Source organism: Ochotona curzoniae, unplaced genomic scaffold (genome assembly GCF_017591425.1).
Source record: "Ochotona curzoniae isolate NIBS_2020 unplaced genomic scaffold, NIBS_Ocur_1.0 contig_430, whole genome shotgun sequence".
In the NCBI taxonomy this organism is placed as follows: domain Eukaryota; kingdom Metazoa; phylum Chordata; class Mammalia; order Lagomorpha; family Ochotonidae; genus Ochotona; species Ochotona curzoniae.
This window is the reverse complement of record NW_024466219.1, coordinates 10,001-115,981: the sequence shown is the minus strand read 5'-3', so window position 1 is coordinate 115,981 and position 105,981 is coordinate 10,001. Positions and strand designations below refer to the sequence as shown.

At 48.5% G+C, this 105,981-nt stretch overlaps 1 protein-coding gene across 3 annotated transcripts; it reads left to right on the top strand.

The window, feature by feature from the left end:
* Positions 1-42,837: 42,837 nt before the first annotated feature.
* Positions 42,838-96,030, top strand: STX6 (syntaxin 6). Of its 3 annotated transcripts, XR_005884460.1 has the most exons (9): positions 42,838-42,949; positions 60,111-60,280; positions 62,532-62,626; positions 82,168-82,230; positions 85,671-85,796; positions 87,053-87,159; positions 89,044-89,138; positions 89,703-89,817; positions 94,493-94,549. XR_005884460.1 is itself a non-coding variant. In XM_040985333.1 (8 exons), the coding sequence occupies exons 1-8, from the start codon at positions 42,915-42,917 to the stop codon at positions 94,567-94,569; spliced, it is 768 nt and encodes a 255-aa protein (XP_040841267.1). In that variant the 5' UTR covers positions 42,841-42,914; the 3' UTR covers positions 94,570-96,030. The 3 variants fall into 3 exon arrangements, 2 of the variants coding, with proteins under 2 accessions (XP_040841268.1, XP_040841267.1); XM_040985333.1 differs by lacking the exon at positions 89,703-89,817 and having other exon boundaries at positions 42,841-42,949; positions 94,493-96,030; XM_040985334.1 differs by lacking the exons at positions 85,671-85,796; positions 89,703-89,817 and having other exon boundaries at positions 42,839-42,949; positions 94,493-96,030.
* The last annotated feature ends 9,951 nt before the right edge of the window (positions 96,031-105,981 follow it).

Here is a 105,981-nt window from a genome sequence, read left to right as displayed (position 1 = left end):
CCCACCCTGATCAACTATGTAAGCATCACCTAAAATTAAAAAAAATTAACAAAATAAATTATTGACATTATTTAAAAAAAAAAAAAAGGTCAGTGCAGAGGAGAAGACAATGGGGGTTGGGGGTGGGGGACTCTGGAACTGCACAGAGAGGAAGGGGCTGAGAGTCCAGCATGCCAGGCCCCCATGCAATCGCCAGCCTATGATACCCAGCTCCTCCCAAGCCTCCGATGCTGAGCCTCTAGGATCCAGGAGTCTCCTGCAAGAGGAAGAGGCTGTAGGGGCCCATGGCTCAGGCATCACCAAGCAGGAGCTTTAAGGCACAAAAGAGCCCATCTGGAGGGAAAGGTCCAAAGACCCAGGGACACACCCCCACCAGCCCAGCCACTGCCTGGCACGAGGACAGTTGCAGGGCCCACTCAGGGTGGAGAGAGTCCAGTGGAGATTCCAACTTTCCAGCCCACAGACTCCGAGAGCAAACCCTCCATCTGGACTGAGTGGAGGGGCAGGTTGGGGATCTGTAGTCCCCACTGTCCTACAAGTACCTGTTCCAATATGCACGCTGCCAGCACTAGTCAGGGCTTTGATCAGAGCTTCCAGCAATTAGTTTTGGAATAAGCCAGTTTTAGGGGCAAGCCCCTCTTCAAACATCAGACTATGCTCCCTCCTCCCAAAAGAGAAGATTGCTCTGGGTCCCTAACGGTGAGAACTGGGGAGCAGGTGTTAGCCGTGGAGTTTGCAGTACTGGGTTCAATACGTGGCTCTGGTTCCTGACTCCATTTGCTGCTGATGCAGAGCCTAGGTGGCAACCATGACACTTCAGGCAAACTGGATTCTGGCTACCCACATGGGACACATGGAAGGATCCTGCTTCTGGACTCAGCCCTGACTCAGCCCTGCATATGGATAGTAGAGGAGTGAACTCGTAGACAGGAACCTGTTCCTGCTCTCACTCTCATTCTTTCTCTCACACACAGGACCTTCTCTTCACAAACATGTAGATTTTTAAAAAGCCAATACATGTTCAAATCTGCCAGATAGGCTGAAAGCAGCACAGGCTTCAGGGAGAGTAGACCTGTTAGGAATGGAGCCACAGTAGCTGGCACCCTGATCATCTGTTACCAGGGAGGAGATACAACCATGGGGTGACAAGAACTGGAACTTCTGAAGAACTCGCACTTGTCATCACGGTGTGAGTAGCACCCCTAGCCCCTGTAACTGCATCCGAAGGGCCTAGAAGTTGACCATAAAATAAAAGGCCATGTCCACAAAAGCTTATTGTTCCAGGCAGGAAGCACTGGCAACGAAGAGGTTTTATCTCACCCAGAATGGATGGAGGTTTTCATAACTTGGGCAACGCAGGAGTGCTGAGAGGGAGGAAGAAATGTTCCTGAAAACAGGGATAGGATCACAGGCAGAAGGAAGAGTGCAGAAAGAGCAAAGCTGGGTCCAAACCAGGATGATGGATGATTCCCACTCACACTTTCAGAGCCAGACCAGTCACTGTAAGGCAGTAAACCACTTACAACAGGGAGACCACAGAAGATGCAGTCACTATAGGAATACATCTGCCACAGCAAGGATACTCACAGGAGCTACAGTCACTGCAGGAATACACCTGTCACAGCCTGGAGACTCTGGAGCTACACTCCCTGGAGGAATACACCTGCCACAGCCTTCAGTCTAACAGGAGCTACACTCCCTGGAGGAATACACCTGCCACAGCCTTCAGTCTAACAGGAGCTACACTCCCTGGAGGAATACACCTGCCACAGCCTTCAGTCTAACAGGAGCTACACTCCCTGGAGGAGTACACCTGTCACAGCTTTCAGTCTAACAGGAGCTACACTCCCTGGAGGAATACACCTGCCACAGACTTCAGTCTAACAGGAGCTACACTCCCTGGAGGAGTACACCTGTCACAGCCTGGAGACTCTGGAGCTACACTCCCTGGAGTAATACACCTGCCACAGCCTTCAGTCTAACAGGAGCTACACTCCCTGGAGGAGTACACCTGCCACAGCATGGAGTCTAACAGGAGCTACACTCATTGCAGGAATACACCTGTCACAGCCTTCAGTCTAACAGGAGCTACAGTCACTGCAGGAATACACCTGTCACAGCCTGGAGACTCTGGAGCTACACTCCCTGGAGGAATACACCTGTCACAGCCTTCAGTCTAACCAGAGCTACACTCATTGCAGAAATACACCTGTCACAGCCTTCAATCTAACAGGAGCTACAGTCACTGGAGGAATACACCTGCCACAGCCTTCAGTCTAACAGGAGCTACACTCCCTGGAGGAGCACACCTGTCACAGCCTTCAGTCTAACCAGAGCTACACTCCCTGGAGGAATACACCTGCCACAGCATGGAGTCTCACTGGAATATAATCACTGAGTACACCTGTCACATCCTGGAGTTTCTACATATTTACTGTCCATTTATCATTTCCTCCTACTAGAGATAAATATCAAGGAAGTAGGGTATTTCACAACTTGCTCAATTTCTTGTGCCTATTTCCAGGCCAATGTCATCTCAGGGAAGCCTTACAATGTGCCTGTAGGCCAGCCAATGAGACTCTATGATTGCTCCCATAAGCAGTAGAGCTGAGTCTCACACGTGGGGCTCTAACCGCCAAGCCCTGACACCACTCTTCTACCCACCTTGTGAGTGGCGAGGCCAGCCTATAGGCTTAGAGGTTGACGGACTGGTGGTCCTACACGGGTACAGAGGCAGACACATCTGCTTGGACCTCTGCCCTGAGCAGGTCATCAACCTGACTGCAGACTCAGCACCTGCTGTGTAGGACACTTCTCCCCTAGGCAAGTGGTGAAGAATTTGAATCTAGATAGCTGCTACAAGAACACAGCAACCACAGAAGTCCTGATAAGCTCAGGTTTCACTCTTTCTGGAAACAGAAATGTAAATTGTTTAAATTCAGAAAGAAATACCTCCCTGCTCAGTTAACCCAGACAATGGAGTGCAAGCAGGGTTGAGGGAGATGGCAGCAGAGGTCTCAGGAATGACCCCAGGCTGAGCCATGTATAGGCCAACAGTCCTGGACTAAGGAGGAAGGGACTGCCTCCTGTCATGTGACCAGAAGCAAAAAGCACGACCTGGTAGAATTCCTAATGACCCCTAGTCACTTGCTCTGGCCTGAAGGCTTGCACAACCCCCTCTGACCAGGACAAAGGCCCCAGGGGGAAGCCAGAGACACAGGCATGGACATCTTTGCAGTACAGGATGACAGCCTTCCTAACAGGCAGCCATGGACAAGCAAGAGCCCTAGACTGGCTACCCAGATGAGAATCATTCAGAAGCTCCAAGGATTAACACACCCCTGCAGTGGGCCATGTCTCTGCTGCCTGCCCCCATCCAACTCCATTGACTCTACCTATGGTAGGAAACTGAATCATCCCTAAAATGGTCTGAGCCATGGCAGACACCCTAAACCCTACCCCTAGCCCTAAGCAGCTAGGTGAAGGGCAACTGTGAGGCCACAGTCCCAGGTGGATGAGGATAATCCACATCAAGTCTCTCCTGAACAGAATGGGGAACCTCTAAGCAAACCAGCCCCCATAAAGTTAAGTAAGGTCCATGCCATCCTAGGTCCACCTGAGTGTGATGCCCACACCCTCCTAGGTGCTCCTGGACAGTGACACCCCACACCCATGGAGGAGCTGAGCAGTCATCCAGCACAGCCCTCTTGTCAAAGTCAATAGCAGCACCAAGAGGTAACAAGGAGCCAAGGATTGCTGGACACTCAGGCTCTGTGAGTGCCTTCCAGAGGCACAGGGAAAGGAGCTGCTTTTGCTTTCCAAGGCCTGGCCAGGCTCTTATTCAGCCCCACTGACCCTTTCAGCAGCCAGCGTGGACATACCGACACATGGCCTCTCATTACACAGTGCCACCAACCAGGCTGGGTCAACGTACACAGGACAGGATCCTACAGTCCCTCAAAGCCTGGTCCAGGTGGCCAGGCAGGAGTGTAGCACACAAACTTCCCGACCCCAAACAAAGACAGACAGGCTGCTGAGCCAGGCAGAATGGGTGGGGAAGCAGCCCTCAGCAACAAGGAACCCCATGCTGACACCATAGACTCCAGAACAGAGGCAGCCTCCTGCAGCTGGAGCCATTATTGAGTCCCAGTTCCAACCCCACAAGTGAACCTGAGCCAAGCCCCGCGTTTCTGTACTTTGCCTTCCTCTACAAGACGGGTAAGTTCCTGTCAGGATCCCGTCTAGAGCCCACGTACAATGTGCCAGACACCACATGCAATACTAACTTTCAGAGTCCTGCGGACAGACCTGGGCTCCCCAGATAAAGGTGTCCGAGGCCTACACCCATACAATGGACACAGGTCTGCCTGTCTCTGGGCCTCATAGGCTACTGCCAGCAATACAGCACTTAGCCTCCCAGGAACAAAGGGTCTGCAAAGGCCCTGCCTGCCTCTCACCCTTGGAACACAAAGTCCCAGGGGACACAGGTGGGTTGGGGCCAGGGAGTGAGGCAGGGGTTGTAGAGGGAAAGCAGCTCCAGAGGGAGAGGATGCAGAGCCCTCAGGAACTTTGGGCCAGGAAACACCACTGCAGGGGGAGACTGCAGGACCCAGACAATGAAGGCAAAGCCTGCTGCCTGAGCCTCTGTCCACTCTCAGGAGTGGACCCACCTGGACACTCCACCACAGTGGAGAAAGCTCTCTGCTGATGGGAGAGAATGAAGCAGAGAAGGCTCCATCCAGAGGATCTCCTGTGGCTTCCCCACCCAGATCCAGTACCACCCAGCAAAGGGCTGATTCCTCTAGGAAGTTCCCTGGGGCCCGGCCCAGGAGGCTCCGGCCCCTTCTCCTGCTCCTCCTCTTCCCCTCCCCTCTGATGTCAGTGGAAAGAAAAGGGTGTTCTCACACAAGCACAGAAATTCTTCATTCACCCAAACCCCTCTCCAATCAGTCTGAACCGGCCGGCTGCTCAATCTACGTGGGTGACCATAGCTCCCAAACCCTGAGGGAAGCCCCCAGACCTGGGTTTCCGCCCACCAATCTTCAAGGACCACTTGCCCTGCTTGGGAGATATAGGAAGCAGCGGGCCATCGGAGTGGATTCTCCCACCCTTGTTTCCTGGGCCTGGCACACAGGCACAGGGGACTGTGTGCTGCATCTCCAGGGAGGCACACAACCACCCCACCCAGCCAGATCCAAACCTGGCCAGAAAACAGATTCCTGTGCGTCTCAGCTTCCTCTGTGTTCTCCAAGCCATCTTCCCTGAAGGGATGCAGCCCATCCTGCAACCCTGTTGCCTACTAAGACGCACACAGCCTCCTCAAAGGAAACTTCCCTGGGAGCTGAGCCCCCTACCCAGCGTTCCTCCACGCCACAGTCCCGGGGGACATCTGGGTGTCCCAAGGGGACAGGCCAGGTTGGCGGGACGGCGAGGCACCTGCTGCTTTCAATACGATGCGATGCGCGAGGAATCCAGCCCAGGAAACGCGCCTGCTTCAGGCGCGCCGCAGCCCAGGAAGCCGCAGGGGTCGCCACGGAGCGGCAGGCAAGGGGGGCGATCTGGGTCCCCAAGGCTCCGTCGCCCCGCACTGGGCGCACAGCCAGCTTACCTCCAAGGTGCGCGGAGTCCGTGGTCTGGACGCTGAGGTGCTGAGTCCCTGGGAAGATCCCGAGGGTTTAAGAGCAGCGGTGGGGGAGGGGAAGGGGGCGACACTGAAGCAGCGGTTGGTGGGGAGCACAGAGGTGAAGCTGAGCACCGAAGGAAGCAGAAGGGTCCCGGAGGGATCCGCCTCTGCTGCCTGCGGGGGAAGGGACGCCTGGTGACCGGCACGGACCACAGGGAAGACTGCGAGCTGTGCACCCTGGGGGCCGCGGGGCGGGGCTCGGGGCGGGCGGGGGCGGGGCAGGGGGCGGCAGGAGCCGGGTCCTGGGTCTGGAGCAAGTCTGGAGAGAGAACCGCCTGGGTGGCCAAGTCTGGCCAATCCCTGAGGCTTCCAACTCGCGGCAGTTTCCCCTCTAGTTCGCCACCCCAGAGTCTCAGTCCAGGGCTCTCGCCAGGAACCTAACCTGAAGGGTACAACTGTGCAGAGCGACCACCACTCACAGTTCAGGGCAGAGTGGGACCAGCCCAGCTGCGCAGAATTGGGGGCGACCACAGGCAAGGGAGGGGATGCTACAAGTGCAGGTGAGCGGGCATCCAGGGCCCAAAGGGCTGAGTCAGTCCCTGGGGATTCTCCCTAGTTCCTCTCCCTGTCTGTGCAGCTTTGCCTCAGGAATGCCTAGTCACCCCCAAAGCCTTGGACTCTAGCCACTTTCCACTCCCAGAAGGGCTTCCTCTTGGGGGGGGCAGGGGGGGAGGTGCTGTGCACCTGAGTACCCTACCTGCCCTGGGCCCCACCCCAAAGCGGCCCCTGATGGTGCTTCTCCCAGTAGAGAAGGAATTAAAGAGTGGGGCTGGGCATCCTAGGCCAGTTCCCACAGGAGCCCCAGCAGGTCTGAGTAGGAGGCACAAGTAGGCCCTAAACATCCCCCAAACCTAAGATGTTTGGTCTGGATGAGCTGGGCTTCCCAAGACCAGCCTGAGTTCCGTAGTCAGCTTTTCAAAAATGCTGCCCCGACCCCAGGTATGAGCAAAGATATATCCTTCAGAGACAGGCAGGGGTCTGTACCCTTTAGTGTCTGGCTCTCTGGCGGGCACAGGCCTCATCATGTTGTAGCCTGCTGGGGAGGGGTCTGTGAAGGTGTAGACAGGAGGTCCTCACCCTGAGCAGGGCTCCCAGACAGCTGCCCCCAGCAGCACATGGTGAGCCAGTGGGGGAAGGCCATGTCCACTCAGATTAACTACTGAATCTGCCAGAGGCCAGGAACCCAAATATAGTCCTGATCCTCCTGTCATTTCCACAGTATGGGTATAAGTGCAGGGACACACATGGATACACACAGACACACACAGGCCCACATGGAACAATCCAGGCACAGACACACATGGAGATACATGGACATAGTATAGGCACAGACATACTGTATCTCTGTAGGCACAGTACTCATGTCACAATGTTTGGGTTTCTTTCTAATGAAAAGTTAAAGAAGCTGAGACAGCAGAAGGCTTTCCTGGCTTCTTCTCTTTTAGAGAAGAGCATCTACCACCAAAACAAACAGCAATTGTGTCACAAACAAGGCTCCCTTGCACCCACTCGCACCACAGGGGTGCACATGTCCCCAGATGGGTCATCCCATGGCAGACTTCATTTACCTGATCACAAAGCCAGCTGGGTTCTCATTCCCAAGCCCAATCCTTGCACACATCTGGCAGTTCCTCTGTCACCTGTCGGGCTTCACCAACAACTCAGCAGAATGGCACGATTCCTTCTAGATCCAGCACCTGAGATAGGCTCTTGTTCTGTTCAAATGAGTGCTCAAACGGGTGCTGACTGAGGCTGGGGTCAGAACAGGGTCACACACAGGTCAATCTCCTCCATGCTTCTAAACACCCAGCAGAGGAAGGGCCCTCGCTTCCCAGGCTTCAGCCAGATCTGCACCCCTGCTGAGGCCCCTGGCAGGACTTGGTCCTGGGGTCCTGGCTTCAAAGAAAAGCCCCTGATTTAATAATTCAGCCCGCCTGGGCACCATGTGGTAGCCATGGCAACCATTCCCTGCCATCTAGCTGTAGTCAGGATGCTAATGGAAGAGGTAGAGTCTCTGTGGAAAAGGGAGAGGAGAGAAGGCAGACAATGTTGACCTTCACCCATCTTGATACCAGGTCGCCCAAGCAGCCGTCTCCCCTCTCTCTGATAGTTTCTCTCCCACCTCATCTCCCTGACTCAGTAGACACAGGTTTCTAGCTCTGTCCACAAACAGCTCCTTGGGATTTTGGCAAATTCCTTAGGCTTTTCTGTGCCTTGGTTTCCTTACCTGGAAAATAAGGCTTCCATTGTCTTCAGTGGTTCCCTCCCACTGCACAGTTCTCTGGCCCACACCTGTCTACACCTGTTAGCCTCTGGTCTGACTATCTTGGTCTCACAAACTCTGCCTATGTACTGACTCTCCTCCATCTCCTCAGAGAAGCTCCCCTTTTCCCCTGGTCCCACTTTCCCAGCTAAACCCCAGACTGTAGAGTACACATCAGTTCCTGAGAGCCCTCTCCCCCAGAGCAATTTCACTGCCCCCATACAAACACTCACATATAAAATGTCCTGGACCAGCCCTGTTATACCTCTCTTGTGGCATGGGCATTGTAGTCTGTTCAGTTCAGCTTGGACAGAAATAGGACCCTACAGGGAGGCTCTCTATGAGTGATTGAATAGAAGAGTCAGTAACTAAAACCACAGCTTTCTGAATCCGTTGTCAGAGACTCAAGACAGGCAAGAGTGCCAAGTTGGAGGTAAGAAGGCAAAGTGCTGTATACAGTGGGCAAAACAACAGAAGACCTGATCTCTAGGGAAAGAAAATGCCCATCTCTGGTTCACTTTTCAAACATCTCAACAGCTAGGTCAGGTACCAGGAACTCCATCCAGGTCTCTCCTGTAGGCAGCAGGGACCCTCACTGCCATCTCCCAGGATCTGCTCTGGCAGGAAGCTGGAATGAGGAACCACAGCCAGTATTCACATGCAGGTACTCTGATATGCAGATACAAGCTCCTGAACAGGCCAAGCACCTGCCTCTCCAGCCTGTGCTGGGACATTACAGAACAAGGGCCTCTCAGGTGGGAGCAATCCCCAAAGGGCACTAAGGCAGCCCCAGAAACTGTGAGGAAAGCGAGCATTGTCTGCTTGCAGCATATCTCTGGTTCCCCAAGGGTCTGAGCCACAACAAAGGTGCACGTGCAGCTTCCATTGTGCCTCTCAGCCTCTGCACTTGACCTTGTGCCACACCTCCTGGCCTCTCGCCTGGCTTCTTCCATGCCAGGCACAGGGACACAAGGGAAGTAGACGGGAGTTGGGATGATGCTGCCAGGGGCACCGGGCCAAGTGGGCAGTGTTTCAGGCATTGCTAGGAGACATCGGTGCAAATTTCTTTTCTCCAGAAGCAGTTGCTTCAGAAAGATAAAAGGGAAAGAGATATCCACATAAGAACTCTGAGCTTCTGATGTGATGAAAGCAGGAATCAGAAGACAGGTCTTCTTCCTGACATTCCCTTAGAAATTTGCTTCCGTCTGGACATTAAACAAAGGGGGTACTGCTGTGAGAGCATACATAAGCTCTCGTACCTTTGGGTATACAGTGCCCATCAGTGTGACAGCCTTGGCACAGGCCAGGCACTGCATGGGCTGAAGGCCCATCAGTAACCCAGGAATTCAGACCTGCCTGGCTGAGGCCCCAGCCTCCATACAGCTTTTCCCCCATGTGATCCTCAGTCCAGACGGAGCTGCCCACCCTCTTGGATCTACCAAATGACACAGTCATCTCAATGTGTGCACAAGCTGAGTGACACATTTCATTAGCAGACGCCACTGGTGCCCTCCCCCAACCAGTGCAATATTCACGTGTCCCTGACACAGAAGACAAGCTGACAAGCTTCCAAGAGAGAGGAACCCTCAAGCAGAAAGCTGGAAGAGAGAGACTGCTTTTTAAGTGCTTACCCCAACCTGCATTGTCTCCACCCTTAGCCAAGTTTAATGTGGGTCCAGATCAAGTAGTATCCACAGTTCTCCCCGAGGGAAGATACCTCCCCCATTACCCTGGCTCCCACTCAATCTGTGCAATAGAAACCTAGTGTGGGGTCAGCACAGTGGCACATCAGGTTAATCCTCTTCCCTGTGGAGTCAGCATCCCATATGGGCACCAATTTATGTCCTGGCTGCTCCAACTCCTATCCAGGGAAGCAGCTGAAGATGGGCCAAAGCCTTGGGACTCTGCACCCACATGGGAACCCTGGAAGAAGCTCCTGGATCCTGGTCTTTGCAGCCATTTGAGGCATAAACCAGCAGATGGAAGACTTTCTCTGTTTCTCCTTTTCTCTATATAAAATCTGTCATTTAAATAAATAAAAGATTAAAAAAAAGAAACCTGGAATGGCAGAAAATGAAAAACCATGCTACATACCAAACCATTCTATACACAACCTATCCAATACACCCAAACTGTCCTACAAACCCAACCATCACCTACACCCAAACCATCTAATACACCCAACCATAAAACATACCCAAATCATCCTACATACCTAATCATCATATATGCCCAAGCCATCCTAGACACCTAACCATGCCATACAAACCACACCATACATACAAACCCTCCTATACACAGAAGCCATTCTTTACACACTATCCTATAAACAAAACTATGACAAAACTAGACAACCAACCACACAGTACATTCAAGCATCCTAAACACACAATCATCCCAAACCACACATCCTGTATACCTGAACCACCAAACCATGCCACGCTGTGCTCAACTATCTCTGAACACAATGTTCAAACCTCAGGACAAACCCAGGCTCTGTCTCCACCCTGAGAACAGAGCCAGGAAGAAGACAGCAGTGGAGCCCCCACTCCTTCCAAGGTTTCACACACTCTGCATCACCATCACTGAAAAACAGGGACCTGCAGCACCTGCCCTCTATGACTGCTGCATGTGTTGCTTGGTGACGAGCAGTGCTTTGAATGACGAGGTTTCCATGGTTACCTTCTTGGCGGGAGTTGGACCCTGGGCTTCATGTTCATCAGGTTCCCGGCTATCTCCTTTTGTTACTATCAACTTGCAGTTACAGTTTCAAGTCTCCTGTAGCATTAACACCCTCCCCAGGGCCTGGTGTGTGCCTTGGATGGGGTGAACATCTGAAATGGGGACACTGCAACCTGCAGGCTGCCCTGGACAGACTGAGGCCAACCAGCTCTCTGGCCCAGCCCAGATGGGATTCACATACCCCAGTGTATATGGGAAAGTCACACTAAAACTACATGCACTACTTCATAATAAACCTCAAAAATAATACCCAGGGAGCACAGACCAACACAAGGCACAGGAGCAGGACTAGGCTCCTAAACCATCATTTCCTCTCCTATGTTCAGCCTTGTGCAGGAGGCCTCAAACTAATGATAGGCCTGGTTAACTGAAATGTCAGAAGCATCAGAAATATGAATCTTGCCCTCTGTGACTAGTGACCAAGATCAGGGCACCAGCACAGTCAGGTTCTGTCGAGGTCTTAACTCTGGATTGCAGACAACAGCTCCTGTCCTTCACATGGAAGGCAGAGGGTAGAATCTGTTTATCCTGCCACTCACACACATACACATCGTGGAGTCTGTTCATTCTATGTATGTGTATGTGTGTCTCGCACACACACACTCACACACGGTGGAGTCAATTCATCCTGTCACGCACACACACAGGTGGAATCTGTTCATTCTCACACACATGGGTGGACGCTATTCATCTTCTCAAACACAGGGTGAAGTCTATTCATTCTCATGCACACACACACATACACACACACAGGATGGAGTCTATTCGTCCTCTCTCACACACACAAGGGGGAGTCTTTAATTCCACTCATACACAGGGTGCAGTCTATTCATCTCTTACACAGGGTGGAGTCTGTTCATCCTCTCTCTCTCACACACACAGGTATGAGTCTTTTCATACATACACACACACACACAGGTTGAGTCTTCTCATCATTTCTCATACACAGGGTAGAGTCTCTTCATCCACTCTTACAGAGTAGAATCTTTCCATCCTCTGTTGTCCACAAATGATGGAGTCTGTTTATTCTCTCTCTCTCTCTCTCTCTCTCTCTCTCTCTCTCTCTCTCTCTTTCTCTCTCTCTCTCTCTCACACACACACACGGTAGAGTCTGTTCATCCTCTGTTCACCCAAACACAGGGTGGAGTTGTTCATCCCCCCCCCACACAAATATTGGAATCTTACTCCTCTCACATACACAGGTTGGAATCTGTTCACCCTCTCACGCAGAGTTGAGTCTGTTCATCCTCTTACACACACACAAGGTAGAATCTATTTATGCTGTCTCACACAGGGTGGAATCTGTTCATCCTCACACAAATGCAGCAATGGTTCTGTCCTTATTTGTGAGCACTCAGACCCTTGCAGCCTGAAGTGCTCATCAGGTCCAGTGTGCTTCCTGCTTTGTTGATGCAGATGGCTTTCAGCAAGACTGTGGGTGTGGGAGAGAGAGTCACAGGCCCTGGCCATCTTTTGTGTACCAGTTTAAAGTCCAGTAGCTTTGGGCTGGTACCTGCCTAGAACAAGGTTCTTCTAGACATTTTGAAAAGTACCTATGAAATGTTCTCAGCTGGGTGCTGCTGAGTAAATCAGTTCTTTCACAAACTGGTGCAGCCCTCAAAATGCTCAGCAGCATAGAGGAGCAGGATGGACACACACGCACTTAGTGGAGGGCCCAGGGACAGCCCAACCCACAGAAGCCCAGTATTTCAGGAGAATAAGAGATACCATGATTCTTGACAAAGTTCATGCAAAATGCACATTATATAAAAATATATGTACAGATCTGAAATATTTTTGCACCAAAATAAACTTTTTTTCTTAAAGGTTTCTTCTTTTTTTTACTTGAAAGGCAGATTTACACTCCATAAATGGCCAATAAAGCTGTTACTAAGCTGATCTGAAGCTGTGAGCCAGGAGCTCCCACATGTGTACAGTAGGCTAAGTACTTGAGCCATCCTCCACTGCTTTCCCACGTCCATTAGCAGGGAGCTGGATCAGAGGTGGGGCAGCCAGGACATAAACCTATATAGGGTGTGCCAGCAGTATAGGCTAAAGGTTAGCCTGACATTCCACCTCCCCAACCCCAAACTTATCTTTAAACTCTATTTTCCATGAACCCTTTGAGATCTCCTCATAATGTGATTAGCAACAGGTGTAAGAGGCCTTTTCAAATAGACATGATTTAGTGTAAATGTTGCCAAGACAGAAAGCAGTCACTGCCCCAGTGACTGCAAAAACCAGGATTCAGGGCACAGAACTGCATTGCTGCTTCTGCTTCCCTAGCTGCTACAAATGCAGGCCTGGCATGCTGGGGACAAGTGTTCCCTTACCAGGAGACTGGATCCTGGAGATGCTGCCTCACTGAACTGCACACTTCTTACTGCCTACTGAGCAGCCTTGTAGGTGGGAAAGATGGCTCCTGCTACTGCCTCATTTGTCCAGCTTAAAACTGGGGCAGCAAATGCCTTGGAGCTGCCCTTGCTGATAAGCAAATGCCAGTCTAGCCTCACTCAGCAGAAGGTCTTTTATGGGTAGAGTGAAAAACGACTGATAAAGCACTCAAGCCCAAAGTTCATCCCATGTAGGACTGTATTCCCATTCTGAACCTGATGCTGCCAGAACTGCCAGAGGCCCTGGAGGTCTGTTGCCCCTCAGCACTCCCTGGTATTCACATCCCACAGGTACAGCTCCTGCACCCAATCCTCTCCAGATACTTCACTACCTCTGGAGATGCAAATGTACACTCCCCACAGGTGCCCTGTCTCTGAGCATTCCCTGCCTGCACTGGCTGTATCCTATGAACACAGAGGTCACCACACTACCCACAGGTCGGCTTCCATCAGACCAAGTCCCACCACTCATTCTTGGGAGAAAAGTACATTGGAAACAAACCTGACATCATTGAAGATGGCACCAGGGAGGGTGGTGTTGACTAGGAGCCAACCTGGAGCAGGGGGCCAGCATGTCAGGGCTCATTGTGAACTGTGGTGCTGCCTGAGGGGCACAGCTAGGTGGAACTGGATGAGCTGCCATCCCTCTGGCACCAAGGCTGCTGGTGCCAAACAAGGCTGCTGGAAGATAAAGGGGATCCCCATCAGGAGGGAATAAGTAAAGGAGAACTCATACTGTATCAATGATCCCACCAGGTCACTGTGTAAATTTTGACCCATGCATATGTGGGACAACAGAAGGCGAGAGGACAACCACGGCTTAAAGAGCTTTGCCAAAACACGGCCACCTCCAGCCCAGGCAAAGTGGTTAGTCTCTGGTGTCTAAACCAAGTGAACCATCTGTCAAAGCAAGATGTCCACATGCCTCAGAGAAACACACAAGACAACTTTGGGCATTCATAGCATCACGCAATGTTCAGCTCCACGAACAAAGCCAGGGGATAAGGGATAGGGCCACATGATGGGAGATATGTGGCATGCTGTGGGACAAGGACACATAATGGGAACATGCCAGGACACCTGATGGAAACGCCTGACGGGATTGTAACAGAGGCACATGAGTTACTCTCAAGGGGCAGCGTGAGTGATTGAGGTTTGGGTAAAACAAGGTGAAAGAAGTACCTGAGATAAATTTAAGGGGCAAAATGCTGGCAATGAAACAGGTGTAGAAATGTGAAATGGTGAGGTATCTACAAGGATAATAAATGGATTTAGCAGGATTCTAGAACATAGGGTTAATACACAACAACTCACTCTGCTTGTACACAGTAGCAGCAGGCAACTAGAAAATGAATTTGAATATCAAATGTGTGTGCTTAATGTATCTCAGACTAAATTATCATCATGAGAGTATGTGTGAGAACACATGAGGCTGCACGTGTGGTGGCTGCAGTGCAACCTGAACACATACCAAGGAGCATGGCAAATTCAGCCATCACTCACAGGAGAGAACCAGGAGGAAGAGGACATTACTTCAAAATAGATTCAGCAAAAAGAAAAGATTATTATTTAATTTCATTGTTGAACCAACAACAAAAAAGGAAGCTGCAGACAAAAGCCCCACAATCATGTTACCTGGGAAGACCCCAGAATCGAGGCAGACAGCCCAGCCCGTGGGAGGAGCCAAAGCAGCAGCACACAGGGAGTGTCTGGAGAGAAGCATAAGCGGATCACTACCAGGAGGCCCTCAGCGACAAGTGGGAGATGCTGAGGTCCCAGCAGGAGGCTAACGGAAGAGAAGGGCCATTCTACTGCACAAAAAGAGTTGCCCAAAAACAACCTGACAAGAACCACCCAGAAAACAGTCAAAACATGAATTATGAGTGTGAACTCCAAGCAACACAACAAGACTACACTTTTGAATAGGAAGACAGCGTTCCAAAGTAGTGGTTTTCATAAATATTGTCTAGGTGTAGTGTACTTTCAGCAAATCAGATAATTTCAAAATCATGAGTTAATTATAAAGGTCGTTTCTAAAACTAAATAAACAAGAATTGCCAGGAGGAACCTGAGCAGGAAGCGTGATGGTGGCAGGCAGGGTGGGGTAACCTGGCCTCAGACTGCTGCTCCAGTCTATTCACAGGAACAGCAAGCAAGAGCTGGAGGACAGCATTCACATTAGTGCTAAACGAGCAATGGAGTCACCACACACAAAGCTAACACCAGAGCCCTGCTGGATACACAGTCCAAAGATTTAAACTCAAAACAACCAAATCACACTAAACTCTGAAGACAGCGCAAAGGATTCCTCCATGACCGAGAAGGACAACCTTAAATAACTTAAATCCTAGGAGTAATTTTTAAAAATAGATCCATTTTCTTTTTTTAAGATTTATATTTATTATTTTTTCATTGGAAAGGCGGATATACAGAGAGGAGAGACAGAGAGGAAGATCTTCAGTCCGATGATTCACTCCCCAAGTGAGCGCAACGGGCCGATACTATGCCGATCCGAAGCCAGGAGCCTCTTCCGGGTCTCCCACGTGGGTGCAGGTTCCCAAAGCCTTGGGCCGTCCTCGACTGCTTTCCCAGGCTACAGGCAGGGAGCTGGAAGGGAAGCGGGGCTGCCAGGATAGAACCGGCGCCCATATGGGATCCCGGGCGTGCAAGGCGAGGACCTTTAACCACTTGTGCCACCGCGCCGGGCCCCAAAATAGATCCATTTTCTATATAAAATATCTTTTAAAGCTTTCATATGCCAACAAAACGTACCCTAACAAAACAAAGTGCCCAAGTAGAAAAAGTACTTGCAATTTATTCTCAAACTACGGGTGAGCATCTCAGATCAAGAGGGGGACAGAAGTCCATGAAAGCTAAATACATAACAAGCATATAACAAAATAGGGCCCCAGACTAACCTGTCACCTGAAATGCCAACACCCTCCGTGAACACAGGTTCTCACCTACTCTACTTTCAATGCAGCTGTTGCCTACGCGCCTGGGAAAACAATGTGCCAATATGAGAGACCCAAATGAAGTTCCAGACTCCTGCTCTGGCTTGACCCAGCCCTAGCTGTCACAGCTTTTTGGGAAGTAAACCAGTGAATAGAAGATCTCTGTCATTTTCTCTCACTTACTAACATTGGCTTTCAAATAAGCACATCTTTATTTTTTTAATTATTTATTATTTTATTTTATAATCTTTACATAGTTGATCAGGGCGGTTAAGGCTTCACCTTCAAACACTCCTGGCACCTGCTCCCCACAGCACATCTGTGCTCCCTTTACAGTCATAGGTGCCTCCCAAATAAGTGCAGGAGTTGGGGCAGCAGACAGAAGTCAAGCACAGGCACTGTCCTTGGCCTGCAGAGTGGACAGCAGAGTTTTCCTCCTCCCCTTGCCCTGTCTCAAAGGGAGGCTAGAATGCCACTCAGAGTCTGTGTGGAAGGCAACCTCAAGCCCTCATCCAGGCCCCTGGGTTCCCAAGAGGCCACTGACATATAGTGGGTTTGTAACAGATCCTACCACATCAAGTCCATCAAGCATACACTTGACACTACTTCCACCGGGCAACCCCACCTGGAGAAGCTCCCATGTCTGACCCCACTGGAACTTACTGCTGTTGCCCAGGCATCCCAGTGTGACCTCAATCCCTGTCTTACAGTACTCAGAGACAGCATCCTGTTCCACTGTGTGACCAGTCCCAGCCCCAGCCTACAGGCAGCCTCCCAGGTGCTCTGCTCCTGCATCATTCCTCAAAGCTGAAAAAAGCACCCTCCATCCAAGTACAAGATGAGTGAGCTCATTTCCTCACATGCTCCTGCTAGGCCTGCCCTGAATCTATGTCACAAGCATGAGGCATGTGCTGGCCTGGTCACACAGCATGGGGCCACATCTGTGTGCTGGCCAGAACCACAAGTCTTCAGCGTCAAGTGTTGCCTCCTGCTGATAAAATTGTGACTTCCCACGTGCCACAGCTGGGTCACAGGGTCAGACACGGACACGTTTGTCTTGTCCCCTCTGCACTTGCTCTTGGGCCAAGTTACAGATTCCAATGGGTGTCCTGAACACCTAGGAAAGGAAATGCTGCTCCCAATGAGAAGTCCCCCTGCCAGCATCTAGGATGTCAACATGGAATTCTGTGACTTAGAACTCCGGCAGCCCACATCCCCTGTCCCCTGATCTCCGAACATGATGCTGCTCCTGCTCTCCACTGTGCACCCTCCTGCTCTGTCCCTGGTTCAACCAGAACACCTGTGAGGGGCAGCAAGGGGAGAGGGAGCCTGTGCCTCACCAGCCATTCCTCTCTGCCTGTGGATCTCAGCCACCCAAGCACACAGAAGCATCCAGTACTGAGGTAGGGACAAAGATGGCTGCAGCTTTGCTTCCTCCAGGCACCTGGAGTCATGTCTGGGGGTGGAGCGAGACAGGTGTACAGCCTAGTGTCATGGCCTCACATGGGCTTCCCTGGGATTTCATTACAGATCTGGATGGTTAGGATTCACATCACCACTTGTCTGTGCTATAAAAAGTCAGCACAAAGCTGACCTGAAAATCATGTTACTGTCAGAAATTAATTTAAAATAAGCTCACAAGGAAGTTGAAGAAATGGAAGGATGCCGCTGACATCATGCAAAAGCCCCATGGCTCTGGTGATGGAGCTGCCCCCGCAGACCCTCCAGCAGAAGCTTCAAACCACAGCTTCCACTCTGCCATCCTTGGGTAACCCAGATGGTCCCATGCAGCACCTGGCTCAAGGCAGCACTCAGGGTGCCTTACCCTCCTGGCTATAGCTGTCCACCATGTTGGTCAGTCCCTAGAGCACAGAATCTGTGTGCAGGAGGGAGAGTGCTGGGTGCTATAATTCACCTCCAGCAGCAGCCACCACCCGGAACATGGATGGTGTAGATGGTGCAGGCCCCTGATGACAAGGACAGCAGCCCCTACCTAACAGTGGGTAGGATTGGTCCACAAGAATGGGTGAGGTCACACTGCTGCAGGTGACAGCTGTCCAGAGCTCAGGTGCAAAGGGCCAAGTATTCAGCAGTAACACCTGCCAAGTAAACTATTTAGATCAAGTTCTGCTGACCCCCAACCCCAAGAAAGGGCTCATTGTTTGTCATGGTGACCATGAAGTCATTGGCCATCCTTGTCACCCTCCCACATGACAACACCTAAGTCACTAGTTCACTGGGTCACTAGTTCAGCCTGGTTTACACAGCTGGAGGCCAGGATCCCAGACCCTGCAGATTCTCCTAGCCAGGCCCTGTGGGCCAGGAGTCCTCATCCTCTGTATTCCCGGCTATCACTGATGAGCCAATGTCGTGTCCACATCATACAATGGCATCTAGACCGGGCCTCATCCAGCTGAGGTCAAAGTAGGCCCCCACAGTGGACGCATGCTCCTAAAAGGAGACATCAGGGAGGTTTCCCACTCCCTCTCACTCATCTCCCTCCTTTCTCTTACTCTGTCTTCACATTTTCACCAAGGTGATAATGGAATTCCTGCTGTGGAGCCTGTTGCCAACATAGCAGATTGGGGTGCAGAAGGTGATCCTTTGTGAGTCAGACCCACAGGGACTGTGGTGGAAACTGCTTTCACCTCGATCTGCCAAGCCAAACGAAAGCTTAAACAGGAGCAGCCACTTCAGACCAAACCGCAAGAATCCTGGCGTCCCACCCTGCAAGAAAGTAAAGAAAGTAAATGAGGGGGGCCTTCCTACACTCCCTGAGAACTCTGGAGAGTTCGAGAACTCTGGGAGAACGAGGGAGAACTCTGACACAAGCCCCTCCCCCACACACACCAAGTCCAAAGCCCTGATGTGTCCACACAAGGGTGAGTCCCACGGCATCAGCAAAGAACATGCCTTATGCTCCCAGAAGCTTCTGGACGCTCCCTGAGCCCAACAAGTCTCAAAATCACCTGCAGACCTACATCTCCGTGCTCAGGTCATTTCGCCAGAGCCCAGTGCACCGCGGCAGCTCATGGGTTCAGGCTTGGGCTCCCAGGGAGCCACATTCTGATGCTCATCTCCTCCTGACCGGGAAGCACAGTGCGTGGCTGGAGTCCAGGCCGGGTCCTTGCATTGGGCCCCATCCAAGGGTTTTTTAACCTCAAAGTCATAGGCCTCCCAAAGAATGAGAGAGAATACAGAGACACAGTAACATAATTAGCACTCATGTTGTTCTCCTACTGATGCCTGGCAGTTAGTTTGCAGGTAGTTGACCTTCCCCTTATCTTCAGATTAGTACTCAGCTACAAAGTTTCCCTGGACAGCCCTGAACCAAAGCACAGGTTTTTGGGGTGTTTATCATCACCTTTGCCAGCTGGTTGGCTGGACCAGAGCTTGGGAGTTCCCTTGCATTTGACAGGACTCCAAGAGTAACCCTGGGAGAAGGAATGCCCAACCTTGAGACTACAAGAATTCTTGACAGTTCCCTCTTGATCCCTCTTGTTAGCCTCGTTGATCAGCTAGTCTTTTGTGCCCACATCATTGTTAATCTAGCTAACTTAGCTCTCACCCCAGTCCCAGGACCTAGTATCAAGCCCTACTCCCCGTTCTGATCCCAGCACCCAGGCCTGCTCCCAGCTGACACTGGCATGCAGCACCCAGCACACAGCACTAAACTGTGGTGTACTACATATAGATCTATGCCAGCCTGCTTAAAGCACACATGTGTCTGCTGTGTCTTTTGGGTTTCCAGGAAAACATCATCTTAAGGAAAACAAGCAAGAGCTCTGCCTTTAGGCCCTGTCTGCCACCAGGTTACACCACCTTCTCCACACTCGGCCCCAGCAGGATATCTGGCTCCCCCAGCATTGCCAGATAGTGATCTCCTGTCTACCCGCTTCCACTCCAAATCATGCTAATCTATGGAAATAAAGTCTGAAAAGGAGATGCAGCAGGGATGTCTCCTGACCCCTATCTTGCCTGGCATCCCTCTGCTAGCTATGGATGCCCTGACCCCTGATCCAAGTCTTAGCCCTACCTGCCTACACCACTGCTATTCCCTGAAACTAGGAGCTGGCATCCAGGAAACACCCTCCTGGGAGCTGCCTCAGGCTCTGCCATTGTTGGGGTTGGTGCCTAAGGAGATCAAGGTTCTGAGACTGAGACAGGTCATAGACATGTCCTTCCCATCAGAGGACAGGAACTCAGGCCATGGACATGTCTTCCCCATTACAAGACAGGAACTGAAGCCCAGGGTTCAAGACCAGTGCCCAGAGATCAAGAGTGAAGCCAGTTACAGTGCCAGCCAAGTGCCCCTGTCCACATGAAGAGTCCCCTCTCCCCCACTTCCTATAGGGCACTAGGCCTGTCAATGCCCATGGACACTGCATACTGCCTGCACAGCATCCACTCAAAGTAAAAACAGGTCTGGTGCCCAGGCCAGCCACTCTTCTGAGAGTACCAATGCAGTAGACACCCTCTGCTTTGTCCTGACCCTGGTCTCTGCCCAGTTGTGTACAAAAGTAAATAGCAGCTCATTAAGAACAAACAGAGACCTGGCCCTGGGGGAGTTATTGACCCTGTCTCACAGCTTTGGGGACATGGCATGTCCATCCGCCCAACTCATAGTGGGTCAAAGAAGAGATATTCAATGCTAACCTCTATCACTGCTTGCTCACTTTGCCTTGAGGTCATCTTGGCCCAGGAAGATTGAGGGCCTGACTTAGTGACACCCTTGCCTGAGCCTCTCCAGAACAGAGTTGGGGTAGGGTGAAGCGGGACACCCTGTAGAATCATAGCTGAGCACAGTGGGCATCCAACAGACATGTCATGAAAATTTAAAGGTTTGAGAGGATGTCCTTCAGAGGGTGACATCTCTGAGCTGGCCTTGAGGTCTCTTGTGGAGACCACCAGGCCATCTGACACCATCCAGGGCCCGACCCTGGAAGTCTCTGCCAGACCCCATGGACATGTGACAGGTCCCTTAGGTGCAACTACACATCTCTGGGATCCTGGAGGGAGGGGATCCCAGGGACCTCAGCTATGCACATGGAGGTTGGAGGTCACTGCAAGTGTGTGGTGCTGCAGGCCCTGAGGGCAGGTGAGGTCCATGAGGTGGATGCTGTGGCCAGCACAGGATTCCTGCCCAACTCACTCAGCCTAGCCTGTGGTTTCTGCTATTTGGCTTAGGCTGCGGGGATGTTGGAGCCTGAAGTTTACCCTGCATCTAGAGGGTTGGTGGGGTGGACCAGTGGCCATAGTCCACCAAGTTAGGCTGAGGCTCCTGCTGATGCCTGAAGCTCTAAAACTCAAGACTCTCTGCTGGTGGACCTTGGGGAGGGCAGTGTGAGGTCTCCAGCCTGTGGTGAAGGGCCAGTACCTGACGAAAGGCCATCAGAGAGTCCACATGGGATGCTGTCCACCTGGCTCTTGTGTGGTCATGCAGAAGGCTCTGGGTTGGAGCTCCTCAGGCAGTTATGTGCTGGTGTCACAAAGTTCTCTGGACCCACAGATCTGTCCTGGGCCTGAGGTGCCTGGGTCTGGGTGTGCACAGATGGCCAACCATGAGTCTGGGGTCCCCAGGACAGCTATGGTGTTTCTGTGAGATACCCAGCCCACATGTACCATGTGTGCTGTGCTGGGACAACTATGCATGCTTCTGGAAGCCATGCCTCTGTCAGGCCTGCCAACACAGTCCTTGCAAGCCCAGATGCCTGTGAGCACTGGATGCATGGACATTGCTGATGTCTTCAGAATGATGGTCCTAGTTGGCGCCCAAGCTTTCTGCCTTGGGAAACATCTGCCTGGGCCCAGAAGGACCTCTAGGCCAAGTGGGCAGGCAGTGATGGAGGCTCAGCCAGCTGCTATAGGCAGCAACACATGGCTGGCCCAGGTCCAACAGCCACGGGTGGGAGGATGGACTCTGTTGGCAGAACCACACACAGATTCTCCCAGGGTCACAGCCACTCTCCTTCACACCAATCCAGTGAAAATGGCTCTGGGTATAGGGCCTGTGGAAAACATGTTGAAACTGCACAACACAGAGACATGCCTCCCTGAACTATGGACACTTGTGCTGTGCACTCAGCTTTGTGAGGCACAGAGATATAAGACATGGACATGATAACTCTGCTGGCCTGTGTCCAGTCTTAGCATTGGTTGTCCAAGTGTGAGAAAGCCACCTGACAAGCCGCCTCACAGAGCAGCCATGGGTTCCACAGGACCACCATACCTGCAGTATGCCGCATTAATACAGCTAGGCTGACCATGACACTCACACCAGCTGTCCAATATACAAGGACATGCCAGGTGCAGTAACTTATACCGAGACGTGTTGAGCATTGTGGGTGTGTCATTGTGTAGAGGCTTTCGTATCTCTAATGTGGCTACTGAAAAACATGAAGCCATTCTACTTGTGTTTCTGTGCTCAACAGCATTCACTCAGCTGGAGAATCTGTTCTCTACTGGGTAGAGGCAAACTGAAGCTTATGATAGTCAGAGGTTATAAATGCTTGGTGTGCAAATGATGAATGAGTTGGACTCAAAAGGCTATGGGGACCTCAATGTTCCTGGGGTGAACAGGCACATTCCAGACTGTGGTCCATTTAGGCCACTAGAGGGCAGTAAGAGCCCTAAAAATGTGAGGAAACCGCTTGCTCCAGCTGTTAGAGCTAGCTCTTTCCCCTCCCACACAGGAGGCCGGCTTGTGTCTAGGCAAGTGTACAGCAAGCAGTAAGTCACTGGGCTCAGTGTGGGCTGTATCTGGGCACCAAGGGTGACACTAATAGCAAATACTCAGCAGTAACAGTGGACAAGTCAAGACCACTTCTCAGAGACGGGGGACATGCAGCAATGAGTGAGCAGGAGAAACAACAGATGGCAGAGGCAGATGTGGCTCAGAGCCTGGCTGGGACACAGGTCCCAGGGACACAAGTCACCATGGCTCTTCTGTTCAGGCAGTGAGGTCTAGGACCCAGGCTGCTGTTCACATCTCCTAACAGTGCCTGCTTTCATTGGGACCCAAGTGTAACAACTGTCCTGGCTCACATGTGCCAGCTCCAGGACCAGGAGCTGAGGTCTCCCTCATGGGAGTGCAGGTGTCTTGTGGCATCCCTTCGAAGTGGCATCCCCTTAGTCTGCTCAGTTCCAGCAGGACCACAGTGGGATATAGAGTCTGAGCAGTCAGCTGGCCAGGCTGGAGAAGCTGGGAAGAGGCCACCTGGAAAAACAGAGCTCACTATGTTGAAGGGTTGTTGGGCCTCGATGCCTCTTCCACATCCTTTCTTACCTTGTAACCTGGATTTGGGATGTCTGTACCTTGCTGTCCCCATGTAGGCAACGTCTGGCAAATGTCCCTGCCCAGCCCTTGCCCAGCTGCTGTCCAGCCCCTCCCAGTGACACTGCCCAGTCCCCTGCACTGCTGGCCCTTGGAGCTCAACCACATCCTCCCACTGACCCCAGGTCTGGCTGTCCACTCTTAGATCCTGCTGAGAGGGTTTCAATGTCCTTCCCCCTTGCAGCCACCTACTGTTCTTAATTCCTGGCCTCCTACAAAAATCCCAGGGGCTCTTGGGAAGATGGAAGGCAGCACAGAATATGCATTGCAATGACTCTGGCCCCTGTTGAGAACAGAATGAGGTAGCCTGGGAGCAGAGGCCCGGAAAACTGGATGTATTGTCATGTGGACAACAGGAAAAGAGAGCAGGCATTGGTGGTGTGGATACTGGGCCTGAGATCAGCAAGAGGCAAGACACAGGACTGACCACTGCACTACTGAGCTCAACATGTGCAAAGACAGGGCAACTCCTAGGACAAGTGAGTAGGGAAGACCCTGTACCCCAAGGGTGTGTGTGTGTGTCTATATCTGTTTATATGTGTGTTTGCATGTCTATGTGTCTGCATGTATATGTGCATATGTCTATGTCTATGTGTCTGTGTCTATGCTATTTGCATGTGTGTCTATATGCATCTGTGTGCATGTGTATGTCTAGGTGCATGTGTGTCTTGGACCTGACAGGGCATGCTAAACACTGCAGAGGTGAACACTGGCACCACGACCCTACCCCTTTCTGTTTTACTCCAAGGGTAGGCTTCGTAGCAGCCTGGAAGAAGGGGCACTGCAAGAAGGATTCCAAGTCCCTGATGTGGGACTGTCAGGACATATAGCCAGTCCACAGCTGCTGTTCACACCTGGCATCCCTGAGCCCTCACTGCTTCAGCACAGACTTCCTGCTTCTAGGACCTGGCGGAGGGTGACCAGCAAAGCTGTCACTGACGACATATCCCATATGGGTGTGGGTTCTGCTCCAGCTTCCTGCTAATGTGCTTGGGAAAGTAGAAGATAACCCCAGAGCTTCAGGCCCTGCACTTATGTGGGAGACCCCGAAGAAGCTCCTGACTTCTGGCTTCTACCTGGCCAAGTGTCAGATGTACCCATCTGGTGAGTAAACCAGTGGATGGAAGATCTCTGTCTCTGATTTACAAAATAAATAATTAAAAAAAAATTTTTGACGGGCCTGGCGCGGTGGCACAAGTGGTTAAAGGTCCTTGCTTTGCATGCCCGGCAGCCCCGCTTCCCTTCCAGCTCCCTGCCTGTAGCCTGGGAAAGCAGTCGAGGACGGCCCAAGGCTTTGGGAACCTGCACCCATGTGGGAGACCCGGAAGAGGCTCCTGGCTTCGGATCGGCATAGTATCGGCCCGTTGCGCTCACTTGGGGAGTGAATCATCGGACTGAAGATCTTCCTCTCTGTCTCTCCTCTCTGTATATCCGCCTTTCCAATGAAAAAATAATAAAAATAAATCTTTAAAAAAAATTTTTTTTTGACGATTACATGGTTGATCACGATGGGAAGGATTGAAGGTTAGAAAAAGTGGGTGAAATCATTGTTTCCAAATTTTCTATTTCTTCTTCTTGTCTCTGGCAGAAGGGGAGAAGTAAAGAGGGAAGCCACATCCAGTCTCCCAAATGTCCCAGTACCCAGGGTTGGGGAACCATGACCCAATACCAACCTAGGGTCCCAATGTGGTGCATGTTCCAAGGAGCTTGCCTAAGTGGTTTGGATAGTTCGGAAATGCTGTCGATTTCGCCAGTCCAAGGGTGAGGCAGCTCTCTCCACTGTCCATTGGCTGATATAGTCAACATCAAGTCTCCACTCACCCAGATTTTTGCTGTCACTGCTTGTTGGGGTAGCTGTCCAATTTGATCTGTTCTCCTTCCTCTGCTACAGTACCCAATTGGCTGCCATGTTTTCCATGTGCAATAGGGTCTGTGTCCACTGCTCCACTTTTTTCACTTACAAGTAGGCCCAAGGACGTGGGCAAGGTGACCCAAACCCCACCCGATACCCTGTGCCAGGGGCTCATGAACCTGGCACCCATCTCATCAGGGACCAGTTCAGGTCTCTCTGCTGACAGAAAGACAAGGGTGAGGACTTGGAGGATGGCAAAGACCAAGGAAGGAGAGGCAGACTTAGGGAACCTGGATGCTGGGGATAAAATAAGGTGCCTGGCAGCTGGGCACTTGCTTTGGCTTGGGCAGGGAACCCAGCAGCTGGTGGGCATGAGCTTGGCTGTAGACAGAAGTAAGTCTGTGATGCTCAAAGGCCAAGGACCTGGACCAGTTGGCAAGGATCTGGAGTGGTCACCTGTGTCCTGCCACCATGAGACATGTCTGCTCACACCACCGCTGCCTCCATCACTTGTCCCCCATGCCAGGCACCTCTGAGGCTGCTGTGGCCAGAACTAGGCAAACACCAGGGGCTGTACCTCTTCCTGGAGCCCAGGGCAGCTCTGAGCTGCAGCAACTCCCAAGGGGATAGCACAGGATGAAGGTCATGGGGCAGCAGAGAGGCTAGAGAAGTGGACTCTGAGGCAGGGAACACAGAAGCCCTGGTGTCCAAGAGGATTGAGCTGGCTTTTTATTTTTCATTTTCTTCTCTCTCCTCCACCCCAGCCTAGCAGCCCACTCAGGCCAGGGCAAAGAACCTGGAGACAGATACTATCCCTGTCAAGTTTAGATCTGGGTGATAGTTTCTATGGTCACACAGGTGGGCAGAGTTTGCATTGACCCAACATCACTCAGACCTCTGGCCAGACCTGGAAGAAGCAGTGTAGATCCAATGTGTCACCAGGGCAGCAAAGCCCTGGAGACTAAGGGCAAACTACAACCAGCACTACTTTCCTATAAGGGCTGGAGTGGCACCCACTCCCTCTTCCACATCAGGAGTATAAAAACCTCCTGCATGTGTTTTTGCACACCTTTTTGTCTGTACAGCTCCTGCTTTCTCTGTCTTTCCATAGCACAGAGAAAAGGCCCAAGAATGGACACTCTTCCCTCCAATAAAGGCCTCTCTTCAACAGTTGACTGAGGCCTTTTTCTCTGGTGTTCAGTGAACCTAACACTGGGCAGGAGGGCCATAGCCAAAGCGCCTGCTGCCTGCCCACTGCATCCCTCCCTGGGCTGGATCACTAGATGCTGAGTTGGCCATCCCAAGAACGATGTGGCCTAAAAGGCACCTGTCCAGATAGTCATGCCAACCCTTCCTCCCTGTGGCAGAGACTAGGACCTGAGGACACACCAGACATGTACCACAGGTCATAGGACAGGGCTTGAATTTAGAGGCCAGTGCACCTCACACACAAATGGAGTGTGTAATGTTTAATCAAGTCCTGGTTAAAAGAATTTGCGTGAAAGTTCAGCTCAAAAGTGAGATTTATTGGGAGTGATCCTGGGGAAGGTTCATTAGTCCAGCACAGACACAGGACCAAGGAAGTCACATCCAGGGAGCATGAACTAAGGCTTTTATACCCAGGTCGAAACAGGAAGTAGAGTGGGATCTAACAAGGGAAAGCATTTCCTTATAAGATAATGTGAGTGCTGATAGGTTCTGTCTGACCTGGTAGGGCCCATACATCACTTCTGGTCTGAGAGGGGCTTCTGGGTATTGTAGTGCCTCAGCCTGATTGCATCGCCCATTCCCCCTATCTATGCCCTCCTGCAAGCTGCCCCTCCCCCACCCGGCTGGGCCTTATAGGGAGGCAGTGGGCCCTTCGTCACTGCTGGCCATGGTGATGTTAGGGTCACAGCCCAGCACCCCAAGTTCCATGAGCTCTTGGCCAATATCCTGCCCTGTGGTTGTGTTCACACAAGGTCAGACCCTAGAAGCAGAGCCTAAATGTCTGGCACAGCAGGGTTGTAAAGCAAACCAGTCAGCTTTCATGAGGGAAGAGCCTCCATTCTTGACTAACTCCATACCTCTTTGGGGACATCCTTCCATAGCACCCCTCACAAACATTCCTGAGTCACCTGTCATATATTTGACAGGGACCAACTTATCACCCCACCAGTGCTGGATGGCAGGCCACGGCTCCCACTGAGACTGGGAGGTAGTCAACAGCTTCTGAACCAGAGACCGATCTGGCTGCCAAGGCTGTGTGTAGGTGAGTCACAAGGCAGAGCTGGAAGGCAAGAGGTTGGGGCAGAAAGAACACAGGCAAGTTATGTGCTTAAAATAAAAAACATAGGGCCCAGCATGGTAGCCTAGTGGCTAGGGTCCTTGCCTTGCTCACACTGGGATCCCATATGGGCACTGGTTCTGGTCCCAGTGGCTCTGCTTCCTATCCAGCTCCCTCTGCTTGTGGCCTGGGAAGGCAATTGAGTACAGCCCAGAGTCTTGGCACCCTGCAACCATGAGGGAGGCTCAGAAGAGGCTCTGGGCTCCTGGCTTCAGATTGGTGCAACTCCAGCTGTTGCAGCCACTTGGGAAGTGAATAAACAGATGGAGGGTCTTCCTCTCTGTCTCTCCTCCTCTATATATCTGACATTCCAATAAAAATTAAATCAATCTTTAAAAAAAATAGCAGTGGGAACTGGAAAACAGACCTGGAAGCCAATGACCAGGTGGAGGCATGTTTGGCAAAAAGGTATGGGGGGTGAGGAGGGATGAATAGCAGGGAAGGCCAAGATTCACATCCCCCACACATGAGCAGGATGTGAATACACAAGCAAGAAGGAGTCCCAGGACAAGGGTGGCAACAGCTGCCAGAGGAACCAAGAGTGGGGAGATCTGCTTCAGCTAATGATGACAGGAAGCCACAAAGGCCTGAGGTGGTTTGGGCAAGCTTCCCTTGATCCTTCTAGAAAACTGAGACGGGAGCCAGGGGCATCACGAAGCAACGAGCCCAACACTCTGAACCACAGCTGGTTTAGTCTTGTGTTCCCCTTTACACCAGCACAGATGTTTGACTTGTGCCTGCCCAACCCCCCACCAGTCTCCTGCACTCCTACTTCCAGCTCTTCACAGAGCTAAAGCTAGACCTCTCTCTCTCAGAACCCGAGCCTTTGTTGGATGAACTGCAGCCTAAGACTGATCCTGGATAGCCCTGAACTAAGAAGCGGAGCTGGATAGGGAGGGATGGAGAAGGAAGAGAAAATCTCACCAATAAAACTACGCTGGTTCATAACCCACTTTCCACATAAGTCTTTATATGTGGATCCAAAAGAAAGATAGAGATCCTCCATCTGCTGGCTCACCCCCTGGACAGACACAAAGCCCAGGGTTGGGAACAGCCAAAGTCAGGAGTCTGATATTCCATCTTGGGTCTCCCATGTAGGTGCAGGGGTCCAGGATCTAAGCCATCTCTCACTGTTTTCCCAGCCCATCAGTAGGGAGCTGGATAAAAAGTGGGGCACCTGGGTTTCAAGCAGGCACTCGTATAGGATGCTGACAGCAAATTGGGCCACAGCCTCACTCGCTATACAGTGACTCCCACAGGTGTGTATCCCTAGAGACATTTGAAGTCACAGTGAGGAGGGGGAAAAACGCAAGGCCACAGAGCAACTAAATCTGCCTTTTGGGATTTCTACTACGGCCATGGAAAGAACGACTCAGCCCTCGAGTAGGTTATGCAGCTAGAGACAGCTGCATAACCAACTCACTTTCACCATTTCCAAACTGAAAGTAAAATCCCAAAGTTGTATGAAGAAAGCAGCAAGTTATAGCACTAGGAAGGGAAGATGGGGGCACCCCTGCATATTCATCTGGTGTCCCAACTCCCCAGCTCAGTTGTGCTTCCCATGAACCACCCCCCATGTCCCTTCCCTGTCCCCAGCATCACAATGCCATCCAGCTGCTCTCTTTCCACTCCAGCACTGTTTCTCCTTTCCTGACCCCCCAACTATTTCCAGTGTGGATGATCCCACCTGTGATGCTCCTGGTTTCTAGGATGGACACCTGCTGCCTGTCGCTGGAATGGACACAACTGCAGGTCCACGGCGGTCCATCCATGGAGAGCTGTTCCAGCCACGACAGCCACAGCTATAATCATGGCCTGACTCACAGGCAGGAAACCCAACTTGACTATTTCTGGTCACAACCTTCCCTACATGGTGAGTATTCTTGGGAGAAGGTGAGGAAAGGGAGACCTGCAGAGAAATGGAAACCCAAGTGTCCACTGCATGGCAGCCAAGTGGCTCTGGGATTGACTGGGCAGATATAGCCCAGCAGGCATGGACTGACCTGAACCTGCGGCTCTGACATGTCACAGGAACCCAGACCTGCTTGGAGGCCATAAAACAGTTTTTCTTGGATCTCAGAACATACAAACTTCCAGCAGCTGCAAGGAATAGCAAACATGGCTGCAGCCCATCCCTTAGTTCATAGACTGAAACGTGCCTTACTCTGGGCTCTGATAGGAAGAATGCAGAGAGCTGGGGCCAGGGCTGATCCACTAGTCTTCCCTCCTCTGTGATGCAAGACAATGAGAGCCACACAGCCCGGTGTCTGCTGTGATGAGGGCCCTTCACAAACCCTCAGCAAGTAAACTCACCAACAAGCCCCAAAGGCCTGCTGGATGCCAGGTGGCAGCCGTCATGAGAACCAGCCCTTCTTCCCCTTAAGCTGTCACTTAAGGTTCTGTGTGTCCCACCCTACAAAGCCAGCTGCCAGTCTGGTAAGCAGAGGCTGGTCCTTCCAGGAACACAGTCTGGGGGTTCCTACCTCCAGAAACGCAGTCTGGAGGTCCCAGTCATCCAAAACAAACAGCAGAGTATAGTTCACAAATATGCCACTTTGGGGAAAAGCTTCTGCAATGGAGAGTTGATCTTTAGAATGCTTGTGCCCATTGAGGGCGGGCGGGTGGTGACAGGCACTGGGGAAGTCTGGCAGGACAAGCCTGGTAGGTGCAGCAGCTGAGACATCTTGGGACATCCACATTCCATGCTGGAGAACCTGAGTCCCTGTCCCAGCTCTGTTGCCTGTTTCAGCTTCCTGCAGGTGCACCCCAGGAGGCAGCAAGTGATGACTCAAACACTTGGTCCTGCACCCCTTGTAGGTACCTGGCATTAGCCTAGCCCAGCCCAAGTTTTGGGGGGAACTTCAAGAGCAAATGAGTGTCAGATCTGTCAAAAATTTGTAACTTAAAAAAACATAGCTTAAACTGGACCAGGAAGGGGGCACCACTAGACATGTGGATCCTCTTAACTCTCTGCTCTTCCACTCTCATCCTCTTTTGCACTTTCAAGGGCTGCTTCTGAATAACTGTAGGGGTGTGAGTTAACATCATAGTGACTTAGTTTTATTTAGAAGACAGAGATTTTCTATCTGCTGGCTCACTCCCTGAATGCCTATGATAGCTGAGGGTAGGCCAGGTTGAAGCCAGGAACCCTGGGGCCCATGTGCACCTGCCCCTGTGGGTGGCAGGACCCCAAGAACTTGTGCCATCACTGCTGCCTCCCAGGGTGCACTGGCAAGGAGATGGAACCAGAACAAAGCAGAGGCGGGACCTTGGCACTGTCATGAGCAACTTACTGCTGTTCCAGTCCCTGACCTTCCAGGACTCCCAACATCTGCTGGGCTGGTGGGTGGATTGCTCCTCACTGCCCACCAGTGCACCGTGGCTCAAGGCAATGAGGGGCCAACACTTCAACATCCTCATCTTTGAAGAGGCTGTGATGAGAGAAAGCCCAGGGAGAAATTCCCAACAGAACAAGAGTAAATACTTCAGGCAAGAGATCAGAGATTATTTGGTTATTCAGTGAACTGAACTTTAAATAGAAAAGAATACTTGTCCATCAAACTCTACACTCTGGGGTTAGGGTCAGCCATTGCACCTCATCACACAAGCACTAAGCTCGGCTGTCATGCCTGCTATACTGAAGTGAGAGGATAAAGTGGGCTTTGTCATTTATATCATTTGCAATATTTATTATATATTTATCCAGAGAAATCTTTCACTAAAGTTGTTCAACAATCCACTCTCTCTCACCCCAAAATCCAGTCAGATGAATGGGAAGAACAGCAGGGTTATTTAGCGTCACTTTGTGTGGGGGTACAACACAGGTGTCCTCTATTAGTTATCCATCCCACCACCAACTACAACCACTGATCTCTAAAAACCAAAGACAGTTTAAGTGCTATATTCAGTCATCACATTTATTCCATATTATGCCCGGCACGGTGTCCTAGCGGCTAAAGTCCTCACCTTGAACGCGCCGGGATTCCACATGTGCGCCGGTTCTAATCTCGGCAGCTCCACTTCCCATCTACCTCCCAGCTTGTGGCCTGGGAAAGCAGTCGAGGACAGCCCAAAACCTTGGGTTCCTGCACCCGCGTGGGAGACGCGGAGGAAGTTCCAGGCTCCTGGCTTCGGATCGGCGCAGCTCCGGCCATTGTGGTCACTCAGCGGAGTGAAATCATCAGATGGAAGATCTTCCTTTCTGCCTCTCCTCCTCTCTATATATCTGATTTTGCAATTAAAAAAAAATCTTTAAAAAAATATCTTCTTGGGATACTGGTCAAGAACTAAATAGGTTTCTAGATGACAGTCAAAAACTTTCCATATCAGAGGCAAGTTGAATTCATTGCAGGTGCAGGTTTTTGTCCAGCACAGTGGTCAAGCCCCAGCTGCATCTCCTGAGTGCCTGCATCTCCTTCAGCTGTGTGACAACCCCATCTTCACAATGGGCAGGCCTGAGACACAGCCCATGCCTAGGCAGTTCAGGCTTGAAATAACCCTTATTCGTCCACAGAGAACATTTGCATGTCAGCAACTTTGCTTTTTGATCTTCCTTCCTAAAAGAAGAATTATTTGGGAAGGCTTCCGGGTTAGCACATCTAGCAAGAGAGCTATGCTGGCCCACAGAAAAACAAAAGCCCAGTACTAGGACAGAACTGAAAACCAGGTTCACATGCAGTACTCAGGGGGACTAGCACATGACACTGTGTAGGATGTCCTCAGGCCAGGAGGCAGCAGGTAACAGCTCAAGGCCTGGGGATGCTGCTTCCATAGGAGAGAGCTGGGCCAAGTTCCAGGTTCCCAGCTTCAGTCTGGCCCAGCATCAACTGTTGCAGACACTTGGGGAATAAACCAGCAATGGGAGATCTTTCAAGATCTAACAGTTGTTTCTAACAACTGTGTGCTTATTGTGTATTAGGTTCTTTTTGAAGAGTATCAACATACTGACTTTCACAATCAATTATCTGTTTCACATTTCAAAAATGCTGAGGCACAGAGATGTTACCGTGCAAGATTCCAGCTACAAGACACAAAATAAATTAATCCAAGTCTTCCCTCCACAGAAAATGCTCCAACTATTACACCTCCTACAAGACAACCCTGATCCTAACCTTGTGATTTCCTACAAAGCTTCATTCCCTAGCAAGTATCCAAATCTGTTCACACCAGGCAGACAATGGTCCATCCTAAGAACTTCAGTCTCCTTGAAAAGAAAAAAATCACCAAATCACCTCTTAAACGTTCTTCTTTGAATGTCAGAATCCATCAAGACCCCTGCTCAAGCACAAGTGGTTTCCAGCAACAGGAAAATGTTTGCAGAATCAAGTCCCTGGACAACTCTGGCAAGAGTAGCCAGTACTCACTGTTCTTCAGTGGCGCAAACAGAATTTAAGTCACTAATATCTAAAGGAAAAGACCCTCATTGGATCTATTACGCGGTGAGAGCATCTAACACGAAAGACCCTGGGCTCAAGAAACCAGCAGAGTCGTCCTAATCTGATCCACCTTGTAGAGTCCTCCCTCACAGCTCGTTACAGACCACACCACCTTCCACAGCACTGGCAACTGTCTGGAGACAACATCCTCTCATCTGTTGGTTCCGAAATACTCATTTCTCTCAGATACTGAACATCTGTCCTCAGACCCAAAGCTTTACACACTTGTTTTAATAAAGCCAAGAGAGGGCTTAGATACCACCTAAGTGTTCACTACGACCAAAATCAAATCACTATTTGGGGGGCCGAAGCAGGGCACGGACTACCTGACCCAGCATAACCAAGCCCGTGTCTGTCAGCAGGGCCTGTATACTTCCTGTCACCTAGAGGAATGAGGAAGGGTACCTTACCACTCCAGGCCACCTCGCGCCTCATGGTGCTTCTAGAGCAAGCTATGACAAAAACCTTGGTAACCAAGCAAAAGGCGTCCTAAAGCACCAGTGGAAACACTTCTGTTTGTGAAAAAAACCTTCAAGGCTCACACCTACATTACTTAATATTAAAACAGATTGGGCTCAACGCATCGAACTTGAGAAGACACAGCTGGGACGTTGGGGCACACGCCTCGCCCTCTGGACACAGACCTGGTCCTCCCCCTACCCCGTGCCCTGCAGGTGCTCACAGATGAGGCAGCAACGTTGCTTCAAACTATTTAATATGTTAGACATATAGTTGTATCCTCATACAAAAAGTCAACACGAGGGAGAAACACTATAAAACCGCATCGGTGTCCCCAACCTTTATACACCCACGACTGGAGTCCTTCCAGCGAGCGCCTTTTCAGGCCCGGCTTCGCCCCACTTGAAACGCACGACAAGGAGATCCTCAGGCCTGCGACCCTGCGGGGGACAAGGGCGGTTAACGCTGCCGCCGGCGGGCCCGAGCCCCGGGGGAGCTCCCGGACCGGCGCGGCGACTCACGCGGCGCGGGCGGCGACCCTAGCAGGCCAGGACGGCCCAGCTCCAGGAGCGCAGCCCGCGTCGCGCCCGCGGCTCCGCCGCCTCCTCACGGCCGCCCGCCGGGCTCTTCCGCAGGAGGCCCGAGAAGCTGGAGCCGAAGACGCTGGCCAGCTGGGCCACGGCGCCGGTGTCCATGTCCTCGTCGTCCGCCGCCGCCAGGGGCAGCTGCCGGCGCGGCCTCTTGCGCGGCACCGAGTGGCCCGCGTGGCCGCCGCTCCCCGCGCCGCGCTTGCGGGGGTCCCCGGCCTGCCCGGGGGTTGCGTCCCCCGCCCCGGGCTCGGAGGGCGACTGGGCGGCCGCGGGGCCCGGCTGGCTGAGGGAAACCTGGCGGGCGCTGCGCAGCACCAGCGAGACCAGCAGGTTCTTGTGCAGCTTGCCACCTCCGCGCTGCGTGCGCGCGGAGGACATCTTGCCCAGCGAGATGCTGACGACACGGTGCGCCTCCAGCCTGGCCTCCATGCGGCCGCTCGCCGGGGCCGTCGGCCGAGATGCCGCTCCGTCTGCCGCCGCCAGCCTGAAGGGCACGGCCGTCCGCCAGTCGCTGAGGGCGTCAACCGTCGGGCGGCCGCGAGGCCGAGGAGGGCGCCGGGATGGGGGGCATTCGAACGTGGGCCTGCGGAGCAGGCTCTTAAAAGGGCCTCCGGGGGGAGAATAAGGGACAGTCTTGCGCGCTGGCCCAGTTGCGGGCTTACGCAACTGGTGCCCTGTTGGGCGGCCTGGTGGGCTCTGTAGGAGTTGGCGGCATCTCAGGAAGCCTGGAGGCACAAGTAGGGTTCTATACTCTTCACAAGTCTAGCCTCCTCACGCACACATGTCTGGGCAGCCTGAGTCTCCTGACAGCAGCTATTAGCACCTGACCCCTCCAGTGCAGAACGAAACCCAGCCTCACAGACTGGGTGGTCTCGCTATGATTTTCCTCAGTACAAGGACTGACCAGTCCATCCGCAAGCAAACCTGGCAAGGGCTAAGTTTGCAAGTCCGGAGGGCCTGGGTTTCCACGGCAGTGTCGTCATTTCCTTCTTAGGATAAACCAAAGCGGATGATGTTCCAGCAGCTAATCCTCCTGTTGGTGTGTTACCCTCACCCCAGGGTTAACAACTGCCTACAGGAGGCTAGCAGTTGGGGATAGGGTCAGGGCCTTCTCACCCATGGCCGCATGCTTTGTAATGCAGAACACAAATGGCAACTCAACCATAACCCAGATAATAAATCCCAGCATGGCAGCTGGCCTGCCAAGTGATGGGTGTATGAGAAAACACCAGAGAAGCAGGAACTGGGCTGCAGCAGGGTCACAGTCTGGGGCTCAAGTGACTCACCAATGAAGCCCAGACCTCCTGCTAGGACCCTCAGCTGGCACACAGAGGGAGACTGGGACAAAAGAGGAGTAACCTAGCAGAGTATGCTAAGTCATGAGAGGTTGTCTTCTTGGAGCTTTTACTTACCAGCCAGCCCCTTTTCACCTTCTGTGTGATCCTGGGAAAGCTATCTCAACTCTCTGCACCTTTTTCATTTGAGTAGAGATGACAATGCCTACCCTTTGATGTGTTCCTGAATCAGAACAAGGCTTAAAGACACACTCAGCTCCTCTCAGTATAACACATCCAAGGCTCAGTCACACCAATTCTCTCAGTGTGCCCGTGAGAGCAGATCAAGTGTTAGTGAAGCCTGGCTCCTCTTAGTGTTCCTATAAGAATGCACCCAGGGCTCAGTCACACCTAGCTCATGTAAGGCAGAGTGTACTCCTTATTATAACACATCTCCGGATTTATGGGTTTTGACGGGAAAATGTACTGGGAAGGAAGATGCACAAGGAGTTGGGGTGAGCAGGGATTGAAAACCCCAAGGCACTATACATACTTTCATGTAGCAGGAGTGACAGCCCAGGGTGGGAACACTTCCCTCAGGAGATGTGCTGTGCAGCCTGAGAGTGTGTGGGACAGGCTGAGAACAGACTGGGCGGTGTGGTGGCAGGAACCCCAGTGACAGAGAGTCATAGGGCTTCCTGATGGGTCCTAGGACAGTTACAAAGCTCTTATAGTGGGTGGGGGTAAGGCTAAGGGGGCTTGAACTCTGTGGAGATAGCAAGAATGAGAACACGAGAGACAAAGAAGGCTCCTGTGCGGGCCTGGGATGCCCCTCCAGACAGGTCATTGTTGGGGATGGCATGTGGCACAGCCTGTTAAGTCAGCAATTGCAACATTGCCAACCTGGGTCAGAGTGCCCATGAGTCTAGTTGCTGCACTCACAATCCAGCTTCCTGCCTATTTGAGAAAGCAGTGAAGATGGCCTAGTACTTGGCCTCCGCACCTACATGGGAGAACCTGATGGAGTTCCAGGCTCCTGGCGTTCGCTTCTCACAGTTTTGCCACTGCAGACACTTGGAGAGTGAGCCAGCAGGTGGGAACTCAGTGTGTATGTCTAATAAAAGCGTAATAAATTTTAAAACTACAAATGAAACCACAGTATGTGACATTATTTCTTTTTTTTAAAAGATTTATTTTTATTATTTTTTTTTATTGGAAAGGCGGATATACAGAGAGGAGAGACAGAGAGGAAGATCTTCCATCCAATGATTCACTCCCCAAGTGAGCGCAACGGCCGATACTACGCCGATCCGAAGCCAGGAGACTCTTCCGGGTCTCCCACATGGGTGCAGGTTCCCAAAGCTTTGGGCCGTCCTCGACTGCTCTCCCGGGCCACAGGCAGGGAGCTGGAAGGGAAGCGGGGCTGCCGGGATAGAACCGGCGCCCATATGGTATCCTGGGCTTGCAAGGCGAGTACCTTAACCACTTGCGCCACCGCACCGGGCCTGTGACATTATTTCTTATGATAACCACTACATTGAGTTTTATATTTCAGGGACACACTTTTCATTCACCAATAACACTATTATAAGTGCTGGGAAAGGGTGTGCCATAACTTTTTTGCCCATGCCCGTTCTGGATCTTGCATGTACCACCAGGTGCTGTAGCCTGCCCAAACCAGTCTACCACCAACCTTGGCTCTCATGCTCACCAGTAGGAACTACAGCCTAGCAGGTGAGTTCTGCAAGTTCCCCTAATAGGCCTGCTCCCAGCCCCGGATCTCATACATGCAAGTGGGTGTTTCAGCCCTGCTTGGCATAGTCCACCCCCAGTCCCAGCCTTTGCATGTGCCTGTGGATGCTACAGCCTGGTCCAGCCTGGCCTCCTCCCGGTCCCAGCACTTACGAGTGTTGGTGAGTTCCGTGATCTAGCCTGGCTAGATCCATTACCACACCTAGCTCTCATGCAAACTGGCAGGTGGTCCAGTCCCAAAAAGATAAACGCACAAATCTACAGATTCTGTTCCCAGATCTGATTCTGTTGTGTTTCGGTGGTTGCTGTGGCCCAATCTAATATAACCCACTCCCTGCCCCAACACTGGTGGGCAGGTACTGTGGCCTAGCCCAGCCAGGCATGCCCCCAGTCCCAGCTTTTGGATGCACCAGTGGATGGTGGATAATGCTATTTAGCCCAGCTCAGATCTCCCACATAGGCGGGTGCCCTGGCCTGACCCAGACATGCCTGCTGTTTTGACCCCTTTAAACTACCTGGTTTCAGCTCCCTTGCCTACCTGTGAGTGCAGTAGCCTGGTCCATGGAAGACCCAAGAAACAATTCCTCCTCTGTCAAACATGCCCTCAGCCACTCCAGTATGTCCCCAATCCCATTCCCTGGGTAATCCACAGCACCTACTGCTTTGGGTGACCACAACTGCCAAGTACAGTTGTTCACTGCCCAAGGACATCCAGCTGAGGGGCTGACAGGGTCCAAGTATTCTCTGTGTTCTACTGTGTTCTTTATATTCTACATAGTAAACCGGTCAATGTGAGCAGCTGCAATCTGTGTTCGTCTGCCCTAGATCCACCAGATGCCATAAAAGATGCCACAGGAAGGCAGAGGACTCTGGTCCAGGTCTGAGGTGCCTGGCAACATCCTTGGCAAACTTGAGCATTCCACTGAGAACCCAAGGTGGCACTGATGCTGTTGGGCAAATGAATCAATAAGCACCTTCTTTCTCTGTGGGGATATGCCTTGCCTTGCACAGATGGGGTTTGGGGTGGGTTAGGGTTAGGGGCCAAGTTGGGTCAGGAGAAACTCAGGTGCTGTGCAATGGCTCAACTGGTTAGTGTTCCCTTTGCAAGTGCCAGGAACCCATACAGATGATACTTTGTGTCCAGGCTGCTCCATTTCCTATTCAGTTCCCTGCTTATGGCCTAGGAAAATAGAGGATGGTCCATAACCTTGGGTCTCTGCACCCACATGGGAGAACCAGAAAAGGCTCTTGACTCCTGGTTTCTAATCGGCTCAGCTCTGGCCATTGCGGCCATTTGGGGAGTGAACCAGTGGGTGGAAGATCTTTCTCTCTGTCTCTTCTCTCTGTAAATCTGCCTTTTCAATAAAAATAAATATTAAAAATAAAAGAGGAGAAAATCAGCATTCAGATCTATAGAAAACACCCCAAAGCCTCTCCACCCCAAACCACCCGAATTCCAAACATTTCACTGAACTAACACTCTCACAGAACACAAATGGAGAATTTGTCACTCTCCATTGTGAAAGACATTCATATAATGTGTTGGCTTTTTGGTTGCTGGATAGTAGAATGGAGAAGTTTCATGGGGTCAAGAGGAGCCAGATGGGTCAGTGGATGCAGGGGACAGTGATGGGAGCTAGATGGGTCAGTAGGTGTGTGATGAGCTGAACTGTGTTCCCCAAAAGCTAGTAGGGGTGCATATCTAGGCAGTGTGCTCGGATTTAGCTGTCAGTCTTTGAAATAATTTCCTTGTCAAGGGAAAGCGAGCCACAATCTTTGCGACTCAGGGTTGTTGAGAACTTGAACCTCCTAGTCTCATTCCCATGCTTCCTGGAAACCGTGCACACGACTCCGCTTTCCTCAGTCCAGCAACCGCTCTCAAGCACTCATTGGCACTTGGATTACCATCCATAGACACAAGCAGCGAGTCCATTGCACCAAGTCTGAGCTTCCAGTGACATCCCAGGCTTCTCCAAGTGTGACCTTACTACTGTGTGTCTGCCACGTGATGCTGAGCCCAGGTCACACAGCACCACCCAGAATGCCCACTCCACCACACCCTACCCTCCCACCTGTGGCTCCAAGAAGTGGGAGGGCAGCACTGTCCAGCACAGCGCTTCCTGTCTCCTCCTGAGGTGGAACACTAAGGGACAGAAAATGAGTTTCAGCACTAAACATGACACAGACCACTGGGAGAGATCCTGTGATTCTCCTGGAAGGTGCAGCCGAGAGAATGCTCCCACTCAGCTCTCACACTACCCAACACCCCCTTACCCCCATCCAGCTTTCACACCACCAACCATACCCAGCTCTCATACCACCCAAACACTCCCAGCTCTCATGCCACCCAACCCACCCCCCTCAGCTCTCATACCACCTGACCTCTCACCACCATCACCATGGAAGTGGTTCCACTCTCAGGAAATAGGCTGTCAGTCATGGGATCACAGCTTCCAGAAATGAAAGAGACCTGTACACTCCACTGGTGCAGATCTGTGTCATGTGAGGGAAGGTCTGTTGATATGGGCTGGCTCCCTTGGCCCAGAATCGTGTTGAGCCGCCAATCAAGGGTCTTCTCGAAAAAGCAGTTTGACTGAAAGTCAATTACCAATTATTAGGGGTTGGCTGGGGCTGTCAGTCACTGACCCATATGGTGGGCTGCTCCTCTGGCTCCCCCAGCTGCCCCCCATACCCCCATGCTGCTTCTGGTGGGTGGACGGTGGGCGGAGCTCTCCAACTGGCATGGGGGCATGACTGAGCCTAGTTGACAGCCAGCTAGCTGCCCTTACTGTCCCCCTAAACCCCCAGCCACTCCTGATATATCCTTGGGCACCGACTACATGGAAAGTAGGAGCACAGAGTTGAGTACACATTGTGATGGATTTCAGCACCCACACAGGAGGGGCCTGGGCTGGTGAGTGGTCTCCCAGACAGGAGACCCTTACACAGACATCTGTCTAAGACTGCAGGTGGAGAACGACTTAGGGTTGTCTTGGACCCTGGCTCCTGACAGAGCTCAATGGGAGCTATGCATGGGAGTTCTAGGCTTCACAGGGGAACTGTCAAGTTTCCAGCAAGAAGAACTCTTGGGTACTGTTCACCTCTTGAGTCTGAGACAAAGAGCACTGATGGTCCCCTTGCCTGGGAACCTGACTGAATCAAACGTCCGTGCTGGCCTCGCTTTTCTGAAGGCTGGTGGTATCTTGTTCTAGAGGATTTTCTTGCCATAATACTTGGCAATCTTAGCTCTCTGAGCTGGATTGTGAATGGAGAATTGGCAAGAAGTGAACATCTAGCAAAGAACATCTAGTGAACATCTGCAAAGAACACCAAGGAGAAGGGAGTGAGTTGTCTGTCAGACCACGAGAAGCCTCTCAGAGCAGGGGGTCAACCAGGAATGGCCTCAAACCAGGCTGACCAGGGCTGAGAAGGCAGCAGGCTTCCTGTGACTGAGCAACAGAGGAGGCAGTGCAGGGCCTGTGAGCCAGGAACCCAGATCACAATCCCCAGGGGTCCTTCTTCATTTCACAGAGAATCCCACTTTGTGGATTTTATTCCAAGTGATTCATTGAAGTTGCAATGAAATGTAACTTGCTCTGTGTACCTTTTGACCATTCCCCATCATCACTTCAATTTGAGGCCAGCAGGCTGTCCTTTATGCCCTGACCCATGTAAAAGTCATGCATGCTTGCTGTGGCCCTTCCTCTGGTTCTTGGACAGGGCACAGAGGCTGGATGGGGACACACAGCTCTTCCAAGCAGTTGGGAGAGAAATCTGCAGAGGCATTTGGTTCCTCAGGCTTGGACACCAAGGGGGGAGGCCTGGAGGGCAGCATTGTCTTCCAGGAACTGCTGCTGTGCCCACATTGTTGACAGACTTGTGCAAACAGCCTGGGGTCAGAATACAGCAGACACATGTCCTCCCACCAGCTTTCAGGACTCAAGGTAGTCCCTGAACAGAAAATTTGCAGACCTGAGGGTGCCATTCCAGATTAGCTGGCAGGTGCAGGCCGGCCATCCATCCTCAAGTCCGATCCCTGAGGGACACAGTGTGCACACCTGTGAAGCTGAGAGGTAGTGGGGGCTGGCTTGGTTATATCAGGAAACTCACCAGAGTCCCCCCCATGTGCCCCAGCCTTTCTTCACCCACACATCAGCCATGCTGGTCCTCAAAGGCTGAAAGCAGGACAAGAATGGTGGTGCAAGCTCAGACAGCTCTGTTGACCAGAGGCTGCAGCGGCTATCGGGGTTGGCTTCCTGGGACTCCGGCTCAGCCAGAATCCATTCTGGCTAAGGGACTTAGCCCCGTGTCAGTGTTTCCCATGCTCAGTAAAGAGCACAGCACCGAGGTGGCCAGAGGTTCGGCTTTGGCTTGCTGTGCTGAGGAGGGAAAGCATCCGTGACCTTCCATGATGGAGTTCCTGCACTGTTCGAGGTCCTAGAACTCCAATCCCATCCCCACCAGTGGAAGCACAAGGTTGGAGAAGAGGGAACCTGGATGTAAACAGAGGAGGTGAGCAGAAATGCCTGTGGAGTAGGAGACCAAGAGGCAGGTGGAGGGAGCATCCCGAGCGGCCGCGGCTCACCTGGCTCAGGGTTCCCCAGCACCAGACTGTGACTGCACTGTCACCAGGACAAGCTGGACAACAGCAGCCGGAGCTGCTCAAGGGGCTGGGGAGATGAAAGGAGGTGAAGTCACAGGCTGTGGTTTCAGCTCAGGTAGAGGACCCCAGGCAGGTGGGGCTGGAGGTCGTCTGGGCCAGTGTTTGCAGGCCAATTATTTGGCCTCTAGTAGAGTTTCAAATGGCCCGGGGGTCAGTTTTTTCCACTTTAAGCCTTGGGACCTTGCACCTGCATGGAAGACTCAGAAGTTCCTGGTTTCAGATTGGCTCAACTCTGGCTGTTTTAGCCATTTGGTGAGTGAACCATCAGATGAAAGATCTTTCTGTCTCTCCTTCTATATGTAAGTCTGATCTGCTTTTCCAAAACAAATAAATGAATCCTTAAAAAGGGGGGGGGGTTGATGCTATTCGATTTGTTGTGTGCTTGATGGTGCAGAACCAAACTACTGACATCCTATTTGAGGGATTAGGAAATGGTAAACTCATCCCAGAGCTACCTACTGGGGCCTTCCAGGGTAAAGAGGCTTCTCTGCTGTGGTTGGGAGTCTTTCTGCACTCAGGATCCCTGTGTATTGCCTTCTTAATGAAGATCGAGTTGTCAGAACTTGAGGAAGGCAGTGGGAAGGAGGCTGGATGACGCCATAGCTAAGAGTAGAGAGGAGCCAAGGTGCAGGCGGCGTGAGGGTCCGCGGGGCCACTCTGTGCAGCATGAGTTTGCGGGAAGGTCAAGCTCATACTCACTGCCAGAAGCCAAGGATGACTAATCCTAACCCTTCCAGTCTCCGGGGCTCCAAAACCCTACAGAGCCTACTGTGGGTTCCGCCCCCGCATTCACTTGACCATCTAGTCCCGCCCCACACCGAGGCCCCTCCCCACACCAAGGCCCCGCCTAGGCATGCCCCGCCCAACTTCCGGACTCCGCCTCCGGGTCCAGGGCGCAGTGCGCAGGCTCCGACGGGGAGAGGCGGGGACAGGCCCGCTCACATGGGAACGAGTGCGGCTATGACTGGCTGTGTCCGAGGGACTGGGGCGGGGTCAGGCTGCGGCCCAGTGTGGGTTTCCGCTGTTGGCGACGCCAAGAACTGGGCCCACGGCGTCCGGCGCCCCCGACGGGTCCCCGGCCCAGTCTGCTCCCAGCTCGGGTGCCCCGTCGCCGGCCCCCGCCTAGGCCCTGGGCCTGGGGCGGCAGCTGCAGGAGCCAGCGGGCACGCAAGGGCGAGGCGGCCGGGCAGACGCCATGTCCATGGAGGACCCCTTCTTTGTAGTGAAAGGGTGAGTGTGGCCGGCGCGCTGCGCCCGAGGAGCTGCGGCCGGGGTCTTGTTCGAGGGCCGGACGGGGGTCCAGGGGCGCCTGTGTCCGCTGCCCGGTGCTGGCCGGCACACGGCGGAGCAACCGGGACTCATAGCCCTGAGGGTGGGTGCCGGCCGGTACCGCGGGCGGAAGCGACTGGCGAGGACGAGGATCCTGAGGTAAGGTGATGCGGGCCGGGGTGCTGAGGTAAGGTGGGCGCGGGCCGGGGGTGCTGAGGTGGAGGTGGGCTTGGGCAGGGGTGCTGAGGTAGAGGTGGGCGCGGGCAGGGGTGCTGAGGTAAGGTGGGCGCGGGCCGGGGGTGCTGAGGTAGAGGTGGGCGCGGGCAGGGGTGCTGAGGTAAGGTGGGCGCGGGCCGGGGGTGCTGAGGTAGAGGTGGGCGCGGGCAGGGGTGCTGAGGTAGAGGTGGGTGCGGGCAGGGGTGCTGAGGTAGAGGTGGGCTTGGGCAGGGGTGCTGAGGTAGAGGTGGGCTTGGGCAGGGGTGCTGAGGTAAGGTGGGCGCGGGCCGGGGGTGCTGAGGTGGAGGTGGGCTTGGGCAGGAGTGCTGAGGTAAGGTGGGCGCGGGCCGGGGGTGCTGAGGTAGAGGTGGGCGCGGGGCAGGGGTGCTGAGGTAGAGGTGGGCACGGGCAGGGGTGCTGAGGTAGAGGTGGGCAAGGGCAGGGGTGCTGAGGTAGAGGTGGGCAAGGGCGGGGGTGCTGAGGTAGAGGTGGGCGCGGGGGCAGAGTGGGCCGGGGTGCTGAGGTAGAGGTGGGCGGGGGGGCTGAGGTGGGCGGGCAGGGGTGCTGAGGTAGAGGTGGGCGGGCGGGGGTGCTGAGGTAGAGGTGGGCACGGGGGGGGGGGGTGCTGAGGTAGAGGTGGGCACGGGCAGGGGTGCTGAGGTAGAGGTGGGCGGGCCGGGGGTGCTGAGGTAGAGGTGGGCGTGGGCCGGGGGTGCTGAGGTAGAGGTGGGCAAGGGCAGGGGTGCTGAGGTAGAGGTGGGTGCGGGCAGGGGTGCTGAGGTAGAGGTGGGCACGGGCGGGGGTGCTGAGGTAGAGGTGGGCGTGGGCAGGGGTGCTGAGGTAGAGGTGGGCGTGGGCAGGGGTGCTGAGGTAGAGGTGGGCGCAGGCAGGGGTGCTGAGGTAGAGGTGGGCGCGGGCAGGGGTGCTGAGGTAGAGGTGGACGCGGGCAGGGGTGCTGAGGTAGAGGTGGGCACGGGCTTGGGCAGGGGTGCTGAGGTAGAGGTGGGCGCGGGCAGGGGTGCTGAGGTAGAGGTGGGCACGGGGGGGGGGTGCTGAGGTAGAGGTGGGCGCGGGCAGGGGTGCTGAGGTAGAGGTGGGCGTGGGCAGGGGTGCTGAGGTAGAGGTGGGCGTGGGCCGGGGTGCTGAGGTAGAGGTGGGCCGGGGGTGCTGAGGTAGAGGTGGGCTTGGGCCCGGGGTGCTGAGGTAGAGGTGGGCGCGGGCAGGGGTGCTGAGGTAGAGGTGGGTGCGGGCAGGGGTGCTGAGGTAGAGGTGGGCACGGGCAGGGGTGCTGAGGTAGAGGTGGGCGCGGGCAGGGGTGCTGAGGTAGAGGTGGGCGTGGGCCGGGGTGCTGAGGTAGAGGTGGGCAAGGGCGGGGGTGCTGAGGTAGAGGTGGGCCGGGGGTGCTGAGGTAGAGGTGGGCTTGGGCCCGGGGTGCTGAGGTAGAGGTGGGCGCGGGCAGGGGTGCTGAGGTAGAGGTGGGCGGGCAGGGGTGCTGAGGTAGAGGTGGGCACGGGCAGGGGTGCTGAGGTAGAGGTGGGCGCGGGCAGGGGTGCTGAGGTAGAGGTGGGCGCGGGCAGGGGTGCTGAGGTAGAGGTGGGCGCGGGCAGGGGTGCTGAGGTAGAGGTGGGCGCGGGCAGGGGTGCTGAGGTAGAGGTGAGTGCGGGCCGGGGGTGCTGAGGTAGAGGTGGGCACGGGCAGGGGTGCTGAGGTAGAGGTGGGCGCGGGCAGGGGTGCTGAGGTAGAGGTGGGCGCGGGCAGGGGTGCTGAGGTATTGGTGGGCGCGGGGCGGGGGTACTGAGATAGAAGTGGGAGCAGGTACAGGCGGGCAGGGGTGCTGAGGTAGAGGTGGGCCGGGGGTGCTGAGGTAGAGGTGGGCGCGGGCAGGGGTGGTGAGGTAGAGGTGGGCACGGGCAGGGGTGCTGAGGTAGAGGTGGGCACGGGCAGGGGTGCTGAGGTAGAGGTGGGCTTGGGCAGAGGTGGTGAGGTAGAGGTGGGCTTGGGCCGGGGTGCTGAGGTAGAGGTGGGCTTGGGCAGGGGTGCTGAGGTAGAGGTGGGCGCGGGCGGGGGTACTGAGATAGAAGTGGGAGCGGGTACAGGCGGGCAGGTGTACTGAGGTAGAGGTGGGCTTGGGCCCGGGGTTCTGAGGTAAGGTGGGTGCAGGAAAGGGTGCTGAGGTAGAGGTGGGCGCGGGCAGGGGATGCTGAGGTAGAGGTGGGTGCCGGCAGGGGTTCCTGGGTAAGGTGTCACAGGCTGGTCAGTGCTGAGGTAGAAGTGGGCACAGGGCGAGCACTGCTGAATTAAGCTGGATGGGGGCAGCAGGCGTTGAGATAGAGGTGGGCTGCATCTGAGTTGGAGTTGGACAGGGATCTGAACCAGGCCTCCTGTGTGGGTTGCCGGTGCTGCAGCAGCTTTGGCCGTTATACATTCCCCTGATCCTTTTATTTTTAAGTATTATTTCTATTGGAAAGGAAAATTTACCTAGTGAAGGAAAGAGCTTGTTCATTCCCCAAGTGGCTGCAATGGCCAGACCTGAGCCGATCTAAAACTCAGAGCCAGGAGTTTCTTTCAGGTCTCCCCCATGGATCAGGGTCCTAAAGCTTGGGTTTTCCTCCTTGCTTTCCCAGGCCAGGAACAGGGAGCTGGAAGGGAAGTGGAGTAGCCAGGACACAAACTAATGCCCATATGGCATCCTGGCGCTTGCAAGATAAGGGTTTAGGGACACACCAGGTCTGTGTATTTTATTTCTAATAACTGACGAGCTTCCTGTTGTAATTGTCAGACAGACATTAGAAACCTGATGACTGCCTGGGTCTGGGTCATTGCTAACAAGCATGAACGGCCCTTTGCCTTCTGCCAGCTGCTGCCAACCTCCTGGTTCTGCCATGGTAACCCACTGGTTGTATGGGTGTCATGATTTAATGCATTTTATGTGGGATACTTTATTATCTATGAGATAGTAGAATATTGAACACTTAACAATTTCATTGAAGATTGGTCTTCACTCACTTTGTTATGTTGGAAAAATGCAGAGTATAACTTCTGGTTATACATCACTTCCTGACTGAAAAAAATGTGTCACTTATTGGAAAGAATTAAAATCAGAGTGGTTTTTCCTTAGTTGAAATTTCCCAATGCTAGGCTGCAAAAGTTATCTCTGGCAGTGACAATCTGAGAGAATTAGACATGTTCTGTTTGATGTTCAGTGGAATTTGTGAAACCTTCAATGTCTTGCTGTGTTTTTTTCTGATAGTGTTCACTACATCTGTCAGAGCTATTGACTGGAACACTGGTTGGAGTTTGGTTGACTTTTCCCTGGCTTTAGCTTGTGTCTTTAAGGTGCTAAAGGAAGAGGTCTCTCCATCCCTCTGAAGCTGCGTAGTGTCAGATGTTGGTATCATCTTAGGGGACCAGGAGCCTCTGTTGAAGTACACAGAATGGAAATCAGGGATGCCTTTAGCCTGGGGTCTTCTAGTCTAACCTAAGGAATAAACCACCCCCTAAATTAAATGGCAATAATAGGAGGTGAATGATTAAGTGCTGAAATGAGTGCTGCAGGTGGTAAATGTCCCAGAAATTCAGAGGATAGCAGCTTCTTAGGAATTATTACAATAGGAAAGCTTTTATAAACAGAGATAAAGTACTTAAAATAGTTTTGTTTTATTTGAAAGTCAGAGAGAGATCTTCCATCCACCGAATTGTTCTCCAAATGCCCCCTAGTAGCCAAGGCTGAGTTAGGTGTCTGTAACTCCATCTGAATCTCCCATGTGGGTAACAGGGATGCTGGAGCCATTACCTGCTGCTTCCCTATGTGTGTGTTAACAGGAAAGTGAGTTGGAATTGCAGGAGCCAGGACTAGAACCAGCCTTCCAGGGTGGATTGTGGGTGTCCCAAATATATTTTATACTTGCAGCACATTTTAATTTGGATATTAAAGTGAATGTTAAATTTCATTATCAGTTCTTAATTTATAATAGAGACTATCATATCCAGATGTGAAGATATAGTATAGTATGCATCTCTGCTTCCAAATCAAAGATGGACTCCCAACGAAACTGTTAGATGTATCTATCTATCTATCTATATATATAATATTTGTTTATTTTCATTGGAAAGTCAGATGTACAGAGAGGAGAAGAGACAGAGAGAATCTTCCATATACTGCTTCACTCCCCAAGTGGCCACAATGACCGGAGCTGAGCCAGTCCAAAGTCAGGAGCCAGGAGTTTCTTCTGAGTCTTCCAAGCGAATGCAGGGTATCAAGGCCATTCTCGACTGCTTTCCCAGGCCACAAGCAGGGGATGGATGGGAAGTGGTGCTGCCGGGACATGAACCAGCACCCATATGGGATCCCAGCATGTACAAGGCGAGGATTTCAGCTGCTAGGCTACTGCATCCTACTAAATAGCATCCTACTATTATAGTAGGATGCTGGACTGTCTGCCATTGTCTATTGACAATGTCTGGACACACTTAAATTAACAGAATGATGAACTTATGACTGCTTATAAAAGACTCTACTAATGTGATAATATGGGGGAAATAAGTTGGGAGGGAGGGAATTTGGGGAGGGGGTAAGGGAAATCCCATAGCCTATGGAATTGTATCATAAAATTTAAAATAGGGGAAAAATTAGTACCTTTTCACCCCTGTTTGAGTAGAAAAATAAATCCTGAGTATTGTTAAATAAATTTTAAAAAATAGAAAAAAGCTTAGTTCTCCCGATATGTTTGGCACATTTCAAGTTGATAGTTGTGTGTAGTTTCTGTATTGGACATCCAGTGGAGCCTTCCTGAAGCCTAGCAGTGTACAGTTGCACAGCTACCTACACTACTACCTCCCTTGGCAGCACTTTTAGTCAGCTGCAGCAGGACCAGACTTACTTCTGTGTTGGTGCCTGTGGTCCCTGGCTTGTTCCACCTCAGCTCTCAGGTTTCAGCCCAGGTATCTGTACCTCCAGGAGGTACTTCCCTTGGCACTTATGACACAGTATCACTCCTCTTCCTCTGGGACACTGAGGTTGCAGATCCTTGAATATGTGATGTGGATGTTGAATCTGTACTCTGTGCTGGTGATGGAGTGCTTGGACCCAGAATGGGCACTGGGACCGAAGGTTTACTCCAGGAAGCAGTCATTGTTGCTGATATGGGAAGGCTGCTAGGCCTTCTGAGCTAAGTCAGCACATAAATGATTTCCCCATCATGAGTGTGCCAACCCCTTCTTCATGAAGAGAAGCAGAAACAGCCCAGGGTCCCAGGGTTGAGAAGTAGAGCCAGGATTCAAGTTGGAGCAGACTATTGTCCTACTCATGCTCTTCATAGTATGAGGATTACATGGTTAACTGAGTTAGGCTTGAGGAGAATTGCATTTTGATGCCCACAGAGACATTTAACCCTGAAAACGGACATGAAATTAGCTTTAGGAATTTTGTCTGTTAGCAGTTTTGGGTGCGTTGGTGTGAGGAGTAGAAAAGGCGATAGGAGACTGTTGTCCTTGAGACAGGCAGCAGCATGCGCCAGTGTTGGAAGCTTCTTGTGTGAGGTTTGACATTGTTAGTGTCTGTTAGAGCAGAGGCCCAGAACTGGGTGTGCCTTTTATGAAGTAGACACAGTCACTATCTCGGTAGAATGAGAGAGATGGAGCTTAGTGAAATGCATCTGAATTTGTGTGTGTGTGTTTGTGAGTGCGTGCACATTGTTAATTAAGATTATATATTGTTTTGTGATCACTTCATCTGTTTCTTTATATCCTTACACTGTCTTGGTGGGAGCCCAGATCTCAGTCTAATTTGGAGAACACTATGCAGGTTAGTTCCTGCCAGATACCTTGTGTACAGGACTGTGGAGCAGAGTGGGAAAAAGGAGAACCCACATGGAAGTGTTGGGAGTGTCTTATTCTTCTCATTCTGCTCTGTCTTTACAGAATGTGAGAGGGTCCCTGAAGGTAGAGAAGCAGCTGAGTAGTTTGAGAAAGGGGAGGGTGGCAAGCAGACCTGCCAACTGAAACGACACGTAGTTTAATGAGAAGTCAGACTGGATTTTAAAGTCAGCTGGTTTGGGATAGGAGGAGGCTTGGAAGGGGGGTTGCTATCTACCAAGGAGTTTAAATTTAATCTGGTAAATTGTTCATTGAAATCTAGCTTTTAGTCACTGATCAAGAACTCAAATCTGTATCTTGTGATTCCACAAAGAAGGCAGATGTGTCTAGAGGCTTTGTAAAAGTAGATTCAATGGGTCTTGATAACAGAAAGAATTTGGTACTCACTCCAGGTCAGAATTGCTTGAGGAAAGCAGTGAAGATGTCTAAGCCAGGTCTAGTGTGTCTGTGGAGTCCCATCCAGATCTAAAAATCCTGTGGTTGGGTTTATGTGATGCGTGCAGCCAGAGTCCAAGGGGGCTCTTATATGGAAAAGTTTTGAAACTTGGAAAATGGTAAGTGGCATTGTTGGCTAGAATGAGGAAGTTTTTGGGGGTAGATACTGTTTCCTTTGAATATTAAAGTGGCTATGACAGAACTAGGCCATCTATAATATTGTATTTTATAGGAAAAGTGTGATTAGTTTTATTTGGGAGAAATGGAATAGACTATTGGCAGATGAGTGTATAGGAACAGCTCTTGAGAGAGTAGGTAGGCAGGGGAGAGCCATCAGCCCAAGAGTCACTTTGGGTAGAAGAAAAGGGGAAAAAAACGCTTGGGAAATTAATATATCATAATGTCACAGAAGCAAAGGAAGTGTTTCAAGAAGGTAGCTTTGGCTGACTGGAGTGCTTCCCACACCAGAAGTGTGCACAGATTAGATCCACAGGTGATGTTATAGCAGTGCCCACAGTGTTGGTATAGCAGTACCCTAAGGAGACCTGGGTAACTAAGTAAAGACTTTCTTTCAATTGCAAAAAACCAAAAAAAACCCCAAAAAACCCCCAAAACCATAGTATCACTGAACTTGGAAATGGTAGTAGGGTCAAATGAAGGGCCTATGTTTTTCCCTTTACAAAAAATATGAGTTTGGAAGTCAAGCAATAAGAGACCCTCTGGTAGTCTGGGGTAGGAGGTGGAGCAAGGTTTTGGGGGTATGGGATCGGAGTCAGCTCAGAGAGAGTGAGGAGAGTGGAGGTGGTGTGGCTGCAGGAGCCTGCATGACCTGGTTTTTCAAGTCTCTTCATTGGAGAGGAAAGTGCCTTCCCTGACATAGTGATGAGACTGATATGTCCTGCCCTGCCTGCCCCAAAGAAGATCCTACAGAGCAGATGCTGTTCTGGGAACAGGCTTTGTGGCAGATTGTGCTTTTCTAGAGGTGCCGCATTCATCCTGTCCATCATTTTGCCACCGAGCTGACCTTACTCCCATTGTTTGAACTTGAGCATTATCTCTGAAAGCAGTGTGGCTTCCAACAGTCTCTGTCCCAGGGGATACAGCCCAGAGTGCTTCTAAACACATAAGGAATCTAATCATATTGAAGCCACCATGATGGAAAGGATGTGCAGAGAGACCACATGGAGAGGGCCACTGAGGACACCTTGCCCACTTGTCCTTCAGTTGAGGCTTCTGACATTTGGATCCAGGGACAAGTCCTTGCTGTTGTCTTAAGCCCTGGCCCTCTGATTTTGTGAACAAAACACATAAATGGTTGTGTCACATCAAGCTTTGGTGCCAGTTGTTACCCAGCCGCAGGACCAGGGTAGATTCATGGCCAGAGAATGAAGGGAAAGCCCCAAGGGTGGAGGCAAGTGCAGCTGCTGTCCCAGGCCGTTGGTTGGCATGGACAGGACCTGGGAAGCAGAGCTGCATGGCTCCCCTACTCTCTCCAGATTTGGCAAGATGCAAGTACAAAGACATTGTGGGTTTTATTCCCTGTAGCCCTAGAGGTAGGTTGTGATGGTGAGCCCTTCTGTGTGGAATAAACTGCAAAGTTGTTTGTAAGATGCTCAATTGAAGATCATTGTTGGACTAGTCTCAAAAAACAACCAAACAAAAAATGTGGCAGTCCTTCCAGCAGCACTTATCAATAAGGAATGACTGTTTCTTCACCAAAAGACATGTTCTTCAAAGATGTGGGCTGCATTTTCATTTCTAGCAGTGGGAGAGAAGTGCCATCCTATGAGTGGTACTGTGGGTGCTGGTTGGTGTAAACAGGAATCTGCAAGAACACTACAGGCCCCATGACTTTGAGGAGCTATTGGGTAGACATCACAGGGCAAAATCTGCATGACTTTTGCTGCCCAAATTCTGCTTTCATGAGACAAGACTGACTTGGGACACATGTGACAGACACGAGCAGACTGTATGGTTCATGCCACATGACTATCACTCCAGCAAGTGCTTGAAAAAGGACTGCTGGATCAGTAGCTTAAAGCTGTAGTTCCTGGAGAAATAGTTAGCAAGTTTCCAGTGAAGTGGTACCAGACAAATCCCCAAATCTGTTGGTGGGTGGATTGTTGTTTACCAAGAAATTTGCTCAGCTGATGAGCTCCAAAACTCTCACTGAAAGTTCTCAGAGTCAGACTTTAATTTTGGCTGCTACGTTTGTAGGGAAAAACCCCGCCAACAACTAGACCAGACTCTAGAATAAAGAGGTACTGTTTTGGGATTTACAGATCTTTCTGGAGACAGCAGACAAAAGGGATCTCTGTTGCCACAGGAATTGCTACCCCAGCTGCTGCCTGTGCCACCCTCATGGCCAGCTGTATGTCTGGTGTGTGCATGCCAAGGGGCCTAGCCAGCTGATGCTTTCCTTCCCTGAGAAGGTAGTATGAACAAAGTAGAGGAGCTCTTATGCAAACCTCTGACTTGTCTCCACAAAAGACATGTTTGTTAATGTGCCACAGTGTTTTGCAGATTGGTTGACTTGGAATGCCAGCCTATCTTCAGTTCTAGTTGCTGATATTTTCAAAGGGTTCTGGACTAAGAGGGTGGTCTTACTGATTAGTCTTCTGTGTTACTGGGTGTGTCGTCTGGTTCTTGAAGCTGTTATAAAATACAGGTTTGCAAGAAGTTTTGATTACCATTAATGTTTGACTTAAAAATAAGGCTTTTTGGTGATAGAGGTGTTTCTACCCTCATACGTATTAGGGCTTGTTGATGATGGTGATTTTTTTCTGCTCTCTTCATCTCTTTTCCAGGCCAGACATTCATCTGAAAATGGAGCAACAGTTGGGGATATCTAGCTGCTGTTGATCCACGAGTCTGATAATGTTAGGTTTTGGCTTCTTTCAGCATCCAAGTCTTTCTACCTTTGTGATTTCTGGAAATGTTTGTATTAGGATTGTGAAATAGTGACCGCTTTGCCTCTTTTATGTCTCTGCTACTAAAGGAAAACTGTTAAGGAATGCCCACTCTATGGTACAACAGCGAGGCCACATGCTCAGGCCTGCAGTGTTTGAATGTTATCATACTGGATTGCTTTTCTGCATTTTTCTGATTCCTTCCATTTCTTTCATTTCTTCTTCAGGAGATGCTTCTACCTTCTACTAGAATCCACCCATGCACACTCCTCCACCCTGATCCTAGTGCTAGTGTCTTAAGGCTTTGATCCTCAGAATGTGTCTGTGGTTGCAAGCAGTCCCTGGACCTTTCAGAGAATGCTGTTTCCGTGGTGATACTGAGATTGTGTTTGTTGATGTGTTCATGTTTGCAAGATGGTGGGTGCCGGAGTCCAGCTCCAGCTGAGTTCGGAGCTCAAGAAGGGTTTGTGGAGTTGGCAATAAGATACGGACACTGTCATTTGGTTCCCTCTTGCTACAGCTCAAGAAGAAGCTGTCCTTTTTATTTACTCAGACACATTACAAGCCTCTGCACAATCGTTTGATTGTTCTATTTTTACTTCATGACTAAGTAGGTATGCACAGATGTTTGATTACTTTATTTTTATTTCATGATGAACCAGGTGCTCTTAAAGATAATTCTGTAAGTTAATAAAAATCAGTTTCTTTAAAGCAAGCTGTTATTCATTCTTCAGAAGTAGCCACTAGGTGACAGCCAGAACTCCAAGACCAAAGCACAGGTGGCTGCCTACTAATCAGTAAAACATTGCTACTATATTTCTATTTCTACAATGTACCCATTATTTAATGGGAAAATAGGTTTCAAGGGAAAAAGCATAAAAATCCAAAACAAAAGTTTCAAGTGTTAAATTCCCTTACAACTATAGGCTCTACAACCCCATAAACAATGAAACAATAATTAAAAACATATTTCTTTAATAAAGCGTCCTTAATTCCTCTAGCTAAAAATTATAAAAGTGCTTAAAACACTTACATTTTCTATGCTGCAAAGAAATTACAAAGGCAGGCTAGCCTTTGAGATACCAATAACTATATTTATTGCCATAGCAGTTTCAGCTCTTACTCCCATCACTTGCATTACTATTTAGGATATTTATCAAGCCCTTTCCAGAAGGTGTGCTACATGTCTGGGCCAGATTCTGAGGCAATGGTTAAGTACCCAATAAGGTGTCCAGAAATGGCATGGGCTTAATTGTGCCCCTGTGTGTAAATTGTCAAAGACCCACTCGCCAAGACATTATCAGTGACAATAACTCTCAAGCTCACATCAGTTGCAAAAACCATCTCACAGGGGCACATAACAATGCTTCAATAGATTACAGAATTCTTAGTGGGGTGCTTGAGTGTCCATGCAAATGGGGGTGAGACTGTGTCAAGATGGTCAGAGAGACATCTGCTGGGCCCTGTCAAAAAGCTGGAATTTCCTCTGGGCCCTGCAAAACAGGGGAGCTGTTCTCTTCACACCTTCATGTCATCCATATTTACTGCACTGACCCCAGCAGTGGGGTAGGAAAGAATCTAGTGCCACAGAATGAATCAGGGCAGAAGTACAGAAGTACTAACCTGTACACATGGTGAGAAATAAATAGTCATATTCCTGTAGTAAGATTTTTTATCAAACAGCATGTGTACTTTTTTTTCTAAAGTTATAACTGATATTACATTAAAATTTACAGAGCTATGTGATCAGCACTACATAAACAATATGTTGGACAGACTCAAACCCTTAGTAGTGTCCTAGGACCCAGTGCAGTAGCCTGGTGACTGAAGTCCTCGCCTTGTACGTGTCAGGATCCCATATGGGTGCCAGTTTAATCCCAGAGGTCCCACTTCCCATCCGGCACCCTGATTGTGGCATAGGAAAGCATTGAGGACGGCCCAAAGCCTTGGACCTGCACCTGCGTGGGAGATTCAGAACAGGCTTCTTCTTTTTCTTTTTCTTTATCTTTTTCTTTCTTTCTTTCTTTTTTTTTTTTTTGCTTTTAAACATTTTTATTATTATCATTTTTTAAAGATTTATATTTTTTAATTCATTAATTATTTTTGACATTCTTTACATAGTTAATTAGGGCACAAAGGCTCCAGGGCTACAGGAAAGTGGGTAAGACTATTATTTCCACAAAGTTTTTGTCATGTATATGGGGTAAAGGGGGGAGGTAAAGGGAGAAGCCCCACCCAGTCTCCCACCCATCCCAGGTCCCTGATGTGGGGCATGCTCTGAGGGTCTTGCTCAATTTGTTTTGATAGTTCAACAGTTATGAATTACTGCCAATCTTGCCATTCCAAGCACGATGAGGTTGCTGAAGAATCCACTGGTTGACATAGTCCATCTTAGTGTCTCCATTTGCCCAGTTTTTCACTGCCAACATATGGCTGAGGTAGTTGACTGACTTGTTCTGACCTTTGTCTTTTCATGGTTAGGGATCTGAGTCTGGCAGTTCGATTGGGGAGATCCCTAAAGAAATTTTGTCTGAGGTGTTCCCAGACCAGATTCTTGTGTGTACTTTGCAAGTACGGGACCCGGTACAGTCCATTGCCCCAATCAGCTGGTTGTTATAATTGCTCGGTTGGTTCTGTTTCCAGCCCTGTCTTCCACTGGAACCAATGGGTGTTGCAGTCCAACCTGATTCTGCCCAGCACACACTCGGCCCTCACATAAACCAGTGGGAACTGTAGCCTAGTCAGAGCGACCCACAATAACCCCCACCAGGCCCGCCCCCATCCTGGTTCCCATGCTTGCCATTATGTGCAGCAGACTAGTCCAGTCTGTCCCACATCCCATTCAGCTCTCATACATGTCAGTGGGCATCGAAGCCTAGTTCAACCCAACCAGCCCGACTATCTAGCCCACATACATGCTGTTGGGTGCCCTTCTGTCTAGCCACCCCAACTCCTGTCCTGGTTTTCGTGCCCTCCAGTGGGAGTGGTAATCGAAGAGGGAGGCTATTTCCTTTCTATGCCACCATTTCCTTTCTATGCCACTATTTCCTTTCTGTGCCACTCCCATTCCCGGATTATGCACTCTCCAGGTGGTTCTGCAGTTTAACTTGACAGAATTAGCCCCCAATGCCAGCTTCTGCCAGCTGATGCTGCAGCAAAGCCGAAGCTACCCTCACCTGCTCTGTTTTATGTTTGCATCAGTAGGAACAATCAGCCTAGCCTTCCTTTTCCCTGATCTAGCCCACATGAAGCCCACAGGTGTTGTAGCCCTGCCTAGTCTGGTCTGTCCCCATCCCAGCTCACTTGCTCTCTCCAGTGGGAGTAACTGTCCTGCAGGGGAGCACCCCCACATTCCCTCTGCCGGCTTCGCCCCTTCCCTCCTTGGTTCTCATGTGTGCTGGTTGGGTGCTGTGGTCACATCCTGTACATGTCACTTCACCTTGGCATTCCATAACGTGCACTGGTGTTTTGTGGCGACCAAACCTGGCTCGACCCACACTCTGTTCTGCTGCTCGGATTCACCAGTGGGTGATATGAACTGGTTCAGCCTGGTCTGCCCCTGACCCATGCCAAATGTATGCCGGTGTGATACTTTCCATGGCCTGTTCTGGGCTGTTTGCTATCATGCTTCTTGTGCTTACCTGCAGGGACTGTGTCCTGGCAGAGGAGTTGCCCAGGTTCCTCCATCAGAACCTCTCCCAGTGCCAGATTTCGTGCTACCAGTGGTTGCATGAGCCAGCGCTATTCAGTTTACCTCCTGTCCTAGCAGGAACCGTGGCTTTTCCTGACTGGCCTTCAACCCAAGCTGGTTCTTACTGTTGGATGTTTCAGCCCAGCCATGGCTTGTCCATACCCCCATACAGCTCACACATGATTCAGTAGGGGCTAAGACCTAGCCTAGTCCGTCCCACATCTACCCTGGTCCTCCAGAGCACCAGATGGTGTTGGAGTCTAGCCGGCTTGGTGTGTCCAGTCCCAGCCCACACTTGTGCAAAGGGAGACTACAGTCATATCCAGATCTGAATGCAGCCCCCATTCCAGCCCCCAAGCTCCTCAGTGGTAATCTCAACCCAGCTAGGGGGTCCCCTTATCTCCCCAATCGGGCCTGTTCCCAACCATAGATCACACACATGCCAGTGGTTGCTCTGACTCAGCTTGTCATAGCCCCTCACCTGTCCCAACCCCTGCCCTAGATGCTGTGGCTTAACGTCCCTGGCTCACGTAGACCAGTAGGTACAAGAGCCCAGCTCGGCATGACCTGTGCTCCATCCTGATTTCTAATTTTGCTTGTGGGCTAAGGTTAGCCTGCCTTAGTCCTGCCCACTCCACCCTGCAGAAAAGGCTTCTTGCACCTGGCTTAGGATCGGCACAGCTCTGGCTGTTGTAGCCACTTGCGAATTGAATCAGCAGATGGAAGATCTTCTTCTCTGTCTCTTCTCTCTGTATATCTGACTTTCCAATTAAAAAAAAAAAAGTGTCATGTGTTCCATCTAATTCCTGCCCCCTGTCTGGCGTCTACTACCCAGTGATCTGTTTTCTGCTCCTGTCGTTTAGCATTTTCCAGAATGCTGTATTGGTGGAGTTCTGCAGCATATGACTGTCTGAATCTAGCTCCTTTCACCCCATTTAATGCACTTGGGATTCTCCTGTGTCCTCACTGCTGTATGGTATTGTGTTGTGCAGGTATCCTACAGATTCCTGTAATGAAGGACATCTGCGTCACTGTCTGGTTTGGTAGCGTGTGCAGGTTGCTCTATGCTTGTGAAGTTTCACATTTAGGACTGGCATTGTTGGCTTAATGGTCTAATAAGCAGCAAAACTGAAGCCGGTTGTGTGGCACAGTAGTTAACATTGTCATCTGTGATGCTGGCATCCCATATGGACACTAGTTCAAGATCTGGCTGCTCCAGTTGCAATCCCGCTCCCTACTAATATGCCTCGGAAAGTAGTGGAAGATGGCCCAAGTGTTTGCACCTCTTATCCCATGTGGGAGACCCAGAAAAAGTTCCTGGCTCCTGGCTTCACCTTGGCCCACTTCTGGCCATTGCAGCCATCTGGGGAATGATCCAGCATATGGAAGCTAGTTTGCTCTCTCTCTCTTCCTTTCCCTCTGTAACTCTGGCTTTCAAACAAATAAACAAAACCTTTTTTAAAAATGAAAAAGGGAAATAGCAAAGCTGCCTTCCAGAATGGTGGTCTCATTTTGTGTTCCCACCAGTGATGGCTGGACATCCCAGTGATTTCCCTTCCCACTTTCCCTACACTTGGTCTTGTCCATTTCTGGTGTTTGTAAAATCTTTTAAAGTATGCTGTGGTATCTGATGGTGGTTTGGTTTGTGTTTTGCCGATGACTGATGATGTTTGGGCATCTTTTCATGTCATATGTATGTTTGTCATGTGTGTTTCTTTGGTATAGTGGCTTCAAATTTTTTGCTCATTTTAAAATTTAGTTTGTTGTTAAGTTATTATAATATATATATGTATGTATATATATATATACTCACACAAATTGATTGTTAATCAAGCATGTAATTTGTGATTATTTTCTCCTAGTACACATTTTGAGATTTTATGTAACAAAATAAGAATGTGTATAGAGCATTTTTGCTGTGTTGTGAAATACGATTATTATCTTTAGGGAAAGCACTTATGTTCCTGAAATAGCTTGTTTCTCCTCTCAACAGTCTGATTTTTATTTTAGAGAATGACTGACAAAGTACTTATGCTTGTATTTTTTCCAGATGTCAAAATTAACTTAAAAAAAAAAACCCTTCAGATATTTTCTGAAAAAATGAATGTTGCCTTGTTACATCATACAAAACAGCATAAAAACAGTATTTTTACTGATGATAAATCAGAGCTTGGGTCTGTTCGGGGTAGGAATTTGGAAAGCCTGTGTGAGCCACTATGATCTCACAGATTCCCAGTACTTAAGCTTTTCTGATAAGAATGGAGGTGAGTGTTGTGAATTATTTGGGATGTTATATAATGAAATTGACATTAGGAAAATCTGTTGTGGTCAAGAAACTGATATTTCCATGTAACTAGTATGTTATGTTATAAAGTCATCCCTGGGTAAAGGACCATTCAGAGTATAAAATATACCAGCAAATTATAATGTGTACAAATAATGTGTACAAAACTCCTTTGATATTTTTGTAGGTTCCACATTACAGCTAAACTGTAAGAAACTGGATTTGTCTAGTTTTGGTATACTAATTTTTTAAAAAGATTTATTTATTTTTATTGGAAAGCCAAATATACAGAGAGGAGGAGAGACAGAGAGGAAGGCCTTCCATCTGTTGATTCACTCCCCAAGTGGCTGCAATGGCTGGAGCTGATCCAATCCAAAGCTAGGAATCTGGAGCCTCTTCCGGGTTTCCCACACAAGTGCAGGTTTTCACAGCTTTGGGCCATCCTCAGTTGCCTTCCCAGGCCACAGGCAGGGAGCTGGATGGAAAGTGGGGCCTCCGGGATTAGAACTGGCACCCATATGGGATCATGGTGCATTCAAGGTGAGGAATTTAGCTGCTAGGCTACCGTGCTAGGCCCTAGTTTTGGTATACTATACATACACACACACACACACACAATTATCCAAGAATACTACTTAAGTTCTCTACCAATTTCCATCTGTGTACCTGTACAAGGCAGGATTCGTACACATTTCACCCCAAATGGATGGGAAGCCAGTTATGAAGGAGAATCACAAAGCTGTGAAACAGTGCTACCATTCTCACTTGTTTTTGTCTTTTCTGGAAATTCTTTATTATTATTATTAAAATGTATGGTAATGCATAAATTATTTTTTTAGTTAGCTGATAAATATTTTTTAGAATGTTTATTTGAATTTCCAGTACAGTAAATGGAAATCTTTGCAACCCATTTCAGTCTATGTTCTTTGGCAGTCTTTGATAATTCTGAAAAGTCCTGAGACCAAAACGTCTAGAGATTGCTTGGTAGAATTCAGTTGCAGTGTTGTTGGATGCTGGTGGCTGAAATGGCAGCAGCTTCGTGGTCAGAGGCTTCCGTGATTCTGTGTTCTTTAGGATGAGTTGCCTTCACAGATGCTCTGTGTTATCATGGATGATACTCAGCACTTAAAATAAACCAGGCATTTTGAGTTATGAGAAAGTGTGTTCCTTTTTCTTCTCCAAATCAATTAGATCTGGGGGTTAAAAACATCTGATTAAAATATTTAACCTGTGAAACAGAAGCTGTACATAAGAGTATTCCTCCCTTTACTCTGCCCACTGTCCCCACTCCAAGAAAAGAAAGGCTGCGTGAGGGCTTTTTCATTTGCCTGTAGTTGCTTGCACCAGATGGAAGGTATGGGAATCAGCAACTCTAGTTGATTTGTTAGATCGTTCCTTAGAAAAAAAGTTAAATGTGTCCTTCTTGATATTATACCTGTTTAAATACGGTTTTATTCTGAGAATCAGCTGAAAACATACCACTTAATGTATTTAAAGTTTTGAATTTGATATTTTCCATGAAGAACTTTCTGAATGTGGTGTTTGCTGAGCACACCGTGGGGTCGTGAGTGACACTGGGGTCCTGCAGGTATCATCACCTGTGACTTCTCCCCTTCCCTCCCATTGCAGGTGGGGTGGGGTCATGATTAACACTGAGATCCTGCAGGCATCATCATCTGTGACTTTTCTCTCTCCTTTTTACCCTGATGGCAGGGAGGTCCAGAAAGCAGTGAACACTGCCCAGGGATTGTTTCAGAGATGGACAGAGCTCCTCCAGGACCCTTCCACAGCAACAAGAGAGGAAATCGACTGGACCACCAACGAGCTGAGGAACAACCTGCGCAGCATTGAGTGGGATTTGGAAGACCTTGACGAAACCATCAATATCCTTCTCTGGTCTGTGCGCTTGGGGCAATGACAGGTGTCTCCACACATAGATGTGCTCTTTTTTGAGCAGTACCTGCTGCACACATCTGTGCATGACATGTTGTGAGTGGTGCAGGAAGCTGAGGTTGACAAGTCTGTAGCAGAGAGGCCATGTGCTGCAGTGATTATGACTTCAGATTCAGAGGCAGATTGCTGGTGTTTGAGTCCACCTCCACCAAGGGAAAGGATATGATATCAACTTGACACAGTGCTGTGACACTAGATGTGCAGGGATTTTCCTGCACACACCACTCAGTTCTCCAGATGAGGAGGGCTGGGCATCCTACAGTTCAGCTACATTCTGATACTGTACCTGGAAATGATATCAGAGCACAGAGATTGAAGACTCAGTCCTGTGAGACTGCTTCGCTTCAGCCACTGGTCACAAGTCATCCTTAAGTTAATGCATCTACTGGAGGACACACACAGCTCAGGGGCACACATTGCCTTCATTTATCCATTTGTTTTATACAGGATAGCCAGGTGACAGAGGCATATAGGACGAAGTAGAGGGAATGGGGATTGCTCTTCCAGCCCTGCCTAGGTGCACCACCCCACAGGAACCTCCTGTGTTCAGCTCTCTGAATCCTGTCCCCTCTCCACTTAGGCACAAGTGATTACATCACTGATCACAGGGAGCAGTGATTAGTTCAACCTATATCCTCTTTCCCCTCCCAGAGGTCAGGAAGGGGTGAAGCTAGAAGTTCCAACTCTCTGACTCTGGTTCCCTGGATGGAAGCTCTGAGCCTTAGTTATCTCATTAGCACAAGACTCACGTGGCAAGGGAGAGTCTAGGGATTGTGGAGCTGTGTGCTGGGAAGCAGGAGTGCGGCTGCTTGTGTGATGACGATGTCAGTGTCACAGCCACCATGCCTATTGTGTGGTTAGGGGCAAGTTGACTTTTCTGTGCCTCAGCTTTTCTTCAGTAGAAAGAGGGTGTTGAAGGCTACTATATGAAGACCTCAGAATGGTGCGGGGTGCACATTAGTGGCCATTGCTACTAGCTTCTGTTTGGAAATGTACACAGACCAGTTAGACACTGACAGTTAGAGTTCAAGGAACGTTTTCATCACCTGTCTTCCTGTGTGAGAAGTGACATTACAATGTCACTGTCTGTTGGAGAGGCATCTTATACCAAGAAACTGCACTCAGGGAAAGTAGATCTATTTGGCTAATCCATGCTGTTGGCGTGCAGCTGGTCTGACTGATGAGACTGAATTACTGTGAAAGCTGAATTGTAAATGGCCTTTTTTTTCAATTGGAAAATTCTATTTATCCAAAATTTTAGATGGAAGATAAGAGTTGTATGCTGTAAGTTCTGTTTTATTTTCCTCTATGTGAGATAAAACGTGAAAGGAACTGCTTTTATCAACAGAGGTCATGTGCAGCTGATAATAAGAGTGCTTTTTAAGTAGTTAAGAGGCAAGTATATTTCCTAAAATTAGGGAACTGTGATAGGAGAGGATGTGAGATCAAAAGCAGTTTCAGGAGATGGTTCTTCCTTGGATACAGGAGGGGGGGGGGAAGATTGGGAGAAATAAAGAAGTTGTGAGAAAAGGGCAGAAATTCCAACTGATAACTCCATGTTCATTCAGCAAACACTGAGAGGGAGGGTACACCGTGTACCTGGTGTTCTGTCCATTACTGAGATTGGATCTGTGAAAGCAGAGGATTTGGGGTGGGGTAGGGATCAGGTATTAGCTAGTAGTAACAAGAAGTGCAGAGAACCCTGTGTGTCATGTAGGGGTATGACCAGGCTAACAATGGGGTGCAGGGGCATTGAAGGCGACTGACCTTTGGAGTGTGGGAAGTTGGGTTCACATCTTAGCACAAGTACGGGGGTTTGGAATGGCAGTTGAAAAAGGCTTGCTAAAGCTGCCATGGGAAAAGCAACCAGAAGTCAAAAAAGGATAGATGTGAGTACTGGCAAGTGTCAGGAAGACCTCAGCTCGCAGCATCGGATGGCCGCAAATCTGTCGTGTGTCCAGTTACAGGAGCTGCATCTCTTCATTTTGGGCTCTTCTTTGGGACCAGGATGTAGCTGTAGCTGTGGGCAGGAAGGTCTGAAAGTGGTTACTGTCGAGGTGACTAATTTGCAGAACGTTTCAGTCCGATTTTGCCTACATGGGACAGACTCTGGAGTTTAATGGGAAGTTGGTCATTATGCTTTTGGTGATGAAATTACTTTGCCTTGACTTTTTGACCTACGCATAGTTGAAGCAAATCCTAGAAAATTCAACCTCGATGCCACTGAACTGAGTATAAGAAAAGCCTTCATTACAAGCACGCGGCAAGTCGTCAGGGTAAGAAGTGTAATCTTTATGGGAGACCTGTGATCAGCAGCTAGACGTCCTAGCATCCATCGCCGTTATTGTGAGTTAAGGGGCAGTTTGCCACATAATTCCTCTGGATGAAAGGAACAATCCCTGCTTTTCAAATGCTCAGGGTGTCTGGCTCATTTTTTAGCACAGGCAGCGAGATAGCAGAATGCCAGCTTGTGGGAGGCATGTTCTGCCTCTTGCTTCCCAGGGCAACTGGGTTTTGCCTTTTAGTGTAGTAGTGCACTCTGTTTCTGAACAGAAGGAAGAATTAACCATCATAGGAATAATTTGGCTGTTTGATTTGGAAATTGTTTGCATTGTTGAAGCCTTTGCTGGGCTTAGCTGGCAGCCTTATGGGCCATCTGAGTGGCTTCTAGAACTGTTGTAATCACTGCTAGTGGCATTTCATGTGCAACTGTGTGACAGCCACTGAGGATTTTCTAGATCAAGGAAGCATCTATTGGAATGTAAAAAATGGTCCCAAAATGTTTGTAATAATATTCTTAATTTAAATAGCTGAGAAAGAATCAGTTAACTAAAACCTATGTCTGTAAGATGTGTTTTATATTTTGGAAATGTATGGCTAAGCTCTTGGATTAGCATAATGAGATGTAAGGGAGCCAGCTGTCTTTCACATATGTAATAGAAAGCAGCTTCCTCAAATAAAAAGACTTAGGATCACACTGGTGCTAGCATTGCAGCTTTTCAAGTCATCTCAGACAGGAACCTTGGTCTGTGTTTGCCAAAGATCTTATTTTTAGAATTTTTATTTATGGGGACCCAGTGTGGGCTTAATGACTAAATCCTCACCTTGCAAACACCGGGATCCCATATGGACACCAGTTTGTGCCCCGGCTGTTCCACTTCCCATCCAGCTCCCTGCTTATGGCCTGGGAAAGCAGTAGAAGATGACCCAAAGTCTTGGGACTCTGCACTCATGTGGACAACTCGGAAGAAGCTCTTGGCTCCTAGTTTCGAATCAGCGCAGTGCAACTCCAGCCGTTGCAGCCAGTTGAGGGGAGTGAACCAGCAGATGAAAGATCTTTCTGTCCCTCCTTCTCAATAAATCTGATCTGCCTTTTCAATGAAAATAAATCTTTTTTCAAAAATTTATTTATTTGCTTATTTGAGAGAGACAAAAACAAGCAGGTCATGATGACTGGGCCAAGCTAAAGCCAGGAGCCTAGAGCTCAGACCAGGTCTCCCGTGTGTGACAGGGATCCAGGAATTGGAGCCATCACTGATGCCTGCAGGAAATGGGAGCAGAGCCAGTCCTTGAACCCAAGCACACTAGTATGGGATATTGGCGAGCCAGGTGGCACCAGTAGGGTGCACCAAGGCATTGCTCTGCCAGAATTTACATCTAGAGATTTGCCTTTGACCCATTTCAAATTCAGTTTATCCCTGAACTTGATGTTTTTCTCTTTTACTCAGGCACTGTGTTTCTATCAGACATCTCTTCTGTTGTGTAGCCAGACTCAGAAGCCTCTCTGAGCTTCAGGACTCACCTGTCCATCTGTACACAGTGTGGTGTGGGCATGCTTTGTTTCAAGCTAGTTCACAATGCTGCTCTGATAGAGAAGCTTCCCTAGTTATTATTTTATCAATGTTGTTTCCTTTCTGTTCTTTTTTGTAATAGATTTTTGGAAGGACCTTTTCTGTAGATGTTAATATTTGAGTGTGGTGTCATGCAGTGAGGTAGATATTTGTGACCCTAATCATTAGTTTCAGGTGATACTTGCAAATTATACACATTAGAATTCAGAAGTCAGTGTATTGAAGTTAACTTCACTGGTGTAATTGGAAGTAAGATACAAATTGATTTTCTATAAGCTGAAAAGCTTTGAAAAGTGTGTTCTTAGAAATATTCCAGGGGCTGGTGCTGGGGGTGTAGACTGCCCACAGTACTGGTATCCCATCTGGGTGCTAGTTAGAGTCCTGGCTGCTCCTTGTCCAATCACTCCCTGCTAATGTGCCTGGGAAAGTAGCAGAAGGTAGTTCCGGTGTCTGGGCCCCTGCACCTACATGGGAGACCCAGATGACAATCCTGGCTCCTGGCTTCAGACTGGTCCAGCTCCAGTAGTGGTGGCTATTTAAAGAGGGAACCAGCTGAAAAAAGATCTTCTGTGTCTCTTTGTAACTCTGCCTTTCTAATAATCAGGATCTTTAATTTGTTTTAATTAAAAAGAAAGAAACATTCCAAAACAAGTCAATACTTGGAATTGTCCTGGGGTTGAGATCTGAACCATACTCAGCTATATGACTGAATTGAGTTTTTAGGCATTCTTGTTTTAATTTGGGACTGTTTGAGAGAAGCTGTTAGTACTTCTTGGGCTAACCTTAACAGCTTTTGCTGATCTGATTTTAGTAAACACTGAAATTTTTTAAAAGAGAAAAAAATTGTCATAATGCTAACCTGATTAAAAACCAAAGCAGATTTTTTAAAAATTCCCACATTGTTTTCATCTGATATTGCATTCCAGTAAAGTCATTTGCAAGATCTCTGGGCTCAGAGAGTTCACAGACTTGAGAAACGAGTTACAAGTTTGTGTAAGCTCTTTTGTCACCTTTGTTGGCAGCCTTTCATTTCATGTTACTTCAAGTTGTGTGTTGGTATTTTTAAATAGTCAGCATCTGCCCCAGGTACTCTCCCCTCTCCAGGAGGAAGAGGCTGTGATAGTAGTAGGGTGTTTCCTGGCTATGAGAGTCAGTTTTTCTGTTTGTTCTGTCACTGTCCCTGGGTTTTGCTTTAGTCAGATTGCCTGGCTGTGTACTTCTCTTGTACCTTTCTAAGTTGTACAGTTTTTACTAATGGGAGCAAAATACTTTAGTTTTTAGGTAAACGGCTTTGCTATTTTTTGAGGCTGCCTCATCCTTCCTGTGGAGATTCTCAGGGAGGTTTGTTTGAAGGGCTGTATCCCAGCCAGTCATGCGGTTGGCTTTGTAGAGAATGAGTGAGGGGCTGGAAACCTGAGTGTCGCACTAAGCTGTGGTCTTAGTAAACATTAACCATAACAAGTTACTCAGGGACCTCAGTCTTGCTGATCTTGCCCTTTCAGACATTTTCTTACTGTTTAAGGGAATCAGGGCTGGATGGTTTTGTTCACTAGAAGTTGAAGTAGAGATAGTTTCAATGAGTCAGAGAGGGTTCAATGACGACGTGTGCACAGGGGCCATGAGACCCCCATGGGACACTCTGGATGTACAAGTGTCACCACTTGCTTTGGAAGCGGAGGCCTGAGTAGCCAGGCTGCTTATGTTCTTTGGGTGGAGAACCATGCTGTCTCTAAACTTGTGCTGATTGAAGAGAAATACTTGCATTTTGAACATGATAGGCTATTACAAAATGTTTATCTCTTTAGTCACATTGGTAAAAACTCCAAGTCCTCCTGCTAAAGTGTGTACTGGGTGATATCTGGTGATTTGCAGATCAAAAGCTGTTGTAGCAGGGAGGTAGCTGGGAGCTCAGCATAAGGATGTTGGAAGGTTTACCCCTTCAAGCCTTGGTCAGGCTCGCTTGCTCTCTCTCTCTCACACATACACACTACAGGTTTATATCAAACAGCAAACTTTAAAGACTAGGCTCTAGATGTAGATTTTACAAAAGTAGTTACAGTGAAATAATGCTAATTAAAGAAAACTAGAAAATTTTATAAGAAGAAAAAAATCAAACAAGAAACCCAAATTAAAAATTACACCCAGACAAACCTTTGCTGTATTTTCTTACTGATTTTCCTCTCCATGTATGGCAATTCTGTTCTCACCTAGTTGTGACTGTAATGTTTTGTGCTCATAGGTGTTTTTATTTATTTATTTTTTTAAATTAAAAATATTCTGGGGCCCTGTGCAGGAGCCTAGTGGCTAAAGTCCTCACCTTACACACACTGGGATCCCATATGGGTACCAGTTCTAATCCTAGTGGTCTCGCTTCCTGTCCAGCTCCCTGCTTATTGCCTGGGAAAGCAGTCGAGGACAGCCCAAAGCCTTAAGATCCTGTAACCTTGTGGGAGACTCGGAGGAGACTCCTGACTGCTGGCTTCAGATTGGCGCAGCTCCAGCCATTGTGACCACTTGGGGACTGAATCAGCAGATGAAAGATCTTCCTCTCTGTCTCTCCTCCTCTCTGTGTATCTGACTTTCCAATAAAAAACAAAATAAATCTTTAAAAAATTATTCTATATTTGTTATTTTCAAATGCAAACAAATATGATGTATAAGAAATGCATTCTGTGAATCTTCTCCTTGATGCTATGTGTTTTGAACTATTTTGTGCTCACTGAGATGTGCACACTCATGATGTGAAGACGAATGGCATGGTGCCCTGTAATGTCCTGTGAGGTGTCTGGAGGTTATTTAGCTTCTTTCTCTGCAGAGCTGTCTTTGGAACAGTGCTTCCCGGTAGGAATTGGATGGGAGCCACTTAGATCATTTCTGAGGTTCCTGGAGCCATACTGAAATTATAGCAACAATCGAACTTATTGTATTCTTTTTAAGATTTCAAAATTTTTATTGGAAAGGCAAATTTTCAGAGAGAAGGAGAGACAGAAGGATCTTCCATCTGCTGGTTCACTCCCCAAATGGCTAGAATGACAGGAGCTGATCCGATCAGAAGCCAGTAGCCAGGGGCCTCCTCTGGCTCTCCCATGTGGGTGCAAGATGCTAAGGCTTTTGACCCTCCTTCATTGCTTTCCAGGCTATAAACAGGTACTTGCAGGTGGAGGATTAGTGAGAGAGCCACTGCACTGGTCCCACTGTATTTTATTTTAAACTAACCTATTACCAGTTTAATATGTAATCAGTGTAAGGGATACAGGAGTGAGGAGCAGCAGCTTTTGGTCTAACAGTTAAGATGGACGTGACACTATGCTCCATCCTGAGGCACCTGGCTTTCGTACCTTCTCTCTCGACTCTTGCCTGGTGATGTGCACCCTGAGGGGCAACAGTGATGGCAGAGGAAATTGGATTCCTGCCATGCATGTGGGAGACCCAGCTTGGGTCCATGACTTCCTGACTTTAGCCCAGTTCCAGCTATTGTGGGCAAAGTAAAGGTTTATATTTGTACATAAATGAGAGTAATCTTTCACGTTTTTATTAATGTACAGAGATAGATTTTATGGGTACAGTTCTAAGGAAAAATACTTCCTTCCCTCCCCCAATCCCCCTTTTTCCTTCTTTCCTTTTATATTTTCTTTAATATTCGCAAAGACATAGTTTCAGTCTACTATATAATTACAGGCTTAATTCACCACTAACCCTAATGGCCAACAAGTGAGAAGGAGGAAGAGCTCACAGGGTATTAACAAGAGCTGACAACAGCAGTTGCATCACAAGATGTCCACTTGTTTCTAGATTTTCTGCTACTTGTTGGGGAAGACGTGATATTTTAAAGAATTCTTGTACTATGCTTCTAAATCTGTCATCTATGTTAATACTTAATTCAGATGTACAATTTCCTTTGGAAATATTTGATCTATAGTTAGAGTTTATAAAAGTCAGAATTGGGGCCTGATACTGTGGCATAATGGGTAAAACCATCATCTGCAGTGCTGGCAGCACTGATTCGAGTCCCAGATGCTCCACTTCTAATTCAGCTCCCTGCTAAGGTACCTGGGAAAGCAGCAGAAGATGACCCCAGTGTTTGAGCCCCTGCATCCACATGAGACACTGAAAAAGCTCCTAGTTTCTGAATGGGCCTACTGACAGCTATTTGGAGAGTGAACCAAATTTCTCACAGGTAAACACATACATACATAAAATTCTTAAATAAGGTACAGAGTTGATGAGGGGAACTTTGGCCTGGTGGTTTAGACAGACAGACTTGGTGCACGGAGCTGATAATAACACGCATGGACCCTGACTGATGGTCAAAGCCGAAGTTTATTAGGGGCATCAGACTTTATACACTGAGAGTCCGTACTGTTTCCCTCTCTTGATTGGAATTCCTTTTGTTTTGTATATTCCACCAGGTGTTCTGATTTACATACTGTTTATACCAAAGGTAGCCATTTGGTTGTTGTCATGCAAATATTGTCCAATGAACTGCAAACCTGTGCTCGCTGACCTTCCAGGCTCACAATGTCTTCCTACAAATCCCCCTTCTGTGTTTTATAAAATTAGGCCTGAAAGTTGTAAGCTGGGGGAACATGCTCTTGGAAGAGCAGAAGAATGGGGAGAAACAATGTTATATATATTAACAGCTATAATTTCTCCCGAGCTAACATGTTTTTGAATTCAACCTAAATCAGAGTTGCACAGGAACAGTGAACATCCATCATATGTAACAGCTGAGTATAAACTTAACATCACAGTTTCTATTCAGTTAGTGTTAACAGTTGATGAAAGTTTTGGGGAGAATCTCAACTTAAAATTTAAGCCTTGCCATTTATATAATTGAAGTGTGATTTTACAGATTTCTATGCATTTAGGAGAATCAAAACAGTCTTATAATTCTACCAAATCATAGAAAAGCGTTAGGCAGGTGAGCAGGGAAATCTCCAACAACCTAGTGAGTGAAGAAGAATTTAACTCTATATCCTAACCTAATAAAGTCCATAAAAAGCAAATAGGGAGCCTGACCAGTAAGTACAGGCTGAGCAATTATAGGTTAATTGGCCTTTGTTCTGACTCTTCCAAATGTTCTATATCCATGTCTCTCTGTAGCCTGATCAGTTAGGTACAAGTTGAGTGATTATCAGTTAGCTGACCTTTATTAGTCTCTAGTATCTAAAATAATTTTGGGGCTCACAAGCAACCCTGATGGTCAGTGTAAGAGAGGGCTGGGAACCACGGCTGGAGCTAGGTAAGAATTAGGGAAAGCTCCTCCTCTGAGTCCAGTCGTCTCTGAGTGCCACCCGGGGCTCCTGGCTGAAGTTCCAATGTCACCAGACCCTATCACGAGGGAACTGGGCTGCTTCGATCCCATGTGGGAAATTCACTAGGAAAGGACTGACCTCAGAGTTCTTGGCCTCCAAGGGCTCTCACCTTCCTTGTAATCCCCTTGGCAGTCGGGATATGGTCCTCCTTGATGAGGCAGGCATCCACTGCTTCTGTAGTGAAAGCACATGGGAGACCTCTGGGGGTCTCTGGGACTAGGATAGAGAGCTCCTCTTATCCTCCTGCTCCGCCTTGAGATCCGTTGCTGCTCTGTACACACAACCTCCTTTAAGAGGGTGTCAGAGTCGTCCTTGGATCCTACCACAAATTAATATGGCTTTTCTAATGTCTAAGGCAGTTAAGAATTTGTTATCTATGAATAATAAGTTACACTTAAAGTCTTCCTCAAACATTCTAAGAAGGTGGAGAATTTCTCTGCACTCCTGACCTGAAGTGGAAGAAGAGGAATATTAAACCAATTTAGTTTTCACTTCTTAGAGGCAGTTCCACTGGGGCTTCCATCTTCTCCAGGGGCAGCGTTGCATTGAAGGGAGTTGCTGCACTTCCAAGGTCAGATGAGCCATAGGGAAACCTCAGTTTTGAGGATCTATCAGGAAATTCTAGGGACAAGAGCATAACCTTTCCCATAGATTATTAGTGTTCCACAGTATCAATCATTCAGTTGTATTATCAAGTACATAATGTCAGGGACAGTTGTGCTTGATGCACCAATCTCTTAGAACCCCTCATGTCACCTGGTATTGGGAGGGGTCTGTCCTCCTCCTCCAATATTTCCTTGATGGTAATGCATCTTTCAGGATGAGGTCGTGAAGCTGTCTTACTGCAGGAGCTTCCTCCATTGAATGGAGTCCAAGACTTTACGTTACGAGTTGGCATCCACACAGGCTGCAGCTCAGTTCCTGGGAAAATAAGCATATCCTCTTCCCACAGTTAGCAAGGAGTCAGGACCTCTACACTTATGAGTGGCTAGGTCCCTCCATCAAACCAAAGACATCTGCGTTGGGCCTGCAAACTGCCTCCAGTAACATAGAGCTGCTGCTCACTAGAGGCAAAATCTGAAGAAAATTTAAGGTGAATAAGACCAAATTAATGCATGCACAGGGGTAGCATATTCCCCCCTCTGATTTTAAAACATATATTATTGGACAAAGTAAATTAGATTTAGTAATAGTTTAAAATCATGTAGATACTTTTATAATTCTATCAGAAAGCTCTGGGGAGTGGCTGTAGGTTGCCATAATCCCAAGGCCACCTGCTCTTATTGCTAAGCAAACAGCAACACATGATAACAATTTTAAACAACTTTTACAAAAGACAAAATGTTAAGACACACATGTATGCGCGCACACACACACAGACACACACACACTTTTGGAGACTTAAAATATTATTCTCAACCAAGCTTAGTAGTAGTGTTCACCAGAAATCTGTAAGTGAAATGATATTAAATCAATAATCTTGAACCAAGAAACTCAGTGGAAAACATTGATCGCCGCTATGAAATCCCTCTATCAATCTAAAAATGCAAATTTCAGTCTTCCCAGTAATATAGGCATCTAAGAATGCATAGTAAACAACCAGATACAACTTTAGAGCTAAATCATTAAAAGCATGTAAACTAAAATTTAAACCTTCAGAATTCCATGGAAGCATACAACATTTTGACACAATAAAATTTTACTCCATTTTGCATTTGGCAATAATCTTAATATAATTCAATAGCCTGGTCAACTGTCTCCACAAAACAGGAGATAGATCCGTTGGCATTCTTGAGGCCTCATAAGAATACCAAGGGAAGCCCTAGGATTTGAAACTTTTGAATACTTAAATGCTTTTTTAAAGTAGCTGAAAATATCTGAAAGATTTGTTGTTGAAGTTAGCATGACACATTATACATTACAATTGGTTATTGATGTGAGAAGTCACTCAAATATCTTTAAAACAAATACAAAACCTTGACACATTAAAGGCAGTGAGAGATTTGATTACTAGCCAAAAGTACGAGAATTACATTAATACATGCAAACACTTTGTAGACGATATCACATTAATTTAACTTATAGCTTGAAATAATCTAACAGTGTGTTACAGTTCAATTCTATACCAAAATTACGATAAAATTTCACTCCTTTTTTTAAAATGTCTCCCCAAAAAACCTTCAAGATTTACAAAAGCCCAGTCTTTTCTTTGAATTCCAAGTTCCCAAAAGTTGCAATGGATATGCAGATGAAATCTGTTAGCTAAACATTTATCACAACAAAAGACCTTGAAATTGGTCAATATTGTGAAATCTAGCAGTTAAACTGAAGGCCTGTATCCCAGTTTTCTTGTATTCCAGTGTCCTCAGCATTATAAAATATTCCAAAAGACATGCAGTTACAACCTGGGTACATTAACACAAAAACAGCAAACTTTCACCTTATAACGATATGATGCCGTCGCCCAAATACTCCTTAAAGCAATAATATCACTTTGTTAATTTTAAACAATAAGAACTTAATGAGACAGAGAACATAACTTAATGTAAAAACTTGTACTTAAAAATTGGCATACATGATTAAGCAATGCTGTATAGAAAAAGTGCTATATGAATAACATGCATTCACCACAATTGATTGGAATTTCAGCCTCCAGGATTTACTTGCTGGCTATTTTAAGTTTGAAGCTTCTCTGCAGGCACAAATTGAATAGGATGTTCCTGTTTTGTAAACTCCTGAATGTTTGGGACCTGGGAATGGCTTCTCCAGGAGTCTTCTGGCCACAGGCGTCTGCCACCATGATCAACTTTAGATTTACATTCCTTTTTCCAGTGCTGGCCTCTTTGGCACTTAGGACATATTCCTGGGGAGTGACTGTTAGAAGTATCAGCGAGGTATCTTTGAGTTGTAGGAAGCATCCGGCAATTTTTTCTCAGGTGTCCTGGCTTGCCACAGTTAAAACATTTAGCATTCATTTGCTTTTGAATGGCAAAAGTTTCAAGTGCTGCTAGGCGGGCACCGTGTTTAAATGTGCCTATGTTGCCACAGGCTTTGAGGTAACCCAAAAGATCTTCCTTTTCTTTTATAGGACAAATAACAGCCTGGCAATCCTCGTTTGCATTCTCAAAAGCCAGTTGCTTTAATAACAATTTCCTAGTGCCTTCTCCTCTAACTTGTTTTTCTCTGGAGTCTGTCAAAAGCCTTACAAAATCAGCATAAGATTCTCTGGCTCTTTGAAAGACTTTTGTATAACTGCCGGCAAATTCAGACCCAGCTTCAATTTTCTCCCATGCCCACAATGCTACATCTCGAATATGAATGAGCGCAGCTTGAGGTAGCAGTATCTGTTGCTCTGTAGTAAGCAACTGTCCATCTCCGACTAACATATCATAAGTCAGTTGCCCCCTTCCAGGCAATTGACGACCTGATGCTCTTAAGGATCGCAATTTTTCCTTAGCCATATCGCTTCTCCACATTTTCCATTGTAAATATTGAGGAGAAAGTCCTATTTTTGCTATTACTTCAAAATCATAAGGAATCCAGTTTGTTCCCTGGCTCCAGCCATTTAAATATTTCCACACATACGAATAAGTAGGTCTGTTGGACAAGCAAGCCTTTTTAAAAGCTGTGATGGCATTAACATCTGGGCTTTCATAGATAGGTTGATGGTTTTCTTGACTAAGTATGATTGGAAAAAGCAATCGGACATGAGGTCTCCGGGGAACATCAGACATTTGGAAGTCTTTGATCAGATTTAAGAGTGAGATGGCATGGGCTGGTATTTAACTCTTCCATTATCCTATCCTTGTTTACCTCACTAGAGAAATCTTGTGGTTTAACACTACAAATTTTCTTCTTTTTCTTAGTTCTCATTTCATTTTCAGTCACATTATGGTAACATCTTTCATTAGGAGAATCTCTCCTGAGTTTTCTTTTCCTAATTTCCACATCTGCAGCATAAGGCCTTTCTCTTTTAGCTGCATTACAGTGGCATATCCTCACAGGAGGGTCTCTAACACATTCTTTTTCATCTTCTTCATCTGTAGTATAAGCCATTTCTTTCCTAGCCACATTACAGTGGCGTCTCCCGTTAGGGAAATCTCTCACAGACTGCTCTTTGCCATCCTCCTCATCTGTACTATGAGATGTTTCTTTTTTAGAAATATTACAGTAGCCTTTCCTGTTAGGTGGACCTCTTAAGAGTCCTCTTTCTCTTTCTTCCTTGTCCATATTATGAAACACTTCTTTTTTGGCTACATTTTGGGGGTGTCTCCTCTTAGGAGTCTCTTGCACATTCCCCTTCTAAAATTATAATAACAGCTCTAATTAAAGCTGATATAATCCAGAAACTAATATCTTCTATCCTTCCAGCTTTTTCAGCATTTTTCTGAGTAAAATTCTTAAGTCCAGTTTCTAGTGTCCATTCATCTGGAGACCAACGATTATATTCACCAATAAGCTCTAAATAAGAACGCAATTGCTGCCTAGTTACCTTTGCTCCACTTTTCACCAAAAAATTCTGCACAAGGGAGATAAACGACTGTGCCTTACATTGGTTCTGGCCCATTGTCCCACTCACCACTTCCTGTGGGGGTCTCCACTGCACTTTCTTTTCTACTTTCAAGTCCCTGTTCAGGCGTCACTTGTCGCTGTCCCGCAGCGACGGACTTGGTGCACGGAGCTGATAATAACACGCATGGACCCTGACTGATGGTCAAAGCCGAAGTTTATTAGGGGCATCAGACTTTATACACTGAGAGTCCGTACTGTTTCCCTCTCTTGATTGGAATTCCTTTTGTTTTGTATATTCCACCAGGTGTTCTGATTTACATACTGTTTATACCAAAGGTAGCCATTTGGTTGTTGTCATGCAAATATTGTCCAATGAACTGCAAACCTGTGCTCGCTGACCTTCCAGGCTCACAATGTCCTACAAGTGACTATTACTGCGTCTTGTCTTGGAGCATCTGGGTGCTGTGCCTGGTTCTGACTTTGACCTCAGTTTCCCACTGATGGGAACACTGTAGCTCTGGGATCTGGGGAATGCATCTGTCTCTTCTGGTCTTTCTTTTTTCTTTTTTAAAGTTTTTTAAATTTTTATTGGGAAGACAGATTTATAGATAGGAGGAGAGATAGAAAGATCTTACATCTACTGATTCATTCCCCAAGTGGCTGCAACAGCCAGAGTTGAGCCAATCTGAAACCAGGAGCAGCTAGGACACAAACCACCATACATATGGTATCCCAGCACTTGCAAGGTAAGAATTTAGCTATTGAGTCATCATGCATCTAACCCTTAATCAACCCTGTCACATGTATGCCAGGATTTACTCTCATAGTGGAAAAAACTGACCCCCGGGCCATTTGAAACTCTGCTAGAGGCCAAATAATTGGCCTGCAAACACTGGCCCAGACGACCTCCAGCCCCTCCTGCCTGGGGTCCTCTACCTGAGCTGAAACCACAGCCTGTGACTTTGCCTCCCTTCATCTCCCCAGCCCCTTGAGCAGCTCCGGCTGCTGTTGTCCAGCTTGTCCTGGTGACAGTGCAGTCACAGTCTGGTGCTGGGGAACCCTGAGCCAGGTGAGCCGCGGCTGCTTGGGATGCTCCCTCCACCTGCCTCTTGGTCTCCTACTCCACAGGCATTTCTGCTCACCTCCTCTGTTTACATCCAGGTTCCCTCTTCTCCAACCCTAACTAACGCCACCTGAGCCATTGTGCCAGACATCCTTTTGCCTTTCTAATTAAAAACAAAGCAAAAACAGAAAAAAAAAACAAAAACCCTAACATTTGAAAACAGTAGGTATGGAAATCAAGTTTTTTCCAGAGACACTTAAAAGATTTTTTGTACTTGAACTTAAATTTTAGTTTATTAATGTGCAATAAGTGCAGTCCTTTGATGCATGGACAGCCTCCTGCCTGGGATAGAGCGGATCTGGCTGAGCCTTGACCTTGTGCCATGGTGTTTGCGAATAGCGCATTGCTGGCTACTGTCACCAGGTTTTATGCACACCCCTCAGTCCCTAGTTCCCACATGACCCCACATGTACAGAAGAAATAGACACTTGGGCAAATTGAGTGTTTTGCTCAACTTTGCATTTCTTCTGAAAGGATTAACAAAGTCTTGAATCCAAATCTATTAAAAAATGTGTTTAAATACCACTCTAGATTATTAGTATTTTTTTTCCACTTTGTTAGAAAGGTAGATAAATAGGATATGTGTGAGAGACAGACACCAGAGAGATTGCCCATCTGCTTGCTGGTTCACTCCCCAAGTACCCACCATATCTATGTTTGGGCCAGGCCAAAGCCAGGAGCCAGGAACTCACTCCAGTTGTCATCTGGCATTAGGGACCCAAATACTTGAAGCAGCACCTGCTGCTTCTCAGGGTGCACTTGTAGCAGGAAGCTAGGCTGTGAGCAGAGCCGAGATGGAGTGCACGATTGCTAGCCCACGTATCAGCAGCCATGGCTCACATGCCCCTCCTGGAACCGATGTCTCTCAGGCTCTCTTTAGTGTGCTACTGTTGAGATTTATTTTATCCTGGCCCACCCATAGATACTTAGTCATTTCAATGACTGCACAGCCTGGATAGTGTGAATAGCAAAGCATTCATTGAGAATGCATATTTCAAATACTGGTTAATATTTTTAAAACATCCTACAGAGAGTCCTTATCAATTATGTTATGTCACAGACAGCTTTGTATTTCTGAAAACTTTCAACAACACTGAGTATAATCGGTCTGATTCACCTTTATTTTTAAAACCTTAATGGGGGAAATGCCTCTTAGAAGTACTTCTCTGAATATTACTGAGCCCATGGTTGTTTTTTGTTTTTGTTTTTTGTTTAGGTTTTGGCCATGAAAAATTTTCCTTTTTTTTCCCCATTTTTTATTATGTTTCTCACAATGTTTACATAGTTAATTAGGGCACAAAGGTTCCAGGGCTACAGGAAAGTGAGTAAGACTATTATTTCCACAAAGTTTTTGTCATGTATATGGGGTAAAGGGGGAGGTAAAGGGAGAAGCCCCACCCAGTCTCCCACCCATCCCAGGTCCCTGATGTGGGGCATGCTCTGAGGGTCTTGCTCAATTTGTTTTGATAGTTCAACAGTTATGAATTGCTGCCAATCTTGCCATTCCAAGCACGATGAGGTTGCTGAAGAATCCACTGGTTGACATAGTCCATCTTAGTGTCTCCATTTGCCCAGTTTTTCACTGCCAACATATGGCTGAGGTAGTTGACTGACTTGTTCTGACCTTTGTCTTTTCATGGTTAGGGATCTGAGTCTGGCAGTTCGATTGGGGAGATCCCTAAAGAAATTTTGTCTGAGGTGTTCCCAGACCAGATTCTTGTGTGTACTTTGCAAGTACGGGACCCGGTACAGTCCATTGCCCCAATCAGCTGGTTGTTATAATTGCTCGGTTGGTTCTGTTTCCAGCCCTGTCTTCCACTGGAACCAATGGGTGTTGCAGTCCAACCTGATTCTGCCCAGCACACACTCAGCCCTCACATAAACCAGTGGGAACTGTAGCCTAGTCAGAGCGACCCATAATAACCCCCACCAGGCCCGCCCCATCCTGGTTCCCATGCTTGCCATTATGTGCAGCAGACTAGTCCAGTCTGTCCCACATCCCATTCAGCTCTCATACATGTCAGTGGGCATCGAAGCCTAGTTCAACCCAACCAGCCCGACTATCTAGCCCACATACATGCTGTTGGGTGCCCTTCTGTCTAGCCACCCCAACTCCTGTCCTGGTTTTCGTGCCCTCCAGTGGGAGTGGTAATCGAAGAGGGAGGCTATTTCCTTTCTATGCCACCATTTCCTTTCTATGCCACTATTTCCTTTCTGTGCCACTCCCATTCCCGGATTATGCACTCTCCAGGTGGTTCTGCAGTTTAACTTGACAGAATTAGCCCCCAATGCCAGCTTCTGCCAGCTGATGCTGCAGCAAAGCCGAAGCTACCCTCACCTGCTCTGTTTTATGTTTGCATCAGTAGGAACAATCAGCCTAGCCTTCCTTTTCCCTGATCTAGCCCACATGAAGCCCACAGGTGTTGTAGCCCTGCCTAGTCTGGTCTGTCCCCATCCCAGCTCACTTGCTCTCTCCAGTGGGAGTAACTGTCCTGCAGGGGAGCACCCCCACATTCCCCCTGCCGGCTTCGCCCCTTCCCTCCTTGGTTCTCATGTGTGCTGGTTGGGTGCTGTGGTCACATCCTGTACATGTCACTTCACCTTGGCATTCCATAATGTGCACTGGTGTTTTGTGGCGACCAAACCTGGCTCGACCCACACTCTGTTCTGCTGCTCGGATTCACCAGTGGGTGATATGAACTGGTTCAGCCTGGTCTGCCCCTGACCCATGCCAAATGTATGCCGGTGTGATACTTTCTGTGGCCTATTCTGGAACCCATGTTTTTTTATTTGATCTTGGTTTTATAGTGTTATCCAGCCCCTTCAGGAGCAAAGTGTCTGCAGTATGCTACTGCTGCATAGCCTGCTATTCCTCTGTTTAGATGTGCTGTTATCTCTTTTCTTATCAGTAACACTGGTTATGTATACATTCACATGTCTGTGTATTTTAAGGAAGCAATCATCCTACTGCTTTCATAAATTATATTCATATCAGGCCCGGCGTAGTAGCCTAGTGGCTAAAGTCCTCGCCTTCCATACGCTGTGATCCCATCCGTGCACTAGTTCATGTCCCGGCTTCTCTGCTTCCCATCCAGCTCCCTGCTTGTGGCCTGAGAAAGCAGAAGGGGATTGCCCAAAGTCTTGGGACCCTGCACCCATTGGGAAACCTGAAGAAGCTCTTGGTTCCTGGCTTCAGATCAGCTCAGTTCTGGCTGTTACAGCCACTTGGAGAGCGAACCAGCAGATGGAAGATCTTTCTCTGCATCTCTCCTTCTCTGTGTAAATCTGATTTTCCAATTAAATATATATATACACACACATATATATTTGCCCGTCTGCTTGCTGGTTCACTCCCCAAATACCCACCATATTCATGTCTGGACCAGGCCAAAACCAGGAGCCAGGAACTTACTCCAGTTGTCATCTGTCATTAGGGACCCAAATACTTGAACCAGCAGCTACTGCTATTCATATATATATATATGTGTGTGTGTGTGTGTGTTTATATATATTCCTGTCAGTGGAATTACTGGGTTAAGATGATGGATTTTTTTTAATATTAAGTGTTTTATTTGCTGCTGTCAGTTTATATAAAATAATTATTGTGAAATAGAAATTCATCAAAATACAGAGATAGATGTTAAGTAGTAACAAATATAGAAATTTAAAAATTTTTTTTAAAGATTTATTTTTATTATTTTTTTATTGGAAAGGCGTATATACAGAGAGGAGAGACAGAGAGGAAGATCTTCCGTCCGATGATTCACTCCCCAAGTGAGCACAACGGTCAATGCTATACCGATCCAGAGCCAGGAGCCTCTTCCGGGTCTCCCATGTGGGTGCAGGGTCCCAAAGCTTTGGGCCGTCCTCGACTGCTTTCCCGGGCCACAGGCAGGGAGCTGGAAGGGAAGCAGGGCTGCCGGGATTAGAAGCGGCGCCCATATGGGATGCCGGGCGTGCAAGGCGAGGACCTGTAACCACTGCTCCACCGCGCCGGGCCCGCAAATATAGAAATTTGTATATTATAGCACATGTGTTAAGGGAAGCTTTTTGTACAGGCTTCCAATTTAGCGCTCTTGAATGGATATTCACTGGATAATGAAGTGGTTCTGGAACTGTCTGGTAGATTTGTCTGACTACAGAAAGGAACAGACTTTCCAGGATCTGAAGGGATTTGTACTTGAAGGTACTCCAGTCAGCAGGGGATCATGTTGCACTTTCTGCAGACAAGTGTTTCAAGTGTGCAACTGCCTGGGACACCTTCCTGCGGTTGTTGAACCACTTTCTTCATAGTGGTGGTTACTGGAGGAACCAGACATGGCACACACACAGAGAGGGGTTGGTTCATAGATCACAGGTCGGCAGGTCAAACGATAGATATTTTGAGCCATGTGGAATATCAGGTCATTTTAAAGGGTATTTTAAAGGGTTGGTCCAGTTTGCCACCCAATTTTATAAAAATATCACATTCAAAGAAAGACACGTCTGTGGTGTTTAGCTCAGAGAACTCAAACCCAACATACTCAGAAGCTTCGCAGGCATGGCCAGCACTCATGATCACTGTCTTCACCTTCTCTTTCCCGACTTGTGACAGTAGAGACTTTCATATAGAGAATGTTCAGAGGCCAAAATGCCACTTTTATCCATACATGCTAGGAAGTACGTCCTAAAAAGCATGAGTCCCCCAGCTATCCCACTGGGAATGAAAACTGCATATGAGAGGGGATTTGTAATCCTCTGTTTACAGCAGCCCAGTCTACAATATCAAAGCTATGTAAACAACCCAGATACCCTTCCAAAGAGGAGTGGTTAAAGAAACTGTGGTACATCTACTCCATGGAATGTTACTTAGCCATTAAAAAGAATGAAATTATACCATTTGCAACTAAATGATCCCAACTAGAGATCATTATGCTCAGTGAAATAAGTCAATCCCAAAAGGACAAATACCATATGTTCTCTAATATAAAGAAACCGTCATGCAAATTTTAAGTGCAATATCCCTTTCCATATTGTTTTTACTGTATCCCATGTGTTTTGATTTTTTTTATTGCATTTTCATTTCTTCCAAATATTTTCTTTAATCTTGTCAAATTCATTGCTGGCTCATGGATTGCACAGTGGCATTGTTTTACCCAAGAGTCTTTTTTTAAAAAGGTTTATTTTCATTGGAAAGTCAGATATATAGAGATGAGGAGAGACAGAAGGAAGATTTTTCTGTCCATTGATTTACATCCCAAGTGGTCACAATGGCTGGAGTTGCATCAGTCTGAAGCCAGGAACCTGAGGCTCTTGTGGGTCTCCGACACGGGTACAGGATCCCAAGGCTTTGGGCCATCCTTGACTGCTTTCTCAGGCCATAAGCAGGGAGCTGGATGGGAAGCAGAGATTAGAACTGGCACCCATATGGGATCTTGGTGCGTGCAAGGGAACGACTTTAGCCACTGGGCTACTGCGCCAGGCCCCCAAACACTTTTGTATTTTCTTTTTGTCACCCATGTGTTGGTTATTCAGTGGAGCGTTTTCTCGACTCCATGGTGCTGTATATTTTTCATCCTCTTTTTGTTTGTTTGTTTTAACTTCATACCTGTTGTTGTCCTTGTTTCATGGCTTCTTATTTAAGGGAATGTATAGTGGTAAGACTAATAGAGACTACCATGTCCAGATGTGAAAATACAATACATCATGCATCCCTGCTTCCGAATCAAGGTTGGACTCCCAATGAAACTGTTGGACATATGTACACAATGGGATGCTTAACTGTCTGACATTGTCTGTATCAGCAATGTCAGGGCACATTTAAATAATAGACTGATGGAATTATAACTGCTTATGAAGGACTATACTATTATAACAATATGGGGAAAATTAGTTGGGGGTTGGGAATTTGGAGGAGTGGAGATTCTAGACTCTATGGAATTGTGCCATTAATTCAATATTAAAAAAAAATGGGTTCCTGGTGGCCATTTTAGACACTGTTTTACATGGTGTTAATATATTTTGGGAAGTGGAACTGAGTAAGTGTCAGAGTCATTTTCAACTTTGTGATCAGAAATGATTCCAGTAGTCCAGAAAATGTGGCCTCTCAGTTGAAAGACGCCCAAGGTGCTGGTTAAACTCCTGCAGTGCTGCATTTCAACAATCCCTCAGGGACAAGTCACCGAATTGTGAGCTCTGCAGACAGCTGTCTGATCAGGTCATTTGCTGCTGTTCATGGTGTCTCCTGGTCACTTATGTCACTCAGAATTAATGCAGTAGCCAAATGTGGGAGCTGGGTGCTGTCTGATCCATATCTCTGCTTGTCAGGGGACTTGGCGCAAGCTCTGAAAGTCTAATTCCATAACGTGCACTTGCAAAATAGTCTACTTGCTACCAGGAAACTGGTGTCTGTAATATAGTCTACTTGCCAATAGAAAACCTTAAGGCATTTTGACAGCCTTTTTAAACATTTTATTCATTATATGCTTAGTTCAAATCATTTTTATACTATATTGGATTGTGGTTAACTATGATAAGCACAGTAGCTCTTAAAGTGTTTTGTTTCACACTAATTAATGTACCCATTTATTCTTCTTTCCACACAAAATGACTTAGTACTATAAAAATTCACTGGGGTTAGAAATAGTTGCAGTCTGCATGAGTCCAACTCAGAAGTGAGGTAAGAGAAGTTGGTGTCCAGTGGTCAATGTGCTTGTCCTGAAGTGTTTAGGATGGCCTGAGCTGGAACATGGCTACTGTGTCTACAGGGTCTCCTCACCTGCAAGGGAGCTGACAGCAGCCTCTCAGATCCTTGCTGAAATGCAGGGGTGCTGAGTGAGTGTTGAGTGCTGTGACTCCCTGCTTGGCCCTCAGTGAATCTTAGCCCACTTGTGTACCGTTTTCACAGGGTGGTCCTTTTCTTTGCCTCCTTTGAGACTGAAAACCAAAGCCCAGATGGTTTTTGATATATATAAAAAAAATAGGTCATATGTGTTTTGCTCAGCTCCAAATGTGTTTTCACTTGTGTTTTTTCCTAGGACATGAAGGATCAGATGTCATCCTCATCTGTGCAGGCGTTATCTGAGAGAAGAAACAGACAGGTGAGGAAGCAGCAGCAGTGTGTCTGTCAGTCAAAAGGCACACACTTTGGCATGGCATTGCACCACCCAGCAGGTTCCTCCCCTTCCCAGGTTCCAGGGCTCCTCGGCCCCCGCAGCACAGTGCTAACACAGGGCTCTTTATTTGTGTGTTCTGTGTACCAGGCTTGCTGCCAGGGCCCTGCTTATCTAGATAAGGAGTGGGATTGTGGTGAGGTCTCTTTTTTTTCCTTAAATATCAAGTCGTTCCTACATTGCCCACCCATAGAATAATTGGACAGTTGATGATGAAATTGAACTAAAGACATTTGAGAAGTCTGTAGCATGCACATGCATTAGATTTTTTTTAAAGTTACATACTTTGGTGCTTGGTAGTAATTCCTTTCTAATTATTAAAACTATTTTTATTAATATACCAATCACCTAGAATTTACATTGATTTTAGATTACAACTTGATTCAGATTCTTTTGGTGGAGTAGAGTTTGTGTTTCCTGTTGTGAAGCCATTAAGTGATTTGTGTTAACAGAGATGGTTCTCACAAATTCTGTGGATGTCTGTTTTGTTTAGAAGAAAAGCTCCACGAGAACTATTACTTAATTCAAACGATTTGGGTTAACATCTGCTATTCTAATTCAATAAAGTTATTAAGAGTTCATTTAGTAGTCTCTTGAGAAATCAGCTCACTATTTTTATAGCTATGAATCTTTTTTCTTGAAGATTTATTTATGCATTTGAAAGAGAAAGAATCTTCCACCCTTGATTTACTCCCAAAGTGACTACAGCGGTTAGGATGGGGTGGGCCAGGCCCAACTAGCTTCATCAGCGCACCTATATGGTGGCAGGGTCCAAGTATCTGGTTCATCTTCCACTGCTTTCCCAGGCACAGTAGCTGGGGTCCGGATTGGAAGTGGAGCGTCTGAGTCCTGAACTAGCACCTACATGGCGTGCTGGTGTAGCAGCTGGTGGCTTAACCCACATGCCACAACACCTGCCCCCAGGATAAACCTACCTGTGAATATTTGTTGAGTCACTTAGTTTTGGAAGCAAGTATTATAAAAGCTTGAAGAGAAGTATTCTACAGATGCCATTCAATTCATTTTCCCATTTCCTTTCCCCACAATTCATTTTGGATGTCTTTGCTGTTTCCTTTCCTTGTCCCCTTTGCTCTCTCTTTAGGCATTACAGCTAGGAAGGGCTGTTAGCTAGCCCAAGCCCTTGCACTCAGCTCCTGCTCTCAGAAGCAGCCTAAGGACAGCCACAGCTGTCTGGGTTTGCAATTACCTTGTCACTTGCACTTTAGCCCTAACAACATCGAGTAGCCATGTCCGAGGTCCTTGGGATAGTAGTCTGAAATACATCTTCTCTGTGTCTCTGAATGTGAGTGCTTGTTCTCTTGCTAGTAGAGCTGAGCTAACACAAACAAAGGGGCATTCATGGGTTGTATCATTTCAAAGTGTGGTTTCAAGTGTGCTTTAGGCCATGAGGAATGCTGCAGTTCTATGTCCAAGGAATGTCAGGGCTAGGGTTCTCCACTTGGTTGGCAGTGCCGCCTTACTGTGCCACCAGCACACACAGGATCATCTGGTACCATCCAGACTGTTCCGTCTTGGTCCCTTTAAGAGATTCCTGGAGTTAGCCGATGAACACTAAGCAAGCTGCCTCAGGGTGAAGTACAGATGCTTGTTTATTGACTCAATTTAAGGCAGAGAAAGCTCTGCTACCTACTGGTTCACTTCCCAAATACAACAATAGGACCAGGCCAAAACTTCTGGGCTTCCAGTCCAGGTTTCCTCCATGGTGGCAGGGACTAACCGGCTGAGCTGTCTCCTGCTGCCTGCCAGGACCTGCGGTGGCCAGAAGCTGGAGTCAGGAGCCAGAGGCAGGTGTGGGACGACAGGGATTCTTAATGGCATGACATCCCCATATGTCCCATCTTTGTCAAGACCATGGCTGCTGGTGGAGCACAGTCCTCTGTCCACAGCTTTTTTCTAAGACATTATGAGGCCCATTGACAACCTTGGAGGTCACTGGAGTCTTTGGGCCAGAATGAGCAGCGTCTTCATCCAGATGCCTGGGACCAGATCAGGGCAGAACCTCCCACAGAAAGCCTTAGATCTTTTCTGTGCAAACACCTTCACATTCACCTTTGGTCTGGACTGACGATGCCATGGGCTATGGGAAGTTCTCAGGAATTTTGCCTAGCTAGTGAGACACTGCCTGTGGTACCTGCATCCCATCCAGAGTGCCTAGGTTCAAGTCCAAGCTCCATTCCCAAGTCCACCTGCCTGCTCATGCATGTCCTAGTAGGCAGGGGGTGATGGCCCCCCGTCACCCATGTGAGAGACTCAGATGGTGTTCCTGCCTCCTAGTTTCAGCCTGACCCATGCCCAGCTGCTGTGAGTATTTGGAGAGTGAACCAGCAGGTGGAAGATCTCCCTGTCTCATTCTTCATCTCACTCCCTGTTAAACAAAATAAATAAGGAATTTACTAAAGAAGCACTAACATTGTGTTAGAGATTCTTAATCCTCAGAACTTGGTGCTCTACCCTTGCCTGACTACTTGACAGGACTCACCTGAATGTGGGCTTAGTGCTAATGTGGAAGACAGCTGAGGGCTGTTGTGGGGCCTCCAGGTAGAGAGCAGTACTTGTGGTCACTGGCCAGAGGCTCAACTACACTGCAAGGAGAGAGGTGTCTGGTGGACCTTGTGCCAAGAGCAGCTAATGGAAAGGCTGTGGGGTCCTGGTCAGAGCACATGGGAGCCCAGGATGCAGATTCCTGCCTGGTCTTTTTGCGAGGAAGGTGTTCCTAGGCATATCCATTTCTAGTTCGTAATTGGGAAACCCGGCCCTGGTAACTGGAGCCTTGGTGGAGAGAGACCTCTGGTTTTGGAATCAACAGTTGCCTGTGCTGCCAGTGCTAGTCACCCCTTGTGGTCCTGCTTGCCTGGTGGAGCAACCCCAGGCACCAGCTGGGAAGCCTGCAGCCTGTGATGCAAGGTGAGGTGTTACATTCTAATCATGGCTGTGATTAGCAATCATTGCTGATTCTTGTTCCATCTGAATGTGAGGAGCTGTGACTTAGCGTCGTTCTGCTGGGGACTCCCCTTTCCTTCCTCAAAACAGAACTTCTCTGGGCCATTCCAAAAAGAGAAAGGTTCTTGATCTCCAGAGTCAGTTGGAGTAGGGCCTGGGGCTCGCTGGTAGCCTTCCAAGAGTCCTGGAGGAGCTATTGGAACGCAGGATACAGGTGCGTGTGACACACTGCTGTGCATCTCCAGGGAACAGAGGCCAGCAGGGAGGACCGGAAGGTGTTTCTCTACCTGATCTGGGGAAAGTCAGATGGTGAGACGTGTAGGTCCTCTGTTGCTAGCTCTGTGCTGTCTAACTTGTTCAGAGCCACTGCTTACTGCTCCTAACTCCAGTTGTCTCCACTTCCACAGGCACTGCTAGGAGACAGTGGCAGCCAGAGTTGGAGCAGCAGAACCCCAGATAAGTACGGGCGCCTGGACCGTGAGTTCCAGCTGGCCAACTCCCATTTCATCGAGGAACAGCAAGCACAGCAGCAGGTTCCAGGGACAGGGGCGTGGGTTCTGCCATGAGCTTGTCTCATGCTGGGCTGTCATGTGTGGACAGGGCATCCACACAGGATTTTTTTTTAAGAGTATTTAATTGTAAGAGTCACAGCAAGAGAGGGACAGACAGAGAGGTCTTCATCTGTTTGTTCATGTTCCACGTGCCACAGCAACTTGGGGCCAGGCCAGGGTGGAAACAGGAGCTCCCATGTGGGTGCAGAGGCCCAGACACTTGGGCCGCCTTCCACTGGTTCCCCCGGCCATTAGCAGGAAGCTGGATTGGAACTGGAGCAGCTGGGATTTGACCACGTGATGCTGGTGTTCCCCGTAGAGGCTCCACCCACTTTGCCACAGCTCCAGTCCCCATGCAGGATTTTAAGACTTTGGAGCACAGCTTCCTGGAGAACCAAGCTTAATTAGATCTTTGAGGAAAGGCAGCCCAGACGTCTCAACAAACTGACAAGGCTGCCAATTTAGTTTAAGTAAAACTTCTTCATAAACTGCTTCTGTAAACTCAAGTGTTTTTTGTTCAACCAAACTTTCAAAAAAAAACTCCATTTTTTTTTCATTTGAAAGTCTTAGCTGTTTGCATTGCATTTAATAGTGATTTCCCTCGGTGGACATTGAGGGGTAATATCTGATTGTGCTGTTAATGTGCCCCTGCACCAATGGCAGACACAGTGATGGCCCTGGCTGTGCCTGAATCTGCTGGCTCTTTGACAGCTGTATATGTGCCCGGGGTTGTGTGTCTCCATGTTTCTTGTCTTTTCGCATGTGTGCATATCCAGTTTTCTCCTGATGTTGCTGTTGACTAAGCAGAGTGTTTGTACAAAGTGAGGAGGGGGCACTGAAGCACTGATTGTCCCTAAGGCTGGGCTTTCCTGCTCTCCTGAGGAGTGTGGTGCACATCTGCCCAGTTTTCCTACCTCCTGGAGCTGGCGTCTCCACATTGAGACCTTGGCCTGGCAGGAGGCTTCTTCCTCCCCGACATGCCCATGTCTCGTAATGATCTGCAGGTATGCTTTCAGTTTTGCCTGCTCCCCCATGGAACTGAGTCAGCCAGAGCCACCACCTGCTCCGGGTTGGGCCAGCAGGAAGGCTCTGGCTGCACTTATCAGCTTCTCCAGCAGAGTGCTGTCCCTGGCAGTGGTCTGGCTTCTGAATGGGAATTGTCCCGAGCTGCTGGCGTGCTGGGCTGCAGACCAGGTAAGATGGGTCCTAGTTGCTTATTTCCTGTCTTTCTGGTGCAGCTGATCGTGGAGCAGCAGGATGAGCAGTTGGAGCTGGTCTCTGGCAGCATTGGGGTGCTGAAGAGCATGTCGCAGCGCATCGGTGGGGAGCTGGAGGAGCAGGCAGTGTGAGTACTGAGAGGCCCACTTGCTGTAGGGCACTGCCAAACCATCCTGGGGGGACCTTGAAAGCCTGCCCATCATGTGGCCAGTGAAATCAAAACAGCTTGTTCATGGCCAGTTTTGCTCTGCTTTACAGACTGTCCTTCCTAAAAAGCAGATCTTAGTTTACAGCAGGTAGTTTAGGGAGCTCCGGACTCAGGTGCACACTCCTCTGAAACCTGGCGTGTTTCTGTGCATGGGAATGTAACCTCTGTGTGGGACCCATGTGGAGGGAGAGGTGGTATCTTCTTGGACCCTCTTGCTACTTGGAGAAAAGCATTGCTTGATATCTTAAATTGTAACTTTATGGAAAAGTTACAAATTTACTTCTAACAAGAAAACCCTCTCTCTCAAAATGGAAACCAGAGACCATACCTTGAGTCTTTTTCCTTAAGAACAGTCGTTTAGGGTGAAGATGACAGCAGAAAGAACATCTGTAAGTGCTGCCTTATAATACCTTAGCCATCTGCACATTTTTTCTGGGGGAGAAGGCGGCAGGCCAGAATAGCTCAGATGCTCTCCTGAGTCTGCTTACTACTGTACACGCATGTGGATGTCACCTCACCTGCCCAGGGACAGGAGGCTCAGTCAGTATACACTGCCTCCACCATTTGCTGCACAGATGTCCCATGAACAGGCATGTTACAAAGAGACATTTGTGCCAGGTGCTGTGACCAGGCTGGAGCTGCTGAGCCTAGGGTCCTGAGAAAGAGGGACTTTAGTTCAAAACTAAAGTGTGTGTGGATGACAGCAAAGTGAGACTGGGGAGGGTAGAAGCCAGAGGATGGAGGTGCTTGTGGTTGTCTATACCTTGTGTATACCATGGCTGTTCTGGGAAGGCCCATTTTCCTGTGATCTGAACAGTGGACTGAAATTGGGCAGGCCAAAACCAAGTCTGAAGCTGGAATTGCACACATCGAATTTCTGTCCCAATGAATTTGACCCTGAGGTTCAGGGTTTGAGGCTTGAGCTGCTCTGTTGGTGAGGCAGCTGGATATGTGGTCAGTTATAGGTCCTCAGAGACTTCAGTTAGAGGCAGGATTTAGCGTATCCTCAGCTCTGGCCTCCCTAGAGCCCATGGAGCAGTATTTAGAGGAATGAAACCTGTGGAGACTCAGCATGGAATAAAAAACATCTTTTATCCCAGAAAGCACAGAGCTAAGTGGCCATGAACAGTAGACCACAGAAAGCTGAGGTTGAACCAATGCTGTGGTTGTCAGAACCCTGAGCTGTAGTAAGGCGTGAGAGCTAACCTTCCACGCTGACACTCTTGAGGGTGCAGGGGTGCGGCTGACACAGAGCTGGGTCTTGGCCTGGCCACGCTGACACTCTGAGGGTACAGGGATGGGGCTGAGCCTCCTGCTGTCTAGTGCATAGACATGGGGGGTGAAGGCAATCCTACAGATGGAGTGAAGGTGCTAGACAGTCCTGCCACAGGATGGGGAACAGCTGCTCTGTGTCTCCAAAATAGAGATCTCCGGTCAGAGCAGATGAAAGGGAAACTATGGGATACTGGGCAGCAGGGCTCTGCCTGACCTGGGGCCTACTTCCTGTCCCACTATGTGCTGCTGGACTTTCCAAAACTCTGCATTTCTGAACTCTGCACAGCTCTAAGCCCACCTTTGTGGTCCTTAGCATTTTCCATGCAGACATGTTAGTTTGTTTTCAATCATTACCCCAGGCTCTGCTGCTTGCATCCACTCTAAGAACAAACACAGCATCACCCTCAGTCCGTCCATCTGTCCTGTGCCAAGAATGCTGGGTAGTGGATCGAGGCCTTGGCCATCACTTAGCAGCTGTGCACTGCTGAGGCTCTGTGCTCACCACCTGCCCTCTGTGTCTTTCTTCAGCATGTTAGACAGTTTCTCACATGAGCTGGAGAGCACTCAGTCTCGTCTGGACAATGTGATGAAGAAGCTTGCCAAGGTGTCTCACATGACCAGCGGTAGGTATGGTGTCTAGACTTGATTCTGAAACCTCTGTGTGTGGGGTTCCCTTAGGAGTGCCTCAGCAAATATTCCTGGCGCACGGTGCTAGCCAGGCCATAGGGTTCACGTGCCAGGCCTGGTCTTGAGTGTGCCACCTTAATTTGGGAGAGGGTCTGTGTGCTCCTGCCACTGTTTGCCACTCTTGCTCCAAGAGAACATCATCTGCTTCTTCATATTTCCCTGCCAAAGGATGGAGCTTACTTAGAGTAGTAATGAGTTACAAAGCCAGCACTGTCTCATAAATGAAGAAATGTCTGCAGGTGCAGAATAAGATGGTCTTATGGATCTCACTGTGAAATAATCGGGGGAAATTGTATCTTGATGTGGATGAATAAGTTACAAGTTAGTTACTGTGTAGCAAGGTACACTATCACTCTTTATCTTATTCATTTATCTGTGTGGTTGGGAGGCATAGAGAGTGCTGTTAGGTACTCACTCTCTAAATGCCAGTAGTGGCCTTGTGGGGCCAGGCTGAAGCTGGGAGCTAGGAACTCAATCCAGGTCTCCATTGTGGCTGGCAGGGACCCCATTCCTAGAGCCCCACCTGCTGCCTGTCCGAATGCACAGTAAGAGGGAATAGAAAGTGTGTCTGCAAATGGAACCTCTGGACCTGGATGGGAGATGAGGATATCCCAGGTGAGATGCTTCCCCCTTTTATCTTTTGATTATGATAGTATGCAGGAAGGTGTGTTTTAGATCAGAGAAAATCTGGTCTCTCCTTGAACCGGTGCAAGCGCCCCAGGCAGGAGGAACTGAGTCTTCTTAGACCTTGGGACCATTTCCACATCAGGAGGTCCCATCTCCTGGTTCTGTTTCCAGGTACAATTACAAGGGTCACCTAGCTGAGCTGTCTGAGGAAGATTTAAATACATAGGAAGGGGTGTTATGGGGCAGCAGGTTACATACTGCATGCGATTCCTGATTTTGTGTTGGAGCACCTGGCTGCAGTGCTGACCCTTCCGTGTGCTGCCCACCTTCCTGCTCCTGGGTGCAGCACGTGATCCTCCTCTGAGATGAGAGACCAGAAAGAGTTCCTGGCTCCTGGCTTCAGCCTGGAGCTATTGCTTGTATCCGGGGAGTGAACTAGCAGATGGAAGGTCCATCTCTTTCTCCCCATTTCACTCTCTGTCTCTGCCTCTCAAATAAATGTCTTTGAAAAGTAAATACATGTGCATCTTTGCTCTCCAGCAGTGTAGCTCAAATCCAGTTACAAAGCGCTTAATGGGATTTAGTTTCCTGCCTATAGACTCTTGAGAATTAAATAATAGTAATGTAAGAGAGTTTGATGGAATATGTCATTTATTAAGTTTGTAATTGTTGAGAAAAAGGCAAAATGGCAAATGGTCCTTGGGATAGACAGCTTGTTACACGTGCTCCAGGCGTAGGCAGCCTCATAGCTGCTTTTCACTGCCTGAGGCCTGCTGGTTCACCTTTATAGAGGGTGTTCCAGGTTCTGTCTTCACCCACCCCCAGGCCTCTACTTAACAAACAAAAAAAGCTGCTGCTGATGCCTCAGATCCATTACAGGTCTCTCCCTGTGTCAGTTGCAAAGGTAGGACAGAGCTGTTCTCAGCATCCTGGTGTAAGCAGCTTGGCTTTTCATTTTATCTTCTTTTCCTGGTAATATGCATCCCAGTGTCTTCTGTGCTGTCCACCGCTAGATTCTCACTTCTTCCACAGTGTTGAGCAGGTTTCACTGTCTGGATATGCCATATGAGGGGGGAAGCTCAAACCGCTGGGTGTTCTGAAAACCTTGGCTGTTACCAGGCTCTGTGTGTATAATGTGTTTCCTGTGCAGGCATACCTGTGCTGAACTGACTTGTAGATACAAGAAGGTCTTGTTCTGTCTACAAGAAGGTATTAGTAACTAGTAACAAAATAGAATGAATCCAGCATTATCCTGTAATGAATGTCATGTGGGTGTGGTCTCCCTGCCCCCCCCCCCCCATGTCTTGTGATGGCATGTGCTGAGTTTGATTTCAGTGCTGTAAAGCAGTTTTGAGCTCTTGCATCAGTCATGTCAGTGTCTGACACCAGGACAGTCCACACGAGGCTGGACAGTGTGTACAGCACAGGCACACTGGGCAAAAGATGGCTTTTTGCCCTAGCATGGTGTAGGATTTAAAACGTGGATATTCTTTGTTTCTAGAGTTTTCCACATAATATTTTAAAACTGTGTTGCCTAGATGAGTCACTAAAAACCACTCAAATGCGGGAGATACTGCTCTTGTCCACATGCGTACTGAGTTATATTGAGACCATCCTTAGTGTCCATATTTACAGAGACATCTTCTGTAGATGTCCTTGTGCAGATGTCTGAACTCAGTGAATCCACCTAACCTGAAGTAGGACTGGCGGGTGAAGAAAGGGTGTTCAGATTCCAGAGAAGTGGCCAGGCCATCCTTTACATCACACTCCTTCTTGGTAGCTTGTGGCCTTGGAATGCTGGGTGTTGGCTTTCCTGGGGGTGTCTCTGTGAATGTTCTCTCATGCTTTGGGCCCCTCTCAGTCCTGTCCTGGTGGGCTCTCTGCACACTTTGCATCGTAGAAGTTTCTTGTTCATTTTGGCAACATTTGCCAATCAGATATGTCTTTATGAGTGTTGTTCCTGACTCAGGGTTGCATCCTCACACTCTTGACAGCATTCATTGCAGAGCAGTTTCGTTGCTAATCAGTTACTCATTTCATGGCTCATGGCTGAAGCATCACCATGCCCAGGATCACCTAGGACTTGTCCTGTGTTTTAACTCCTAACGTTCCAGTGCCAGCCCCATGATTTTGCTTTTTATGCTTAAATCTGCAATCTATTTTGAGTTAATTCTGTGAAGGATGTAGTGTCTGCTTATGGATGTTGGGTATTTCAGCATCGTCTGTTAAAAGACTCTTGTGTGGCCATGGCTGCATTCTGAGTTCCATTTGCTCCTTCAGTCTGTGTCTGCCGGCAGCATGCTGTCTCAGTTATCTTCGCTGACATTATCATAGAGTCTTGTCCTCATTTGTTCCCCAGTTTAGTGGGTTTTCGAAGTCAGATCTTCAAGCTGAGCCATATATGTTGTTTTTCTTTTTATTCTTTTCCAGAACTCCATGTCTGCTTATACTGTTCATCTTTTCATGTAGGATCTATGCTTTCCACAAGAGCTCTTTGCATTCTAATGTGACTTCTGGAACTCCTGTTCTGACAACTCCTCGTTTCTGCCAAGTCTGACATTGGTTCTGACATTTGCTAGTTGGACCTTCCAGGTTGTCTTGTAATTCCTGGGCACAAATTGTGGTAAATGATCCTTGGTGGTATGGTGGGCATGGCCAGCAGGGTCCTTGGTCGTATCATGGCCAGAGCAGGCAGTGGCAGTTGTGACTCATCGGTCCTGCGCCGAGCCTGTGAGCCTCAGCATTGCTGCCCTGTGTTTGCTGCAGGGTGAGTAGAATCTTCTGGAATGAATGATTTTGGCCATTTCCCCCCTCCCAGCCAGCTAGGCTGTGTGGTTAAATCTGCTACTGATGCAGGCCTGCTGACAGAGCATTCTGATACCGCCAGAAGCACATGGGCAGCCCCTTGAGGTGAGACTCTCAAATGTCCCAACCCCTACCCCAGCCGCCTGACTGCCTGGAGCTGCAGCTCCAAGGCTCCCCCTGAGCTTCAGCCATTGCTCATAACTGAGCCCTGGTCCCAAGGCTTCACTGCTGGTGCCCTCTGCTCTGCCATGTCAGTATTCTTGGTTTAGAAGGTCTCAGTGACCCAGCAGCAGTGGGTTGTCCTGTTACCTCCTTCCTCAAACAGGTCTGAGGAGAGTCGTGTGTCAGCACAGAGTGGTGACAGCCAAGCCACTTGTGTGCTGGGCCGTGGACAGCTGTGGACAAAAGTGGACAGCTGCAGTATTTTCTAGGGAAGCCACTCTGCCCCCTCTCTTTGTCACAGTCCTGATGGTGGAAGAGCTGAATAGGCAGGAGTGAGTCCCCACCATGGGTTTACTGAAGGGGCCTTTGGCACGGCTGAGGCAGAGGGATCATTCAAAAGAAATTTTGGGGTTGAAACTGGCCAGCAGTCCCCAAGGTCACTCACAGTTAGATGACGATGTTCTTCAGCCATAAGAACCACTGGAAACAAGCTGGTGAAGAATGTTCATTTATTCAGCACAAATTCCATAGTTTTAAAGGTTAAGGAAGGGAAGGGCAGGAGGACATCTCCCGGCAGTCTCCCCACCCGCCAAAGACACTATAATTGGCTAGAAGATATGTCTATTTCCCTTGCCCTCCTGGTCATGTCAGAGGTCATGTGAGAGATTCCACGTATATTCCCCTTGAACTTCTAGTTAGGGTTACGTTGCAGGTCACACTCCATATGTAGGGCTGGAAGCTGTGCCTCAGGTCATGGGGAAGTAAGCTCTAAGCTACATCCATCAGGTAGCAGGCCAGGGGTGATCGTGCACAAAGAAAGCCTTGGCCCTGCTGTTCCTGGTTTGGTGACATTTCTCTCACTGGTTCTCAGACCAGTCATGCTGAGCACCTATTTGTGTGTGTGTGTATCTCTCATAGGCATCTCTTATAGACTGCCTATAGCTGTAGCTGAGATGTGCTAAGTCTATAGGATATAAAATAAACATTTATAAAGCCATATTCCTGTATTTCTGTGTAAGCAGAGCACCTTTTCCTCATGGTTGACTGCATTTTTGTAGGCAGTGGGATTTCTCTGTGGGGGAGCCCATTTGTTCTTTCTACATGCCCCCACCCCATGAGGAACCCTTTGTTGTATGGTAGACATTTTCGTCTGTTGGTGACCACGTGCTCCGTGCTCGGTTTGGCAGTGCTGTTCAGTTCTCATACCAGGTGCTGCCAAGTTAGGGACATGGTCAGGGCCTCACCTCTGGTGACCACATGAATAGACTCTGGCCACTCTGTCTGCTGTGCTTTGCTGCTCAGATCATTGGTCATCAAGCAGGAGGTCTCAGCAGAGATGTCAGCTCTCACTCTGCGTGACTGAGTGGCACCTTCCTTCTTTCTGGGCTGGGTGTTAGGGGTTCCAGCTGCTGTTTCCTAAGGGACTGGCAGTGTCATTGTGTGGAGCTCGTGGGGTTCCTGTGGAGTCAGAGTACCTGGCTGTGGTGAGAGCTTTGAACATGCAGGCTGTGGGATATGTAACAGCAGAGCCACTCTTACCTCCAGCCCTGGCTGGACACACCAGCACCCAGGCAGGGTCACGATGCAGGCCCAATCATTTGCACATCTTCCCTGTTCTGCCTGCTGTAAATCCTATGTCCCTGCATGTTGGGGTGTTGAAGCCCTGGAGAGCTGACCCCGTTGTCCTGCCTTCCAGATCGGCGCCAGTGGTGTGCCATTGCTGTGCTCTTTGCAATCCTGTTGGTTGTGCTGGTCCTCTTCCTCGTGCTGTGACTGAGGCCTCAGCCAGGAGCCCTTGCTGCATGTGACCGGCAGGGAGTGGGAGAAGCCAGCCCACCAACTGTCCTCCTTCCCTTCCTGGACACACCTGTGCACACATGCCTTTGTCCAGCCTCCCCATGTGACCTCAAAGCTCAGCTCCTCCTGGACATGTTTGCCCAGCCTCATCATGTGACTCCACAATTCAGCTCCTCCTGGACATACCTCTACCCAGCCTCACCATGTAACTCCACAGCTCAACTTCTCATGGACACACCTCTACCCAGCCTCCCTATGGACACGCGTCTACCCAGCCTCCCGTGTGACCTCACAGTCAGCTCCCCTGGACACGCCTCTGCCCTGACTCCTTGTGTGGCTGTGATGCAGATGGCTCCTCCATCATAGTGCCAGGGGAAAGAGGAGTGAGGAGACGGCACCCTAAATGGTGGAGCCCCATGCCTGCACTGCTCTGAGGACAACAGCCACTGCCTAACCTTGCCTGACCTGGCTCCTGAGGAGGCTCCGAGTAGGCCTGTCCCGTGCTGTCTTCTCTGCAGCTGCTCTTGGCTCCCACTGTTCCTGCTCCAGAGAACCTGCGGGTACTTCAGGCCACTTGCTGTGCTTTGTCTCCACTGCTACAGCTTCCTTAGCCTATGTGTAAAAGGCCCAGAGAGGTCACTTTCCAGGGATCAGTACGGAGATGAACTGTTTTAGGTGCATTTCTTGTGGTGGGATTAATGAGTGGAAAATAATGAAGCACTCCAAGTTTGGGGTTCTGAAGACGTGAGTTCTGGTTGATGGGACCTCCCTGGATGCAGGTTGGGGAGAGCTGGCGATGTCATTGGATGTGAGGGCTAGTGTCTCAGTGACCACCAGGATGTCCAGGGCCTGGCCAGGTAGGAAGCAGAGTCCTCTTGGTCCCCCGCGTGGTGGGAGTGAAGCTGTGTCTGTGTATATTGCCTTGATTTACAGAGGGTGAAGATGAAAAGTGTGGTTTGGGACCAGACCTAGGCTGCATGTGACAGTGAGACTGGGGAGGTGGACTGGGCTTGCTTTTTCTCTAGATGACAGCTGGATTTTACGCATTCAGACTACTGAGCCAGCCCAGACCTAGGTTGAAACTGCGGGGACACAAAGCTTTGGCCTCTGACTTTTTGGATGCACTCAAGTAGGAGATATTTTTGTAGCTTCCTTCACATTGAGTGGCAGCTCGGCTGGAGCCAGAGCTCAGCTCTGGAGGCTGCTGGTCTTGCTTCCCCAGCGTCTGGATAGAGTTCTTGTCTCATCTTGTCTTTCTGGGTGCCCTCCCTCACACACTAACTTTGTTCTTTTTTCTTTTTCTCATTTTGTTTGTATTTCTCGTGGCGTTGTTTTGGGACCTTCTTTTCCCTTTTATATGATTTGCTATCATGTGCTCGCCCAGCTAACTTTTGAATCGCACTTTTAAATAAACATTGTGACAATTTTGTAAGAAGGATATTTTATTTTGTTTAGGATTTTGGTAAGTCTGGGAGTCTGCCAATGGAAGAAAGCTGAGGGGAAGTTAACCCTGTACGTATGGTGAGCACTGACATTGGACGGTGCTTCTTCCACACTAGGGGCTGAGTGGGGCCCTGGGTTGTCTACACAACTTTAACTCACTCTGAACACTTCCTGTCAGGTCTTGTATTTGCACTAGAATGTCAGATGTGACTGTTATCTCAGTACTGGATCCACACAATATGTTAACAGGACACCACAGGCATCGGAGAAGGAAAACTGCTACAGCTGCTGTTGGTTGGTGAGGAGTGTGCTGCTGTCAGCCCTGCAGGGTGTCCTGTCGGTCCAGGGACCACCTTGTGTGACCCTGGAAGAAGGAAATGAACTGGAAACAGGCCACCATGCGCTCCTGCCCCTGGCCAAGGCTGCTGTGCCCAGGGTGTGGTGAGCATGGGTCACCACAGACCCATGCTCCTCTCTGGCTCTGGGAGGTCCCCTACAATGGTTGCAGTTCTTCCTGTTGGTATTGGGGTCTTTGCCCAGGCCCTGGTCCTTATCCTGTTCAGTTGCCATGAGCTGTGGAAGGCGGTGGTTCACAGAGGAGGGGCTTGCTTTACAGAAGCAGGTTGAAGTGGGTGCTGGACAGGCATGGACCATCGAGAGACTAGGCTGGAATGTGAACTACTGGAAACCACAGCCGCTGTTCCTTCAGCATTCACCCCTGATCTCTGGTGGGATTTTTGTGGGCTGTGAGTGACCGCCAGCCTGGGCATCCCTGGACCCTGTGGCCATTGTCAGTGTATGTGTCCCACGAGATCTACCATTTCAGAATTCATACCAGGGCTGAAGTGGAAGTGGGGTACCCTGCTCTGCTCACTGTTCTTTACCTGTGGCCAGCATCAATGGTTGTGAGGAGAAATTCAGGTAAACTTGGCAGAACTTGTCTGCTGAGTGTCCTGCCTTCTGGGAATGATGCTGGCAAAGCCAGGTTTTTCTCTGATAATTTCCCTGGCCACAAAGTGAGACAATGGGATGCCTCTTCCCTGTCTCTTTTTATTTATGTTTAAAGATTTATTTGCTTGCTTGCTTATTTGAAGGGCAGAGTGGTAGAAAGAGGGGAGGGGAGAGAAAAAGATCTTGCATCTACTGGCTAATACTCTCTCAGCATCAGCAACGGCAAGATCTGGTCCAGGCTGAAGCCAGGAGTTCTATGTGTGCCTCCTACAAGGTGTCAGTGTTCCAGCTGGTGCCTCCCCAGAGCATCATCTGTCTTCTATCATGATGCAGGTCCTTCCCTCTTAAGCTTTCTGAGAATTTACTGATGCAAGTGGCTAAATCCTTGCCTTGCATGCACCAGGATTTCATATGGTGTTGGTTCATGTCCTGGCTGCTCCACTTCCCATGGAGTTCCCTGCTTATGGCCTGGAAAAGCAGTAGAGGATGATCCAACACTTTGGGACCCTGCACCTGCCTGGGAGACCTGGGGAAAGCTCCTGGCTCCTGGCTTAAGATTGGCTCAGCTGTGACCATTGTGGCCACTTGAGGAGTGAACCAGCAGGTGGAAAATCTTTGTCTCCTCTCTATAAATCTGTCTTTCCAAGAAAAATCTTTAAAAAAATTAACAGGCTTCCAATGTCATTAGCTACTCCCTCATCTGTGGAGCTGAAGGTTCTGCAGAAAACTCAGGTCTGAAGCCTGGAACACCCTACCTCTCATTACCTTTGTTTTCTATTGCCAGCATATTTTTCTCTCCTGGCTTTATCTACGAGGTTGTGGGGATGCCACCATGCCCTTGCCTGCAGTGCACCCAACCTCAGGCTGTCACCACCCTGGTGACCAATTGCTCCCTGAGGCCCCAAGCTCCTGGCTGCAGGCACTACACTCTCCTGGCTGGCGTGGGAAGAAGAGATGGTTTTTCTTCAGTGCACAGCTGCTCTTTAACCCTTGTCCCAGTCTTCTAGAAGGCTGCAGACTGAGGGAGGGGTTGGACATTAGGTTTGAGAATCCTGGGCAATGCTGTCGAAGTGATGAAAAGTCGCTGGAGTGCCTCGTGCCCTTGGCCATGAAGAGGTAGGCGTCTCCAGGGGTTGGGGGGCTGGCCAAAGCGGCAGTCTCTTGTAACCTGCTGGGTGCTCAGACTCTAGCAATGAGGCTGGCAGTGCCCCTGAGTCCATCCCTGGAGCATCAAGGACTGGGAAAGGAAGATATCCCTGCATAGGGTTAGGGTTAGGGTTAGGGTTAGGGTTAGGGTTAGGGTTAGGGTTAGGGGTTAGGGGTTAGGGGTTAGGGTTAGGGTTAGGGGTTAGGGTTAGGGTTAGGGTTAGGGGTTAGGGGTTAGGGTTAGGGTTAGGGTTAGGGTTAGGGTTAGGGTTAGGGGTTAGGGTTAGGGGTTAGGGTTAGGGTTAGGGTTAGGGTTAGGGTTAGGGTTAGGGTTAGGTTAGGGTTAGGGTTAGGGTTAGGGTTAGGGTTAGGGTTAGGGTTAGGGTTAGGGTTAGGGTTAGGGTTAGGGTTAGGGTTAGGGTTAGGGTTAGGGTTAGGGTTAGGGTTAGGGTTAGGGTTAGGGTTAGGGTTAGGGTTAGGGGTTAGGGTTAGGGTTAGGGTTAGGGTTAGGGTTAGGGTTAGGGTTAGGGTTAGGGTTAGGGTTAGGGTTAGGGTTAGGGTTAGGGTTAGGGTTAGGGTTAGGGTTAGGGTTAGGGTTAGGGTTAGGGGTTAGGGTTAGGGTTAGGGTTAGGGTTAGGGTTAGGGTTAGGGTTAGGGTTAGGGTTAGGGTTAGGGTTAGGGTTAGGGTTAGGGTTAGGGTTAGGGTTAGGGTTAGGGTTAGGGTTAGGGTTAGGGTTAGGGTTAGGGTTAGGGTTAGGGTTAGGGTTAGGGTTAGGGTTAGGGTTAGGGTTAGGGTTAGGGTTAGGGTTAGGGTTAGGGTTAGGGTTAGGGTTAGGGTTAGGGTTAGGGTTAGGGTTAGGGTTAGGGTTAGGGTTAGGGTTAGGGTTAGGGTTAGGGTTAGGGTTAGGGTTAGGGTTAGGGTTAGGGTTAGGGTTAGGGTTAGGGTTAGGGTTAGGGTTAGGGTTAGGGTTAGGGTTAGGGTTAGGGTTAGGGTTAGGGTTAGGGTTAGGGTTAGGGTTAGGGTTAGGGTTAGGGTTAGGGTTAGGGTTAGGGTTAGGGTTAGGGTTAGGGTTAGGGTTAGGGTTAGGGTTAGGGTTAGGGTTAGGGTTAGGGTTAGGGTTAGGGTTAGGGTTAGGGTTAGGGTTAGGGTTAGGGTTAGGGTTAGGGTTAGGGTTAGGGTTAGGGTTAGGGTTAGGGTTAGGGTTAGGGTTAGGGTTAGGGTTAGGGTTAGGGTTAGGGTTAGGGTTAGGGTTAGGGTTAGGGTTAGGGTTAGGGTTAGGGTTAGGGTTAGGGTTAGGGTTAGGGTTAGGGTTAGGGTTAGGGTTAGGGTTAGGGTTAGGGTTAGGGTTAGGGTTAGGGTTAGGGTTAGGGTTAGGGTTAGGGTTAGGGTTAGGGTTAGGGTTAGGGTTAGGGTTAGGGTTAGGGTTAGGGTTAGGGTTAGGGTTAGGGTTAGGGTTAGGGTTAGGGTTAGGGTTAGGGTTAGGGTTAGGGTTAGGGTTAGGGTTAGGGTTAGGGTTAGGGTTAGGGTTAGGGTTAGGGTTAGGGTTAGGGTTAGGGTTAGGGTTAGGGTTAGGGTTAGGGTTAGGGTTAGGGTTAGGGTTAGGGTTAGGGTTAGGGTTAGGGTTAGGGTTAGGGTTAGGGTTAGGGTTAGGGTTAGGGTTAGGGTTAGGGTTAGGGTTAGGGTTAGGGTTAGGGTTAGGGTTAGGGTTAGGGTTAGGGTTAGGGTTAGGGTTAGGGTTAGGGTTAGGGTTAGGGTTAGGGTTAGGGTTAGGGTTAGGGTTAGGGTTAGGGTTAGGGTTAGGGTTAGGGTTAGGGTTAGGGTTAGGGTTAGGGTTAGGGTTAGGGTTAGGGTTAGGGTTAGGGTTAGGGTTAGGGTTAGGGTTAGGGTTAGGGTTAGGGTTAGGGTTAGGGTTAGGGTTAGGGTTAGGGTTAGGGTTAGGGTTAGGGTTAGGGTTAGGGTTAGGGTTAGGGTTAGGGTTAGGGTTAGGGTTAGGGTTAGGGTTAGGGTAGGGTTAGGGTTAGGGTTAGGGTTAGGGTTAGGGTTAGGGTTAGGGTTAGGGTTAGGGTTAGGGTTAGGGTTAGGGTTAGGGTTAGGGTTAGGGTTAGGGTTAGGGTTAGGGTTAGGGTTAGGGTTAGGGTTAGGGTTAGGGTTAGGGTTAGGGTTAGGGTTAGGGTTAGGGTTAGGGTTAGGGTTAGGGTTAGGGTTAGGGTTAGGGTTAGGGTTAGGGTTAGGGTTAGGGTTAGGGTTAGGGTTAGGGTTAGGGTTAGGGTTAGGGTTAGGGTTAGGGTTAGGGTTAGGGTTAGGGTTAGGGTTAGGGTTAGGGTTAGGGTTAGGGTTAGGGTTAGGGTTAGGGTTAGGGTTAGGGTTAGGGTTAGGGTTAGGGTTAGGGTTAGGGTTAGGGTTAGGGTTAGGGTTAGGGTTAGGGTTAGGGTTAGGGTTAGGGTTAGGGTTAGGGTTAGGGTTAGGGTTAGGGTTAGGGTTAGGGTTAGGGTTTAGGGTTAGGGTTAGGGTTAGGGTTAGGGTTAGGGTTAGGGTTAGGGTTAGGGTTAGGGTTAGGGTTAGGGTTAGGGTTAGGGTTAGGGTTAGGGTTAGGGTTAGGGTTAGGGTTAGGGTTAGGGTTAGGGTTAGGGTTAGGGTTAGGGTTAGGGTTAGGGTTAGGGTTAGGGTTAGGGTTAGGGTTAGGGTTAGGGTTAGGGTTAGGGTTAGGGTTAGGGTTAGGGTTAGGGTTAGGGTTAGGGTTAGGGTTAGGGTTAGGGTTAGGGTTAGGGTTAGGGTTAGGGTTAGGGTTAGGGTTAGGGTTAGGGTTAGGGTTAGGGTTAGGGTTAGGGTTAGGGTTAGGGTTAGGGTTAGGGTTAGGGTTAGGGTTAGGGTTAGGGTTAGGGTTAGGGTTAGGGTTAGGGTTAGGGTTAGGGTTAGGGTTAGGGTTAGGGTTAGGGTTAGGGTTAGGGTTAGGGTTAGGGTTAGGGTTAGGGTTAGGGTTAGGGTTAGGGTTAGGGTTAGGGTTAGGGTTAGGGTTAGGGTTAGGGTTAGGGTTAGGGTTAGGGTTAGGGTTAGGGTTAGGGTTAGGGTTAGGGTTAGGGTTAGGGTTAGGGTTAGGGTTAGGGTTAGGGTTAGGGTTAGGGTTAGGGTTAGGGTTAGGGTTAGGGTTAGGGTTAGGGTTAGGGTTAGGGTTAGGGTTAGGGTTAGGGTTAGGGTTAGGGTTAGGGTTAGGGTTAGGGTTAGGGTTAGGGTTAGGGTTAGGGTTAGGGTTAGGGTTAGGGTTAGGGTTAGGGTTAGGGTTAGGGTTAGGGTTAGGGTTAGGGTTAGGGTTAGGGTTAGGGTTAGGGTTAGGGTTAGGGTTAGGGTTAGGGTTAGGGTTAGGGTTAGGGTTAGGGTTAGGGTTAGGGTTAGGGTTAGGGTTAGGGTTAGGGTTAGGGTTAGGGTTAGGGTTAGGGTTAGGGTTAGGGTTAGGGTTAGGGTTAGGGTTAGGGTTAGGGTTAGGGTTAGGGTTAGGGTTAGGGTTAGGGTTAGGGTTAGGGTTAGGGTTAGGGTTAGGGTTAGGGTTAGGGTTAGGGTTAGGGTTAGGGTTAGGGTTAGGGTTAGGGTTAGGGTTAGGGTTAGGGTTAGGGTTAGGGTTAGGGTTAGGGTTAGGGTTAGGGTTAGGGTTAGGGTTAGGGTTAGGGTTAGGGTTAGGGTTAGGGTTAGGGTTAGGGTTAGGGTTAGGGTTAGGGTTAGGGTTAGGGTTAGGGTTAGGGTTAGGGTTAGGGTTAGGGTTAGGGTTAGGGTTAGGGTTAGGGTTAGGGTTAGGGTTAGGGTTAGGGTTAGGGTTAGGGTTAGGGTTAGGGTTAGGGTTAGGGTTAGGGTTAGGGTTAGGGTTAGGGTTAGGGTTAGGGTTAGGGTTAGGGTTAGGGTTAGGGTTAGGGTTAGGGTTAGGGTTAGGGTTAGGGTTAGGGTTAGGGTTAGGGTTAGGGTTAGGGTTAGGGTTAGGGTTAGGGTTAGGGTTAGGGTTAGGGTTAGGGTTAGGGTTAGGGTTAGGGTTAGGGTTAGGGTTAGGGTTAGGGTTAGGGTTAGGGTTAGGGTTAGGGTTAGGGTTAGGGTTAGGGTTAGGGTTAGGGTTAGGGTTAGGGTTAGGGTTAGGGTTAGGGTTAGGGTTAGGGTTAGGGTTAGGGTTAGGGTTAGGGTTAGGGTTAGGGTTAGGGTTAGGGTTAGGGTTAGGGTTAGGGTTAGGGTTAGGGTTAGGGTTAGGGTTAGGGTTAGGGTTAGGGTTAGGGTTAGGGGTTAGGGTTAGGGTTAGGGTTAGGGTTAGGGTTAGGGTTAGGGTTAGGGTTAGGGTTAGGGTTAGGGTTAGGGTTAGGGTTAGGGTTAGGGTTAGGGTTAGGGTTAGGGTTAGGGTTAGGGTTAGGGTTAGGGTTAGGGTTAGGGTTAGGGTTAGGGTTAGGGTTAGGGTTAGGGTTAGGGTTAGGGTTAGGGTTAGGGTTAGGGTTAGGGTTAGGGTTAGGGTTAGGGTTAGGGTTAGGGTTAGGGTTAGGGTTAGGGTTAGGGTTAGGGTTAGGGTTAGGGTTAGGGTTAGGGTTAGGGTTAGGGTTAGGGTTAGGGTTAGGGTTAGGGTTAGGGTTAGGGTTAGGGTTAGGGTTAGGGTTAGGGTTAGGGTTAGGGTTAGGGTTAGGGTTAGGGTAGGGTTAGGGTTAGGGTTAGGGTTAGGGTTAGGGTTAGGGTTAGGGTTAGGGTTAGGGTTAGGGTTAGGGTTAGGGTTAGGGTTAGGGTTAGGGTTAGGGTTAGGGTTAGGGTTAGGGTTAGGGTTAGGGTTAGGGTTAGGGTTAGGGTTAGGGTTAGGGTTAGGGTTAGGGTTAGGGTTAGGGTTAGGGTTAGGGTTAGGGTTAGGGTTAGGGTTAGGGTTAGGGTTAGGGTTAGGGTTAGGGTTAGGGTTAGGGTTAGGGTTAGGGTTAGGGTTAGGGTTAGGGTTAGGGTTAGGGTTAGGGTTAGGGTTAGGGTTAGGGTTAGGGTTAGGGTTAGGGTTAGGGTTAGGGTTAGGGTTAGGGTTAGGGTTAGGGTTAGGGTTAGGGTTAGGGTTAGGGTTAGGGTTAGGGTTAGGGTTAGGGTTAGGGTTAGGGTTAGGGTTAGGGTTAGGGTTAGGGTTAGGGTTAGGGTTAGGGTTAGGGTTAGGGTTAGGGTTAGGGTTAGGGTTAGGGTTAGGGTTAGGGTTAGGGTTAGGGGTTAGGGTTAGGGTTAGGGTTAGGGTTAGGGTTAGGGTTAGGGTTAGGGTTAGGGTTAGGGTTAGGGTTAGGGTTAGGGTTAGGGTTAGGGTTAGGGTTAGGGTTAGGGTTAGGGTTAGGGTTAGGGTTAGGGTTAGGGTTAGGGTTAGGGTTAGGGTTAGGGTTAGGGTTAGGGTTAGGGTTAGGTTAGGGTTAGGGTTAGGGTTAGGGTTAGGGTTAGGGTTAGGGTTAGGGTTAGGGTTAGGGTTAGGGTTAGGGTTAGGGTTAGGGTTAGGGTTAGGGTTAGGGTTAGGGTTAGGGTTAGGGTTAGGGTTAGGGTTAGGGTTAGGGTTAGGGTTAGGGTTAGGGTTAGGTTAGGGTTAGGGTTAGGGTTAGGGTTAGGGTTAGGGTTAGGGTTAGGGTTAGGGTTAGGGTTAGGGTTAGGGTTAGGGTTAGGGTTAGGGTTAGGGTTAGGGTTAGGGTTAGGGTTAGGGTTAGGGTTAGGGTTAGGGTTAGGGTTAGGGTTAGGGTTAGGGTTAGGGTTAGGGTTAGGGTTAGGGTTAGGGTTAGGGTTAGGGTTAGGGTTAGGGTTAGGGTTAGGGTTAGGGTTAGGGTTAGGGTTAGGGTTAGGGTTAGGGTTAGGGTTAGGGTTAGGGTTAGGGTTAGGGTTAGGGTTAGGGTTAGGGTTAGGGTTAGGGTTAGGGTTAGGGTTAGGGTTAGGGTTAGGGTTAGGGTTAGGGTTAGGGTTAGGGTTAGGGTTAGGGTTAGGGTTAGGGTTAGGGTTAGGGTTAGGGTTAGGGTTAGGGTTAGGGTTAGGGTTAGGGTTAGGGTTAGGGTTAGGGTTAGGGTTAGGGTTAGGGTTAGGGTTAGGGTTAGGGTTAGGGTTAGGGTTAGGGTTAGGGTTAGGGTTAGGGTTAGGGTTAGGGTTAGGGTTAGGGTTAGGGTTAGGGTTAGGGTTAGGGTTAGGGTTAGGGTTAGGGTTAGGGTTAGGGTTAGGGTTAGGGTTAGGGTTAGGGTTAGGGTTAGGGTTAGGGTTAGGGTTAGGGTTAGGGTTAGGGTTAGGGTTAGGGTTAGGGTTAGGGTTAGGTTAGGGTTAGGGTTAGGGTTAGGGTTAGGGTTAGGGTTAGGGTTAGGGTTAGGGTTAGGGTTAGGTTAGGGTTAAGGGTTAGGGTTAGGGTTAAGGGTTAGGGTTAAGGGTTAGGGTAAGGGTTAAGGGTTAGGGTTAAGGTTAGGGTTAGGGTTAACGGGTTAGGGTTAACTGTTAACGTTAACGTTAACGTTAACGTTAACGTTGTAATGTTAACTGTTAACGTTAACGTTAACTTGTAACTGTTAACGTTAACGGTTAACTTTAACTGGAACTTTAACGTTAACTTTAACTGTAACTTTAACTTTAACTTTAACGTTAACTTTAACGTTAACGTTAACTTTAACTTTAACTGTTAACTTTAACGTTAACTGTAACTTTAACGTTAACTTTAACTTTAACTTTAACGTTAACTTTAACTTTAACTTTAACTTTAACTTTAACGTTAACTTTAACTTTAACGTTAACTTTAACTTTAACTTTAACTTTAACTTTAACTTTAACTTTAACTTAACTTTAACTTTAACTTTAACTTTAACTTTAACTTTAACTTTAACTTTAACTTTAACTTTAACTTTAACTTTAACTTTAACTTTAACTTTAACTTAACTTTAACTTTAACTTTAACTTTAACTTTAACTTTAACTTTAACTTTAACTTAACTTTAACTTTAACTTTAACTTTAACTTTAACTTTAACTTTAACTTTAACTTTAACTTTAACTTTAACTTTAACTTTAACTTTAACTTTAACTTTAACTTTAACTTTAACTTTAACTTTAACTTTAACTTTAACTTTAACTTTAACTTTAACTTTAACTTTAACTTTAACTTTAACTTTAACTTTAACTTTAACTTTAACTTTAACTTTAACTTTAACTTTAACTTTAACTTTAACTTTAACTTTAACTTTAACTTTAACTTTAACTTTAACTTTAACTTTAACTTTAACTTTAACTTTAACTTTAACTTTAACTTTAACTTTAACTTTAACTTTAACTTTAACTTTAACTTTAACTTTAACTTTAACTTTAACTTTAACTTTAACTTTAACTTTAACTTTAACTTTAACTTTAACTTTAACTTTAACTTTAACTTTAACTTTAACTTTAACTTTAACTTTAACTTTAACTTTAACTTTAACTTTAACTTTAAACTTTAACTTTAACTTTAACTTTAACTTTAACTTTAACTTTAACTTTAACTTTAACTTTAACTTTAACTTTAACTTTAACTTTAACTTTAACTTTAACTTTAACTTTAACTTTAACTTTAACTTTAACTTTAACTTTAACTTTAACTTTAACTTTAACTTTAACTTTAACTTTAACTTTAACTTTAACTTTAACTTTAACTTTAACTTTAACTTTAACTTAACTTTAACTTTAACTTTAACTTTAACTTTAACTTTAACTTTAACTTTAACTTTAACTTTAACTTTAACTTTAACTTTAACTTTAACTTTAACTTTAACTTTAACTTTAACTTTAACTTTAACTTTAACTTTAACTTTAACTTTAACTTTAACTTTAACTTTAACTTTAACTTTAACTTTAACTTTAACTTTAACTTTAACTTTAACTTTAACTT

Bases quoted from the DNA above. Each gene is read 5' to 3' on its own strand.
- STX6 (XM_040985333.1), top strand. From the start codon at position 42,915: ATGTCCATGGAGGACCCCTTCTTTGTAGTGAAAGG. The intron at 82,231-85,670 runs GTGAGGAAGCAG...CCACTTCCACAG, and splicing joins CTGAGAGAAGAAACAGACAG to GCACTGCTAGGAGACAGTGG. The intron at 85,797-87,052 runs GTTCCAGGGACA...TTTCTGGTGCAG, and splicing joins AACAGCAAGCACAGCAGCAG to CTGATCGTGGAGCAGCAGGA.